Source organism: Porites lutea, chromosome 6, assembly GCF_958299795.1.
Source record: "Porites lutea chromosome 6, jaPorLute2.1, whole genome shotgun sequence".
NCBI lineage: Eukaryota > Metazoa > Cnidaria > Anthozoa > Scleractinia > Poritidae > Porites > Porites lutea.
The window spans coordinates 14053849-14184051 of record NC_133206.1 but is presented as its reverse complement, the minus strand read 5'-3'; the positions used below and the strand labels follow the sequence as shown (position 1 = coordinate 14184051).

The following is a 130203-nucleotide window of genomic DNA, read 5'->3' as shown; positions in this document are numbered from 1 at the left end:
TCCAAACAAGTTGAAGTTATAAATCAGTTAACCGTTACTCACTCAAAGTTACGTAAGGTCCGCGAAATATCTGCAGAATAAATATGATTATACATACCGTACAGCAAATAAAACGGGCACACAGTGAATGTTTTCTGTGAAATATCTGTTCGGAGAAGCAAAAATTGCCTAGAATTTTCTACAACTTGAGGAAGACTAAAAATCTCTAGATGACCGTTCCATTCATATACAATTTTCGAAGCTAATATCTAATAAACTCCCTACGATTTTCTGGAGTTTAATTTCTCCCATTTCACTCCCCATGTTAAGCTATTTTTCGTAGAGAAAGGAAAATTAAAATTTTCGGAACCGGAAATGCGATGCAGAGAGGAATCAGAAAAATTCTCACTTTCGTAAAACTTTAAATTGCAGCTAAAATTTTCGGGAAAGTCACTCTGAAGCCCTTGTAATTTCCCTAGGATGACCGAACAGACAAATTTTTTTTAGCACCACTTAGAATATATTTCTGGAGATCTAAAAGTACTCTGGATAATCTAAAAAGTGTTTCCAATGCATTTAGGAGAAAATAGTCGTTGGGTGCTCGTGATAAAACTGTAGAACCCACGCCGGGTTAAAGACCTCCGAGAACGTGCTAATATTCTGAGATGAAAGCAAGTAATGTTTTGTCTATTGAAAACCTATTTTTTTCTATTTTCTTAATCGCATGATCGTTGCGGTATAATCGCTAAATGCTAGTTCATGAGATAGCTGCCGGAGAGGAAGCGGATCATGTCGCCGACATCGGTAAACACATGGTAAGCAGGAAAAAAACAATTTCACCACTTTGGACCACTAGATCTTACAGGACGCTCTCTTGATTAATGAAGAAAAACATCATGTCCCCAGCAATACGCAATACTCCTGGGCAATACACTGGTATAACAAATCACAATGAGCAGCAGTGGCAATTTAATGGTATTAAGAAAATTTCGAAGAAATATCCACGAATTGAACTGCAGAGTACATCGAATGAGCAGAGGAAGTCAAGGCGCCTTGATGTCTGATATTTTCGAAAACACGAGCATGAAATGTGCTTTTGTTTGGCGATGTCTGACAACTAATACAAGATACAAATAACAAATCGGCCACACACAACTGTCCACTCTTCTACACCCATTTCAACTTTAGCGACAAAACAGAGAAATTTTCAGGTCAAATGTGAGGACTTCCCAAGTCAGAGGGGTGGGGGGGGGGGGGGGGGGGTTTGGTGGCAGGGTGCCTGTTCATAAAGACTCCGTAGCTTAATCTGAAATAAAACACAAGCAGCAGTGATATAAACATTATTACAATTGGGACCTGTTTACATGGAGGTGGGGGACTCCAGGTAGGTGAGGTAACCCGTTTAGGAGGGGTAACCCGCCTGTCCATATAATCTCTCATTTTAATTTGATCACGTTTACATGCATGTTAGGTGGGGTAACCCGCCACATGTTACCTCACCTACCTGGGGTTCCCCACCTTCATGTAAACAGGCTCTTAAGCATTTTTGTATCCACGCCTGGTAATCAAAATAAAACCCGTCTTGTTCATTTGCATGCATTATAGATATGGTATGTTAAAGTAGTTAAAAGATGTGAGATGTAGTATTTTCTATATCAATGACCCTCTGAGTGATCAAGTATAAGAGATTTTGGTCACTGAAATTACAAAAACCAACATGAATGTAATAGGAGGGAGCTCTATTGGCATTGACAATGACATAAGGGAATAGCTGCCAATCACAACGCACGATACCTATATCCAGAAATGGACACTAGTTCCGGATTGGCTGGGTACTCGATAACTATAAAACTCCAGCGCGTACCATTTAAGGCGCTTCTGTACACTCGAAAAATCGCCTTTTTTAACGGAGGTAAATTTTATTGCGGCCCTATTCCATAAAGTTTGATATATCGGGGGCCAAAAATCCCATTCGTTAATCCGGGGTGTTTTTTGGAGAGAGACGCCACACGAACACGTACTCAACAAGACTCTTTTTCTCTCCTTGACAGTTGCACCACTGAAAAATGTTGTCTCCTTTAACGTAAACGGCTTCAACATTGAAAAAAAAGAGCGTCTCTCATCAGCCAAACTCCGAGTAATGGTTGAAATTGCAAGTCACGTGGCATCTCTGCCATTGCGTGGGGACATTGTTCTTTATGATCAGCTTTCCCACGAGGCCATTCAGTCGGTTACATTCCGGAGGTCTGGAACTAGATGGGTTATGTTTTCTGTTCGTTCTATGGTACAGAGATGGCTTTTCTCACAGCGTCTCAACTGTGGAGTTTTCGTAAGGGCGAAGTCACACAACCCGGATGTGAATGTGTCGCTCAAGGTGAAAGGAGGGCAAACTGGAACCAGACGAAATACGCTACCTCTCTTGATTGTGAAAACACGTTTTGTCAAACACCATAGAGGAGAAAAACTGTCATCTTTGTTGAGGTAAATAACGCTCTCGCCTACTCTCCAATGGGACACTTTTGGCATACAATTTGAAATGCTAGCTGTCTGGCGATACGCCATTTTCAGCATTGCATGCATTTCTAGATATAAGTGCTCTTAGTTCAATGCCACACTAAAAGGATATAGTGATGTCCCCCTTATCCTCTGTCTGTTATACCTATCCTTCCGACGAGATAAAGCCCTTCGAACCTCCTGTATAAGTCGATCAGACTTAGGTAGAAAAATGGAGGGGCCTTTGCTCGCAGGGCGGGTGATACAGTCAACTCTCGCCTTGCGGACACCTCGCTATAACGGACACTCCAATAATACGGAGAACAGCTACATCCCAGGCAAAAATAAATTACACACGTTTGACTGAAATGAACTCCAGCTATTAAGGACTCTCGCTAATGAGGACACTAACTCGAGGTCGCTACAATATCCGCTATAACGAGAGTTGACTGTTTTAGTGTTCAGATCTTCATATTGCTTTCTTTTATATATTCTGTAGTCCCAACAGTCACAGGAATGGGCAAAGCAACGGTAGGAAAAAGTGTTCTCACACCCAGGGTCTTCTCGTTTGCAAATTTGACAGCGGCAGAAAATTTTTCAGCATTCGATTCCGTCGTCCAGAAAGACAATATTTCCGTCTCAATTACACGAGTTTGATTTTTATTTACATATATAAAGTGACAAAGGTAACAGGTAATGAAAGCTAACCACATCGACCACTTTTTCCAGTCACTATGGTCGGTGCGTTTTCCCCTATATAAGGAATTATTTTGTGTAAACATCATAAGGTGTCCAACGTGGTTCTGGACAATGGGATGATGGAATCTAATGAGAGGAGACCCTTTTCTTTTCTGCCGCCGCCATACTGGAAAAAACGAGTCGACCCTGGGGACGAGGTTTTAAATTTGATTTCAGCTTGGGAGTTCGTGGGACTTTATTCACACTAAAGTGGATACACAGCCGCAAACGACCAAACAAACAAATCATTTAATTATTAACGAAGGATAGGCCAATGTACGGTCAAGCTGGGTCAAGAATACCGCCATAGATTGTATTAGTCAATTGACTAAAGCGGCAGTTGAAATACGGATCCGATTGTTCGTTACTGCTACTAGTGTCGACTAATTCAAATACGTATCTGTTTTGTCTCAATTTTATCTCTGGTTTAATTTTTACTTTCCTCAAGAGCCATATGGCTCTTGCTTTTCTTTGTTCCAAACTCATTACCACACATTACCAAACCCCAAAAGAAGGAAAATAAATTTAAACCAGGGATAGAATTGACGGACCACCACATATCCGTGGATGCATAATGATCGAATAGTAGATTATAAGAATTTGGTCACACTATACGTTTTTTAAGCTTTTGAAGGAATAAAATTACTTCCAAGACGTTTAGTCGTATATGGACAACGGCTATTCTCACTACATGAATAATTAGCCCGTAAGGCGGGAAATAGCTGAGAAACTCCTCAAATTCGGTCACGTGAAGCCTATGATTGATGGCATGATGCACCGTGGTCCTCGCTTAAGATAGTACGATTTTTGTGTCCACCTTTTTTATAAGCAGTTCCGCGTTCACTGAAAGTGACTTCAAAGTTTCGCCCCTCTGTTGCTGGGTGACGGGGTGACGTTGTATACTTCATGCCTTTGCAGCTATGCTAGTCAGGTGGTACAAAAGTGCCATGCTGGAAAGTAAGGAACGGACTGAGACATGAAAAACAAAAGACTTACTTCATTTGAAATGGCCTATTGTCCTGGCAGTCACGATTCCACCCCCTAACTTAATTCCCCGTGACGGGATAACAGGTAGGTGATGCGAATATTGTACTTCAATATACTTTCAATTTTCAAATAATTTATTTAATAAAATCTATGTGGGTTCGCTTGACCTCGGTTTGACCGTAAGTCTTAAATTTTAGTTATAGAAAAGTTCTCTAACAGGTGTTTTTTTAATAGTCAATGACGAAACGGTTTTATAATAGTTTTTTCCAGATCAAAACATATGTTCGAGCTGCCTCGGAGGTCCAGACGTCATCTAGCAGCCATTCGTGACGAGGGTCCATGTTCCATTCGTCCCATGACAGTAGATGTCAGGCGACATCTTGGTTGGAACGATGTCATCATTCCCCGCGTTTTCGAGTCATTCCGGTGTGGAGGTGAATGCAAATTCCCGTTGGATACAAGTGTAAGTATTTTTTGCTTTCAGCAAAATATTACAAATTGTCCTTTCTTGAACACACTTGTTTAGCACGAAACAAAGCTACTGTCTCCTTGCAGTAGGTAGTGGTCTGAGTGAGTGAAACGATCGTGCGGGCTTACTTTTGTACCTTCGGCATGCAAGTCTTAGAAGTACCTCCTCCGTCTCCTTAGCTTGAGTTACAGCATCTCTTGTGGGTGAAGGAATTTTATATTTCTCAATGATAAAGGAGAATGTGGTTGTGTACTCGGTCCCCAGGATATGTATACATGATCAGTAGAAAGATTAACGGCAAACGTGAATTTGTACCACGTGACCTTGAGTTTTCAATTTACTTATCGTTTACTGTTCATTATAACTACACGAAAATCGGTAGATTCATGCCAATTCTATCCATACAATTGTTTTAAGCTGTTTTTATCTGCTCATTTCTCATTTTGAAAATCTCACGTTTGCCGTTTGCCGTAAACCCGATGCTTAATCTCTTCAGTAGTATCTAAGCATAGCATGTTTGTGGGTTCGTGCACTAGTTACAGATCCATGTGCTTGGACGGGGGAAACCTGACAAGTTTGTTAACGCTTTCCTGTTTTGAAACGATATTAAAGGATCTTAAAATAGAGCTATCACATTTTTGATGCTTAAGAGAGAGCATTTAACTATTTTCTAGGTAAATCCAAGCGGTCACGCCATTTTGCGATCAATCTTACACTCATCTGGACTGGATCAAGGTGCCGGAGAGCCGTGTTGCGTACCGATAAAACTGCGTGGTGTAAGCATGTTCGAAGAGGATTCGCAGGGTCACATTGGGCTGAAAACCTACCAAGGAGCGATTGTTAAGGAATGTGGATGTCGCTAAACATCTGTCCTTCGCGCCCAGAGTTTGGAAAAGCCTTGTACTCTTGTTCCTCATCGTCACTTTAAGTGAAACTATTCGTGATGAAACTATCTTGATTGACAAATTAATCAACCCTTTACAATTTAAACCCAAGTAATTTTTTTGCTTTTTCTTCAACACTAAAATTTCAGCACAAAAACGGTAACATAGAAAAGATAAAATAGAAGAGGAGGAAACAAAGGGCATGTAAAAGATACCAACCAGCACAGTCGGTGTAGCACTCGGATTTATTACAGTTTAGAATGTTTTTATTGTAGGAGACACTTACTAGATTGATGATGTTTTCATCGCAGAGATTTATTAGTCAAAATATATAGGAATAGTGCCTTATAACACATTTTCATAACGTTTCTGTAGATTGATTAAGTGCTTTCCAGGAAGATATCCCTACTGATAAAATAATGGGTGATTACGTAATAAAAAGCATTTGCACGCATGACCAAGATGATTATATAATATTAAGAGCCATAAGAGGTTCTTGATAATACACTGCCCAAGCTGCGCTGTTCTCAATGCAAACCTTTTTAAGACATTTTTTTCAGCAACCAAGACCTTTTTTTTTTATCTGGTGGTCCAGGCGATTATTTCCCTGAACTCTACGGGCTCTTCCAAGGCTTAGTGGAGAGCACGGAACAAGCGAGAAGCGCGAGAACTGGAGACAAGCGAGAAGAGGGGGATAATAGGAACGAATGTAGAGCGCGAGCAGGGGGTGATGGGAAGGAATAATAATAATAATAAAATATTTATAATGCACAAATTCCATAAAATGTTCAAATGCGCATGACAAGATTAAAAACGAAATAAAAAGACTAAAAAGCTAAAATTACAGTTAAGAGCAAACTTACAAAAATGATTTAAAAAGCTAAAATTACAATTAAAGGTAAACTCACAATAATAAAAACAACTATGATAACAATGCATGACGGAAAAGGTGAGTTTTTAGCTTGGCTTTAAAAATACTAACTGTGCTGGCGCTTCTTATATCAAATCGTAACTCATTCCACAGTTTCGATGCAGCACAGGTAAAAGAGTCTAAAAGACCCCTTTTACTCCTTTCGCTACCGCTTTCCTTAACTAGTAATAGTTGCCCCGCTCTCGATCGGTTCAGTATTGTCGGGCAATAGTATTCTTGAAACAATACCAATTAACTGCACTGAAGCACACGTACGAACTCCGCGGTATAGCCAGTGCCTTACCAGTACCTTACGCATGCGCACAACCATATCACCCATGTACGGGTGCTTCAGTGCAATTAATAGGTATTGTTAACAGTATTTTTGGTCGTTGTATAGCTCTTTGAAATATACCGATTCATACTGAAGATTTTCGCTAATATTCCATACAATGGGTGAGATAAAAACAGGAAACGCAAGCTTCCATGCTCTGATTCAGTTCGATTTACACAGCTTTCATCAAAACATTCTCAATTTCGAGAATATTTTATTCTAAACCATAAGAAAAGATTTCATTAGAAGCTGGAGTTTTTGGCTATTTCTCTTTCATTTTTTACATACAGTTCATTTTATTTTCCTGAAAGTAAGGTTTGATCAATTCACCCTTGCGCGTTCTAGTCTTTATAGAATAGAAGGACATCTGTGAGCATTGAATAAGTCGGAACAGTTTTCTGTAATCGTCCATCGTTCTGCTACTGATAAGCTAGCCGTTGATTCACTCGTCTTGCTTGTTTGTGGGTTGAGTATTATTCCCCCAGGGAAGAGATCGAGAGAGAGAAAGAGTGTCTTGCGGATTGTTTCTAATCAAAGATTTGTCAACTCGTGTCTGGCAAACTCTCCAAGTGTTTATATATGTCTGTTGGTCGATAACTTTCAAAAACGCTGCTCCACAGAATGTCACTGATAACACCTAACGCAAAAGAGTATCGAAGTATGTGGTACAATGAATGTCACAAAATCCAGTAGACCTGCACCGTTCTCAGCTTCTATTTTACTGGTCCCCTTTAATCTGCACTTCCATTGTTTTCAGGGATAGGGGCATTGTTATGTGACAATCCCTATTGTTTCGCCAGCTAATCAAAAAACAATCTTTCAAATAGGTGCAGGATCCACAAAATCTACCCAATCCCTACGGGATTTTCTGTGTGTGTGTGTGTGTGTGTGTTTTTTTTTTCTGTTATCCTAACCATCTCCTGCGGGCGCGAACAATAGAAACGTCATCATTACCAAACGATTCCTCAAGGCCCCTTCTCAAGCAAATCGAGATTTTTTCTGCCATACTGACTGTATATTTCAGCTATAAATACTTTCCTTTATATACGCGAGCTACTAGGGTGCCTCCTCTGGATTTCGCCTTCTTGGCGAAATCCCTGCAGGGGCAATCAATACCTCAAATATCCCCCCAAAAAGTGATGGCGAGCGACTGGGGACGAGGCAGGAATCTCTTGAGTCTTGACCACGTGGTTTATCACGCGCGCTGAGTAAAACGGGGCACCAGAGAAAATCTTCTAGCGAACGTGATGATACACGTGATCGTTGAGAAGAAGCTCAAAACGGTTCGGGGATCTGCATAGCTAATAAAATTGGCTCGTTCCCTTTTCTCGACATCCGTGGAAGACAAAGTTGAAGTATTATGTGGGTAGTAAGCTTCATCAGTATAATATATCTGAGTAAAAATTGGGGTCGATAAAATCATCGAGACTTAAACAATGCGCGAGCTATGATTCGTCAGAATCATCCTCGTTTCCTCTGGGTTCTCTTTCTTTTTTCCTTGAGAGGGACCCTGGGAAAAGTTTGGGTCAAATTCCATTATTGAGTAGAACCTCGATTACTCGAACTCGGATGACTCGAATTCCCTGCTAACTCGAATTAAATTTCCTTTCCCTTGATCAGGGACACCCAAAGTCAATTTTTGGAAAATATCTGTTCGGAATACGATTTGAAATCTAGAATTTTCGGAATATTTGATGTAAATTTCTTGCTTGCCTACCTCTCCTTCGAACATTTAAAAAATGGTACAATTGCCCATTATAAACGGATTTTTACCCTAAAAAGCTCACCTAAAATTCTCGGGAGCCTTTTTTCTGGCTGAAATTTTCGAAAAGGTAAGTTTTGATCCCTATAATTTTCGGATCACTAGACTTTCAGCTAGAAAATCCGAACAGATGAAAAATTTTTAGGGGATAAAAATATGCCTGTATCTACCAAATACTAAAATACGTGCGACAACGCTATGTTTAAGTGGTTTTGAACTATATTCTCGTTGGGTGCCTCTCAGGGCTTGATCAAAATTTCACTGAAATTTACCCCGATAACTCGAACTGTTTTACGTTTCCCTTCAGAGTTCGAGTTGCGGGGCGGCTACTGTATGTCCTTAAAGTTCTCGTCCACCTTCTTACATCCTCTGAAATTTTCAGAATTACCGATGCAACCTAAACTTGTAGCAAAAAATATAGGCAGAATTGGACTTGGGCTAAACTCCCAGTTTCCAGCCAGTATATAGAACCAATCACTTGTGAAATGTCTAACAGGCCGAAGGCGAGGATCTTTTCTCTCGAAATGTCCCTTTGAAGTCTGGTAACGTATTTTATTCAACGGTATCCATGTCAAGATTATCCTTGACCAATGTAATGTATGTTTAAATCTAGTTGAAAACGGGCGCTTCAGTCTAGAACGAAAAAATCATAGTATGGTTTTTGAAAGCTTTTAAACTTTTTAGGGACAAGTTCTGACAGGGAAGGGAAGTTTAGAATCTTTTCTCTTAAGCTAGTATTTGTCATGCAATGTTTTTGCAGAGTTTCCTGTCTGCCCGACTTAATAGAATTGAACGCTCTCAAAGTTTCGTAACAGGTTTATATCCAGCCACAAGTTCAAAAGTTGTTTCCGCGGGTAGTCCACCATACATAAATACAAAAACAATGTATTGTAAAATCAAAGTCATAACTTTCAACCTGACAATTATTGATTAATCTAGGCGTATAAGAAAACAACTCGCTGGGTTTGTCTCTACGATCGAAACAACTTTTTATTATGTCTGTAATCAAGAGCGTTGTTTTCCTCTCTTGATGTAATGGTACAAAGCCCCGGTGCGTATTTCCTGGAGTAATGTGCTGCTGGATTGGGTGGCACTTTCACGACTGGATTGACTATAATGGGGTAGCATTTTCAATAGAGTTACTAGAATGGGGTCGCACAGTTGGGCATTTTGGGGGTCAGAAAATTCAGGTAGGTAAATGGGAAGATTTTTACTACATTAAGTTTAACAAATGTATTAGTTCTTTTCAGGATGACTTACCTACCTTCTAATGGAGTAGTTTCGCAGTGATTTTCTCGTGTTTGCTTTATAAACGCTGATCAAACCGGGAGCCCATAACTTCCTGATAAAACTAACTGATAATACTTTGGCTTCGCATGGCGCCCTGCTTCCTCTCAATCATTTCTTGCAACAAACAGTGACTTATGTCATCGCAGTCTGTGGTTCGGAGACCTCCCAAAATATGGAAAATCAACCCAAAACGGTTGTTTTGCCTAAATCCTGTCTTTGTTCTTCAATTGTGTCATCTTTGCGGCATAATTTTTGTTCATAAGATAGCTGATAGGAAACGGTTCGGATTGCCGGCATCCGGTCGGTGCACAGCTAGGGAAAAAATTTCGCTTCTTGACACAAAGTTATAAAATGCAATAAAATGCTAGCTATCTTGGTTATCTTGGTGTAACAACTTGCTAAGTCCAGGTGCGGCGTTTACCCAGGCCTCCTCGGTCAATAGATTTCGGTGATTTATCCTAAACGAACCACGTGACCGGAAAAGCATAGCCAGGCCGCACGAAATAATCAGGCCTACCAGAGGGTCTGAATGGGGTTTAGTGTTTCGCGTTATTTGCCCATAATCTTTAGTGTTTGCTGTTAAATTGGCCAATATTTTAATGTTTACTGTTTCCTAGGAAAATAATGTTAAGTGTTTGGAGGGTTCTTCGGACATCGTAGGCAGTAATAAAGGGCTAAATTAATTGCAGTCTTAGGCAATGGTCGGACTTCTTCGGCAGTCTTTGGGGATCTTCGGTAGCCCTCAAGATTTTTGTGAAATAATCCGGAATTGTCGTAAAATGGCCAAAAACTCGTTGATATACTACACAAAATGATATTGGCCTTTTTGGAGCCGTTTTTTGCTTCTTTCTGGAAAAAAATTACTGTTTCAAAGAATTTTTTATTGTTAGTGTTAAAATGCCTAAAATTTAACTGTTGCATGTTACAAAGTGAAAAAATGAAGTGTTTAGTGTTATCGAGGTACCCCCATTCACAACCTCCTATCAATTTCCCATGGTTAGGTGCCTACTTTATTAAACCAATCTGATTTTCTTTTACATGAAATGCACAGTTAGTGACCAATAGTCCCACCCAGCTCTACTATTAAAACTCCAGGACTAAAATACACTGTATTGTGGACAATACACGATTGATGAAAAAGAGTATTTATTAATACATTAGTAATCTTAGTCGACTCTTTTACAACTTATACGACGCGAAAGGTTGTCGACTTCATTTAAAATTGTTTCGAGGAAAAGTATCACACAACAACAGCGACAAACGGATAATCCTATGTTCTTTCATATTGATTTCCACCGATCATTCTTGTTCCGTTTAGCACGGGTTTATCTTAAGTCTTCAGTCATTGTAATCGAGCCTGTCTAAAATCAGGGCTTCCACTTAAATGAAACGAAAAAAACCTCTGACTTTACAGGACCTCTGAACAATTTTCCCGACCTTAGTTCTAAAATGTTCTTTTTCATTATTCTATGTTTAGTTTTCGTTCTCCCTGTTTTTCACGGAACTATTCTTTGAAAATTTGAGTTTCCAAAGCCCTATACAGCCTGAAAACATAGAATTTTCTGACTTTTTACTGACTCGTAGCAAACATTTTCCGTGACATTTTCCAGAACAGGACAATTCTAAGATAATTAGACTTTAAACAAACAAAAATCACACCAAAAGTCAAAATTAAGAATGATAGTCATCCCAATAGGTGAAAGCCTAGTTTCCATATGTGCGTAGCACCAACGCAACGTTGGATTGTTCGCAAAACGTTTGAGAAAGTGACGACTCCAGGTTGGTCGCTCGTTTGCATGGTCTCTCTTCCTCCTTGATAAGAATAACTCCTATGATATCCATAAGGAAAAAAAGCATTTTTGTAAAAGAAAAGAAAAAAATAAAATAAAATTTTAACGTGACGTTTCGTATATTTCAATATACATCTTCAGGTTTAACTCCTTTCACACTCCAGTTCGTGCTAAACCTACAAAATGTTTCACTGCAAAGCGATATCTATAGTTAAATACTATCACATACTGTTAATGTTAGTCGTTCTCGCTTTCCTCCTTTAGAATCACTCTCTTATCGGGGAGGAACTAAGACCGTACGAGACAGAGCGACTGAAATTGCCGAGCCTATAACTAATCGGCGACTGCAGCGAGCACGCCAAGACGTACATATAGAAAAAAAGTTCGGAAGCTCAGAGACGATAGGATGTCAGCCTTATGGCTCTCATCATAAACTTTCTATTTCTCCTGTTTGCGACGTTGCCCTTCGACCCGGGGGAGACTCCAATACGAAACGGATGGAGATACTAGTTGGAAAATCAGAATTAGAAGACCAATCTGGGCGCTGTCCAAACTTTTTTTGAGACTGTACTAAAACAGAGAGACAAACATATAGAAACCACCATGATTTTAACTGCGCTTAAGATTTTGACATTGAATGCTGTCTTCAACATAGTAGTATGGGCTTAGTTTGTTCTATGGATATTTTTATGTGCAACCCTAAGCGATACCTGTATGGCTAAACATGTTGTGTTGTACATGTTGTTGTATGGCTAAACATGTTGTTGTTGTTGTTGTTGTTAAAAACACCCTGAAATAGACCAAACTCTACAATTTACACGCGTGAGTGAGACGACGAGCATCCCCGTCATTTTAAGGTGAGAATTGCCCCCCCCGCCCCCCAGAGGGTTTTGCAAATGCAGATATGAAAACCAAACTTTAATAGCATTTTTAAACCAGTCCTTTCTTAATTATTGTTTGAGCTACTTTGACGAATTACAGGGGTTTGTTTTCACTTATTCTAAACCAGTCCCTGGTCAATCATTGCTTGAGCAACCTTGACGAAACCACCGATATTGGCTCCTTTTACGTAATCAACAGACCCGTCTGGCAGCCTCCCGTACTTGACACACTGATGGTCAATCGCCTTCATAATCTGCTGCAATTTTTCATCCACTTCCTCTCTTGTCCAAGCCGTTCGCAAGCTGTTTTGGCTCATCTCCAAACCGGATACTGCCACGCCCCCAGCGTTGGATGCTTTTCCAGGAGCGAACAAAACCTTGCTCTCCTGAAACACTCGCACTGCTTCCGGCTTGGTCGGCATGTTAGCACCCTCTGCTACCAAGATGCACCCATTTTTCACCAGCTCTTCAGCGTCCTCCTTGCCAACTTCGTTCTGTGTGGCACAAGGAAGAGCCACGTCGCACTTTATGGACCACGGGTTCTTTCCTTCGAAGTAAGTCACGCCGTATTTCTCAGCGTACTCACGGATGCGCCCTCGTTTGACATTCTTCAGCTCAAGCACGTATGCCAGTTTCTCCGCCGTGATGCCATCAGGATCGTGAATGGTTCCATTTGAATCTGACAGTGTGATTACCTTGGCGCCGAGTTGAGTGGCTTTCTCGCACGCGAACTGGGCAACATTTCCAGAGCCGGAAATGGCGACAAGTTTACCCTTGATGCTGTCACCACTGGAGTTGAGCATCTCCTGAACTAGATACAGGAGGCCATACCCAGTAGCTTCTGGACGAAGCAAGCTTCCGCCCCAGCCTATTCCTTTTCCTGTCAGCACACCAGTAAACTCGTTTCGGATCCGCTTGTACTGTCCGAAAAGGTATCCAATCTCCCGGCCCCCTACTCCAATGTCCCCAGCAGGAACATCTGTGTTCGGACCAACGTGCCTCTGTAGTTCCGTCATAAATGATTGACAGAAACTCATCACCTCGCTGTCAGTTTTTCCCTTGGGATCAAAATCAGAGCCACCTTTGCCGCCACCCATGGGGAGAGTTGTGAGGCTGTTCTTGAGGATCTGCTCGAAACCTAAGAATTTCAAAATTCCTAGATTCACTGTGGGATGGAAACGAAGACCACCCTTGTAAGGGCCGAGGGCAGAGTTGAACTGCACTCGGAATCCACGGTTGACTTGTATGTTGCCTTTATCATCTTTCCAAGGAACTCTGAAGATTATTACCCTCTCTGGCTCTACCAATCTTTTCAGGATGCTTTGTTGCTTATATACAGGATTCTCTTCAATAAATCCCCACACTGACCTGACAACTTCCTCTACTGCTTGGTGAAATTCGTCTTCTCCAGGATTCTTTTTCGTCACGTATTGCATGAACTCTTCAGGTGACCTGAACTCTTCCATTTTGCTAGAGAACAAAATGACACAATTAGTAATATGTTCATAATTGCCGAAAACCGTAAAGCGACAAATGAAGTATTTATCCCAATATTCGGCTAGCTTATTGACTGCAAAACAGTCCGTATTTTTGCGTAGGTCAAGATCGCACGAACAGTGAAAGGATAGTCCAGAGGTCAATTTAATAAAAGATAATAGCCGCACTTACAGTTGTAAAAGTATTATTAAATTGACCCCCCGGCTAGCCTGAAATTCATCTGATTGCTTCGAGCCGTTTTCTCCTCTCAAAAACGACTCGAAGTAATCGGATGAAATTCAGGCTAAACCCCCCCCCCCCCACCCCCCTCCGGCCAGAGCGGGGCTAAAAACGGAGAGTGAGACTGGAGAGAGACGCGCGCGTTTGACGTGTTTGTTTGTTTTTTCAAATCGGTTTTTCGACTGCTTGGAGCCGGTGTGAGGTTTCCGCGCTAAGAGCTGAAAAACCGATTTTGAAAGGAAGAAAAACCAAACAAACAAACTATCAACAAACAAGACGACTGTTTGCGGTCTACAGTCTAGGACAGATTAAAGTGGAACAGCAACCTCCAATGCCCCCAAAATTAAGGATGAGGGCACGCGAAGGCCGATCAGCGCCATTTGTAACCCACTATATATATTTTTAGCAGAGTTCAAGAATGTAGCTATTCTAATTGTAGCTCAGAGAAATAAGAATCTCAACGGAGAAACTTGTGTTCGTTGTGCTCTCTTGGGTTTCATTACGGAGGGAAGTGAGAAAGGTGTTCCTGGAAATTTAAGGTGGGGCTACTCGTAGTTAAATCCTTGACAGCTGTATCAATAGGAACTGACACCAAATTGAGTGAAACAAAAAGCATTAAAAGCATTAACTCAAGGTAAAATACTACAGAAAAGGCCAACGAAAATTAAAACGGATTGCAATCGTAATTTTTGAAAATTGTAAGCCTTACAGTTTTTCAAAGTTCGCTTTTGCTGTTTGTCACGTTTGAACTTTGGAAACATATTTGTTTGACACGAAGTCGTGACTTTGTTAAGTTTATGAGTAAGTGCGTTTTGCGACCCTATTTTCAGAACTAAGCCAAAACATAAATAACGTTGTTTACATGTATTGTGGCACATGCGACAACCAATAATAGTAGTACATGACTTAGTCTTTAAGAGACCGACGCGACCCTAGGTTTCCTTAGGTCACGTAGGAATAAATAGTGTTTACTTTAATAACCTACAAGCAAGTTCTCCACTTGGGGGATATCGCGAAAGGTCACGCGACATCTTTCCCACCCCTCGCGGTTTCGCCACTCGCTAGTACGCTTTTCGCTGTTCGCTTGCGGGCTGGCCAGTGTCTACAACAATATCAACACTATACTGCTATTAAAAATGTAAAATGAGTAAAAACACTTGCTCTTGTAAATGCCGTAAATACAGGATACACGGTTAACATGAAATGCAAGTTGCTGCGCACAACCCCGGCAAGTGCGGGGCATTTGGGCGCCTTGGTCTGGTACTCGCAAATTTTGTGCGACCCGAGGTTCGTGCATTTGCCAACCCCGCCCGGGCTACCCCCGGGCTTTTCACAAGCACAGGGTTACCGACTCGAAATCCAAACATCACACCACATATGGAGAAATTTATAGGAAAAGGCAAGCAGATCAGCTCGTTTGTCAAGGACTAAAAAAACGTGTAGAGGTTTTAATTTTATGTTTTCTCGATTTTATGGCCATTTTTCTTTCATTGCTCATCAAGCCAGAAGTGTTATAGCGACATGAATCAATCTTCTGATGAATGATTAAGGATTTGAAGAAAATTTAGTAAGGACAATATTCAAAACAGCTGACATTACAACACACTATTCAATGAGAATTTTTTTTACCAACGAGACAGTTAAAACGAGAGAAACAACAACAATAAAATGAGAATCACAAGCTGGTGTTTGCGTTGACGTCCTTGTTAATGGCTAGTGCTGTAACAAACATTTAATTAATAGACCCAGGGGATGACTTACCTAACAGCGAAAAATCGCTCACTGAAATGCTGAAAATGGCACTACTTCACCGTGCAATAAAAAAAAATGCTGCAGTGACGTGTTGATTGGACGCGACGTGAGGTGGGGCACCTCCTCTTTTCGTCCCCGCCCAGCACTGCCGCAGGGAAGAAAACGATGCTTATGCCCGGGGGATTACGTCTACTCTTTAATAAGAAAGTTCCTCTAATGAACTGCGGGCAGCCTTGTTTTTCTTCAACGGGGCACTTTTTCGCCCAGTTTAGCCGCCAGGTTTCTGCCGTGCTTGCCTCGAACTTAATTCTTACATTGAAATCAAAGCGGCATCAGCAACACTTCTGAGGTATGCTTTTCCGCGATTACCTGCGTTTCGATCGACGGACTAACTGGACTATAAAGCGCGGCTGCATGTGTTTTATTCGTTTAACGGATGTAATAATTCAGTTTATGGACGGTGTTTAACAATATTTACATGTTACTGATAAGAAAGTAAACAAAGCGTCGTTTCGCTCAACGGACTAACTGGACTAAAGAGGGGCTGCATGTGGTTTATTCGATTGACAGATGTAACAATTCAGTTTATGGAGGGTGGTCAACAATATTTACATGTTGCTGATGAGAATGTAAATGAATAATAAGGAGAAAAAGGACAATTGAACATGCAGCTTGACATGTATCTTGTCCATGCACAGTTTGCCAGAAAATATTAAAATGGTAAGAAAATATAAACTCCTTTACTGTAAAATACAGACGATATTTCAAAATTGAAATTCATAAATCTTCTGCGGTTGGATTTGTTCTCAGCGACACCACGATTAAAGCCATTTAATGAGGATCGGTGACTTGGTCGCTAGATCTTAACGCAATTTGCATCGAAAGAGCTAAATTTCAAAAGTTACAACAACACATGTTACTAACCTTTTGCAAGGTTCTCTCAAGGTTCTGTCTGGAATAGCAATCAAAGAATCACTGACCCGAAAATGGCTCAGCTCTTATTGATTCTTGTTTATATTCAGGGAAACACACACGTAAAAGACACGTGGAAAGTAAGAACTTTGGCCTCTCGTAGCGTAGCTTAAAATCTGGACTGGACGCTGGACTCTGGACTTCAGTCCCTGTTTCTTAGGTAAACAAAAAGGTGAAACAAAACAAAATTACGATCACTCGATTATAGATAGGTTTTTTGTTCTTTTTTCATACGCAGGGTAAGATGAATTCTCTTTATCTGTCATTGAAGGAACCCATGGGGTCCTAGTAATTGTAATTTGAAGTTATCAGGTTCTTTTTACGTCTAACATATCACTAGCCAAAAACCACAATAATCAATGTTACAACAAAATACTTACATCCTTCGGGAGTCAAAATCTTCATTTGTTATCAACTAAGCCTTAACTCAAACAGACTAGAGTCTAAATTTGAGAGTCGGGAGACCAGGCAGGGGCACCCAACGAGGATATAGTTCAAAACCACTTAACATAGCATTGTTGAACGTATTTTAGTATTCAAACGGTAAATATAGGCATATTTTTATCCCCTAAAACTTTTTCATCTGTTCGGATTTCCTAGCTGAAAGTCTAGTGATCCGAAAATTATAGGGATAAAAACTTACTTTCTCGAAAATTTCAGCCAGGAAAAGGCTCCCGAAAATTCTAGGTGGCCTTTTTTAGGGTCAAAATACGTTAAAAATGGGTAATTATACCATTTTGTATATGTTCGAAAATCCTAGGAGAGGCAGGCAAGCAAGAAATTTACAACAAATGCTCCGAAAATTCTAGATCTCAAATCGTCTTCCGAACAGATATTTTCCCGAAAATTGCCCTTGGGTGCCCCTGACCAGGCTCCAGTCTGTTTTTACACTATGCAAATTTCAGAGCTGTACACAAAACGTGATGCTCGTTGGTGTGTCATGTCAGAACTGCTTTCAGTTAGGATTAAACTGTTGTTTTCCAATCTTTGACAATGGCAAGTTGCATATACCTTTCCATTTATGGTTGGATTTTAGATTACCGAGCCACTTAACTATGGGGTGTCATTTCTGCCAAAATTCCCACATCCCTATGACACAGCTTTTGTTGATAATAAGACAAAAAGAGCACTATCCTTTATTGTTCTTTTTTTTTAAATACAAAACTCAATGCCACACACACCCCTGACATCGAACCAATCAATGTTGCTTACTTAGGAGCAGCAAGAAGATTATATAACGTCTCTAAAAAAACGGGTGTTTTTTTCACGCTTTTATACAGCAAATTTACTACTTCTCTCTGACAACTGTGATGGCTCAGATCGTGATGTTACAGAGGATTAAAGTTGACTGAATCACTGAATGACTATTCACTGTTTTCGTCCGATGTCAGGTTGTTCAACTTAAATCAAGTCGCATTGCGGTTCACCACTCCTGTTTTTACCTGTTTTCAAATTTCTTTTACCAAGACTTTAATATAAGAAAGGTTTTATACTTTTAAAACTACTGGTCAAGGCATTTAGTAAGCAGGGGCTGAAGTAGGGGCGTGAACAGAGGAAGGATCCGGGGGTTCCGTAAGTCACGCAACACCACAGCACGTGGTGAGACTTTGCTTCATAAGTTACAACGATTGATTGTTGCAGATTAAAGGGAAGTGATTTTATTCTTGAATGACGTTCTTAGATTCGTTACGGTGGCAAATTCCACATAGCAGAGGGCAACTTAACGCCGCGACGAATTTTGTGGTTTGCGGTCTCGACAAAATACACTAATAGCCATAAAATTGGATTGGAAACATAAAACGATCTGTTGCATAACAAAAATGGGAACTCGTGGAACAAATGGTATCTCTCCTGCAGTTTGCTGGGGAATATTTTGAACGTGATATAATATATTGTAAAATACACCACCAGTTTTGATAGGGAGTATATTCGTAAATTTTCGGGCGCGGTCCGTAACAGACAGCATTGTTCGAAACGGCAAGTAGACAACCGTTGTGCGATGTTGTTTGTCGCGCTTCAACCTTTGTTTGAGCATTTTTGCATCAAGTCCGTAAAAAGAGAAATACCATCGATAATGATCAGTGGATGAGAAATTAAATCGGTTAAAGTATAGAATGTTTCACGAAGCCGGCAAATTTCTCTCGTCCAAAACGGTGTGCTGTGGTGTTCTGCTTGTTGTAACTGTTTTGAAATATCCTAAACGCAGTTTGCATCGACAGTAAATGTTAAATGTACTTGTAACGAAAGTACTTACTGTTTCCAGGACTCCGTTTATAACAATAATCACGTACTCCTCGAGTTTTCTTTGTCAAGTGTTCTCGTCAGGAAAATGCACGCGAAACGAATGAAATTCAAGAACCCAGTATCATTTCGTGCGTTCGTGACGTAACATTTTGTCTCTATTATGTCGTCACGCGATAAACAGAGCGTGACGCCCTACGACAGGAGAAGACGGCTTTACCCATAGCAGGCTGGGCTCTCACTCCTTGCAGCTAGGGATGTTTCCAGGAAGAGACTAGCCTGGGTATCAGGCCTTTCTGGGGGTAGACCTGTCCCGATTGTGCTCGGCAACTTTTGAGCAATTTTCGGCGTTGGGCGCAACTTTTTGCGGTTCAAGCAAACTTGAGCCACTTTTGCCTTTCTGAGCAATTTTTGAGCAAAATATAGGTTTAGAACACATATCAATACGAAAAAGTCAACGATTTCATAGTAAACTTGACGTTTTGCGAATTTCTTGAGTACTTATCAGCCTAAAAGTAAGCTTAAAAGGGAAAAAATTAATTCACATTTCGATCAATTATAGAAAAAAAGAATAAGCGCTCCCATGTTGAGATTGGGCAACCTGTGGTTTCGCCCATATTAAATTTGCGAACAACTCTTCAAAAACTTTCAAAGACAAGTTTCAAGCTATTCTTAATGAGCGATATTAACAATTATTGTGAAGAACGGAAAATAAAGCTTTTAATTAGAATTAACATTGAAAAATATCAATGATTTAGGTAGCAACTTTTGAAATTTAATTAGGTGGCAACTTTTTGGATGTTTGGCAATTCTTTAGCAACATTTTGGCATTCCAGAGAGCAACGTTCCAGCATTATACGACCACAATCGGGACAGGTCTAACTAGGGGAAAATGAGAAGAGCGAAGCAATAAAGGAAGACGGCTTTCCTCTCTCTCTCTCTCTCTTTTCCCCTTCCCCTCAAAAATCTCCCCTCCCCTTTATGACAACATGCCTAATTGGAAAAGGCTTAATTAAATATGATAGTTACAATCTGGTTTTGCCCTATGACAACTCTTGCACCCTCCAGGTTAGTAAGATATTTATGGTGTCTGTGGATGGTGGCGAGAGAAACAGAAGTGGACATAATATATCAAGCATGAGACGCAGTGCTTCATCACCAGATGAAACACTCAGAAGAGAGTTGAAAATAGGATGGCCAGCGGAGTATTTTTGACAATCCTCAAGGTCTTTCATCTGCTGATGAGACACTGCGTTGAATGCTTGATATTACTTCTCAAACAAAATGAGTCATCTGATTTCCAAATTATTATTAATTTATTATTATTATTAAATTATTATTAATGAGTTTGAGAATATTATTTTGATATCAACCACTAAACAGTGCCAGATCCAGATTTTGAGAAAAGGGGGGGGGGAGGGGGGTCATCCAAACCCTTAGATAAGTGGGAGGGGGGCAGGCCCCCCAGGTCCCTCCCCTGGATCCACCAATGCTAAATTACCAAGTTCCCCAACCACAGAGCATGTTCTAACAGAGGGTTAAGGTAATAAAAGCTGTTGGGTGGTTTTTATGTGCTGTGGCGTTTGATTTTAGAGCTTTGCTCATTACTTTTTTAAACTGAATTAGCTTTGAGTGTTTTTACCACTAATGATATTCATTATGCATTCACACTCTCATCCATTTCTAACAGTTTGTTTGTGATTTCACTTAGTGCAGTGAGGGTTGGTGAGTTGGGAAAAAGGTCCATAAAAGATTTTCCTTCCTCTAATGACTGTGCTAGACTTGGATCCAGCGGAATGGAGCCTAAAATATAAAGATAAAGATAAAACAGAAAAACAGTGATCAGTGGGTCACTAAGACAGCGTAAAGGAAGGCCAGTTTGCCATGTAAAACCAGGTGCGGATCTAGAATAAATAGTGACTGATTTCCTACTTCTAGGGAAGTCTGCCTGGGGCATGCTCTCCCTGGAAATTTTTTGCATTTTAACTCCCCAAATTCCCCTTTCCTAGGTTTCTGACTCATTTGGACAGGATGTTTTCTGACTGTTCAAACCATTTTCCAGATTACCACTTGGAAAGTTTAAAGTTTTTTAGTAAAAATACATTTATTATGAAAAATCTGTCTGATTTTCGTAAAACGGTAAAACCGGTATGGATCTGCACTGGAAAACATAAGTAAGTGTATTTTTTTTTAACTCACAAAATACTAAGGATACCTCAAACACTCATTTCAAAAGGTTAGCGTGTTCCAGACTGAATTAAAAATTTGGAAATGTTGGGTTTTTTAAGACAAGGGAAAGCAAGATTACCTGGAGAAAAATCTCAGAGCAAGGATAAGAACCAACAACAAACTCAACCCACACACAGTGCTGACTTTGGGACCTGAGCTTAGGCCATATTCGTAGCCACTTCTTTGAGTCCTAAGAGTGTCCCCTGAATGGAGGTTCCGCTTTGCATCGTTGCACTTTGCAGTTGCCTCTGTTGAGGGGGAATCTCCATTCAGGGGATACTTCTCCTGGTCCTGAGGGTGGCCCCTGAATGAAGGCTCCACTACATATAATCTTTGCATTAGTTAACTTTATTAAAGGGACATCTCCATTCAGGGGACACTTGTCCTAATCCCAAAGGTGTCCCCAGAATAGAGGCTCCACTCTTATAATATTTTGAAGGTGCCGTTTATACCTAAGAATGGAACATCACAAGTTTTTGCTAAAGCCTCTCCTCCTCCTTTAGAAAACACATTTGTACATTCCTGCAATAATAAAAAAAGTCAGCTATATTTATCCGTATCTCTGGAAATTAAAAGGTTCCATAATATTCCATTGTTTTTAAATGCATATAAGCAACTGCTTGATGCATATGGAATGCCAAATGGTACAAAATTTAAGAAGCAGAATTGGGTTCGCTCTCAAAAAGTCCTTATTAAGGTAATTGATAAGAAATTTTTGAACATAAGGCCAATATTGTATCTTAAATTTTGCACCATTTGGTCATCCATAGACGTATATTCTGATCTCTATGCTTGCTCATCTTTAACTGCAATACGCAGAACATTATATGAAGTTGGGAACAGCTCTCAGTAAACATGAAACTATAAGAAGGTGCAGGCAATTAATTTTCGTGCAAAAAGAAGTTGTGTTGGGACCTACTCAGAAAAGATCCCAGGCATGTTGTTTGATTATTGTGTTAAGCAACAACCTCCCATAAGCAACCACTAAATCTTTAAATGTTGAGTGGTTGCTTACAGGAGGTGGGACTATATTATCTATGTACAGTACTGCACTTCATCTCTTGCCATGCTCTACACTGAATTCAATTATGATTTTGTCGACTAATTGTCTGCCTGGGCAACTTACACTACAATGAGGACAGACAAATCCACTCATGTTTTCAACCACGCCCAAGACTGGAATTTTTGTTTTCTTACAGAAGGAAAGTTCTCTTCTGACGTCAGACACGGCAACACCCTGGAGATCAAGAATGACAATATTTTTAATGATAAGGATCTTTAAGGTATCTCTATCTAGACTCAAACAAATAAGAAAAAAAGGAATTTTATAACTTGGAAACAACTGTGCACAAAAAAATTGACCTTAATATTAACTGCCATACATGTTGCTTTTAAAGTTAAAAGCTGAAAGTTTAACTGAACAATATGAGGACCACAGAGATAGCCTAAATGTCAGAAAAGTCAGCAACTTTGCTTGTTATTATTGTTTTTGCCATTTTACATGCTATTTTACAAAAGACATCGTCAGTGTCAAATTTGAAAAGTCAATAAACCAAGCAAGATTTTTTTAAAAATGACTATACAACGAGGCAACATAGCTAAGCAGTTGGAGTAATGGATTTTTTTTGTAATTTAATAGCTTTTATTAATTTTTCACTCTTAAATAGTGAATGTGTGGTTCCAGAAAATATCCATACCCCCCCCACGGATGGTTAATGGAAATTCCTAGGGGGTGGGGGGGCTAAAGGGTAGAATTTTCCGAGGGGTACAGGGGGTGCCCACGAGAATAATTTTCCACAGGGTTGTAAAAGACGCGATCGATCATACGAGACATACTTAAGTATATGTGGATTATTTTGATTTGTCGCACGACAAAAATTAGAAGTAGATACCCTTTCGAGAAAAAAAAAACTTCAAGATGTTTGTCTCAAATGTCGATCGTCTTCTTTGCTGGGAGTTCGCTATCATCTCCGCTCTAACGATTTGTCCACACGCTCTAACGATTTGTTCTAACGCTCTAACGGATTGCTCTTCAATCTAACGGTTGATTCTAAACAGCTAACGGTCGGTCCGTCCAACGTTTGACATTGACGAAGTCTTTAAATAAATATCGTCCTTCGGGCAAATCGATCGCAATTCTCAACAGGTTACTTCTCCGGGAATAAATTCTAGCGCATCGATTAATAATAATTTCTTTATGTCGAACATGTATCTAGATTGTGGCCTCGACTGCAGATAGTCTGACAAAAACTTACGCTAATCGAGAACAAACGTCATCTAACTCGGCGATATATTTTCTCGCGCTTTGTGTAAACAACTTTATGCAAATTTCTGTTGACATTCAGTGAGCTCGTCGCGACAAAGCGTTGCGTGACGACCCAAATGAGACCTTTGCTGTATTTTATTATTGACTTCTAATAGAGTACCGTTAAAGGCAAGCTTTTTGTCCAACAGACCTTTCGCCAAATCAACTTTTGCCCGAAAATAATAACGATCTGTTCCTTCTTTGTGGAGAAGACTTTCGAGCACGTGCTAGGAAACGAAATAGATCATGTTTCACTGATGTTCATTTCTGAACATGAATCGATGCAAATATGGGACGCAAAATGAATGTCTGCATATTTTGTTCTTTTATAACCCAAACAGGTTTTTTTGTAATTCCTGAGATTTGTTTAACTGCAAGTGTAATTCATTCAAAGTTAAACTTAATTACAAACATCGAGAGATCGACTTTGTGGTGACTTTAGGACCCGAGGCCGAACAAACGATACACTTTGTTGTAAGTTAGTTTTCTAGTAGATCCGTTTTAAAATTTGAATTTCTTCACATAGTTTAATGTTAAATCAATAGTTAACTTTGAAGTTATGCTGTAAATGTTGCATTTGAGACGAAACTGTCTTAGACAAGGCGTGTACATAGTGAAACTTAATTACAGTACCAGACATCAACTTTGTCTAACTTTGTCTGTAGGTAGATTCGTTTTGAAATTTGAAAATGTTCACATAGTTTTATTTCAATGAATAATTCAAATTTAAAGTTATGTTTTAAATGTTTTCTTGAGATGACAAAAATTTATTAATCTCTGTTCTGCCTCGCGCGTTTCGCTGGAAGGACTAATTGAAAAAGAGAGACCGCTCATAGTCTATCAAGCGTGCTCTACCTACGTAAGAAATACATATTGTCTAGTAAAAGATTACAAATAGGTCAAAGATTATAAAAAAAAATGTGTCTTAAGATGAGAGCAGTTAATTTTAAGCGGTACACGGTCGATTATCTCTAAATATGGCAAATTAAGACCATGAAAAGGAAAATAGGAAATTCCTGGGGGGTGGGGGGGTTATACATGACCCATCTGGAACGGAAATTCCGAGAGGGTGGGGGGGTCTAATCGGAAGAACCATCCGTCGGGGGGGTATGGATATTTTCTGGAACCACACAATACAAAACAAAAACATGGCAAAAAGTTAACAAATTACTTTATAAAAAACACCACAAATTACAGCCACAAAAAAATACAAATTAATATAAAAATTCACAATGCCATCAACAAGAGAAAAGGAAAAATTAAATATACAACAATGGTCAAGACATCAGTGTTACATGCAAACTTTCATAAATTATAAACTTACGTAAAGTGAGAGTACTCGACTTGTAATCTGAAGGCCCTCAGTTCAAGCCCTATCCTAGCCCTAGCTGGACTTGTACTTTAGAGTCCTGGGTTCAACTGTGTGATCAGAGCTGGTAAATAGCCAACTGGCTTGCCTCCATCCAGTTGAGATTCTTACTTGTTTATATATATTAATATTTAATTTGTTTCTATCTTTATTTGTGGGCCATGACTGACACTACTGTATTACCAGTACTTGTGTTACCATGTCAAGTCAAAATATCTTTTTAGCATTGTGTTTATTTGTTATGTACTACTGTGTTGCTACACAGATGTGCAGTTTAATCAATGCTTGCTGCAAATGATTGTAAACTATCAATCTGTTCATGGTTACAGGTTGGTTAATTTAACTAGACTGAAATAAAAACTACAGAAAGAGCTGGCTTATACCTGAGGAGTAGTGACAAGAATGGCTCCATCTGGGCTGTAATTCCTAAGATTTTCCACGACTGTTATGTGTTCATCAGATGTGCCTGGAGTTAAAAACATTAAAAAAGGTCCAGCAACAAACATGGCTCTATGCAGTGGCAGATCCAGGGGAGGGGCCCCGAGGCCCCCCCCCTTATTTTCAGACCAAAGTGAGGCTGGAAGGGCCGAAAAAATGTTTGGGGGGGATAGCTCCCCCCCCCTTTATCTAAGGGTTGGGATGACCACCCCTCCCCCCTTATCTCAAGGTCTGTATCTAGCACTGCTATATGTATAGGTAATAGCATGATTTGTAATGATATTTGGCACAAATACCACGAGTGATATTTCAAAATTGTTATACGTAATTTCATGAGCCGTTAGGCGAGTGAAATTTGAGACAATTTTGAAATATCACGAGTGGTATTTATGCCAAATATCACGTACAAATCATGCTATTATTTGTTTATACTACTACCCGCAAAAGGTCTGTAATTTTCACATGTGGGTATTTCAAATTAAGCTGAAATACCACTGCTCTAAACCAATCAAATTGCAGAAATTTCTCATCTAGTAGTATAAACAATTAAATTGGCATAGTAACAATTACATGTAACAAGAAAAAATAAAATACATGTACGCTGCAAGAAGTTTGGTCTCAGTTCTTTCATTCATGTGACTAAAGCTACATTAATTTTGGCAGTTGTCACATGTAGGTAGTTATTATTTGATTTGCAACACATATTTTCCTTTACACTGTAAGTTAATTATTGTTAAAAAAATCTTACCTGGAGGTGTATCAATAATTAAGTAATCCAGCTCACCCCAACACACATCTGATAAAAACTGCTTGATCATTGCTAAACAGTAAAAGGATAATAAAAATAATTAACTAATTGGACCCTCATGATCATTATTATCGCTGGTTTATTTTTAACATTTATTACACTTCTACATGGACAGTCTGTATGATTCATGAAGGATAAAAAGATCTTTTGAACCATGCCCAAATGGGAGTGATTCCTGTAAGCAGGCCAGGGTCGACAGTGCATGAAGAAAATCATGTTGCTTTAACTGGTAAAAGAGAAAATTGATCTAACTTGCTACCCTCTGGTGCTTCCTACATGAATTAAGCCAAGTAAAAGCCCAGAAAAATTAATAAGAAATGCAAAAAAGATGAGAACCGAAAGCCCAAAATAGAAGTTATAATAACGATGCTATAAAAAAACATTTGCGGAGTTTTAAAAACAAAGAGAATTTTCCATTTTAAGCTTGCACATAGAGTAAAAACAGGTTGAAATATGGGTCAAAGAAAGTTAATAAGAACACAAATTTATACCATTTTTCTTTGGCCCCCTCCACACTACACAATCATCTCTGCTATTTAATAAAAATCCTATTGACATGACAGCCAGTCGTTGATCCTTGTCTGTATAAACTGGAACCCATCTGAAATGAATTTAGAAGAAATTAAGGGCAAATGACATTTATGATGCAACCGAATTAAAGAAAATATGGTCAATTACATCTTCAGCATTTTCTACTTACAATTTTATCAGCTCACATTTGCAAGGAGACAATTTTTCACTGCCTTGCTATTTCGCTGCTTGCCTGCTTTTTTGGTTCTCTGCACTGACCAAGAGCCTGGTACAGGCTAGGTGATGAATATTAAGCTCAGGCTGGTGATTAGCACATTATTATTAATTTTACAGGTAGCAAATGGTTTAATTAAAAAAACTGGCCAAATAATTGTTTGAAAATCTTACAACTTAGAACAGTTAACACAAACATGAAACAAACTTGCCTAACTCATCACAATTTAATGCTCCTTAGAGATTGCAAGACTGGATGAAATGATTCCAAGATCCACCATCAATTTTTCTAGTTTTCGTTCACCAAGGCTAGGTTTGTATTTCATTTTTTTCACTACAAAATTGCTGGTAAGTTATTTATCGCTCACCCAGCAGAACACTGGTGTACATCTTTCTCCTCTACATTCATCATTCTTGGAATGCTTGGTCCACATAAATCAACATCCAAAATACCAACCTGAAAGATAATTAAAGCAAAAAAGGCTTTATGAATTGAACCAGGAATTTAACAAAATTGGTATATTTTGACCATGTTCTTTGGGCAAGCAGCTATCACATCTTGCTCGCCTGGGATCACTGCTTGCTTGTCCTAGTAAATGATTTACATGTATTTACAAGACGACTTGCATAAGCCCTTGCCCATTAGGTAAGCAAGCTAACAAAGTTACTTGCCAGCAAGAATATCTCTACCTATCCAAGATGACTGAATGGGAGAATTTTTTGAACTCTTTGTGTCGACTGGGTAATTTGTACTGCCGATGGGTGGGCCATCAAAATGGTCAGATTAAGTATCAGACAGATAGGGATCAACCGGAGAAAGGGAACTCTGGTAACTATTTACAGAGTGGATATATACCACTAAGCCCTACAAAAAATGGATCCCTTATGTGAGAGGTTTTAGGTTCAAAATAACTTCTTATTTGAAGAAACATGCTAACTTATTTTAAGTAACCTGTTCTAGAACTTTATCATACCCTGTTATAGGAAACATCTCAGATATGAAAACTCCATTCTAGACCTGAAGCCATCAAAAACCGGACCCAACCAGTCAGACAAACTTGTGAGTGGGTGTTCTAAGGAGTATCCCACCTGGGTACTAGGGAATAAGAGGTCACAGATAGCCAGGTCAAAGGACCCAGCACAGCAACCCTCCAAGCTCCAACCACTTTAGGCACCATGGCGACTAAAATTTTGCTACTGGTGACTTGATTCAGTAAATACTTGCCAAGTTGGCGACCAGAGAAAACTGATACTTGAGGAAACAACATGGATGTTACTCGACATGGATTATAAGTTACCGTATACACTTGTGAATACGGTAAATGGCATTTACAAAGATTGTTTTGGCTGAACAACACCATTCTTAAATCCAAATTAATTATTAACCAATTATTAAAACTTAATTCATTGATGTATATTTTGGCGGCTAGAAAAATCCTTTGGCGACTAAACCTAAAGAATTGGTCGCCAAATGGCCACCAAAGGAAAAATTTAACTTGGAGGGTTCCACAGTATTTTCTTGTTCTCTTTTCCACCTGAACTGCTCTTCTTGCAAGTTTTTACTCATCTTATCAGTAATATCAGGCAAATTATTTGAGACATGGCTTGCAGACAAGCTTGGTTATCCTTGTTCATGTTACTACTTTTCCAACAACAATAACAAAAACAAAAACCTTTCTCCCATGATGGTAAAGAGTCCATGCAATCTGGGTAGTCACAGTGCTTTTACCAACTCCCCCTTTGCCAGATAGAACCAGTATCACGTGTTTGATAGATCTTAACACTTCCTCTAAAGATTGTTCCGGCTGACCTGAAATTAGCAAGAAAAATCAAAGAAACCTTAATGCAGCACTTCAAATAGGAACTATTCGTGAAGCCAACGAAACTGGACGCAATTTCGTAATTCTGTGAGGCTAGGAAACATAATAGCAAGTTTTAGAGGCCATATGAGTTTCTATTGGAAGAGAAAGCGATCATATGCTAACTCACCGTCCGCCATCTTTCTTTTGTGGTAAGTACCTCATATATGATGATTTGAATCTTTGAAACTGCTGGACATACCCTCTTTGTACGGTCGGCTCAATACTGTAAATAGTTCGCGCCATAATTCGGTCTTTTTAGTTTCTTCAGCTGATTTGCTAACATGCTTAGACTGCTTCGTGAGTCTAATCAATTTTTATGTCGCCAAATCTCCCACTTTGTGGAGTTAAATAATTATGCAGGTTTTTTCCTTGGGGGCCCACTCCTACCAAACCTACCCCGACTCCAGAGCTCTGGAGAGGTCAGTTCCCAAAATTTCTTGATATCTAGCATGAGATAAACCGTGCCCTCAGTTTTTTCCACGGCGCGTCGCCCCTCATTGTCTTATTTCCATCAGGAAGTAGGAAAAAAAAGACCTTTGGCACCCGGGGTATTGCACATTTGTCGAACGAGAGGGGAAACGTTTTAATTAAACGAATGTTGCACCTTGTGTTATCGCGGGCTCATAGACCTTAAAGGGCCTGGGGGCGGGGGAGGGGGGGTACTCCTTAATTTATACAAGCTATATTTTCTACCTACTTTTGACAGGCAAAACGTAAGAAATTGGTTATAGATTTTTCCCTTTTGTGAAACAAGGTAGGGCTTTGTGCTGTCTGAGAGAGTAGGATTTGCTCTTGTTTTTTTCATCATTTGTCTCCTCTCCTGAGAATAGCTGTTCAAGACTGAAATAGGGTGGCTTAGAGACAGATGCATAGGGGTATTTTGATCTGAAATAAGGTAGGGTTTCAGGAAAAATGGAGAAAAGGCCCACCCTTTCCCCGGGCTCTTCTTCCGACTTTTTGTATCTCATTCGTTTCTTTGATCGTTTTCGAGAACACTCATTTACAAAGTCACAAAAATTACTTTTATTTAAAATACAATTTATACTCTCTAATATTTCGGAAGTATCAAAATGTTATCTAACGTATGAATGAATACACTTACAAGTATGATTGGCGCACAGCACGCCTTGATAATAATTCCTATAATTGTATTAACTTCCTTCATTGTATATTGTCCGACAAGATTTGTCCGAGAAAGACCAATTAAAGAATACAGCTATTTCGAGAAAGCTTGTCGGAAAAATTTGCACGCGACAATCCCGAAAGATAATATGGGATATGATCAATATACTGTTCCTCACATTGCAGCCGTCGAACCTACTTTTGTTGCTCTCCTTTAGCACTCGCAAACACATTTCCATGGCCCCTCGTGCCATTCATTCAAATTTCTTTGAAGAACAGTGAACCACAAACCACCCACAATACCATTCGGGATTGTCGCGTGCACTTTTTCCAACAACCTGTCTCAAAAAAGCTGTAAACTAAACAAAAATTATCACTCTTCAGTGTAGTTAACATAAACAGTAACGTTGCATGTCAATTTCGGATAAAACAGAATATAACAGAGTTATGGAAAGGAAACGTAATGACAAATGGCAACCCAAAGGAAACCTACTGGTCTTCGTCATGGTACCCTTTTTTCCTTTGAACGTCGGGATTCTTCTATGTTTATTTGTATATTTATTCCTATTTGATTCTTATTTTGTTATCTTGACCGCCAATTGTCTTCATTCACAGTTCTTCTGAAAATTGAACAAGCTTTTCGGCGTAACCTGCAGAGCGGCCATCTTGGAATCACTTTCGGGGCTCCCCTGTCAGTTTATTCATGCAAGGTGATGGTAGAGCAATCGAGGAATTATTCTTACGAATGACGGGCATTATAATTTTTAAACGGGCGCCATAAAGAGTTTTCTTGCTGCTTTTATGGCTCTTTATGCTCACGGAGGGGAAGGAACTATGCCATCAAGAAGAAAGAACGTAGTTTTTAGAGTGAACTTCTGCTAAAACAAAACAGGACATGTTTTTTCTTTTCAATTTACTCGTCCATCGTTCGGTTTGTAGTATCTACTCTACTGAAGCCCCTTACGTCTTCAAACATAAAGGACCTTGCTTTTACAGTACCTCTCTATGATCCCACAATGTTTCCAAAGGAGGCGAAGATGTTCACTGGTCAAGTGTCGTTCTATTAAATCCGTCAGTTCAGTTTGTGAAGCAAATCATTTGGTGTGACCACTTAATAAAAAAGAATCCCTTAAGCAGTACGGTCACATGGTAATACTTGTTTCACACTCATATTTTATGATGTGCGTGTTGGGATTTTTCCTGCATTTAGATTTGCCATAGAGGGAAATGAATTTGAATAATCACACTGCGCCTCTTAGGCTTTAGGTATGATCACTCCCTCTTCTATCCACAAAGTCCTCTGTGTCTAAAATATCCGTCCTGAAGACACTACACTCCACTGTCCATTTTAGTCATATTTCACACGAAATTTATTGCGTGCGTGTCATCGGGCTCGAAGTTTCAGTTGAGCTATGTAACTGCACATCTTAAGAGTCGGTCCCAGCTTCATGCGCGTAAACTGCATAAGAGAGTCACGTGACAAAAGCATAAGTGCTTTTCCGTCAATTTCCTGTGAAAGAACAAGTGCCATATCAGTGAGCTAAAGGAGTGTCAAAGAGCTAAAAGGGGTCTCGGAAAGGGACAAACGAAAATCGCCGGCTTATTATAGAAAACTTTAAAGAGAGTAATAAATTTTTCGTATTTTTTCTCACCACATCGTTCGATGAAAACAAAGCAAACATGACTAAATAAAGTTGCCAATTTCATGGCTAAAACTCTTGTCCTTGGTCGATCAAAATGCACTTTGCAGGAAGGACGCCAGAATAAAAATTAAATTTTTCTTGGGGAGGCCCCCAGACTCCTCCAATAAAAGATGGATCCCCGCTTCACACCTACTCCACATGCGCACTCCTTTCAACCTAATATATCTCTGAAGAAGTAGTTCTTCGGTGTCCCAAGTTAAACTCTTCGAATTATTCACGCAAGTCAGTAGCAAGCTGGTCTGCTTCAATTTGAATTATTTGTATGGACAAATCTCTTCAAAAAAGTAGCTGAGGAGCCTCCTGGGTAACTTCATTTAGTTTTTATTTCAGCGTACTGCATACAGTACTGCAGTGAATGCTTAAGTGATTTACGGTCCTTTAGGGTATAAATCAACATAAAAACATGAATCTTCATAAATAATTACCTGATCTAAAAATATATTCGCATAATTTATACAGTCTGTTGAGCGCACGTATCTCACCACCTGTTCCACTGACCACGTAACGGGGTTGGCGGGAAGGTCAGGTGACCTGCCGTTCACGCAGCCCGGAAGTGACGTGTTGGTGCCGACATCAACGCAGAGTGGCTTTGGGTGCATGGACCGATGACCCGAGGGAGAGTAGGGTGCGCGTGGCGAAGGGGAGGAGGAGTAAGGCGAGTATCGTGATGCAGAGAGAGAGTGATGACCTACAAAGAAACAGATTGTTTGAATTTAGTTAAGTTTACTCCCATGTAGGTGACCATGCTTTTGATCAGCAAAATTAAAATGTTTTGGTCATAAGCGCTTTGCCACCCAGGGGGCAATTCTGTGGTTAATCTTACCTACTCCCTATGCCTCATTATTGCGCGCCGCCGATGAGTTTCGGGTCACGCGGTCCGAGCAAGTTTTTGACCACTGACCGAGAAGGCCTGGGAAGAAGCCGTACAGGGACTAGGCAACAGTTAATCGACCAATTCGACGATGGCCGATACTTCCGAAAACAATGCAGGTAAGGAACTCAAACTTGCTTCTGCTACCAAACCGAACCAGCTTTTTTAAACTTTGTACAGTCAATTCGGTTCTTTTGCAATGCTTTCTCTCTCGATATGTACAAAAATTCTCCAGTTTAGAAACGAGAAAGAGACTGGAACACCCGAATTGTTTCTGGGATGGTTACTGGGGAAGGCGCCGGTCAGCTATTGGCCAATTTGTTTTTTTCCCTGTCCCCCGTGACAGTCCCAGAAGTCTTTGCGAACGTTAACCCGGTCCAGTTTCCCTCTCGTTTCTTAAGGGAAGACCTTAGATAACAATGACCTCAAGCAGGTTGTGGCGTCCAGCGGTTTTAGTGAAAACAAAGGTTTTGGCGGTGGTGGTCTCGCGGGCTCATAAAACCTGGTCTCGGACATTCTCATTTAAGGATTCTTTCTTAAGTGGCGAATAGCAGCAATAAAGATCAGTTCGACTGTTAATAATATTTATTACTTGATATTGCGCAAATTAACGTAATACTAAAACATGATAAAATGGGTTGGTATTCGACGGGCATTTAATAACAGCGTATAATTCAAAAAGCTAAATGCTAAAAGAGAACTATACCTCTGGGATCTGATCCAGAACTCATGCGCACCATTTTAGACACAGAGCCCTTAGGAGAAATAACACGTTTATCGCCAGGGATGCCTGTTCCGTGATAAGTATGTGCACGTTGAAAACTCCGAGGTGAAAATGGGGGTGAACGAGCCAAATGTGATGGGGGACTGGTTCCAGCCTCCTTCACCACGGCACCAGAGAGGCCTGGGATTTGTGATGGTCCAGCCAAGCCTGGAGACTTCAGTTTCGGTGACGTCACTTCAGTAGAATCTAGGGAAGAAGGAATCGAGCATTAACAAGCAATCAATGCCGACTTAACAATTCGACAACCATTTTCCGTACATAGATGCATGCATACATACATGCTAAGCTAATCTAGGGGGGTTATGTTCACAGGAAATAAATACAACTAAATAAAACTAAAAGTAACAAGAGAACTGAAGAAACTAAAATTGACATCAATGACTATAGACTACTGATAAACTAACGGAATACTAATAATAAATGACAACACAGTTATGACAAGAGACTAATGATGCATTTCTTCAGATTATTCAGTTGTCTCTTTACATCATCGTTTTCTTTTCATATCGCCTTAACTTTGTCTCCAATTAGTCAATGAAAAAAAAGAAAAGATCTAAACTAACCTACCCACAAACACACATACGCGAGAACGCGGAGCGCTAACTGAAGCGTCCGGTCAGTCACGCGTCCACCACTCTTGTCGACCATAGAAATGACGTCAAAATGTCAGAATGCTCAAAACTCAAGCGGAACCACGATCTGCAGGACAGTGATTTCACTGCAAAGTTTTGAACATATGAGTACATACCATGGAGAATTGTTTTCGAATTTGCAACGGATTGCAACTTGAAAATTCGGGCCAACTTTTTCAGGTTAAACTCCTGCGTTATCGAAAAATGTCCAAAACCGACAATACTTTGTTTCCCTTCGTTAGAATCATTTGATATCTTTCTTTTAGGGTTCCAAGTGAGAATTACTAGTTATTAAATCAGTTCAGCAGTTTAACCAGAAAAGTGGAGCTCACCATGACATAGAAAAAGCAAGTGTTCACATGCTCCCGATATGGCAGTCTATTGGAAAATACTTATGAAGGCTGCTTAGCCCACTTTCCACTGCTCGCAAATCATCCAGGTTGTTATCAAGCAATTAAATTTCAATCATATACCTTTCTTGACTCTTCCTTTTCTTTTCTTGACCACAGGTTTAACTCGCCTTCTTTCTTCTGACTCGTCCCAGTCGGGATCACTATTCGAGAAGTTTTCAGTCTTGAATCGGAACGCAACGCCCTTAGGAGGTCGTCCTCTTTTAGGCCTGTCTCCTAAGGACGACTGAGAGGGACCATCATCCACTTCAAGTTCAGGATCATCCTCCATATCCATGTCCATCGGAGTTACTTCGGAAGTACTCGGAGCGCCTTCGTCATCTTTGCGACGATACTTCGTTTTAATATAGGTCAGTCGTGGCCGCTTTCTCCGCTTCTTTTTCAACCACCACAGATTCCTTTTCGGAGGTGATGCAGACTTCTCTTCGTTTTCTCCCTTTTCTTCCTCTTCTTCGTCCACTTTCGTTTCCTCTTCCTTTATCTTTGGTTCGTCGTTTATCTTCACTTCTTGGTTGGTGGCATTCGTCAGAGCTTCCAGATGCTCTATAGAAGACTTGGGCTGTATCGGTGTTGGACCGATACGAGATTTCGTCACCAATTTCGCGTCCACGAAACTTACAGGTGGATTAGACCCCATATTCCGCTGGTGTACTGTTCCCGACACCGTAGGCACGTTAAAGCGCAATTTGAAGCTCTGAAAATAATATCAATAATCACAACTTCAACCAGGACCGAGTTGTTCAAAGCTGGGTCAAGATAACCCAGGGTAAGTGCGAAATTTAAATTCAGCTATGAAAGCTTAAAAGTAAGTTTAGATTTTAATTTGTTTTAATTCTTTTTGCGGATCTACAACTTCATGATTTGATGCTCTAAACAGAAAAGAGAAAATCAACTGAGAAAATGCTTTTGAATATAAAGGAAAACCAAATTAAAACTTTAATAGTCCCGGGTTCGCACTAATCGGCATTCCAGCAACTTAGCCCTCAGGTCTCTAAAGAAGCAGAAGGTTCCAAAATCCTTCGGACGCTAAATCCCTACCGACTACAGTCAAACCCCGCTTTACGTACACCCGCTTAATACGGATACCTTATTATTACGGGCAGTTGGCTTTTTACGTGGGGAAAGAAAGCCCTTACATTATTCTTAAATTCAATCCGCTTAATACGGACACCCTGTTAATACGGAAGCTTTCTATGGCCCCCTTAGTGTCGGTATTAACGGGGTTTGACTGAAATTCGTTTATTTCCGTCATCTTCATGGAATTAACATACCTAGTGTTTTTTTTGTCTCTACGAAAATGACAATCTCACCTGCTGTTGTGGTCCTACAGCATTCCCCTGAGGACGCATGGGTAGAGGGTGCCTCGCAAATCCACCCCCTAGGGGGGCCCTGACACTTGAGAACCTCATGTTCGGAGGGGCGTTTTGAGGAGGGTTCCTCGAACGGGGAACGCCATGATAATTCGGCATGATGGGCCTTTGTGAAACGGGAGGGGCTCCAGGCTGCGCTACTCCCCTTGCGACCATGCCAGCTTGAGGGGTTGCACTAGTGACCCCAGAGGAGTTACTTAGAAGGGGAGGGGCAGTCCCTTGAGGGTGATGATTAACTGCTCCACTCCTGGCAGCTATGGGACTGTAAGGAGATTGATGGGAATGTAATACTGGACGCGGCTGTGAAATGGAGCTACTGCTGCTGCTTTGAGCAGGTACGTACATTCCCTGCGGCCGAACTCCCTGAGGGGTTACGCGAGCATTGGGAACTAGCGGGGGAGGAGGAGGAGTGGTTCCACTGCTTGGCTTTACTTGTATTGGAGAGGCATTCCCTGGGGGATTCGGATGGACTCCAGGATGGCGGATCACACCGCCAGGGTTCGTACTCAACACCTGTCGGGGAAAAACCGGGGGGCTCGTCGCAGGCTTGTATCCAGTCCCAACTGGCAACTGCCCTGCGGTGGCGGTACTAAACGAAGGCCTTGAAACTGGAGGAACGTGTAAAGAAGCGGAGGAGAAAGGCGCCGGCACTGAAACACTGCTGGCCGTTTGCACTGCGGACACAGCATGAATCGCAAGCTGACTATGCGGTTCCACCGTCACGTTAGTGGTGGTGGTCACATGACTGCTGCTGCCCTCGGTGGCTATCTTGGTCAACGGAGGTGGGACACAATTTGATATGGTGACGTTAGGAGGAGCCCGGCCGAATGTGATTGTGGTACCTAAGCTGGTAGCGTTTGTAGCAAACCTTTGGCTAGACACATTGGTCACAATGCGACTAGAGCCGTCCGTCAAAGGAACGTTTGGCGCGCTTCCTGGGTTATGTGACTGCACTCCCTAAAAATAAAAAAAATTGACATCGTGAAATTAAGTCTCTCACCCTAACGTGCCGATTGTATTGTTGATAGATCTTGCAACATTTTAGCTGCGAGTATTTGCTGTTTTGCTCCTCTGATCCTAGAGTGCACTAACAGCTCTAAAAGTATGCTCACGAACTTTTTTTTACGAAGTTTTTATTGGCATAAAACCTGGATTCCTCTTCTTACTTGAGCCAATAATAAAAAAATAACAGTGAGAGAACCGCAACAGAATACAAGTAGAGTTCTACTAATTTAATTGTGATAGATACTCGGATTAATTAGGTTTCAAAATTTTTCTGTCAGTCAAATGTCTCCTATTATTTGTAGGTAGAAATTGGTGAAACATCTATTGTTTACAAAAGATATCAGAGACATTTTCTGGGAAACGGCCCACCTACCCCTCCTGTAACCCAACATTTTGCCCTAAGTGAGCAGTAAGTGTTAACGTTGACTTAGGGGAGGGGTAGGTGGGCAGTTTCCCAGAAACCTAAATTGACCCAGATACTCTACCTCCTTGGTGACTGGTTTTCCTCCTGGTAAAGCGTTAATCGGCACCGGGGAACGCTGGGGATGGGCCATGGGAACTTTTCCCTGAGGAGCAATCACCGGGATGCCTTTTACTGCGGTAGCTGAACGAGGCACTGTCACATTGCCAGACGTCTGGAATGCCGGAGCTCCTGCACTAACACTCGTAATTGAAACCCCAGGGGTGGCTCCCTGCGGAGTCACTTGGGGAATCCCTGGGGTTTGAGTGACAATGGAACCATTCTGAACAGGAGCAATGGCGGTTGCCGTAGAAAAGGTGGTCTGTCCCTGAACCACACTAAAAGGCGCCCCAATGGGTAATCCGCTGTCTCCGAGAGCCCTCGTAACAACACTGTTTGGATCGACCGGAAGTAAGTAGTCTGACTTTCGCTTCCGGCCACGTTTCTTTTTCTCAACTCCGAGATGCTTGACTTCAAAGTATTCGCGAGATCTCTTAGCTTTTAACCCTTTGGGACCTTGTAAGTTTCCTTGATCTGAAACACAAAATAAATCAATCCTTTCGGTCACCAACGAAGTTGAAACTACAGTTACGATATTGTTAAAGATAAGGCGCAGACAAAACGATTCTCAGTTCTTCGTACTCAAAGCACATTGTTGCATGGCCGTCAAGACACGGGGGATAATTAGGCGCTCTCCATCTCAATTTACATCAACATTCCGATAGTAATCTAATCTAACTCTCAAATGAAACGCCAAAGATCTAGCTAAATTCAAAGTTGACGATCTGATTACCACAAGGGCGTTATAAATTATTAACCACAACTTTCCTTCATGAGTTTAACGGGTACCCGGAAACAGCAGTTTTCCTTTTTGTTATTCTAATTCGTTTATACTTTTTAATTAAACTTAAGCCTAATCTTCACAATTGGTTTCCAACGTAAATAAAAAAAATTAGTAATACGAAAGCGCTCTTATTCTCTGACACTCTTTAGTCTTATACAGTAAAATGTGAAAAAAGGACTTCTTACTGGTCAAATTTATGGGCTTCAGTCATAGACTTAAAACTTAGATTTACATTCTCCTTCAAGATAACTTACTCAAATAGTGGGAGATTTTTTTCAAGTGCATCAGAAAACTTACACAGCCCGATAAAGGCGACGTCAAGGAAAACATAAAAGTCGAGAATTAATTCGTTTGTCCTTTCTCTGCCATTTTTTTTATCAGACTAAATTGCCAGTAAAAAGAATTTGTTGGAATGCTTGCAAGTTAAAATAGAGAGAGGAAAATTAACCAGAGCATATTTAAGCTGTCCTTTAAACGTTTCATTCTATCACTTAACGTAGGTTTTTGGTAGCGAAAGACAAAGAATGTAATGTACCAACATGTAAAACGCCCATAAAAAGGAATCGTTTTCACTGTCGTCAGCTGTTATCATAGTTTAACTACAAAATACGAATTTGAATGCTCTTTTTTGTGAAAGGAATATGACAATTTTTTTTACAAAAAGAATGCTGAAAACGGCAAAATCGAAACAAAAATCAATTTGATTTTTAAAATCATAAAGTTTTTAAAACAGTTCACTTCACATCGGATCGAAGGCGAAGGGTCTGCCAATAAGAGCTACATACATAAAAAATTTGAAGCAAGGGAACGGAAAATCTACCCACAAAAGAAATGTGTAACACACTGTTTACAAGGCAGACGTGAACAGTATAGAGCGGTATGTGTCTTGTAGTCTTTTTTGAGTAGATTTACAGTCGTCAAATTATGGGTATCCGGCAAAGTGCCTTAACGATATACTATTGAAATATTGCGATTGGAATAGCGTTTGCGGACTAACTGTAATCAGGTTCAGATTTGGACACATATTCCGTGAACGATTAGCTTTAAAGGTTTCTTTCTTTCTTTTCTTTTACTTCTCACTACTGGAATACGACTTCGTTCTTAAATCACAGCTGAAAGTGCTATAGAGTGTCAAAATACTGAAACAATTCCTTTTTATTTTGATTCCGCGTTTGGCCCGGAATTTTTTTGGCTTTATCGTTGTTGTACGGTAACCCGTTAACTCAATGTACTCACATTCAGATGTCGACAGATATTCCGTGAAAACAGAGTTTGAATGGCTTCTTTTTGTTTTATTTATTTTATCTTCACTGCGGGCCTAAAACTTCCTTCTTGAATCCAACGTCAACAAAACCCCACCACAACGTGTTAGGCGAGTTGCACCATTGGTTAAAAAATGTCTCGCAAAGTAGAACTTCCCGATGGAAAAAAAACGCTCTTACCATTAAAATAAAGACCAAATATGCCGGATTACAACCACACACTCTACAGGCAGACATAGCAGCACTTTCATGAATGGTACAAGGGTCGACTGAGGTAATGAAATGATGAACCCATTCCCTTACTTACCATCTGCCTGGCACTGATCAGGGCATGGCGTCGGAACAGGCTTCAGACTCAAGAAATACTCACAACAGATGAGACGACGGCAAAACCTCTTTAAGTAACGCTCTAGCTTTGGCCGCGAGTCCACCCGCGAGATCGCCTGTTGATAAAAGCATTCAAATGAGAGGATTTCTAATGGCCGATCTCGGGTAGGGTAGGCCCGCGCCCGCGCCTCCACCTCTTTTTTAGAGCAAACCGAGGCCCGCAGGGCCAAGAAAAATGGTGTCGAGGCCGGCCTCTCTCCTCGTATTTTAGGGACCACATGAGCGAGGACCCAACTTACTTAAAGATCTAGATTAGCCACCGATGTCTTCTTAATTAAGTTCAGATATAACGAGCACTCTGATTGGTTGAAAAAGCGTTCTTTGTGAGAGTATAAAAAACGGAGCTAAAGTTTGTTTTGAAAATTAGAAAGGAATGCGTCGGGAATTTAACGGATTCTTTATCTTAAAACAAATAAAGAAGCCTTGACTCTTCTCTGTCTTGTTGTAAAGCACAAAAGAAGTGGCCAGAGCACGAAAGAAGTGTAGGGGGAAAAACAAGAAGCAGTCGAGTGCTTCTCCTTACTTCTTAACAGAGTGAATTACTCTGCCTGATGGCCTTGTTGTCTGTCTATCTGTTCAACCCACCATCTCTGTCTTTTTTACCATCTTGGCTATCCTGCGGTGCTTATCATTTACACAAACCATACGGTTAAACTATCGTGTATGACCAGCCAACGATTACCTTTGATCTTGCTCCCGGAGCAGGAGAAAGACCCACTACAGAGTGCAGCCAAATTAGCTGAAGAATCCAAAAAGGTTATTCTGAAGCTTTCTAGTGGAAATGGCCCGAACCATTCGTCGTGTAAATGCTAGCGCCCCCCCCCCACTGGAGTATCTGTATACTTAATTCAGGATCATTTTGTCTGTCTACCCAAACATTTGTGTGCCCATCAATCTGTCCCTCTGTCTTCTTATCTGATAACTCATTCTACCTACCCATGTGCTTGAGCGTAAATTAATCCAAATTTCACATGTTAGCCGTATCTGTCTTTATGTCAGCCTGTCCATCCCGGTCGGCAACACCCCTCGTTTTAGGTTAAATACAGTCAAACTCCCCTGTTACGGACACTAAGAGGCCAAAGAAAGTGTCCCTAAAACGGGCTGTCCACATTAAGCGGGCTGAATGTAGAGAAAATGTAAGGGCTTTCTTTCACCAGGAAAAAAGCAAACTGTCCGTAATAATGAAGTGTCCGTATTAACGGCTTTTGACTGCATCGAAACTTTGAAACTGACTGAAAGTAACAACTTCTTAAAGAACTAGGCATAACTTTTGCAAATTTCTCACGTTTGCCCGTGATGAATCTCTTCGTGTTCTCTCTCACACGATTTTCCGTCTTCCCCGTTCCCTATCCAACGACTACCACGAAAGCTGTGGGTTCTCTTACCTTCTTTAGAATCTTGCCCTTGTGTTTAACCACGACTCGTACTCCGCATCCTTCCTGCATTAGGTCTATCACCTTTTCAGGATCGAAAGCCGCCTTTGCGACCATCTCCAGTCCTGTGCGTATAACACTACTGACCTTCCCAGGAGGGGTAGCCTCAGGCAACTGTGACACCTTGTCCGGGTCCAAAAGGGGACCATAGCAACAGCTTTTGTTGAAGAAGATCTGGTTCTTGTTGTGATAAAAGCGTTCTGAACCTGGCAAAAGAGTCAACGTTTAAATGTTTTGTGTAGCATGCCATTTCATCGCAGAGCAGATTCATCCTTAATCCTTGTTCATCGCGAATCAAACAAACTACCAGCTAAACGAGTTTATAATTGACAGCCTGGCTTTCGTAAAAGGTTACATCAATGTGGTATGTTGCAAGGATCCTGATTCCTAATTGGCTGAATCCACAACATGCTAGTAGAACCTGATTGGTCAGACCGTTTCAATACTTTCCGGCTGAGCCAATCGGAAATCTCCGCTTACCTGTGTCATCGTCACTGATGTCACTCTCCTCTCCGGCCGACTTGTCATCCTTTTCGATTTTACTGCAAGAATTAACCATTGAAAAGCAAAAAAATTACATTTGGTAAGTCCTTGAAATGTCAGCACGTAAACACAATCAAAGACACAGTAAAGTTTGATTAATTTAGCGAATGGAAGCACACTACACTGGTTTTTGTTGGTGTTAAACTCAATAAAGCTACAAAAAATCTGCTCCTCTCTCAAGCGGTATTTTTCCTCGACGTTTCGTTTGCTATCCTTTTAGCTCGCCTTATTTTATTTATTTTTCATTTCCATCTCAGGTTTCTTTCAATTTCCCGTTCTTATAAGGGTGACACTGAGCGAAGGAATAGCACTAATTTTCTTTTATAAACGCGAGTTTCAAGGAGCCTTTAGTCAAACTCTAAGGACCTATGCCAATCAGTGGGTAAGAAAGCTGAACAACATACCGGAAAACGATTGTTTGCTGTCAGTCAGACAATCAGATAAATGGAGGGGGGGGGGGGGGGGGGGGGCTAAAACTGACTCAATCAATTGATTATTCAATCAATCAATCAATCAGTCATCCAGTCAGTCTTTCTGTCAGATTCTAAATTATTAATTATAACCTGATTTTACTATTCTTTGCTGACCTACTTCGCACACACAGCACTAAACACATTCCTGACTGACTTTGCTAAATACGATAAGATTACACTAGAATACACTGCAGGCTTGTTTCACTTCACAACCGAAACTATTAACACGATGTAATTAGATCTCCCTACCTGATCGACGGTATTCGTTTTGGAAGCAACCCTGAAAAGATAAAAAGGTTCACATCGTCAATGGTGAATGGAAAAAGGGTATTGGTATCTGCAACTCAGAGCAATTTTAAAGTATACATGCCGAAAAATAGATTGCTTCTTCAATGGAATCTGCGGTCTTGTCTTTTTTATCAGCTATACAGATACTTTTTTATTTTTTCTGAGAATTCTGTAAAAATGATACAAAATTTCAAAGAAAAAGGGGTGGCCGCGGCCCCCTCGGCTCACCCTTAAATCCGCCCCTGTTTATATAACAGTTCTAACCAATTTCCACTATTTTGGAACGTTTAAAAAAGTTGAAATTCTCCTGTGCTGCCAAAGGCCTAAAGGTTCTTAAAAACCAGGTTCTTAGTCACAGGTTTTTACTGTATATCAAGCGTGATTGGTAACTGCATCGAATCTCCTTCCAAGTATTACTAGCAGGCAAATCATATAAAGCCCAGAAAAATGAAATCTGATGCAAAAACTGTTCTTAAAGAATTTTCTTAAACAACGCAATGAGAAGTTGATAGAGCTAACTTACCAACAGCTTGCTGCCCTGTTTGGGATTGGTTCTGTCTTCCCATGACCTCTAGGAATGACGGCAAGTCTAAAGTCTCTTCTTCATCAAATGAGCTACAGATTGCAACAAAACATTACATGTACACTGTACTTTATTATCCATCACTCAGATCTTTATCATTACTGTCCTTTAAAATGTACATATATTATCAAAGGTCAACTAAAGGATTTTGATTTTGTTTCTCAGTTCACTGTTTTGCTCATATTGTACCGTCCTACTGTAAGCATTGTCAGAATTTTACTATTGTGACTGAAATTATCATTTATGTATAATTAGCTCAAAGTCTTGACAAGTCTGTTGTGATTCAAAATTCCATGAATGCTTATTCTTGACCTTAGAATTGAAATTTGAAAAATAAATTCTAGTGGCTCAAAAGGTCTCAGAAACAACAAATTAAACAATCCACAATCAGGGAACACCAGTCTAACGCTAACCACGAGATCGACTGGAAGGGGATCAAGATCCTTGACCAGGAGACGGTGGACATTAAAAGAAAACTCAAATTAAGGCCATCCCTATCAGATGCCAGCATTCAACCCTCAATAGAGATGGGGGTTAAGAACTTCCCGCGGTTCTCTATCATTAGCCGTCACGTGACTAATTCATATGACTGTGCGATACAGTTGAAAGCTACAATACTAAAAAATCCGGAGACCTTTAAACACTACAACTTATTTTTCAAATAATTGTAATTCACTTTTCCACAAGGGATGGCTACCGAAGATCGGTTTGTTCACTGGACCAAGAACAAAATTTACTGCACCTGTAAATAACATTAAAGCTCTCTAAAAAACTGACCAATTACACAGCAAATATTTTAAAAAAAGGACAGAGAAATGCTCTTCAAGCAAATTGCAAAAATTTAAGCTGAAAAACAGTCACGTAGGGAATACCAACCTTACTGCATCTGATGGAACTGTAATGAAATAAAAAAAAAAAACAGTAAATGATCAAATAGTCTCCTCAATGATATGAAAAGATTAACTTCAAAACTCAAAAGTTCACTAAAAAAAACAGACTTCTGTCATACTGGGCAACAATTAAACTTAATGTGTTTACTGTCAATCTGGCACCTTGTTTTAGCAGCCCAGTTTCTTTGAAAAGCTTAACTGAGTGGGAAGATGAGATCAACACTAACCCGTGTGAGCAAGCTCTCCTTTTCTCTTATGGGCAAGCCACACACAAGAGAAGATGCGAGAGTGAGGAAAGAGGATTTAAAGCAATCTTTAATAAATTTTCTTTCAACCCCAGAAACCATAAAGCCTAAAAACATTGTACCAGAGACAAGAAATGCGACAGCTGTCAGTCAAAACCTTGACCTCATATGAAAGTTAAGCTACCACTCCAAGCTTTCCACTGTTTCAAAACAATGTTTTTATCACCACAATGATTTACATATTCACTTTGAGATGAAATCCACTCTTCTTCTCGAAATTCATAAATGCCACTACATACAAAAAAGGTGGTCCTATTTAGTAGAAGCTAGATTTCCTGGCAAACTTTTTCACTGCAATCTCTTCTGTTTTGCTAGTTTCTATAAAGTGTGGACTCGAGACCAAATTGAACCTTAAGAATCACCCAGATGCACAGACAGCCACGCCTGTCATCAATGAAAATTTATTTCCAACTGTAAGGAGCTATTCATTTTTAAAAAAGCAGAAATAAAAATCCTTCAGAGATCATTTCTAGCTCTCCTTTTCTTCTACCTCTGGTGGCTAAAGCTTTCGTTTTCTTTTGCACCTTGCTTTGCTCACCACTTCAATTGGAGATATCTTGTAGGCTAGATCAACACTGGACTGTTATGAATTGATATTTTAGCATAAAATAAAGGTTAATGTTGGCAAGCAACAACTATTGAGCCTGCATCGCTACTGCGGTTTATCCCAAACACGCGATCTCCTTATTTGGCAGCCTGCCTCTTTGTCTTATTCTGCGCCAGTCCGTTCAATCGCCACTTTCTTTGAAGGCTGCAAGTTGAGCAGCACCAAAGTTTTTTCAGCACCAAAGTTTTTCATGGATCTTTCAGGCGTTACGAACGAGGTCCTTCGCCTTTTACTGGCCCAAAACCAGCTTGCTATCTCGGGAACACGCGAACAGATGATCGAACGCCTGGGCACGATCAATGTTGATGCGCCAACATCACGTACACGAAGCTCCGATTCCGCCGACCCAGCAGCCAAAAGGCCTCGCACGAACACCGATTCTTCTCCTGTCGCCCCTAACCTACCCGGTGACGTTGAGCAGCCCAACGAGGAAGGCGATTTACCGAGCGCTCGGAATGATGAACAAGATCCGCCACAGGCTGAGAGACTTCAAAGACGCGATACCGAACTAACCACGTGCGAAGCACAAGATGGCGTCCGCGACAGGGGCGTTCCGCCTAACCCCGTCTCAAATCCAGCGGCTCTAGCCACCCTCATCGCCACCATAGTCGATGAAAAGCTAAAAAATTTCGCATCAACGAACCCATCACCCGTACCACAACAGCCAGCACATTCAGTTCCCCAACCTCCAGCGCGACAACAACTATCTGACCCTGCTTTCGTCGCGAGCCTTCTTTCACAATCGGGTTCCTCGAACTACGGCCCATCTCAGTCCCGAATGCAGCCAGCTTCCTCATCCATCGCAGCCCACGTCCCCCAGAAGACTCGGCAACTAATCCTACGCGGTGAGTTTGTTGAATTCGATTCTTTGCTGCCAGAAAACTCCTGCCTAAACGAAAGCGAACTCCCCGGGGTGTCCATTTCGTTCGAGGGGAAACAAGTGAATATTCCCACCCCTGCCCGCAAGAAGAAAACCCACATTGACTCAATCGATAGGTGGCTTTCGGCCTTTGCTGTTTTTTGTACAATCTTTCTGACTTCCTTCCCCCACAGGGCTGTCGAGATGTTTGCTTACCAAGAGATCATCCGCTCGGCCTACCGTAAGTTCGCGGGATTTGCATGGCTCTCCTACGATATAGACTTTCGTAGGAAAGCAGCCGCCCACCATTCCCTTAATTGGGGGGAAAGGGATATACAATTGTACCTCCTGAAATTTACAGGGCAGGCAAAATCCTCTTGCACCATATGTGGTAGTGGGGATCATTTTTCTCATGGGTGTTCCCTCTCTGCCCTTAGGCCCAATCCTACCCAACGAGGAACGTGTAACAATTACAACAGAGGTGCCAAATGCAGCCAGGACCCCTGCTCCTTCAGCCACCGCTGCAGGGTCTGCAATGGAGAACACCCTGCCTACCGACACGATGACACCCCTTCAAAAACTAGAGGCCAGGGTGATAAGAAACTCTCAAACCGCTAAAGCCGCCATATCATACAAACCCCAAACCCCGGTGAATGTTCCCCTGCTACACAAACTTCTTAAGACTCACCCTAATCAAGCTTTTGTAACTAGACTTTGCGATGGGTTAAGCCATGGTTTCCACTTGGGTTACAAAGGTAACCGCTTCCCCAGAGCTGCCAAGAATCTCCCATCTGCCATCCAACAACCCCAAGTTATTGAGAAAAACCTGCTAGAGGAAGTCCAGCTTGGTCGCCTGGCTGGCCCCTTTGAATCCCCCCCTTTTCAAAATTTTCAAATTCATCCCCTCGGCCTAGTCCCCAAAAAGGGAAGCCAAAAGTGGCGCACTATTTTCCACCTATCCTACCCCAAGGGGTCCCCGGATAGCTTAAATGCTAACATACCCATTGAGGATTACACCCTTCAGTATATTCGGATTGACGATGCCATTGCCCTGGTCCTCAACCACGGCCCCGGGTGCTTTATGACAAAAACTGACATACAGTCCGCTTTTCGAATTATCCCCGTTCACCCCGGGGATTGGGAACTCTTGGGGATGTCCTGGAAGGGTCGTTATTACTTCGACAAAGCCCTCCCCTTCGGGCTAAGGAGTGCCCCTTTTCTCTTTAATCAACTCGCTGATGCCCTGGAATGGTTGGTCAGACAACACCTGAACATCCCCTCCATCATACACATTCTCGACGATTTTTTCATTGTTCAACCTGCCCCCTCGTCCCTTTGTGCCACAGCCCTCTGCCGGGTTCTTACCCTCTTTGAGGAATTAAACATTCCCCTTGCCCCACAGAAAACCTTTCGCCCCACCCAAGTTCTTGAATTCATGGGAATAACACTCGATTCCGTAAACATGCAGGCTCGTCTCCCCGAGGATAAGTTAAGTAATGCCCGGTCCCTGCTAGCGGACTGGTCTTCCAAACGGGTCTGTCGTCTACAGGACCTGCAGTCCCTCATTGGGACTCTGCAGTTCGCCTGCCGGGTTATTTCCCCTGGTCGCCCTTTCATGCAGCGCATCATTAACCTTACCCGGGGTTGTGCCCGCCCCAAGCGGATTATTTTTCTCACCCAGGAGTTCAGAAAGGACATCCTCATGTGGCAATTTTTCCTCGACCACTGGAATGGTGTTAGCCTTTTTCTCCCCCCTTACACAGAATCATCCCCACAAATCCATTTATATACAGACGCAGCGGGTGCAGTCGGATACGGGGCCTTCTTTGACAATCAGTGGTTCCAGGGAAAATGGCTCCCCTCCCACCAGCTCAACCCCTCCACAGGGATAAGTATTACCTGGCAAGAGCTTTACCCAATTTACCTTGCCTGCATGATTTGGGGGCCCCATTGGGCTAACAGGAGAATTTGTTTTCATTGTGACAACCAGGCAGTCGTCGCAGTTTTGTCTGCTAAAAGCTCAAAAATTCCCCGCATCATGAACCTTGTCCGTTTGATCACCTTTCAAACTTTGAAGTTTAATTTTACCTTTACCGCAAAGCACGTCCCAGGGGTCGACAACGGCATAGCTGAAAGTTTATCTCGCTTTCAGATGCCCCGGTTCCACCAACTCGCACCAGATGCATCGCCCGTTCCCTGTCCAATCCCTCCTTTCCTGACGAAAGTCTAACTATGCAGGCTGCTCACTACATTTTCCAGTCCATCGCCAGCTCTACTCGTCGAACCTATTCCTCTGGGGAGCGACACTTTATTAGATTTTGCCTTTTTCATAAACTCATTTCACCCCAAACCCCTTTTCTCCCTACCAGTGAATCAACCTTAATTCATTTCGTCACCCACTTATCCAATACCGTTTCGTATGGCACTATTAAAGTTTATCTGGCAGCAGTTAAGAATCTCCATGTTGAGTTTGGCTGTCCCCTGGACTTCTCCTCCATGCCCTTCCTATACAAGACCCTTCGAGGGATCAAATCCTCCCTCGGGATTGCCAAACGGGCCCGGTTCCCTATTACTATTTCGATCCTCCGCCAAATTTATGCCAAACTAAAACCCTTCCAATCGTTGGACACAGATTCTTCAATGTTGTGGGCTGCTTTTACCCTTGCGTTCTTTGGCTTTCTACGTAGTAGCGAATTCACTTACAACGGCAAGTTCAATATTCAATCCCACCTGACAAGATCGGACGTCCACTTTTACCCCAACATTGTCCAACCTGTGTCTTTCGAGGTTGTCATCAAGAAGTCCAAAACAGACCCTTTCCGTGAGACAGCCCAGCTCACTATCGCCAAATCAAACTCTACTGTATGTGCAGTCACCGCGTTAAGAGACTATCTGCTTCAAACTAATCCCAGTGGAGCTACCCAGCCCCTCTTCCAATTCTCGGATGGACGACATCTTACTCGGTCCTCCCTCACCAACAACCTACGGGCTCTTCTCAAGGTTTGTGGATTGGATAGTACCTGCTATGCATCACACAGTTTCCGCATTGGAGCAGCCACTACTGCGGGGGCTGCTGGCCTTCCAGACTGGCTCATTAAAGTTCTTGGCCGTTGGAAATCTGATGCATATCAGTCGTACATCAGGACACCCAAAGAAACCATTCTCCAAGTCCCTCAAAATTTGGCCTCCTGTCTATCCAGTTAATGACTCGAAAACAATTAGATGTCACATCGCAATGACTATTGTCCACGCTTCCTTGGCTTTGGGAACACTGTTATGCTGCTCTATACTGTTTAGCACGAACATTCTTATGTTGCGTAAAAAAAACAACAACAACAACAACAACAAAAAAAAAAAAACAAACAACATGGGAACACTACGGTGTCTCTTTGTATTGTTTATTGAGAACACTATGATGTCTCATTGTAACACAATTGAGAACACTGTGTCCTACTAGAACATTCATTAAGTCATGCTACCCAAGTTTAGTTTCGGTTGGGTTCTTAAGTTAGAACGTGATCATACCCGCTTGTCCACTCCTCAATCCCCTTTCTCCACCGATGGTCTCTGGTTCATTTCATTCCCCCGTGGAGCGGATAAGAGCTGTATCCAGCTCTCGCGACCAGGTGGAGAAAGGGTCTTAGAGACTGGGGCTTTACACAGGGCACTTCTCGTATTACTCGGCGTTTTGGGCGGGGAATTGCTGCCTGCGGCACCCCTTCAGCCCTGTGCTGAAGCCCCGTCAGGGAGGGGGGGCTATAGGATTTGCTGGACTTGGTTAACTTGGCCCAAGGACATTATGCCGGCCATGCGTTTTCACGCGTGAACTATGCCCTCCCTTGCAGTACAGGCATGAGGCACCCCCTCGGTATGGCGCCATGTACCGAGGCCCCTCATTCGGTCATCATCCGGTCGGTGGGTTTTATCCGAGCCTTGCGGGTATATTCCCTGCCCAACTTTGCCCACCAAAGAATATTGTGTTTTCTCTGCGTCTGCGCGCTGTAACATTAACTGATCGGTATGAGGCAACACTATATAAAGCGTGGCCCAGTGGTCACCATGTCAGATTCACAATCTGGCAGTCCTGGGTTTGATTCCTGCTATGGCCACTAGCTGGGTTTGTTTCTCGGTCGTTCCAAGTTCAAAACCTTGGTCAGGCTTTTGCATAGAGACTGGTTGCCTCCTGCAGTTGGACATTATAATCCTCTTACAGTAATTAATTTGTATTCGTGTGGAGTGCCTGTAAACTCAAAATAGATCAACAAACTGCACTTACACTTATCAACATTTTTTAAACCTGATTACACAATCAAAACTTACTTGGACCAAACGGCGAATGAAGGGGGTGTCCAGTTCTTTTGCACCAGCCAATGGGGTAAATGTCAGGTGACTCAAAATCCACAAACTGAAACTTTTGCTGGCCATCAAAGAATAGCTGTAACATCCGCCCCATACCATTTGTTATAGTGGCAACACGAATGATTTGCGGCTGCTCCAAATCAACTACTTCCAGCTTCATGCCAGGTTTGAATTTATGGGTCTTGGGTTTCTGCATTAAAAATAATAGAAATAGTTTAAGCACTGGAGCATCACAATTACAGTGACTATTATTATACAGTCGAACCTGCTTAAAGAAGCCACCCAAACTGTAAAGATTATTTTAGTGGAGTTGTTAATGGCAGGTGGTCACTTACCAGAATTGAACTACAACGGGTCTCTAATCTGTGAAGAGGTCCCGACACATCTATGTTTTGGTAGAGAATTTGTTGCAGCTGAAATTTCTTTACTCAGGGTGGGTAATACAATTACAGCAAACAAAGAGACTACACTGTGCACCAAGTGGTTGCTTACAAGAGGGTAAAAACAATTCAAGAACTCATAAATAATATTCATAAAAAAACCAAAAGAAATTAATGCTTAATGAGTGTCTTTATATCAGATAAAGACAGGCTTAACTTTATGTCCAAATTTTAAAACAAATAATCCCAAATCTAAATATTAATACAAGAATGAGTTGATCTATAACAGAGATTTTGAAGCCGTTCAAAAAACTCGCAGTCACGTATTTTATCAGGTTTAAAAACTCTCGGCATAATACACTCCTGCTCGTTCACTGTTTGCACAGTACTGGAAAACTATAAATGGTCAGGCCAAAAAGTGCTTCCAGCCACTTGTGAGAGGTGGTTGTTTACAAGCAGATCTACTTATAGGGCTATGACTGGGAACATGGTGTTTTGGATGGGCGCTGGACACTATACGAGAGGTGGTTGAACATGGAGGTTCAATGGCAATATTGTAATGTCTGGGTAACTTGTCAGGCAGTTCTAATTCAATTTGGCTGATCTGAACCAAATTTCTAATCCGGCTAACAGAAATACTGAGGGGTGAAATGGATTAACACTAAAAAACAATTTTAAAATGTTATACTGCAGTTTCCATGTTTTAACTATTCTTGATCTGCCTCTTAACCCTTTAAGCCTAAGTATCTACATACAAATCCTCCAAACTGATCTCTATACATTTCCTATGAGTTAAGAGAATTTGTTTAAAGATCAAGGCATTTTTACTTAGGTGATCATTTTATTAATTCTTATAACTTATCTGTTGACAGTGTATGGATATTGTTAGGAGAAAATTGATCTTGGTCACTATTGGGACTTAAAGGGTTAATCACACTTACCCTAAACAAGTGACCAGGTGCAAATGGTGCACGACAAAGGGCTAAATACTTGTCCCACGTGAATGTCTTTTTGGTGTAATCTGAATTAAGATTCAAAGATCCAACATGTTACTACAAAACAAATCTCGCAATAACCCTCACAAAATTCAGTTTTTCAGTAGCACCACTCAAGTTAAGACTGTGTCTGGCGGGGTTAATAACCGGATAGGTGATCAGCTGCAAATATAGTCATGAAGGTCACTCTTTCTTTTTTTCTTCTTCTTCTTATTCTTTCGGCATTGTCTGGTTTTATGTTTAAAAGTGTATTGAAAAGCATATTTAGTATTATTTTGTCTGCAAGATTGAGAAAAAAAAAATACAAAAAAGGCAGTGCAGTTCGCATGCAAATTACTATACTTTGGGCCGAAGTATGGCCCTGAAACTTTGATCCATCAGTGCGAAAAATGGCAAACTAAATTTGAGTTTTTCATCATGTAAAATGAATTCCAAATGAGATAACAATTTATTTAATAATTAATTTTGCCCTTTTATATTTTGCTTTTTTTTTTTTTATTTCTTTAAGTCCTTATGGTCTTGTCTTGGTAGTTCTTGCCACTTTTGATATAATACCTTTTTTCTTTTTTTTCTTCTCCTACTTTTTATTGCTTTTTAAAAAAGTTTCTACGTAACTATGTATAAGATAATGAAACCCAATAAAGCTATTTAAGAAAAAGAATGACAGGGAAAAAGACTTTTTGCAGGGTTTTGACGGTAAAGAGCCAAATTGAAACATACTTTGGAGAAACATATCGTCAGCCTAAACAGACTCTTTTGCTAAGTGAGTCACACTGACAATAATTGCATGTCTGACAATAATTGAGATAAAGGAACAATTAATTATTCTTCCTTTATCTCAATTTTCGCTTGGTTTTGAAGCTGTTGGCCCAGTTGCCTCTGCCAATGTTTTCTGTAAAATACTTCTGCAGTCAAAATATCCAGCCAGAATCATTTCTTGATCATTAAAAACAGTGAAAATACAAACAACAGACCAAGCAACTCAACATCACATATCAATAACAACACTGCAACTACCAACCCAATATATAAAAAGCCAACTTCTGTTTCTGCCTTACTTGCCAATCCACACAGTCATTACATGCAATGACACAAATTTCGACAAAACTATCGACTCGCTCTTTAAGTGGCCTTACAGTCATTCTCTTCACAAGAAAGTACCATAAAAAATCAAATGAATAATAATATTACTAATTAGCCTGGAGAAATAGCAATTATTAATTATTATTGACGGGCCCAGTTGTCCCACTAGCCTGGGTTGTCACACAGCACTTTTGAATTTGTTACCAATGAAAATGACTATATCCACCCAAAGGATCACTACCAAATTCCCATGCCCAAAAATACTCTTTTTTAACTGCAGCAGGATGTGTAGCTCATTCGGTAGAGCACTTCACTACAGAGCGGGAGGTCGTGGGTTTGTTTCCCAGGGCCAGACCAATACTTTAGGGTCTTAAAACAACTGAGAAATGAAGGTACTCCCTTTGCACTGCAAGTGGGTCAGACCTTTGCATGGCTCTTATGATCACACGGCAGTCCTGTCTCCAGTTGGAAATGTAAAATAAGTGTCGCCAATTAGTACTTTCACGCTAATTACATTTGACACTCAAATAAGTACATATTTCAACCAAAACAAGTCTGTGCATTTCTGACACTTTTGTACTTAATGAGCATATTTCTCCAGCAAAGTTGGTGATATTCTTTCCACTTACTTGCAGGGACGGCAAGTTCAACCTGATGCCTAGAACACCACCCCGCTGGAAATATCCCTGGAGAGTCACTATGACAACAGAATGTGACAGAAGGGACATCTTCTTGGTAATCAGTGGTGATGGCAAAGTAGTACGGCCCAAGACTCTTAGTCACTGTAGCAGGACAGATGATTGATGGTTTTATGGGGTGAACTACCTCCAACTTCATGCCAACTTCAAACCCATGAACTCGTGGCTGGAAGTGCTCTTGAGTCTGCTTGAAAAGAACCAAGTTTATTAGAAAAAAACAACAACAACAACATGGTTGGGAATTGGCTGAGATTTTCAGAATAATAATTGATTATATCAGCAATAATCAGATTGACCTAATGGAACGATCATATATTGTCTTTAACTATTTAGAAAAATCTCTTCAAAAGTATGGAATTTATTTTTCACATGACTTTTGTGTGTAAGTCAAAGTAACATCTAACTTTTGAGCTTTGGACCATTTTTGCTAAGGGGATTCATTTTGCGCCATGTTTATAAAGAGCACAAAAAAAACAGACAATAGATTTATATAGCTGCATTAATATTTGTCTATTAAAAAACCCGCTATTTTTAACATATTTTTTAATTGCAAAGATTTCATTTTTCCACATGTTGATTTAACTTTTTCTATAATTGATTATTATATGGGTCAACTTACATGTAAGCTTTTGATCAATGACTGATTACCGGTAGTATAGGTAACAGGATGATTTGCAGTGATATTTCGGATAAATACCACGAGTGATAACTCGAAATTGTTACACGTAATTTCAGGAGCCGTTAGGCGAGTGAAATTTGAGACAATTTTGAAATATCACGAGTGGTATTCATACCAAATATCATGTCCAAATCACGCTATTATTTGTTTATACTACTATCCACACAAGGTTTGTAATTTTCACATGTAGGTATTTCAAATTAAGCTGAAGTACCACTGCTCTAAGCCAATCAAATTGCAGAAATTTCTCATACAGTAGTATTATACATGTAATTTATCGATGACTGGCACACCAATCACCACATACCTTTCTAAAAAGGTCATGGGGTGCAGCAAGTGCACCAGTTAGCGTCTGAGTTAAGAAAGTTCTCCAGTCCTCTAGAGTGCTATTAATGCCTAAAATGATAAAACAGAATAAGAAATTATTTACAGTTAAAATGAGTTTCAAAAGGGATCAGTCAAATAATACTATCAAATTTGGGACAGAATTGTGTTTTACAAATCAACAAAATCAAAACGATTGAGTCAAGACAGGACACAGAAATTAAAAAAATGTGACAGTAAATGTGGCAGGACAAATCCGTTCCAACTTAAGTATGTTAACATCGGAGGTTTCAGTAATAACTGCCTTGGGGTTCAACCACCCCTAAGATCCAAACCAACACTTAAAGTCTTGTACTAAATCTACTAATTAACTCTTTAGTTCCCAAGACTGGCCAAAATCAATTTTCTCCTAACAGTTCCAATACATTATCAAGAGAAAAAGTTAAGAGAATTGACAAAATGATCAGCAAAGAGAAAAAAGTTTGATCTTGTACCAAATTCTCATAAACAATTCCTTAAGAAATGCATACAGGTCATGCAGTCTAGAGAATTTGTATGTTGATACTGGGATTTAAAGGGTTAAGGAGACACCTATACAAATACATGACTTGTTATTTACCTTTTGGTGGTTGTAGAGGGTATCCATTCTGTGCACACCATCCTATTGGGTGAAGTTCCTCTGCTTGGAAGTTACACCAGTGGTCGTTGCTACTATCCTTTCCAAACCCATCATAACGAATGCGCACTCTTTGTCCAACCTTCTGTATAACCGTGGCAACACAGAATGAAGGTGGGTTGTTCCTATCAACTGCTTCCAGTTTCATGCCAGGTTTTAAGCCAGGAACTTCAACTGTTGTCTGTTGGGTGAATAAATAAATATTACTTACAAAATTACAATAATTCTTCAACTTCCAACAACAATATACATAAAAAATTAAATAATAATAGTAGCAATAAATAATAATAATAATAATAATAATAATAATAATAGTGATAACAGATGGCAAAAACAGTGCTAGCGATGTCAATGGCAGCTCTCAGTGAAGGTGTGTCCTGTGGAACAGCAGCACAGGCCAGCTAGCTCATTTTAATCCTGCTACACTGCAGTCAACAACAATGGCAGAGTATAGCTCAAGCGAAAGCTGAGACAATTTAGACTACCCAGAAGTTCATCCAGAACTGGCAAAATATCACAATATAGATTATATAAGACACTCACATGCTTGAAGCAACAATCAGGAGCAGCCTTGCTGAGAGCAGCTTCCATGTAATCAGTCCAAGTGACTTTATGAGGGGCCTCACCCTCGCTGCCTTAAAATACACACAAAATTAACAACTCTCAAGGAAATGACAAAGCCAACAGGAGCATGATTCAGGGGTGTCAGAAAGTTTTAAAGTAGACAGCTGAGATGTCAAAGTAAGTGGCCAGTCCAGGGATATTTCAATTAAAAAACCCCATCTGTAAAGAAAAGCTAAGCAGAGTAGCCAGCTGATGCTAACCAAGTAGGCGGCAATTTTTGCCGGCAGCCGGCTACTTTTGACAACCCTGATGATTACAGTTTTTTGTTTAGTGCTCCCACCCACTACCTGCATTGATCAATTTTTCTCTATATGGAGCACCTGCTTTAATGCTTGAAATGACAAACTGCCTCCTGTGTATATAGAAGTTATGATATTCACATTTTATTGCTTGAAAGCACCCATTGCTTTTTTTCAACCCCCCCCCTCCCCCACAGTTAAACAAAAACATGCCTGCTTAAATCAACAAGAAGTACAGTATAATGGCAGACAATGGTATCTGCATGTAAACAGCATAATAATTGTCTATACTGATTGAATGTACTTAAAATGACGTATGTTCCACTACATCATTACTAATCATTCAACATGTGCAAAAATGGTTTTTTTATATTATCACCATGAATGTGACTAGAGATACCATTAGTTATACTACTACATGAGAAATTTCTGCAATGTGATTGGCTTAGAGCAGTGGTATTTCAGGTTAATTTGAAATACCTACATGTGAAAATTACAAACCTTTTGCGTGTAGTAGTATAAACAAATAATAGCATGATTTGTACGTGATACTTGGCAGAAATACCACTTGTGATATTTCAAAATTGTCTCGAATTTTACTTTTGAAATATCACTCACAGTATTTATGCCAAACATCACTACAAATTAATCATGCTATTACCTATACTTATAATAACGTAGAGTGGAGAAGTTGTTACGTCATGTTAGCATGGTGGCAAAATTTCTGGATCCCAACAAACCACGGTCCTGCAAACATTGCAGAAAAAAAAAGAAACAACACTTTCCTGTGCATGATTGCACTGTACTCGGGAACAGGTACTTCCATCCTTCGAAAATGTCTTCCATTTTTGTATTTGCCTTCCTATGCATTCCTTAGATTAGCATTCTTATGTTATCATCACAGAATCTCAGAGTTAAAGCACAACATTATTTTGAAAGCCTGCGGTAACATGTTCTTAGACAAGAAAACGTTGCTTGAAATTTGCCTTAATCCTGGATTAAACTTAACCATCCTTTGAGGAACCGCGTCCAGAAGTAACATGACATCACACTTTTCCTCTCTATTAATGTATGACTTTGAGTCACTTACCTGTTACTGTGCAGGTATAAGAGTTCCCTTCATCCACTTCCTGTCCATTGATAATATCCTCAATCTCCTTTTTCTGACATATTACATATATAAATAATTATTATTATAGGCCCAGCCTATCCATGACAAATGCATAAGCTGTCTACATCAGTAAACTTGTGAAGTCAGCAAAGAATAAAAGGTATCTTTGGTTCAAGCAAAGTCATGATTTAACACATTCTATTTTAAGGACAAGGTTAGTAGGGTGGGGAGGGCTTCATAACTTTCCTCTACTGAAAAGGGGGGGGGGAGGCTTATCAAAGAGGGGGGCTTAATAAAGGATTTTTATTTTATAGTTTTCAAGAAAAGAAGGTTAAAGTAATGTTGCTATTACTGGTTTAAATTAATTTGCTTTAACACATTAACTATCCAGCGATGAGAGCAGATGTCTTTTCTCAGCAGATGAAACAAGAGCCGATAAAGGCGTGACTGCTCGCACAGACTACACATTAACATGCGCAAGCTTTCAATACTTCTCAATAAATAAGTTCAACAATGTTGGACAATCTGTTAAAAACGTTTTGCCATTAAATGGTTAAGCCAAACATAAGTGAACAAATGTTGAGAAAATGCATGTAAACAGGCTTTTTTACATGCCGACATCCTAAGCCAAAGCCTTTTGAAGTATAAATGTACAAGCTTATGTACACTTAGTTTCTATTTATAAGGGAAACATTACTTTAGCTTTCCTTGAACTTCTAGAACAACCCTTGGAACAGAATCTTTTGAGAGGAGAACAAAACCTCCGCCGCTTAACAGGACCACCACAGAATTCACAGCACCCCAAGACATGAGGATCAACAATTTTTCCAAACTTCACAGGCTTTTCCTCTTCTTCCTCTTCTTCTTCCTGTGAATTTTGTTCAGCTTTGTCATCAAAGGAAACTGATGGAGTAGAGACACCCGTTTCTGTAGCCTTGGATTCTTTAGTATCTGAATTTGCTGGTTCTGTTCCTGTCATGGCTTCTGGTGCTAGTGTATCTTCCTTTGTGGGATCTGGTTCCTCACAGCTAGCATCATCTGTTTCTGGATGCAAGCCCTAGGGTATGTTTATGAAAAATAAATTCTTTGTGGAAAGCATGGCTATTTTCACAAATACCTTTAACTTGTAAATCAATTTAAAAAAATTGAAAAACACCACAACTAAACAGTAAATGCAGATTGTATGAGGCACATTGCGCAAATACACTTGGTAAATAGAAAACTACATATATGCTAATGAATAAATTAATATTTAAATGCCTGACTGAATCGTTCATTTAATATTACATTAAATAAATACAATAAATTTCATTATTAAATTTATTGTATTCATTCATTTATTCTGCATGCTTAAATAACATGAAAAATATATACCACATCTAATGCTGTTTTCAGGTGGACCTCTAATCATAATATTATAATATTATAACTATATAGTTATAGCTATTTGCTAAGTGCCAACAAGCAAAGATTTTACCTACACTTTTTTTTTCATTATTAAGAATGTTGTTTCTCTGGCCTTATTAAGGCTAGAACATTCTTATTTTTCTGCCAATTTTAGGCTGAAAATATTCTTGTATTATTCTTCAATTATAGCTTATGGCATTTCCATATTTTTAAAATATATTGGGGTGATCAATTATAGTTAGTGCAGGTTTTTTCGTTTTGTTGGCAAGTTTTGCCATTTGGAGAATGGAATAATTAAGTTGAAAACATATAATTGTAAGGTACTATTAAGTTTTTGAACACACAAAATTATACCCTTTTCAAAATCTCAGCCTGGGGTTTATTCTTAAAATATTCATAAAATTTCACAAATTTCTGCATTGATATTCTTATAAAATATATTCTTATAGAAAAAAAGAGTGCATACGCATGCTGTTCAATTTGTTTAGACCTGTAATGAATTACAGTAATTTATGAAAAACAGATTGAACTTAATTTGATTGCATAAGTGAAAATTAGTGTGAAAATAGTTATAGCAAGGGGCACACATACACCAACCCACCACCTGGCCACTATCTCATGAAGGCACACAGCCATATCACCCAGGCAGTGGCAGCCATGGACAACTGTTTTGCCCTTATTGAGGCTCATCATCATGGCATAACCGTTGGGTCAATGAATGGGGAAAACTCATGTCTCAAAGACCCTTCATTGTTGGGGCAACTCCTTTAAGTGCAACTCTTTAAAGCAAGAAGCACACATTACACCAACCCACGTCCTGGCCTGTTTTTCATGCATGCATACAACCATATCACGCGGCAGTGGTAGCCATAGACAGTTGTTCCACTCTTATAGGAGTTCACCATTATGGCATTACCATCGGGTCAAAGAACAGAGAAAACCTGTGTCTCAAAGACCCTTTATTGTGGTGGGCCAGTAGTGTAAAGCATTCCTTTAAGCACCAGCTCCACACAACACATGTGGGAACTATTGGTTGGAAATCCAGCACGGCAGTTTTCCCACCACATATACAGGGAAGTCGGATCATGGGTTGGTGTATGTGTGCCCTAAATTGCTTTAAGTTTGTCTTATGAAAATAGTCAAGTAAACTGTTCCTTTGCATAAAGAATTTGAAATTCCCACCTTTACTAAGTACTATTTTGCTTCCAAGACACAATAAATTTTGATGCAAATGAATATCCACCCGACGATTGGTTGAAGACGGGATGAGCACGGGACTCACAAACATGCACACGGCTCATGGATTTTGTATCAAGAGTTTGCTAAAAAACAATGCATTCTCTGTTCTGCATTACATCATAAATGTTGCCTTACATTACTATATGTTTCATCAATTCGAGATTTTTTCTGCCCCTGGAACTATTGCGCACGGCTCTATTAGGTTGCTGCCTCGCAGCCTCGCGAGGCTGCTCTTTCGCAATTAATAATTAAAAATTACTATTAAAGCCACCAGTTAGTAACTTTTGTCCTGTCCATGCAGGTAGTCACTACTAGACAGAGGCTTATTAATTAGTTAACCCTTTAAGCCCCAATATCCATGTACAAATTCTCCAAACTAATCTCCACACTTTTCCTTAAAGACTGTGTTGAGAGAATTTGAAAAATGATCAAGGCATTTCTCTTTGGTGATTATTTTATTACCTCTCATAACCTAATCTCCTGACAATGTACGGATATCATTAAGAGAAAATTGATTTTGGTAACTCTCAGGACTGGGTTAAAAAAATACATGCAATATTTTATTTTGTGAAACTTACATCTGATTCCACGGGCATTAATTCCATCTTCATATCTGCATTGGTGGGATTCCCTGTGTCCTGATCGTCTTCAATACTGAGAGACAACTCAGCATCCTCCTCAACAGCTGCATTATCAAACTGCAATGTGTTTTTGCCTACAGCAGGTAGTTCAGAAGTGAGCTGCTCAAAATTATCCATGTCTATTGCAGACAGATCTGAAGCAGGTGCAGGAGGTTGATGATCATCAATCTGATTATTGCCATTGTCCATCACCCTAGAAACCATATAGAGCGGTTTTCATTTGAGTGTCGAAAAGTAATTGGTTTTGCACTTTCTACACGATGCGATTGGCTTAAAAGATTCGCGCCACCTTTTCATCCAATCAGAAGTAAAACCAAAGCCAATTGTGACACGCTCGCATGCATTTTCCCGCGCTTTGCGTCAGCCGCATGTAATTACTTCGAGTTTTGATTGGTTCAATGTATTGTCTTTGTCCTATGTGATTGGCCAGAGTAATTACTTTGGTTTTGGTTTTACGACACTCAAACGAAAACCACTCTAATGTCAGGTAAAATACCTACAGTCAATGTTCTCTCAATTCTAACCCGCTTAATGTGGACGCCCTGTACAGACACTTACAATACAGACACTTTTTATGGCCCCTTAGTGTACGTATGAAGGTAGTTTGACTGTACATATTTACAAGTACGTCTAATTACTTGACAATGAACTGCCAACTTCATTGACCGTTTGATTCAAAGAATTTAAGGAAATATGTCGGAGACCTTGCCGACACATTGGAGAAAATGTGTGAGTAGTAACATTTAAGATGCTCTCTTGTGGTAAATTCCAAGAAGCATCATCACCTTAACACACTCAGATAAAGTGGCAACAAACGACACACAGATGGATTTAAATTCCATCAGCAACAAAGACAAGTGCAAATACAATGATAGTAATTAAAATAGTAAATGGGGACTTGGCGTCCTGCTCACACACGAATCAAGGGCTTTTAAAATTCAGACTAGGAACATTTTTAATATACAACCTGCAAGCAGGTCTCATTTAAGACAATCACAAAGCATACACACGTGTTAAGCAATGGGTCAACTCTATGAAGTCTATCAACATCAATGGGTCTATTCCAGTGACCAAAATTAAACATTTCTACTTTAGTTAAAGTAATTTGGTTAATCCATGGGTGGATTCATTTACAACACATTCACATATTATGACTTAATATTTACCTGATCAAAATTTTCATTGTGTTCGAGCTTTAAAAAATAAAAATTCCAATTGCAAAAAGCAATGGTTATATGGAAATGGCGCTATTGAATCCACCCTACTATTGAAGGAAATGAAAAAAGGTCTTATTGCTAGGGAAAGTCTCCTCATCAGCAAGCTAAGCTTGCAGGCCACTTACCACTGCTGTCTAAGGAAACGTATCATGACTATAACTTTAACTAAAGCACCACAACAGAGAACCAAGTGACTGTCATGGCTGTCTAGTTCATTTTGCTTAATTGCCATTTACACTTCCTTATTTGTAAAGGAAGTTAATGTTAGTGACAAAATTACTTGTATTAAATTACAAAATCACAGCCTCATGTCAAAGAAATGTGTCTCCCAAGCATTAATAATATTATTATCAAACACTGACATCAAAAATAAACTTTGAAAAACTGTTAGTAATTTAGGCTGCTAACACCTTTTCAAAAACCACAGTTGCGATCCATTTTAATCTTCTTCAAATTAGTCCAATTCCGTGCCTTCTTTTAGATTTGATGTGTTATTTAAACCTTCTTTTAATGTTTTGAGGGGTTCTTTTAGAGTGTCACTCAATTTGGTGGCAACTGTGTGTTCCCACTTTTTGATGAATTTCGTGACACAGCCTTAAGAAAGAGCCTAGATGGGACTTTCACTACTGTTAAGTTTTTAAGAAGTGTTATTTGTGCAAGTTATCTTTAAAGCCAAAAATAACCATGTTATTACTTCATCATAAGGAATCACATACTTTCAGAGTTACCAAAACATCATACAGATCAGACTAAGAATAAAAAGGAAAGTATAAAATAGAACTACAGAAACCAGGCTTGACAAAACATTTCAGTGTCTCCAGAGCATGTAGAGTAATGATAATGACTGTTCAAATTCTGTTGCTGAGATACTTTGGAGGGTTGCATTTTTTTTAGCTGTCATGGTTGTCTTTTTACCTTATCTGTTTTAATTATGGTCTAAAAGTTTAATGTTTGCTTTTTACAGATCCTCTTTTTAGGCTGCCATAAGAATATACCAAAGACGAAGAGGCAAGGATAAATCTTGCAAAAAGTTCAGAGGGAAAGAATAAATCTCCTGTAGTAATGAGTGCTCCTAGGCAGTTTGATTCACCATACAATAAAAACTCTAGTGTACAAAAATAAGTTAATTCTTGATATAAAATTACAACAGTGTAAAAAGAAAAAACAATCTTCTATCATTCTAAAATTTGACAGACAAAACAGAAGTTTTGGAAAATCACAGACCTTTCAGACTCATTGGCTTAGAAACAATGAAACTATTTTAATCTGCATAATTTAAATGAAAGAAATAAAAATTTTGACATCTGTTCTCAAAATAAATTTAAACATTTTAATAAAACTTAACATTAATTGATATCTAAATCAGTATATAACTTATAAACTGCACAAATGTATCTCACAAAACATAAGGAAGGCTTTCAATTTCTGTGCATCCACTTTCAGCTTATGCCCAATCAAAGTGTGAAAGTGCTCTGACGGTCATCTTTTTCTTCAGCACAGTATTTGTATTTTTTAATTTTCGGTCACTGTAAAGACGTTTCGAAGAATAATAACCATAATAAAGCACAATATATTGAAAATTCTCTCCTCTGCGGACACCGACGTTAAATTACTTAAGATCCACCGCACGAAACACTAACCATAAACGATGAATATTAGGCAAACAATTTCCCATGAATATTAATTAACACAAACAGTCTACTTCAAAAGAAGCCCATATCTCCATTAACAACACTGAAGCATAAGCCGAAGATACCTACACTGCCTTTAAAGACAGAAACCATTTAAAAACGAAATTTAAAAGTGACTGTTACTTTATGGCGAGAGAAAGCGCTTCAGCTAACCCGAAATCGCATCGGCGATTTGCAAATTTATGCGTTCTTACGTGCTCATTCGAGCGTAGACTTCGAAAACACGCGTTGAAAATGTGCCACTTACGCCGCCAACTAAAACCTCGAGCGCAATTTGTCGGGGCGAAACATTCAATCTTTTGCCGTCAAACACGCAAAAACAGTTCAACAAGCAAAAGGTTCATTCACAAGACTTTACTTTTTGAACGCGTTTTATTCCTTTGAGGCTAATACAAGCAATTTTTGTTCTCGCTGTAGCCAGCCAGGAAATACAATACAATGTGCAAATAGGCTTGAACGCACATGAATTTGGAAGCCGATTACATGTTACGGGCCGTGCTAAACGAAGTTTACATTTTGCAGAATTTCGATAATAGAGGAATGCCTTTTAGTTTTTAAGTTACAACGCTAAGTCTTCTGGCTCTGGTCTCCTCATTTTTCACGTTTCCCTTCATATTTAATGTAATCGTTCATTTTCGATTTTAGCAATACATGCGCCGGAACCGTGTCAGTGCCGATACATTAAACTGGTAGATTGCTGCCGATATTTTTCAACGCCTTTCCAAACAACTCTCTACCCTTCTTTATAAGAACGGCCAGCTACTTCGAACTTAAGACAAAACAGATGAGAGACAAGTTATTGCTTACATGGTCTGGGGCCATTTAATATGATGGAATTTGCGAGGTTCATTTCGTCACGTTTCCAATTCAGTTAAACTCAAAAATAGGCGATTAAATCTGGATATAAAAGATGGCCTTAAAAGCCCAGCTAAAAGCGTCATTTACGCAAGAATTTCAACCAAAATATTCGAGTAACAACCGAGTTTCTGTTTCCGGATATTTTGGCCGGCTGAAACCGCCAAGTTTCGCAAGCGAATTCAGTGTCGTCACGTTGTCTTAAACTGTTGCCTTCTCGGGTGACACGCCATAGCCAACCAGCCATCTTTGCAAACTGCACAGAACACTTTCAATAATTTTCAACCGAACTTCGTTCCTGACGCAAAAAATATATGAACATGACACGAAGCAAGAGGTATAGAAGAGAACTATAGAGCAATATTTACCTTCTGAGGCCTTGTTCCGCGAAAGCGGACCAACTTTTGCGGACAAAAAAACACTCCGTCCTATTTTGCTTTCGCAGTGGGACTTCGGTCGTGTACGCGTGCGCAGACAATAATCGACGATATTGAAGAAAGATTCATGCGATGGCGTCTCGTCTGGGCCAAGATTTACATTACAAAACACACTACAATAGTGACAGATCTCGGTTGATTGCTTCCCAGTCAACAAGATGAAAAACTTCTAAGTTAATCTGTTCCCGAGACCGTTTTATATTTATAGTAAAGAAAATAAATTGCTATTTGCCACAGTTGATGTTCGGTCGAGCGAGTCGAAAATAATCATTAACCCACTACACGGAAATTCGATACAACAATACCAACCAGTTTTTCATTTGGGAATTTTAATCGGAAATGCCTCGTCAAATCCGTCGTTAGTTGCTAGAGGGTGTATCTCTTAAGACGAACCGTGAAGTCTATAATATATTTTTTACAAAAATCGGTTCGTTCCTAACATTGTTTTTCATTTTGCATTTTGAATTAACGCTTAATTTTGTTTAGGAACTCAGTCATTGGGTGATCTGGTTTAACTCTCCGCGATGTTTTGAAGGAACTGTCACAATTAAACACGGATCAATTTAATTGCTGTGTTAACCTCTTTTCGAACCACAACTCCGACACCGATAATCGGGAATAGGAAACCAGAAGAACTACCGTTTGAATTAAAATAAATTTAAAAGCAGCGTTTGGTTATAAATTTTCCTTTTTCGCATGTCATCGCCAATGCTAGGCAACCTTCGGTTATCGCTGGAATCACTTCGCGACCGGAAACGCCAAGTGAAGTCTGTGAATGCGTGCGGTATTTGCGAACTTCTACGTTCTCAAATATGCTTGGCCAGCCAATATTATTCCCCCGTGTAGTACTGTATTAGTGGTCAACTTTGAAACCCCCTTTTAGTTTGGTAGCACCTTGTTTCAGTGATAATATTTCATATATTTCATGTCTGTTATAAAGATCGGCCTCGCTGGCGGTAAGTTTCTTCTTCTTCTTTTTTTTTTTTGCAACTTGCCTTTTGTAAAAGAACATTGGAAGCAATTTATACATTGGACATCTTTACTCCACAGAAAAACCGTTGTAAGGTAACCAGTCTAATTTCGCACTCGTACTCCACTTAAAAAACTGTAATCGTAAATTATTAAGCATAAAAGACCATGCGTGTTAAGTTAAAAGTACCTGAAACATGGAACAATAATCCACTTGAGTCAATGAACACGAGCCAAAAATGGCGGGGTTCAGACACACTTTGAGGGATTGATTTTCGATCTCTCATTAAACGAACAAGACACCTTTGAAACGAACGTCCCCCCCCCCCGATATGTCTGAGAAAACAGTCTCTTGTAAATACGTCGCTGTTGCTCGTTCAATGACGCAAACCAAATTCTTTCTGAGACGCCATTTTATGGCAACATATCATTTCAACCTCCTTCTTGAGAAGGTCAGTCTCTTAACCAATCAGATAGCAAGAAAACACACGTGAGAAACATCTGTCATATGTCACTAGTCTTGGCTCTGTTCTTTGAAGTCGCACGCAAATTGCTTAAAAAATACAGAATTACTTAAAAATACTCGTTTTATCAAAATAAAGTTTCTACAGCAACTCGGCCTCGGTCTAACGAAAAAAATGATAAAAAATGAAACAAAGCTAGGAAAAATTTTAAAAGAAGGAACACACATATCTAAGAGGAAATTAGGAAAGTGATTCGTTTATGCTCCTGAATGATGTGAAAGTACAATAGATATTTTTTGCTGTTGTTTACATTTCCCTTAGACCCAACAGCACCATAGCTTTTTCAACAGCTTTCAAAACGCCACAGAAACTTGCATCTTTGGGAAAGCTTTACTGCGGATGAAATCGTTGAACCATCATGTAATTTTCCGCTAGGGAAAGATAAGGATTACCACTACAAAGGAAATTAAAACTGCTAAACCGAGTAGTCTGTTTTTGCTGTTCTTGTATTACCTCCCTCCCACTCCCGCTGAAAACGGACGATCGCGCTTTTTGGAACCAGTAGAACCGGACCTTGTTGTGTGATAAGGTTTACGTAAAAACCTGAAAAACGCGTTTCGCAGCCTTAAAACCGAGATAAGCGACCATTTTAGACTTCTCAAAGTCTGGTATATGCCGTCGGCCTTTTTATCGCGCTTCGCTAGCCTGAATTTCGCACCCGGCCGTCGGTTTAATTCCGCGCGTTTTCGCTCCCCTCTGCCTAACCTAGCAGCGTGCACACTATACCGTTTAAAAAAACAGATAATCCCTACGCTGTGATCTGTATATCGAAATACTAAAACATACCTAAAGGCCAAACAAAACCATTGAAAATAAACAATTACCCAACAATTTATGGTTCGTTTTAGTTTACTTACACTGTTCGGTTGCCGTAAGGTTTAGAAAACTATATAGGTCTATATATTCTATATATGTGAGCCGGCACAATAAGCAAAACTGAACATGTGCGAAGTCAACTGATTTCAGACTATGTCAGAGTTGTTCCCTCTGAACTGACAATACCAGGAAAAAAACTCACAAGGGGAATATTAAACAAACCGAAAAATAATAAAACATATTTATTTTCGTCCACAGATTCATGATTGTTCACCTCTGTTCAATTATTTCCATCACGCTAAAGGTCTTCTCTTTTCGACCTTTTCCCATTCGTCGACATCCGTATGACCTCCCCGTGATCGTAAGCTTGTTAATTCAATGATGTGTTTCCGTGTTTTCTTATGCTTTCTAAAATGCAGCATACAAAATCATGACTTTCAGAAGGCGACAACGAAAAAAAAACAGATCTTTGGTTGCTAAGCAGATAATTTTCAAAGACGTAAAATATACCATACAATAATTGCAGATCAGCTTTTATTTACGACTATTTACCACTGATAACTTTGTGTCATTAAAAGAGTATCCTAGACGTCCTAGAAGCCTGTAGGAGCTAGGGACATGTGAACGTCAGCGAAAGATTGAGTGACGTGCAGTATATACACCTGTGAGTGTAGCTTTTAGTTGTGGCAAGAAATTTTTCCGTTTTAGTTTAATGATTATTTATCAGCTACTTTGTTCTCCTACTTACGTACACTTGTGTAAATGCCTTATATAGTGTGAAAAAAAGAAAGATTGAAATATTGAAAGATTATGCAAATACAAAAATATCACGTTCATCAGCATATAACGGCTCGCCTACAACCACAATCTCAATCGTTCCGAGGCCACTTTTTAACCCTTTAAGCCCCAATATCTACATACAAATTCTCCAGACTGATCTCCATACATTTCCTTAAGAAATTAGTTGAGAGAATTTGATAAAAGATCAAAGATTTTTCTCCTTGTGATCATTTTATTAATTCTCTTAGACTTTGCACTTGACAATCTATGGATATCGTTAGGAGAAAATTGATGTTGGTCACTATTGGCACTTAAAGGTTTAAGGGTTGAAAATAGCAAGACTTGCTTTCATCAACGGGAGCCTTTTTTAAAAAACTAAAGACAGGGGCACCCAACGACGTTTTCCTCCTAAACCATTGAAGACCCTTGTTAGGCTATCCAGAGTACTCTTAGATCTCAATAAATAGCGGTGCTTTTAAAATTTGTATCGGTTAGGTCAACCTAGGGCACCGAGTCTTTTCGAAATTTTAGATGCAATTTTAAGTTTTACCAAAGTGAGAATTTTTCTGATTCTTCTCTCCATAGCATTTTTGAATCCGGAAATTTTTGGTTTCCTGGGTTTTCTCTTTCTTCGAAAAATAGGGTAACCTGGGGTATGAAATACGAGTAAAACAGGCGCTGGTTCACACCGATTTCCACCGTTTTACGGAAATTGGTCACATTTTTCATATTAAATGTATATTTTCAATAACAACAACACTTTCCAAGTTCTGGCCAATATCCCGTCTGAATGACTCGGAAACCCAGAAAAGGGGACTTCAAGGAGTAAAAATTCAAAAAATTTCTTGGGGGAGCCCACCGCGGACCCCGCTAAAAGCTTGCGCCTTCGACACTCGTTTAGGACTAATCGGTCAGTATTTTATTCCAGATTCGCGCCTGTATAACTTCAGAAAATCTTGGGGAATTTATTAGACAAGCCTCGATTGATAATTGTACATGAATGCAACGGTCATCTAGAAAAATTTTAGCCTTCCTCAAGCTATAGAAAATTCTAGGCAATTTGTGATTCTCCGAAAGGATATTTTCAGAGAAAACATATCTGGAAACAAGAGAGAAAATTTCTCTCTTGCTGGGAATGATTATCGGGACCGTCAACTACGCAATGCAAGGCCACGCGATAATCCTTGCTCAATAAATATTACGGGATTGCAGTTCCACTGAGTTCACTGTCGAATACACGATTATCAGTGCTTTCATCCTTGTTCGGATCAAGTTCATTGCATAAAATCCTAAGATATTCAGCTCTCATTTTCGGATTTTTGGGCGTAAGACAGTTCTTCATATTTACGGTTAGAAAACGTACCAGAATGTTTGTACTGTAGATGAAAAGTTTGAAAAGTAAAGTGTTCTTCATTCAATCTAAAAAAATAGGTCAATTCATAAAAATAGAAAGTGACTAAGTTGGGATCGCGAAAAATACATATTTGGGTCTCTAATTGGCCGTTTTTCAGTGTCTTTAATTTCGGACCAGCTACAATAGATACGTGACATTTTCTTCATTTTCTATTTCTTGTAAACACGGTAAAATTTCCTGGAGCGACTGATATCGAATTAAAATATATTTATCCATTTAGTGCCGTTGAACCTGATATTTTCGTTTTCAGTAGATGAGAGTTTTTCACAAACGGCCCCTGAAATTGAGACACATCGGATTTCTAAGGTAACAATCAAGAATCAGCATGACTTTTACGCCATCCGCTCCTATTAAAGAGCAGCATACAAGCCTGTAATGCTCAGCTGCGATGTTTACGGACGCATTAACAACAAAATTATAAAAATTTCCTGCTCAGACACGCAGGAACAATGCTCTGTACACATTTTCCTTATGGGAAGTTATTTGATCTTTGCTTTGGAGAATACGATCAATATAACGGATTCACCGGAAATCGGAGAAAATCGATAAAGTAACTTGCTCTGTCAAATCGATATTATCGATTTTTCATGATTTTAACGATTGAAAACGGAAGTCCGCCATTGTTGTTTATTTTTAGCATGAGTTTATTGTACAGCTGAGAAAACACATCCACGAGTGATCAGCAGACAAAATGAGAAATGGGGTAACTATAACACACGCAACGTTTCCTCTAAAACCCTTTATTTTGTACATAACAACAGAAACGGTTCAGTTACATTCAATTCTCACAGGCAAGTATAACGAGAAATACAACCCAGGGGCACCCAACGTCAATTTTCAGAAAATATCTGTTCGGAAGACGATTTGAGATCTAGAATTTTCGGAACATTTGTTGTAAAATTTCTTGCCTGCCTGCTCCTCCTAGGATTTTCGAACATCTAAAAAATGGTATAATTGCCCATTTTTAATGGGTTTTTACCCTAAAAAGGTCACCTAGAATTTTCGGGAGCCTTTTTTCTAGCTGAAATTTTCGAAAAGGTAAGTTTCGATGCCTATAATTTTTGGATCACTAGACTTTCAGCTAGGAAATCCGAACAGATGAAAAATTTTTAGGGGATAAAAATATGCCTATATCTAACGTTTAGATACTAAAATATGTTCAACAATGCCATGTTTAAGTGGTTTTGAACTATATCCTCGTTGGGTGCCCCTGACAACCGTAGATAAAGATTCCCTAGCCTAGATTTAAGACATTTCTTCAAATCGGGATTCAGGCTAATCCCTCGTTAAATTTCAACGTTTTCCGTTATCAATCGATAAAAATCACTTGATTGCTAATGATTTTTACCGATTTCGTTTCTTATCTATTGACTACTCCGGGATGCAACTACACTCCGAACTACACGAACGTCATTTTGAAAGGGTGGGAGATCTAAATCCTGAAAAGCTGAGCGCCTACCTGGCCAATATCAGCCATCACTGAGAAGAAGATTTTAAAAATATTTTTTAAAGATTTATTTAAAAGTGATAAATGTTTGATCCTTTGAATCTCAATTGCAACTCAATTGTCAGTAAATTTGCTGTTTTATGAATTCAGTTTTCATTTTCTGATCAACAGATGTATCAGTTCCGATATAAATTGATGAAATCGGTAAAAATAAAAAAAATCGATAAACGAAACGAATGTGTCATCGATTTTTACAAATTGTTCGATCAGATTTACCGATTTTTACCGATTGACCACTCCGGGATTTAAGACCCTAAAGAAGGAAGGCCATGCCTTCCGAAATATTGGTAAAAGAAATAAATATTTTCGACTCTAAAATCAGCCTTGCTTCTTATACTTTACATGTTAGGATCCAGTCCTTCTCTTTTGTAAGTTGGTCTTTTCTTTCAAAATTGAATTTCCTAAATTTATTGACGTTTCGTTTCCATTCTAAAATCTTTATTAAACTAGAAATACGTGTATCGCAGAACCTCTCGAGGTAGTCGGGTGGGAGGCCTGTAAAATGTCAGGGATGGGAGGATGAGAGAAACAGAGTCAAGCAGGTTTCAATAAGCCATTTCCGAGCTCCCCATTAGCTCTGTTTCAAAACGAGGCTAAGTGCTCAGCCTTTGATATGGAAATGATTTTTCATTCTCATGCAAATAAAACTCATTTTCTCAAGAAAGGCTGTGCACTTAGCCTCAATTTGAAAGTGAGGGCTTTTGGAACTCGGAACTATGGCCCATTGGGAGCTGAGACTGTACTCAGGGTGCGTCAACCTCGTTCCCAGGTTCTCTCTCCTGTCCGATAGGATATTTGTTTCTCGATTTCCTTTCTACCGTTCGATTGAGAAATCCGAAAAAGGATTTGAAAAACTGTCAGCTTACGAGAAACGGTCTTGAACACACACGCATAATTAGCAAAAAGAAGACCGCTATACACGAGAATAGTTTAGTAAATCCTTTTTCGGATTTTCCCAATCGAACAGTAAAAAGCAAGAGCCAGGAAATTCATGAAATCCGGATTTGAATTTCTTGATTGAAATCCACCCTATGGACGGATTTCAACCTCGTCCCCAGGGAGCTTTTCCCTTGGGATTCCGGATTTCAAAATCTAAATTCGGATTGCCTAATCGAACGCAACCTGAGATGCACTCAATCTCCAAAAACGAGAAGTCCAAAGACTACTGCAAAGCTGATTCCAGTAACAACGTGTATTGTTTTTTTTTATAACAAGATTTCGGCCGGCCATACCAGCCTTCTCCAGATTTACAGATGTTACTGAACTTATGTAGCAATCACAATATTATAGAGACGGAGAATGTCGCAATAAAAATTGTTTTTAAACAAATTGTTTTAAAAAAGGGAGAGCCGAAAATGACGTCGAAAAAACATCAATGCGTAGTCTCCATGAAATAACATCGATGCCCATGATGATTTGGCGGAAGAAGGAAAATCGGATTTGTTGAAGACCTACGGCTTAAAATGTCTCAATAATCAAGGATTAAATTAACTGCAAAAACCGTGGACGAAGATCCTGCTAGTTGTAAACGTTGGATCTCGGCACTGGTGTTTTTTCGGCGTCATTTTCGCCTCTCCCTTTTAAACAAGTTTTATTGCGACATTCTCCATCTCTATAATATTCAGCTGAATATTGTGATTGCTACACGTTTTTTTTTTTTGCCGTTAACTCAATCTCAATTGGAACCCAGTGCCCATCTGAACGTTTCCGCAAGAAAGCTGGGACGATTTTGACCCAGGTTCTCACGACTAATACGCATGCGGTGAACTGGTCAATCTCCGTTTTGATTGGTTAATAGAATAACAAACCAAAAAAACCGTACTCTTTACCAAAATTGACTCCAAACGAACTTTTCCTTTCCGTTTAGTGAACAGTTTTTCAGTCCTTTTTCGTACCTTTTGATCCTAGAAAATATTGTATCCGATGGCCTCGGTAAGTGTATTGCACTCAGGTTTTCGCCAAGCTGCAATTACATCCTTTGATCGTTGTCATTTTTGTGGTTTTCAGACAAGTTCGAACGTCGAAAATCTTCATCCCCAAATCATCAAGCAAGTTTCCAAAGAACTAACCAGTTTAACAAACGATCCTCCAGAAGGGATTAAGGTTTTTGTCAACGAACAGGATATAACAGACATTCAAGCAACGATAGAAGGACCTGGTATGGTTTTTTCGTGACGTTTTTGCTTTTGAAATCTACGTATTTTCTCTCTTAACAGAGGTGCAATGGTCATGGTGTATAAACTTACCCTGCGAAGGCGGCTATGCATTTACACCAGTAAAGATTTGTATTCTCTTGATTGATCGCCACCCACATGTAAAATGTAAAAAGTCAGCTTGTTTGTTTTCCTTGTCTCTTTTTTAGCCGGTACACCGTATGAAGGAGGACTTTTTCGTGTGAAACTCGTTTTGGGAAAAGATTATCCAACTGCTCCTCCAAAAGGTGAACTTAAGTTTATACTTATAAAGATCAATAAATGCTTTTGAGCTTAGTAAATTTACGTTTTGAAGTAGATCTGTTTTGCAACTCAGTTTAACATAGCGTGCACTGCGTGTAACAGTTACATGTACATTCAGTCACATTTTGTATTGGTTGTATTTTGTTGGTTGTCAGATCATGAATCAGCATTCAAGTCTTTCATTTAAGAATATCCCGTACATTTCATTTTATTAACCACAGTTTCTACTATTAAGCATTAAGTATATGAGCTTACATGCACAATAATAATATTTTACTGCGTTGTTGGAAGAAAAATTCACTTAGCATGTGTAGTAAATAATTCTTTAGTTAATCATAGTTTGTTTTGTAGAACCAGTTTTTGGCCTTAACAATCTCTAAAAATTTAAGACTTCTGTTGGCTCTGCTACATTATTGTGTGAAAACTCTCCTTTTTCAGGTTTTTTCTTGACTAAAATATTCCACCCAAATGTGGCCAGTAATGGAGAAATCTGTGTTAATACACTCAAAAAAGACTGGAAACAAGATCTTGGAGTGAAACATATTTTACTGGTAAGTCTATTATAATACTATGTTGTTGTTATATTGGCGTTCTGAGAACTGCAGGACCTTTTTTGTTTGCGTATCATGCAGGCTTATTTATGAGGGCTCAAACAGTCAGCTAGTTTGACTGCCAGTGCCTAAAAAATTTTCTTTGGCAAGCAAAAAATGGTCTTTCTTGCCAGCTTGACCAGCTAGTCACTATGTTATGTCTATTAGTAATAACACTTAGTGAGGCAACCAAAAACTAGTAACAGTCTTATTATGTCCCATACCTGCAAAAAAAGTATCATTAAAGAAACCAGACACACTATTTATCAAAGATAGCAGTGGGAAGAACAATGAGACTAGCCAGGTATCCCTGTGGATGGGCAGGGCAGAATGACATTGGCAGACGAAAGGTTCACAGAGGCCTGTCGACCTACTAAGTCCCATCTATGCCTGGAGATATTGAACTTTGGAAACTGGAATGTGTATACAATGTTTGCAAAAAAAAAAATAGGCAAGGCAGTGCAAGTTACCAAGGAGATGTGCGAATACAGCATCGACATACTAGGAATACATGAGTGTAGATGGACTGGTTCTTGGGTTTGAAAAAAGTCCCATCTGTTAGTCCGGGACAAGTAGATTTTCTTGCTGCGTAAGTAATGTTTAACCCTTTAAACCCTAAGACTTAAGAGTGATCAGTACCAAAGTTCTCCTTGTAATATCAATGCTTTATAATTATAATACAATGCTTTAGGAGGGTGAACCAAGTAGGGGACTACGTGTCCTATTGTTCTCTCCCCTGTACATTGTATGAATCTATAAATAAATAAATAAATAAATAAAACAGAGTGGTCAAGAGAATTATGGACATGATCACACATGATGAATATGCTTGATATTTTATCAACTTCTCCCCACTACTTCTTAGGGTTTATATAAGGGTTAAAGCTTACTTGGCTGATGGGCAAGGGTCCAGGTAAGTTATCCTCTAACAAAATCATTTATTAAGACATGCCAGAAGTGGCTCCGAACACACAAAATGTGAGACCACCTTGAATTCAATATTTTTCAAGCCCTGGAGAAATGGTTATGTTGTCAGGCAGAGATCCATGGTAGTGGAGATAAACAATGATGTCCAAACTAGCAAAGTCATGCTGGAATAGTTGCCATTTGATGAGCACATTAAAAAAGCATGTTTCTATTCCAAATACATGAAGCCAACCTTTATTGAAGTCTTGAGTGCCAACAATGGAAGCTGAGGAAAACGAGATCGATCATTTCTATGAGCAGCTCCAAATGTCTTGGAAGCTGTTAGAAAGCATGATATGCTCATCTTATGTGGTAATATGAATCCTGCAGTTGGGGCTTCAAACCTTAACAGAGTAGGGATAATGGGAGCTCATGAAACAGGCAATATCAGCGATAATGACGGGAAGCTCGTTGAGTTTTGCGAGATGAACAGCTTTGTCATCACTGTTACCATATTCCCTCACAAGGAGATGCTCAAGACCAAAAAAAAAAATGATGGACATCCCCCTATGACAGATATCACTATCAGATTGATCATTTTCTCATTGACAAGTTCTCCAGGAAGTCTGTCTCATTCTGTGATACCAGGGTTGTTTGGGGTGTATATGGATGCCTATGATCAGCATCCTGTGTGAAACACTATAAATCTCAAGTTAAAGAGGACAAACCCGCCACCCAACTCCAGAACCAGAAGCGAGGAAAGTAAGCTGCAAATCCAAGCAGTCAGGAATGTTTGTTCTGTCATGCTAGGAAATGAATTTGCTGTCCCTAAGGTGACAGATGAAAATGCAAGCTATTAATGCACAAGGGAATCATTTCAGCTAGGCATTCAGCAGCACCGCTGAAAAAGTCCTTGGTAGGAAGAAGGGGAACTCCAAACCGTGGATAATTCCCGGTCGATCTTGGTCAACTGTCAAGGAAAGGAAAAAAAAAAATGAAGAGTAAGATAGCTATATAATGCAAGATCAATGAGAATGCATCAACAACTGAGCCAGAGGGTGTAGTACAAAGCAAAGATAAGGATGTGAAATCTAGGTTAAGGACTAATTAGAGGGTTTAGTTGGAAAATCAGGGACAAATTGCAGCTGAGAACAGAAACATGAACGGGGTTGCCACGGTCAGGGAAAAGTCAGAGAAAACTGAAAATTTTTTAAGGTCAGGTAAAATCTTTGGTATTGTCAAAGTCAGGGAATTCTGTTTTCCGGTTTACAGTTCATAAGTTTTCTTTCACTTTGAAATACTTTTTCTTTCGGAAAAAACAAAAAGTATGCTGCAAAGCAAGCAAAGTGATAAAATTTATAGACACTCTATGTCTTACACAAGTAGTAGTTGTGGTAAGTGGTTTTTGTTGTGAATGCTTTCTTCCAAAGAGAAAACTATCGATGGCCTGCAAAAAAAGCTAAGGAGAATGTAAACATAGAGAAGGTCAGTGAAAACTGTTTAAAGGTCAGTGAAAATTCAGGGAATTTTTAACTTTCTGATGAGTGGCCAACCCTGATGAAGACCTTAATGACATATAACATCACTAAGCCACTGCAGTAGCACAATCAAGGACAAAAACAGAAATACTATATAGTGGAGGAAGGCAAGCCACTAGAACAGTGGAAGTGTTGAACAGTGTTCCACCAAAGAACCCCACCTTGATCGACTTCTACCAAATGCAGGAAATCAATCTAGTATCAGCGTAGAACCCATCAGTCTGAAGGAATTCCAGGGAGCAATGCTGCAAATCGGATAATGACGTTAATACAGTGGCCCAGCTTTGAAAGGTGGATCTGGATATGTCATTACACAAGTTACAGTGTAGACAGCATCATCAAGTAAAAAGATAAAGGAAAAGCAACCACATTTTACGTCGACAATTTGTGACAGTGTAATAACTGATAAACTTCTCCATCAATGCTCTGTTTTAAGGGTATTTAAAGCTAGTCAAAGCTACAGAGAAAGAAGAGAAGTTGAAACAAGGATGTAATGTCACCAGGGATCAAACTTGGGACCTTGTGTACCGAAGGCCGCACTAACCAACTGTGCTACCCTTGCTCAATATGTTTGGGAGGAGGAGGTGATCCTGGGTCAAGCAACTATAACGACTGAGAATGCCAATACCTGAATAAGGTGGAAGTTAATGGAGCCTCTAGAAGATCTTCTAAAGCTGCACAGCAAATGCAGACTGAGAAAACCACCAACTTTAAGACACAGCGTTAAGGATCAGCTTAAAAAATCGGCAGAAAGAAGAAGGGAGTCCTTAATAAGGTCAATTGGAGAGGAAAAGCTGGTTGACCGATGACAAGGCGAGGTTGTAGACTTTATTTACTTGGGTGCAGTATTCAGTAATAAGGGAGGAGCAAACAAGGATATGCAGAACTGACTGGTGAAAGCAAAGTCCTCATTTGGCAGGCATCTGAAGTTCCAAATGGTACAGTATGATCAAGATGTACAACACACTAGTAAAATCAGTCTTACTCTACAGTAGCGAGACATGGAAGATCAACATCACTGACAATGAAAAGTTGGACTTGTTCTAACACAAGCGCCTCGAGAGGATTTTGGGGCGTATGTGTTGTCTATTAATGGGCTAAACAAATTATACAGATGTGAAAGGATAAGTATAGCATTGAAGAGGAGATGCTTCAAATGGTTTGGACATGTCCTGTGTATGTGGACAGGACATCACCGTGTCACTGCACTGTCTTGGACTCCTGATAAAAGGCAAAAAGTTTTTTCAGATGCCCTACGATAATGTAGGGCAAAAATGGAGAGAGTGGTTGCAGGATAGGGGTTAAGGGACCAAGCAAGAACTTGTGCCAGGGATAGGGTAGTTTGGGAGGGGGGTGGGGGAAGTGTGGAGGCCTTATGTGCAGCAGAGCGCAAAGAGGCAAGGTCAGGTGATTGTTCGAAATCGCACCATTGTGTAAAATCTGAAATCCTGTATTGCTGACGTCAATCAGCATAGCCTCTAAAATGTGTAAAGGTAAACTAATTATGTGAACTAAGTATGTGTAAGTGGACTGGGAGAATGCGTTTTAACCAGCATAGGATGACTTGGGCCTGCATTAGGTGTACATGAATACACATAAAGTCATATGCATTATTTCTTTCTTCCTTTTTTTTGTGCTATGAGCCTCACATTAAATTTTACAAACAGGACAATGGTGATCTGAAGATCAGCCATAAAATTGTTTCTGGGCCAGTGAATAATTAAGTAGATCACCTACTAATCTGCCAGTGGCCATAAAGACAAAAGGAGATTGTGAGCATTTTTCATAGACTGTATTATACTTTCATAAGCTGGTATTGATCACCAACTCATTCTCTGTTGTCCTTGCCCCTTGTGCCCTGCACATAATTCATAAGTTATCTTCCGTTACTGAAGGACATTTCTTATAATTGGCCAATCAATTATTTCCCACTTGAGTTATCTTCACTGTTCCCTAATCATTATCTTTGTTTCTAGTCAAAAGCCTGGGGATGCCTGATGGCAAGTGAGAATCATTTAAATGAACTTTTGTGCGTTTCTTTGTGATGATTTGGATCAAGGATCACTTGGATCAAGGTTCATGAAAGGAACCGACAAATCCACTCTGGGCAAAGATTCTTCAGTTCCTTTGATGAACCATGATCAGAGTGCTGGTCATCATCACTGATCTTGATCCTGGTTATCCTAAAGGAATACACCCAGAGAGTGTGAATGGTGCAAGTATCTTAAAAATCATCACTCAGAACTAAATTTTACTTGTTATTTCATATTCTAAAAGGCTTAGGATGTCTCCCTTGTTGTTTACATTACCCTGATACCACCTCCCCATTATTGTGACCAGGTTTTTATAGCCCAATGTTGATTGTATTGATTGGGTTCCACTATAATAGACTATAGCAAATTCTTAGATGTAGTGAATGCCCTAATTCTATGCCAGTTTTTGTAACATGGTGTGAAAACCCCGCTTTAAAGCTCTGCCTTTTATTTTTTCCTACAGACTGTCAAATGCCTTTTAATAGTCCCAAATCCTGAGTCAGCTTTAAACGAGGAAGCTGGCAAGCTCTTACTAGAGAAGTATGACGACTACTCAAAACGAGCACAGTTGTTTACTGATATTCACGCAAAGATCAAGTTAAAAGCGGAAAGCTCAGAGAAGGGAGATGGAGTAGAAGTGATGATGCAAGGGATCAAAAGAGCCAGTGACAAAGCCCTGGATAAGAAGAAAAAAGAGAAAAAGAGGGCACTGAAAAGACTTTAACAGATGCTAAAAGCTACTATGAAAATTGCAAACTGAATTTATCTAGATTGTCTACTGTACAGTGTAAATAAATGTCAAAGCTGAGTCCTTATAATCAATATGCAAGGAAATTATGCCATATTGGTGTTAAAGTGACTTCGACCGTTGGACATAGCCTGTGCAGTCATTTCCTTTCCAATGCACCTTAAGTGCAAGAAAGTAGAAAAAGTGGGAATTTTACATGGGAGGAAGAGAAGGAAACCTGTGGCAAGCCCAGACATTTTGAAAAACGTCAAGCAATGCGATTGATCACTTACTATATGCATTGTAAATTTATTGTGGTCTATAAAAAGTATAATATCCTACATAACATCTGGTTTGTCTGGACAATTTTTAGCAGAAACAACAGGGCAGTTGCAAGTCTTTTTCTCCTTCCTACTGTTTTGTTTTGTTTTGTTTTGTTTTGTTTTATTATTATTATTATTATTATTATTATTATTATTATTATTATTATTATTATTAATATGGCTGTCACTAAAGAGTAGGGGACGGGTATTTCCCCAGTCACTACAAGCATTAACCCTGGCTACTTTCATAGGAAACAATAAAGGGAAATATATAAATAAAAAGATCTTCCTAGCTCTTCAATTCTCTTTCTACGCAACTTGATATCTTAGTGACAGCCTTTGGAAGGGAAATGACTCTACCAACATGGGCTATGACTCTACAGGAATCACATTGTTTATTGATGCCGCCTAAAGTGTAACAAGGTTACAAAACATTTTTATCTGTATGCAGTGTTTATTTTCCTTCTTTGCCAATTAGTATTTGCTACCTAAGCTAATTGCCTTTAGATACCCGCGATTCATAGATTGTTGACAGTCCTCTATTTTTCAGTATTTGTATTTACAGCCTGCATAGCTGGTGTTTTTTTTTTGGGGGGGGGATGGGGGGTGTCTGTTTTTTTAATTTTGTGTTTCGTAAAGTAGGAGATTCATCCGAGCGAAAGCTGAACCAAGGTCGAAAAAGACCATCTTAATGATCAGGTGCGGATCCACACCGGTTTCCACCGTTTTTCGGTCAGATTTTTCTTAAATAGATATATTTTTAATAAATAAAAAACTTTCCAAGTTGCAAGGCTTTATCCAAGGTGAATGGAACTGGCCAATATCCTATCTGAGTGACTCGGAACCCCGAGAAAGGAGACTTTAGGGAGTTAAAATCTAAAACATTTAACGGGGGAGCATACCCCTGGACCCCCAAGAAGCTTGCGATTTCGGCGTTCGTTGAGGAAATCGGTAAGCATTTATCCTAGATCAGCGCCTGATGATCGTTTTCGCATTTGACCTCAATCGCGCGCGGCCGTGTAAATACGAACCAAAAACGAAAATCACACAGAAAAAATCGCCAGCTAGGCAGGCTATTCTCTGCTAGCGGGGAACGCAGGCTATTGTATAATTATTATTTGATGAAAGTGCGTACTGATGCAAGTGTCACAGCAGAGGGCAAGGGGTTGGTTTGCTTAAAGAATACAAGGGCTATAGACTGCCTAGTATTTCAGAGCATAGCACTCCGGGTATCATCTGTTTCTGTTTCTACATGTTATAAGTAGAACTATGTGATACAACTGAATTCTCTGCATCAGTATCGGGTTAAAATACCGACAATATTAAGTTGAAATTGTGGCTACCTTTTGTTTTCTTATATAACCAGACAGCAACTTTTTCTCAGTGAATTTCGATGCAATATTTGAGCAAATCCTCGTGAAGAGGACCTTGAATGGCACACTTGTATTAGAGTAGCCTGTTCCAGGCTCTCAGATAGTGGGGAAGACGCGAAAGTAAAAGGCACGCGAAAGGGGCACTGGGAAGGGGAAGGGGGAATTTGGGCGCGCACGAGAGCGTGTGGGTCTCGCGCCCTAATTCCCCTTCCCTTTCAAACGCCTGCGACGCAGGCTAGGCATGGGGCGGAAAAGAGGAAGGGATTGAGTTTCGTCCCGTTCATTATTTTCGTGTTGGCGCTTTCTCAATTCAGCGGTCCTGACTATCTTGGAGCCTGGAACAGGCTAGTATTAGACGAGCTGTGTGACGGTAATCGAGAAATACCACGAGTGATATATCAAAAAAATTTGAGACAATTTTGAAATATCACGAGTGGCATTTATGCCAAATATCACGTACAAAGTATGCTATTATTTGTTTATACTACTACCCGCAAAAGGTTTGTAATTTTCACATGTAGGTATTTCAAATTAAGCTGAAACACCACTACTCTAAGCCAATCAAATTGCAGAAATTTCTCGTGTAGTGGTATAAACGAAGAAATTACTTGTAAACGACAAAATCGTAGCCTAAGAACAGGCTCTTTGTTTGGTGAAAGGGTGAAAAAATCGCGAGGAGAGAGAAGGGTAACGGTGAGAGCCTGTAGACAAACATTTGGGACCGTCGTTCCACGGCACCCGCTGTGTATCAGATCCTGATAAAAGCTCCCATCAGCGAGAGCATTGACTGTTGATAGGTTTGATTTACATCGCTTTTTTGGTCGGCACGTAGCACGCGATTTGATTTAAATAATCGCTTGTAAACAGGTCTTCTGATCTTTCACATGGCGTCTTTTGGCGCTTGACAGATGAGCTTTTTTAGCTGCAATGAATGTCCTTGCATCAGAGGGCAAATCATGCCGACCAGAAACAATTACCGCAGAAAATCAATATGCATGTCACGACCTCTCAGTAGTCTTCAGTATGAAATAAGCGGCAAAAATCACATTTTCTCATTTAAAACTAAACCCTCCAGAGCAGAAAAAACTCATTGGAAAAAGCAGCATTTTGGCGCGAGGTAAAAGTTTGTGTGTTGCCTACCGACTCCTTTTTTACACGCGAAATTGATTACATTCCAATGTATCCAAGTGACAGATAACGATCTTGCTGACAGATGATCGGCAATTACAAGACAAGAAGGCGGTATAGCGCCCTCAAATGTTTCAGGGGCACCCAACGAGAATATAGTTCAAAACCACTTAAACATAGCATTGTTAAACGTATTTTAGTATCTTAGTATTTAAACGGTAGATATAGGCATATTTTTATTCCCTAGAAATTTTTCATCTGTTGGGATTTCCTAGCTGAAAGTCTAGTGATCCGAAAATTAGAGGAATCAAAACTTACCTTTTCGAAAATTTCAGCCAGAAAAAAGGCTCCCGACAATTCTAGGTGACCTTTTAAGGGTTAAAATTCGTTAAAAAATAGGCAATTATAACAGTTTTTAGATGTTCGAAAATCCTAGGAGAGGCAGGCAAGCGATGCAAGAAGTTTTACAAAAAATGTTTCGAAAATTCTAGATCTCAAATCGTTTTCCGAACAGATATTTTCTGAAAATTGATGTTTGGTGCCCCTGATGAAACTGCACGTATCCGAAACGTAACTTGGAAAGTATATGCCATGAATTATCTTCCATGAAGTATAATTATCTTCCATGAAGTACACCATTTTTTAGAAGTTCGAAAATCCTAAGGAGAGGCAGGCAAGCAAGAAATTTTACAGCAAATATTACGAAAATTCTAGATCTCAAATCGTCTTCCGAACAGATATTTTCCGAAATTTGTCGTTGGGTGCCCCTGATGTTTGTCTACAGGCTCTCACCCTTTTCCTTCCCTCTGCTCACGAGTTTTTCATCCCATCCTAAAATAGAGGGCCTGTTCACAGGCTACAAAATCGCGGCTTCTTGCCCAACAAATATACTTTCTGAACATTGTATCAAACGTTACAAAGAACAAAAACGAACTTTGAAAAACAGTTATGCTAACTGCAGTTTGCAAAAACACACAATTTCAGTTTTCGTTTTAATCTTCAAGAAAACAGTTAACTCCCGCAAAGTAAGAACCTTTGATTTCGATGTTCAGCTTGATCAAGATCTTACTTTAACTTACAGGGAGCTTAGTGAGAAATCAGCCTCAAAATGTTCGTAAAATTTATTCCAGAAATATTATACATTATTATTCATTCAAAATATATCTCCGTTCCTGATTGGCTCAAATCTAGCCTGAATATCAGGCCTTCCTAAGGGGCTAGGGGAGAGGAGATTTTTTCGCTTACATCTTTCCCCTTTTCCCCAGAAACGCCTGATACTCAGGCTACTCAAATCACGCGACTAATTCTTCACACCCAACCAGCGTTGACCAAGCTTAAGTGGGTAGCCTGTGAATATACAACCGTCTAGGCTGTCAGCCAGGATGTTTCGCTGGAAAAAAGAAACCGTCCCTATTCTAGCAGCTAGGGCGAGAAGAGACTCGGCCAGCTGTATTCGCAGACTACAAATTTGGAAGAGGTTTGCGATATGCGAATGTGTTGTACGGTCGCCCGATCGATTTTTCATAATATTCGTCCACCGGTTGTGATAATAATATAGCTGCTTTTAAAACACATCTTTTTTTTTCCGTTTCCATATTTTTGGACATTTCCTTTGTTGATCTGAATAGCTATATGTTTAGAAGAATTGTGAATTTTTCACAGTGCTAGGAAGACATACATTTTTGAGCCCACAAATGTGGCAATGTGGGTAAAAAAAATTCTAAACTAGCATTTCTTCAATAGGAGTGACTTTTGCGGAAGGACTCAAAATTGTGTGCTTCACATGTGTTAAAGACCAGAGTAATTCTGAGAAGTACTTTGAAATGATATCAACTCGGAAATAAAGTCGAACTTCCAGGCGACAACCACCTCCCATAAGCACCAATGCAAAACACCAAAATTTTTAAGGTCAAAGCCGGCCTCACAGTTGGATCCCAGAGGTCCCCGTGGCCCGTTCCGCTGGACAAAGCTACGCGGACTCTGGGAACGAGATTGCTCTCGTAAACGACCAGTTTTGGCGGCTGACGGTTTTTAGACCGTTATTAATTAAAATGATTCTACATTGCTTTTAACCCCTTGTAAGCGTTCACTTGACGTATTGTCTGATTTTTTATATGTTCGCTGAGTAGAATATGCGATGAACTTATAAAGTGGCAACATGAAACTGGGGTACCCATCCAGCCCATCGAGAATATGGGGGTTCAAAACCGGTACTTAAACATAGCATTGTTGAACATATTTTAGTATTTAAACGGTAGATACAGGCACATTTTTATCCCCTCAAAATTTTTCATATGTTCGGATTTCCTGGCCGAAAGTCTAGTGATCCGAAAATTATAGCGATCAAAACTTACCTTTTCGAAAATTTCAGCCAGAAAAAAGGCTCCCGAAAATTTTAGGTGACCTTTTTAGGGTAAAAATCCGTTAAAAAATGGGCAATTATAACAGTTTTCAGATGTTCGAAAATCCTAGGAGAGGCAGGCAAGCGATGCAAGAAGTTTTACAAAAAATGTTTCGAAAATTCTAGATCTCAAATCGTTTTCCGAACAGATATTTTCTGAAAATTGATGTTTGGTGCCCCTGATGAAACTGCACGTATCCGAAACGTAACTTGGAAAGTATATACCATGAATTATCTTCCATGAAGTACATGTGTCCGGAAATCTTCTCGGAAGGCTTGGAAGAGACCCCATAGAGTCCGCCGGCTCGTTTGTCTGCGTAGCAGGCTTTCGAAAGGGAAGGGGGAAAGAATCTGGGCACCGGCACACACGGCCTATTTTATCGTAAGTGACTATCTCCCGAAAGCGACTTCTAATTCTTCGCATTTTATTTTGGGTGGAGGTCGCTCACGGGAGGTTCGAATTTTTGTATGCACCATTTTTCTCACTCCTTGTCAATGCAAGAAATTGGCCACCGGGCGCTGAAGTGATTATTCTCTCGTAAAATATTACTTTGAAATATTTGCAAAAACAAACCAAGATAAGTGATATATTCACGCGAAACGTTTAGACCCGACGCGGAGCTAGTGGAACCGGTTTTAGGGAGACTCTCTCTCTCATTGTGACCGGTCGTTTCGTCGCTAACGTCCCGTTGGCCAACGTCTTATGTCGTTCCGCTAAGAAGCGAAACGATCGCTACGCCTGTATATACCTCGTGCTCTCAGCCATGAAACAAAAAAGTGCGATGATACCTCGTTCTTTCAGCCACTAATCAGGCAAAATCAGTTAGGGAACTGATTTTACACGTAAGCGAAACGACCTGAGACGTTGGCGAACAGGACGTTGGCGAAACGACTCGTAGGCAAGGAGACTGATCAGGCCTCGCTGGCTCCTGGAAAGCCGATTCTGACTGATATCGCTTATCGCGTAGATAATGTAATCCCATTGTTAAATTATTTCCCTAAGCAGCACGGCAAGCAGCACGATGAAACCCTAATCTAGGAATAAACTGCATTTTCAATTAATGCCACTTATAACGTACTTATGTGAGGTCGATTAACTCACTAATCGGCCAAAAATTAAAGTTTGCCAAAACAAACAAAATGGTCCACAAATTATCCTGCGTTGCAGTATATAGGAGCTCCTCGTAACGGGTGTCCTCATGGATACAAATCATTGTTTTTATTATTTCCCATTTCTCACGGTTAGGGTATCGAACCAATTGGCTTTAGGGTTAGGAGAGCTGCTACATGACACCCAGTTGCAGGCGGACTTGTCATTTGAGACGTTTTAGAGAACTCGATATACGTATATCTTGTCTATATCGGGGTTTTAGACTGTCTGTGGCCCAGGCTATCCACAAACACGCGGAAGAAAGTTCCAACAGCGAGAAATTCACAAATGAAGATCGAACTCGTGGTCATTGCTGCTGCGATTGCCCGGGTCCGATTAATTCCCGGTCTGATTGTTATGCGCGGGGTACGTTTTTTGCGCGCCAGCAGAGGCTCAAACACTCGCCCAAGCTACAATGGAGGACAAAAATCCTTGGAACGGTTATGGAAAACCTTCCTTCCACATCCTTAACTTATCAAATGTTCAGATACCGCGACTGGCCCACCCCTTCCCCCTCCAAACAATGTTGGGTGAAGAAACACTTTTAGGACAGGGTAAAGTGTACAGGGGTGCACAAACTACAACATTGCTTGGGGGAGAGGGGGAAAGGGGGAAAAATTAAGGCAGATCGTGTTAATTGTCCTAAGAATTTTGTCCTCCATTGTAGGCAGTTTGAATAGGTAGGTAGGCCTCAAAGGCTGTAGCTCACTATCCTGACTTTGGGATTAACAGAAAAAGGGAGAGAAACTTCTCTCTATCCCCTCCCCACTTTGTGCTTTAATCTCCTCTCCCATAGCCCCTAAGTTAGGCCAGCTTTCGCCGTGTATACTCGGGCGGAAACGCGCAACAGCACGAAACTGAGGCTATCAGGATGTTTTGTCCAAGATTTCCATATTAGGCAAGTATCCGTCCCATTCCTGCTCGGAAGTTTGCTCGAAACAGTCGGACATATTTGTTTTTACTTCCCACTGTCTTCATGAAGATCTAGGAGTTGACGTTGGGGCAAACCGGATTGGAAGTAGGTTGAAAATGGAGGCAACTGCTAAACATGAATTCAATGCTACTGCAGATGACGAGCTTTCTTTTAAGAAGGGAAGCGTTGTGAAGGTAAAACGGAAGCCAGAAATACCGTGTAATTTGGTTGTCGACGTCCTATCATTCGCCCAATACAAAAGAATTGCGTATGTTCCTTGTACGTTTCATTGACTATTTTTGCCACTTTTTAATTTAAGGTCATTCGGAAAGGCGAGGATAAAAATTGGTACACTGCTGAACAAGACGGACGCGAAGGGCTTGTTCCAGCGAACTACATCGAGCTAAAGCCGCACGAGTACGTGAGCAAGAATTTAAACTTAATTACTTAACTTAAGCTTATTAGTCTCTATAAGTTTGGTACCTTAAATTTTCCACAAGTTAACTGATTTTTTTTTTGATAGTCACATATTCCCAGAATAGAATCGTAGAAAAACAGAAGGTCAACCCCTTCTTCTTAATCAATAAAGGTGTACCCTTCTTACACCAGATTTATCCTGACGAGTGCAATCGGTAAAATCCAATCGTAGACTCGATAACTAACGATAATTCCTGATTGATTGATATCTTTTATGTTTGTCAATTTTACCTCGTGAAAAAAAATTGAAAAAAGGGGTACCCTTCATCTGGTGATGGCCTCTTTCACAAAATTTATCCTGACGAGTGCAATTGGTAAAATCCGATCTTAAAATCGATAACTATCAATAATTCCTTATTGATTGATAGGCCATCCCCCCCTTTTTTTTTCGTTTAGCGTCGAATGCGTTTCTTGATATTGGGTCAGTCGGTCGGATTGAGAAAAAACCAAAACTAAAAAAAATCACCAGAAGTCTCAGAATAGGAGGCCCTGGTACCCCAGGACAACATTAAAAGTTAACATTCACAGATTTGGATGAGCAAAATACACAATACACTGTAAAAAATGTTCCTGTTTTTGTTCCTGTTTTTCTCTATGCTGTTGCTATGCTCATTTTTCAGATTAAAAGAAATGTTTCGAGTGAAAAACGGTTTAACGACATCATTACCTTTTTTTGGAAAGTGACAAAAATTTGGGTCAGTCAGAGGACACTAAAGGGAGGAAAAAAAATCAATATTTAAAAAAAAACTTTGACAAAGATATTGGAGTAATCGATAATAATCTTCCTCTATCGATTTTTATAGATTCTCATTTAATCAATCGATTTTATTGATTGCTATCGATTGTTATTGATTGTTGACTTTGTTGATTGCACTTGTCAGGTTATATGCATGTTGTGTGGATCGATGATTTGTTAAAAGTTTTGTTGGCAGTGTTTGAAAACAACATAAGTTTACCAGGAATGAGATGTTCTTTAGCTTGGGCACTGAGTGATTTGATGTTTTCCCAAATGCAATTCTGGTGTCACCCTTTACAGTGGTGTTTGTAGTATTGGCAATTGGTTGAGATTTCATAAATCATCATCAGAAGTAATCAGAGTGATCATCGGTTATAATTTTTAAGAATTCCTTTTGTTTTCACCTGTGTGCTTGTCAAAGTATTATAAACTTTTTAGTTTTATGATTGTGGACCACTTTTATCAATGCACAATCAAATTTGAACCAAATCAATAGAGAGAATTAAACATTGCTCATGTACCACGTTTTACAATCCAACAATAATTTGCAAAATGTATCAGAAAAGGCTCGTCAATGGATTTTGGTTGCATTACCAGTTTTGTCATTTTATTTATCAACAAGAAATATTTCTATTAAGTTTTTGCAGTAGTCAGTGAGACCCTCTTATGGGGGTTACTTATGTCCCTAGTCTGCGGAATTTTAAAACCTGTTATTTGGCGTATTGAGGAGGAAGTCATGTCGCTGTGGGTGTGTTATTATTGTATTTGGTCTTTTCTCTGTTGCTGTCACAGTTTCAACTTGACTTTGTGTTGTTTGTCGCCATTTCTGCTGTCCTATGTCACTGCTCCAAGACTATGTATGTCACTTGTCAGAATTTTACCCTAACAGGGCCTTGTCAACTGATCATTTTCCATAATCAATTATTACTTTGCTTTGGCCTTTCATTCAATCAATGATATCATCATTGATGATTAGCACACTACTACAGTGGGAGATTCCTGCTCATCCCGAGCCCAAGATAATAGGCAAGTCAGGCCTCATAAATAATTTTTCTCTTAGCCTTGTAGGCTCTTTTTGGCACTGGTCTCAAGTGTTTTCTCTTCATCTACCATGGTACTAGGTGGTTGGATATGGTAAACCATTCCACTTTGTTTAAACTGAATCACTCTGAGTTAGGAAACTTTTAATGTAATACATCTTTGCCAGAGCAAGGGGTCAACATACCACTAGTGTAACAATATTAATAAGTGAAGTCTTGATTAATCGCTATTGTGACCATTCCACTCGATTAACCATTCTTCACTTCAGCATTTTGATTTTGGCTCGATCATGGTAAAAAGGTTCCTTCAGGAAAAGAGTGTCAAAATTTCTTGTGGTCTTTTTCTCAAATCACCTATTATTTTATGAAATAGTCAGACGTTAATTGGTGTTTTAGACCGAGGAACTAAGACGTTTCTCGTTCACATGCCATTTTGTGCATCGTTGGAGACCCAGGCAGTCAGGCGGAGAGAACAGTAGGCACGATAAAAGTTTTCAAGCACGGGCAGAAGAGCCCCTGGTTACCCACTCTCACTCGACCATTTCCAAATGGTCAAGCGAATGCTGCCTCCTGATTGGGCGCAAAAAATGCTTTGTATGATTGTGCCCAATCAGCAAACAGCATCTTGTGAGTTCTTTTCGTGAGTTCGTACGTGACAGCTTTTGTCTCGCCATACTTGTCTGGCTCGTGCACCAAAGAAATGCGGGCAGTCAGGAAACTTTCAGTTTGATAAACTCCTCATTTCAAAATTCAGGGTAGCTGAAAACAGAAACATGGGAACATATGTAAGGGTATTGGGAACATATCTAACGGTATTTGTAAAGCCGCTTTACCGAAAATACAAGCTTGAGCTTACAACAGGTATTCAAGCCTGCATCGATCACGCTTTGATAAATACTTGTAAGGTTCAGATAGCACAACGGCAACAACCACAAAAACGTCACTTGAAAAGTGAATTCACGTTTTTTCACTCGCTATCGTGATTTAATACTCTAACTTGTTTACTTTGTAAAGGCAAGCGAACTCTTCTGGAGCTGAATTCCTATCAACCATATCCACGGTTAGAAAGAGAAAGAAAATTTTGTCATTGCTTGTTTACTTACTCCACAAAACGTGAAATTAGACTTTTTCACGTTGTAACATGCAGTGACAGCAAAAAAATGTGCAAAAAAAGCATGATGCTCATACCAAGTTGTTGGTTGTCAAGCTTATTGCTTTTTTGATACCTTGTAATTGGTAAGAAACAGAATTTTCTAGGTGCAAATTTGTGAGGAATGCTCCTGCTGATAGCATCCTAAACGTTTTTCTGACTCATTGGTAGTTCCTTCGTTTCTGGTTAGGAGAGTAGAAAGTTTGCCTTGCACACACAATCTTGATGAACAAACCGGACAAGTATGGCGAGAAAATAGCCGTGGTGTACGAACAGACAAAAAGAACTCAAGAGATGCTGTTTGCCGATTGGGCAAGATAATACAAAGAATGTTTGGTGCCCAATCAGATGCTAGCATTTGCTAGACTGTTGGAAATGGTCTGGTGAGAGTTGGTACCCAGGGGCTCTTCCACCTGTGCTTGTAAGCTTTTGTCGTGCCTACTTTTCTCCTGGCCCGACTGACTGCCCCAGGTTCTCCGAGGATGCATTTTGTGTTGCATGGTTAAAATGTTGCCCTTCTACCACCCCTTGGGAGTTTCTCAAACATGGCTAACCAAGCTATTGTTAATTATGCGACCAGTTTTAGGTCACCGATGTGGTGTGTATGTGTGTGTGTGTTTGTAGTCTGAATGTAACATTCTCCAACCCTCCAAGTTGCGACCATTTTAGTCGCCATGGCGCCTAAAATTTTGGAACTGGCGACTTGATTTGGAGAATAGTCGCCAAGCTGGCAACCGTGAAGAATAGGTTTGTGTTGTGGCGTATAGAAACAGAAATGGTAATCACTTCTACTGAAATATGAAGAACATTTATTCTAGTTGATTTGAATTCCATTAATTTTTTTACTTTTCCGTTGAAAAACATGCTAAATTGAAAACTTAAAAAAGTCTCAGAGCTAAGCGTTTTGAAAATGAACATCAATGAAACTTGACTTGCATTCGTTCGCCTAATAGCCTTCAGTCTGTTGCCTTGCACGTGACATTTTAACTTTTGACACGTGACAGATGGCACGCAATCGAAGCACCTTGCTTGTGGACAGTGACGATTTCTTCGATATCTTAGGAATGCTTGTTTAGCCAAGTTTGGTGGTTTTTTAACTGGACTACATATTATAAATATTTTTGAATCAATACTGAAACAATCTAATAACATGAAGAGGGAAAGCTAAATTGGTGCAAATTCAACACAGAACATTATGTGATAACCGTAACATGTGAACCGTGCTGCGAGTTGAATCGTGGTTTTGTAAACAAAAGCGATAATTGTAAGCGAAACTAAACATCACAAAACTGACAGCTTATGGTTGTTGCAAAAAATGTTTTTTTAGCGATGATAAAGGAAAGAGAAAATTTATTATTTCGTAGGCGGCATTTTTGCTTGGGTTCCTTTCAATTGATTGGGAAAAAAAATTTTTCCCAGTAGAACTCGTTGCGAAATTTTCACGTGTGCGATGTTATCTCTGTAAAGCAATGATTTCATTTAGAAAACTTGTCAATCTTCCTATACTCTCCTGCCTTTGTCAGGCTTTCGCAATGTCTAGCGATATTAAAAACGACCTTTTAAATCTCCAAAAATATTTGTTAGTTGGGGAAACAAGTTCATCATCAACAAAAGTCGCAAAAGAAATGCGAAACAAATATCAGAAAAAAAATAGGTCGCCTATCAAGTTGCGACTGGGAAATTTTGAAAACATTAACAGAGGATGAGTTAAGTTCTGCTCTCATATACCAACTGGGGATTATATAGAAGGATTGAAGGCCCTAAAGACAAATGGAAATGGTAATTGTCTTTACAATTCCGTTTCAGTATTGATTCAAGGAGATGAATCTGCAACCCTTATTCTCAGACTATCAGTAACTAATGCCTTGCACAATAAACGAGTAATTTATATGACAGTGCTGCATTTTAAGTTAAACTGCTAACTGCTTTTGTTAATGACAATTTTGATATATTAAGTCATTAATATAATTTGGCGCCTAAAAATTTCCCCTGGCGACTAAACCCAAAGAGCTGATCGCCAAATGGCCACTGAACAAAAATTTTAACTTTGAGGGTTGTTCTCCTTAGTCTGCATACATGTGTAGTTATTCATGTCATACCCAGCCTTACCCAACAATATTATTTTGCTTTTCGTTATTATTAAATTTCAGGTGGTTTCAAGGCAGTGTGACCAGGCAACAGGCAGAAGAAAAGCTTATGAAGCAGTCACACGATGGGGCATTCCTTGTTAGGGAGAGTGAGAGTACACCAGGTACAGCTTAACATTTGAGCGAGACTGGGTCAGTTTTGTGTCAAGTTGTACTGTAGGATTGTTTTGGGCAATGCTTCAGGTAGCATAAGAAAACATCTGATATTGAAATGGCATCTACAGAACAAGTACAGGAATTCCAGGACAGAGTGCCAGAGTGCAAATCAACTCAAAATCAACCCCATCTCACATGTAACCTCAATATGACCAGCAAAAATATTATACCATGCAAAGAATACGATTGCCATTCTTGTTTCTTTGAATCATGAAATCGCACCTATTGAAACATGTCAACAGTAAATGCAAATTTTTCTGTCAATCAAATGTGTCCTATTATTTGTAGGTGGAAATTGGTGAATCGTCTTGATTGTTTTGGAGACAACAGAAGAACATCTTGTTCTTTCTAAATTTGTCAACTAATCCCATAATTGCACATATTTGAGTTTTTTGTGTGATGTCATGTTTCTTTACTGTACTGAGCCTTGATGAAACAGCTGCTGTACACTCTTAAGGAAATCTTTAGTCTAGAACGCTAGCAGGTTAGTAATTTAGTAGAAAACAGAGCTGCTCTTTATCTTCATAAAAACAATACCAGAATTTTTTTATTGTTTAATTAGTTTTACTGTAAACATTTGGTTGGTGACACTTTTTTGCGTAATGCACAGATTTGGAAAGTTAACACTAGTCAATGTTAAGTAGCATCATTAACTGTATACTAGTGTAAGTAGTGATTAGCTAATGCTTAAAATGCGTAGTAATTTAGTTTTTTTGTTTGTTTTGTAGGAGATTTTTCATTATCTGTAAGGTAAGATTTTGTCATTTTCGTTATTGGTTAAAGAGAGGGCAAGAGTGTTAGTTTTAGAATAAATTATTGAATAATTTGGTGGATTCAAGATAAGGACTGAATAATTTATTGGAATATCTCAAGTCTCAAAGATAGTTTTGTAACAATGTTTTGCATCACTGTTCTCATTTCCCTCTCCTTCCTACAAGGCAAGTGTTACAGAGTTAATTTGCTCAAGTCAATAAAGCCCCCATCTTTCTGCACCATGTTGGATTATTATTCCAAAGTTTGTGTTGCCAAGAGTTTCTTCTTCTGCACTTCTGCATGCTACCTTATGCTTGCTTTATTTTCTAACTTACCCATCCTTTTTCTCATGTTAATAGAACACTGTTGCTAGTGGGGATTGGGATCAATAGTGGACAGGCATTAAAATTTACAAACACTCATAGTTAGTCCCCTCTACTTACTCTGAAACACTTTATAGAAAAAGAAATCAGTGAAAACAAGGAACTGCATTGAAAGTCAACAAAAAGTGAAAAATCACAGAAGTCAGCATAAAAAAATGCAAATTGACAAATCCCACTCTATTTTTCAGAAGATCTTCTGGATGGTCAAAATATTAATTTGTACCTTTGTGCTTCGAAGCCAACACAGCAGCTATGGAAACCCTGAAACACTTTTCCTTGCTATAAAAAAACAAAGAATGTTCACAAAAGGAAAAACTGCTCTGCCCACTAAAATAGAAAAACGCAGATATCAAGCTCAAAAACTGAAAACCAAACCCAGATAGGGCTAATCAGGCCACAAGTGGCAGCCATTGCTTCCTCTTAGTAGAATGCAAAGCAGTCTCCCAGCTTTTGTCAGAGCTCTTTGCACCATTTCTAGAAGAAATGTGATTTTGTGGGTGATAGTTTTGCCACCTCTCTCATTTTTTGCTTGGGGATGGGTCATATTTTGTGTACAAAACAATTCACTGAAGGTGATCTAATTTCATTTCATTTTCATTTTTTGTCGGTCATTCCAATTTTTTATTTTTATTCTCTCACTTGCCACAAATAGCTAAAGCTAGTCTACTTGATGTAAGTGGACAGTGTCTATACAAAAAATATGCACTCCAAAAATTTTATATTAAATTTACAAGTTAGTAAATGAAAGTTATTTCTGTAAGTGTATGAACATAAAAGAATAAATTAAGTCAGGCTATCTGGAGTACAAAATATAAATCAGACTTTCTTCAGGCAGACCAATATCTCTGGTAACCAGATTAATAAAGCACTATTATGGTCAGGTTGACAGCTAATTTGTTGGTACTAAAGTTGTTGTTTTCTGAGTTGCAGGTTTGGTGGTAACGTACAACACTTTAAAGTTCTACGAGATGGAGCTGGAAAGTATTTCTTGTGGGTTGTAAAATTTAATTCATTGAATCAGCTGGTGGATTATCATCGCACCTCCTCTGTCAGTAGATCACAAACAATTTATTTAAAAGACATGGTAGAGGAAACAGAGGTGGGTACCTTAACTGTAACTTTTTAGGAATCTTTTTATCAGAGGGCCAATCACCTTTTGCACTGTGTGTAACATACCTTATGATAGGAAATTAACGGGAATTTCCAAAATTTGCATTAATTTAGGTTGAATTGATGTTAACTTTAATTTCAGTGCCTTTAATCAAGTGTAGCGTTAATTTCCATGACCATAATTTCCATTATTTGGACTCCAATTTCTCAATACCTTCTGACATTCTTGACACCTAAGAAAGAGGACTGTTTTTATCAGGTTGGAGTTCTGCCACTAACAGAGAAACTGTGGAGAACTTGAAGTGGCCTGATTTCTTCCCTTAAACCCTTTGGTTAGAAGAAAGTATCCATTTCGGATTTCAAGTTTAACTTTAATCCTATTGTCTCAAAAAGTTTTATTTCTTTGTAAATGTTGCATTTATTTTCTTTATTTTGAAAGTCACCAACACCAACTTTGGTGTCAAAGTCTCTTAATAACAGCAATAAATTACTGCCTGAGAAGACCACTGACATTATTAAGTGATGCCACGGTTGCGGGTTTCCTTGTGAAAAGACGTCTGAGGAGCAAGTGCTGAAATTTCATACCTTGATGACGTGTCACTACCCTGATCTGGGTAATTTCACTTCATCAGTATGGAATTTCTGTCGGGTCGTTCCTCAGACGTCGTTTTGCAGGGAAACCTGCAACAGAGGCATCGCTTAATGTTGGCAGTTTTCTCTGGCTACATTATTATTGCAGCTGCCACAATGATGCATCCTTTAAACTGCATCTGCTCCTACTATTGTGGTCTCAGGTTTACCACCAATCAGAGTCACAAATGCTTTGAAGTTACAGTGTATCTAGAAACAAATTGAGCCATTCAACAAATTTTCACAGTTTGTGTGTAAAAACTGCTCAGCTGCACCTGATATTTTACAAAGTAGATTTTTTTGTTTGTAAAATGATAGTTCCAGTTGGCTTTATTCATTAACTTACTAAAATGGTCTAAAGCAGTTTCTCCAATTAATGACACTGCAGGAAGTTTATGTCGCAGCTTATGAATTTACACCTGAAGAGGAAGGAGAGCTATACTTTAAACGTGGAGATAAAATACAAGTATTGGATAAAGAAGATGAAAACTGGTGGAAGGGCAGAAATCTTACATCTAACCAAGAAGGCTTGTTTCCTTCCACCTATGTGCAGAAGAAACCATTGTAGGGATCCAAAATCATTATGGAAAAAATACACTTTGCTCAGTATTTGTCATAAGAAAGCAAAGAAAAAGAATAAATAGTGCAAGAAGAAAGTATTAATCTTGTTTATCAATACCATAACCTGCCACTTATTATCCCTGGGCTGATACATTTTTGTAAGCAGGTTTAGGAGGGCCTTTAAATGGGGGAGACGGGGGAGGGGGGCTTATATCTAAGTGGGCTCATAGCAGGAAGAGAAAAAGCACTTGAAAACATGCTACAGCAGTACTGATCAAAATATATTTTGCACGTATTTGCTTTTAATAGACCTTTCCACAGTTAAATTTCTGACATGAGCAAGTTAGGGAAAATTTGTCTACTCCACTGGAATGAGCAACTTTAAATTAGCAAAATTGCAAACTATAAAGGTGATTCGTTGAAAACTAATGAAGGTACCGCTCCTCAATGCCGCAACATTTTAGAGACGTTTGTATGGTAGTGGCGGGGGGGGGAGGGGACTTGTCTTCTGCCATAAAACGCCTACAAATTTTCGCAATTTTGCTGAGCTATATCTTTGCTAGTTTAAGTGTAGTTGCCAAATGTACTTATTTAAAGGCGCTTTTACCAGTGAAGGAGACAGATTTTCCCTAACTTAAATAAACCATGGAAGGGTTTATTAACCTTAAAAACATCATTATAAATCAAATTCATTTCAATACATTTGGAGGGGGGCTTATATCCTAGGAGCTTGTAAGTGGCAGTTTATGGTAATTGTTTTGCTAAATATTATTAATCCTGGTCACATGAGACCATTAGGAACTCATACTGGAGGACTCAGATGTTCATGTGCATTGTCAGAGACCAAAGTTTATGGGATGGTGTACATGACAAATCATTGAAAGCATTGTTTGTTCGCTACCCGCTTTTAACCCTCTGAGATCAAAATTCTAAATGATCAAATCATTTTTTTGTTCAGGACGGTGATCACAGTCCAGTCAATTTTCCCATAACATGTTTGGTATTAGGGTTGGGTACTTAGATTCTCACGTGTTCTTGTTGTAAACATTGCAATGATTCACCTTTCAGTGTTCTGTACTGATCAGTTGCCCTTGCATTTCTGGGGATAGTTCATCTGAGACTATTATTTGAAAGGTCAGAACTGATTACTTGAGATAAGTATGAACTCATAAGATCTTCAAGTTCATTAGTCTCCAGGACAATAGTATTCTTTTAAATTTACTTCCTTTCACATTAAACTGTTGTGAAAAATGATCAATCTCAAACGTGTTTGGCACATTTCAGTAGCATTCATGCATGTGACTTGTATGAGTTGATTTTTCAGATGACTGTCTTTGTGTTAACAGAACATCAATCTGAAATTACTTTTCTGAGTTCGTACTGGCCTTATGTCTTTAGGGCCTTAGAATTACTGCAAAGTTCTTACTGTAAGTAAGCATGTTAGGCCTATTAATTGCCTCTAGTGAAAATTGTATTCTGTAATTAATGTTATGCTGTAAAGTTTTAAAAGTAGTAATCCTCCATACATATTACCTTTTGATTTTATGTATTTACTTATATATTTTTATATTTAGCGTAATTAGATAATTAGATTTTGATTTCTGCTTAGACTTGACTTTCCCCATGGTGTCTATTGGACTGTACACAGGACAATCCTTTTTTTAAAGCAAAAATTTGATTCAAGAGTATAACTGCATGTCAGTCCTATTACAGTATACCCACTAATAAGAAACTACATTTTTTGAGGTCTGGCAAAAAAGGTTCTTTTACTTTGGGGTAGTTATTGGCAATTTAGGTTAAGTAGGTATATTATATTATGTTCTTAAATATTGTCGTTGGCTGCCAGAAAAATAAAGAAACTTGAGTTTACTCCTTGAATATTCGGAATTTATTCTCAACAGTTCATTGCAAACCTCCTTTAAAAGACAATTGCCATCTGTACTCTTCGTAAATCTTTTTCCGTTGTAGGAATTACAATAACACTTGTATCTGTAATTCCAGTTTGGTTCCTATCAATTGGCAAACTTGAAGTCAAACTCCTTGGTTAAAATTTTTATCTTAGTTAATTTACCTGTAACCCACATATTATCACCTGCTTGATAAGAGGTTCTTGTTATTTTCGGATATTAACGTGCCAAATTTCTGCCAGATGTTATGTAATTTACAGGTTCTTATTAGCTGGTGTTTACTGTATCACTGTTAGCATGCATAATCTCCACTCTCTTCTCCACATATTTCTTATTGTACTGATGAGGAATATCTTTTGAACAAAAATTTTCTTGCGGAATTTTTAAATTGGTGTGATGCCTGATGCAATGCGGTAGAACAAGAAAATTTGTAAAAAAAAAACTGAAAGGACGGGTTAAAAAAACGTGTTTTTCATAAGGGCGAGAATGTCTTTTCCTTAATTCTTTCACTTGACAGAACCGATCCAATCAGCTTTAGACCGAAGTTATTACTTAGTCATGTCCCCTTTGTTCGAGAGAGATTTTTGGCTTACACCCTAGTAAGATTGATAGGTAATTAAAATGCTATAGCTTTTAGTGTAATTAATCATTTTTTTACCTTCCATAGACCTTATTAGCCATAAATACAAATATAAATAAAGAACGTGATATTTTACACTTGTAATTTTTTTATTGTTTATGGAAGATAACATTCCATAAATGCTTTCCCTACTTTTACGATCGGTCCGTTATATGACAGGTCTTTTTAGGTTTAGTTTAGCTCTATTTAAGGTAGACACCCCTGTATTTATAACGTGGACCCCACCCTTCAACCGATGTCGTCATACGCCTTCGGTCTATTGGACGCCCATTATGATTGTTTTCGTGTTTTGTTCTTTTCAAAAGCCATAGTCTCAGTCCAAATTGTTGGGACACTTTGCTCTCTTCTCGCCCTCCCAATGGTGGAGGTGAGTTTTAAAACTGCGATAACCAACTTTGGGAGGACGAGGAGACGGGCCAGAAGCGAAAAAAAACAGCGCTGGGTGCAAGTATCCCAACTATTTTTGTCTGAGACTGCACGTCTATCTAATGTATTAGGAAATGAAAGTTGTAAAATAGGTTTTGCCCTGCTGACAAAAGTGCACTTGCTTTTTTATTAAACAAACAAACAAAAAATGAGAACGAAAAAAAAAAAAAACACCTTTGGGGGTCACACGTCTCCACCCCCTAGCCCATGGTCGTCCGTATGCACTATTGTTAAGATATAATTGACCAATTATGACTCATACTTTCACCTAATGAGAACTCGACTTCCGTAAATGATCTCGTAGACACGCCCAGGGCCTTTAGTTATATTAGGGGATCTAAGAGGAGGTTCTTAATTGGGGGGCTACTCGTAGTCTATGCTTAATAGATGGGAGGTGTTTACCCTCAGCTGAAACAAGCTCAACAAAACCGATATACTTTCGGCGAAAATATGAATTTAGTTTAACAATAGCAGAATGTTCGCGGGGAAAAGCCTCTCGGATCAGAGGAGAGAATCATCAACAAACTCAATTCACATATGGCGTTGACACCGAGATTTGAACCAGGGCCACATTGTTGGGAGGCGAGTGCTCTCACCGCCTTGCCACCTTTGTTCCCCAATTGATTACTTGCTTTAGCTTTGCTCATGTATGCTTTTGATGGGTTGGAAACAATGGCGCCACTTACTCGTCTGGTTAGCAAAAATGATTTAAACCGATGATGACTTGCCCTCTCAACGTTACTATCAGGGGCGTAGCTAGGGGGGGGGGGGGGGTGTGCCCTTGACCCCCCCTTGGTAGGCCTTCTTTTGAGAAAACAACCTACAATATTCAGGTGGCGAAAACGCCATGACAATATCTTGGCCGTAAAAGCCATTGTTGAAAAGCCCACTTTTTTAAAATTTGTTTTTTTGTAAAGTATTTTCGTCAACGGCTCTTGTCTTTAGTTAATATGGGCCTTCATGCCGCGATAATACGACTGAGCCCGCTGATTCACGAGGGAGAGCAGCGGTATAAACCATATATATATATATAGTCGGCGATCCCCGGATGGTGTCCCTGTCTGTGACCCCCCCTTTGAAAAATCCTGGCTACGCCCCTGACTATGATTTTCTTTGAGGTAGGACTAGTCCTTTTCATTGTCTTTTCAGGAGCGTAGCTAGGGGGGGGGGGGGGGGGGGCGGTGCTGGGGTGCCCATGAACCCTTTGCTTTGTGCACTCTTTGTACATTACCTGTATTTTCGGCGGAGTGTGAAAGGTCATTTAGCACGATGAACCGCCTGAACACGTGCTTAAGAAGCACCATGACCACGGAAAGACAGTCGGGTCTGGCAATGATGAACATCCACTATGGTTGAGCGATCGACATTGATGAGATCGTTACTCATCTTTGCTACTTAGCATCCACGCTGCCTCTTACTAAAAGACATTTTGACTGATGAGCAGTGAGACTAAAAGAGAATAATTTATGTTACATGGAAATTAATTCATATATGAAGTTATTTTGTGGGCTTGTCCCTCATGTTCACCGCTCATCTGACATACCAATCTTGTAAGTACCCTGGGTGTAACAAAGTATGACACCTTCCCCCCTCCCCCTTTGAAAAATCCCCTTTTTTCTCTAGTTATTGGCCCCCTTTTTGCCTTTCGGCTTGGCTTACGACAGTCCCCCTCTTATCTTTGACTTTTAATTTGGTTTCACAGAATCCGCCTCCGTACTCAGTGTTGACACATTTGCACATCAACTGTTTACACTAAAATGGTTCGCCGAGAGTATACATGCAGATCACATCCTTTCATTGGTACATTCTTAGACTAAATTGATACAACGGCGGTATCTTTTTAAATTATTTTTTATTTATTAGAATTCTTCCAAGACCAGAAACGAGAGAAACTCCACACGTTATATAGAGAAGCAATCGCATGGAACAGTTTAACGAACAAGGAAACAGCGGCTAAAACCTTGAAAAATTTAAACGCGGTCTTGCAAAATTTGCACGGATAAAATGAATTTCGAACGTATTTTAGCTGCAACTAAAATCAGAGATATCGCGGTTACAAGTGTTTGTAATAGTTTTCAATTTTTAATTGTACATTTGTTTTCAGTGATTCAATTGTTTCTCGTAACTGTTGTATGCACGACCCCACCAGCAATGCTGATCTTCTTATCGTGTTAAAATCTGAGTACTTTTGAAGCACACTATTAGTTTATATCAGCACCTCAAGCGATTACGTTGACACCTGGTGGTGTCTCAGAAGGTTTATCCCCCGGGGGGGGGGGGGGGGTACTGCCATAGATGGGCTATATAGGTATGTGCCGCTGTGAAGGGTATTGTTTTCAAGCAGTTTACTCAGGGATGGGGAATATAAGTCAGAGCGTTTGGGTGAAGAAGAGGGTATCATTTTCCATTTAAACTGATCAATTGGCTGAAGATTTTAGTCTAGACCAGGGAAACCGGGAACTGCCACTCAAGAATATAAAAAAAATCAAATCGATTTTGTTTTGGCTGGACTGTGCCAGTGACCTCAGTTGTTTCTGGAAAACAGCCTCTATAGGGTGGGGGGGGGGGGGGATTTGGGAAGTTTAGTCTAGTATAGAGTAGCAAAATTCACTTGAACTAGCTCTGGTATGAGCTAAGGTTTCCATGGTCCCAGCGGTACATGTCCACCCAAAAGGCCTAAAGTCCCCCCCCCCGGATCTATCCTGCCCACCTTCTTCTCCTTCTTCATTGTGAGATTCACCACCTTTCTCTTATCCTTGAAATTTACCATCTTTTTCCTGCGCCCTTTCTAGCTTCCCCTTTACCATCAACTGTTTTATCTGAGCCGACTTCAATGAACATTAGCTGTGCGCCAGGGACGGTGTACAAGATTTTCGACGGCTCCTCGCCTTCCACGGGGTAATTGGCCTTTTTAGTTTGACAGTACTTATGAGTAGTGCAGGTTTGGCATGTTGGGGGAAGGATCATGTACCTGATGTCATGTCGGGCGACTGAAACGTACCGTAGACATGAGCTGTGGCCCCTGCTTTTTGAGCACGAGAAGGACCACGATGCCGATTACATTTTGGGTTGGTACAGTTGAAGACACAGCACAGCATTGTGAAGATAACACTCTCTGTACATTTCCTCCATAATTCTCCAGCTCTTAATTCGCTCGCTCACTGTTTTTAAGTCTGCTTAGGTAAGGCAATAGTTTTTGAAAGAGAAAGGATATTTCTGTTTGAGTGGAAACTCAGAGTTAAAGGAAATCGCTTATTAAATTCGCAATGCATGGGGAAAATAACCACACAGCTTGCAAAAACAAGTAAAAGTAATAAGGTGAGATGTATTTTATTGAAAATTCTAGCGAGTATTTATCTTCTTGAAACGTTTACTTGAATTCCCTTACAAATCCTTTATGTCTTATGTTCACGGCTATTTTAAGTATTACGCACTAGGAAACCACATGTATTAATGATGGAACTCTCATACTAAAATTGGGCGGCATGTGGTATACATGTATTTGGTACTTGATTAGCCAAATACCGTAAAATTCCAAAATAAGCCCCTCCATGTATAGGCCCCTCCAAATAGAAGCCCCCCAAAATCGTACCGCAAAAAACCCTCCGTTAAATCGCCCCTCCGATATAAGCCACCCGGGGGGCTTGTACTTGGAATTTGCACTTGAATACAAAGTAAAACAAAGTAAAAATGGTAAATTTTCTTTCCACTACAAGCTAGCCCAATCGATTTTGAAACGCAAATTTCCCTCCGTACATAAGCCCCTCCGAATATAGGCCCCTCCAAAAATAAGCCCCTCAAAAAGGGCCTTTGAAAAGTATAAGCCCGGGGCTTATTTTCGGAATTTTACGGTATCATCCTGGTGCCTTTGGTAAGCCATCTATCTTAATTATAGACGACAGACAGACAGACAGACAGACAGACAGACAGACAGACAGACAGACAGATAGATAGATAGATAGATAGATAGATAGATAGATTTATAAAACATTATAAACTATCTACAAAATAAAAATATTAAATGAAAAGCTGCTTAATGCCGTGTCCTAGAGTACTTGTTTACCTAGACGTTTGAATTTGTTAAGGGACTCTGCTTGCCTCACATTACATGGGAGCTTATTCCATAGAATGGCGCCACTATAGCTAAAGCTATTTTTGTAATAATTTGTCTGTGTGGTAATGGGTGCAAAGCTTATTCTCAGAGTCCCTGAGGTTATATGCCGTTTCTCGTATTGCAAATCGCGGCTTTTTCAATTTCATGCTGGCGCGATAGATTTTTCTACCCTGGGAGTTCAAGTAACCAGCGTCTTCATCATAGTCTGAAAACTCAAAACACGGACTGCTCTATTTTGTAGTGTTTGAAATTTGTTTCTTAGGGTTATCCCACAGTTTCTCCAAACTGTATTGCAATAATTGAAGAGAGGTTGTATAAGAGCTTGGTATATTAGATGTAAGGTCACTTGGGAGACAAGGTGCCTTACTCGCTCATGGCCCCGACGCCAGAACTGAAGACTTCCTTTATTATCTCTGTCTATTATTTCTATCACCAGCGTTCCGTATTTCTTATAAACTCAACCAGTAGACCTGTCATACTGAATCTCCAACTGGTTGATATGTACAAGAACCTTGAAAAGGGACAAGAATGGTCTTCCCACTGTCTTGGTAAGTCAAAACACATGTACCCGGTTATGAGTCACTGAGTAGTTTCAACTCTGGGCTACCGATGGCTATAAATATATATGATTCTCCCAAAATTTAGGATTATCCTAGATTTAATTATCTATTTCGGAGTTTCCTTTCTATTTCGATTTAACTAATTTCTTCCTTTTTTACCATTTGATTTAAGGTGTTTTCGATACAGGTTTTGGGACATACCGATCTTAGTTTTTCAATCGCCTTAAAAATGATTTTATCCTCGTCCGATTCCTAAAAGATTTTCACCAGTGATTAACTATGAATTGAAGTTTGTCAAAATGCAGTTCTCAGTAAAATTGGTATCACTATGACAACAATACGCAAAAAATTTGAAATCAATAAATCCGAATTTTGTGCGATCTAGACCTAGCCCGTATGCACCATTGTTAAGATATAATTGACCTATTGTGACTCATACTTTCATGTCATGAAACTCGACCTCCTTAAATGATGTAAAGACTCGCGGGAAGTTTATTTAATTTAAGGAATCCAAGAGGGGGCGTTTAATGAATAGGAGGCGTTTATCCTCAGCTGAAACAAGCTCAACAAAACCAATATGCTTACGACACGAATATGAATAGAGCATATTACATGATAACAGAATGTCCCCGGAAAAAAGCCTCATTCAAACTCCACTCACATATGACGTCGACACCATGATTTGAACCTGGGCCATATTGGTGGGAGGCGAGTGCTCTTATCACTGCGCATGCACCACCTTTGCTCTCCCGCCCCTCGCCCTTACTAAGTGGTTTCAACTTATTTTCTGTTTTAACTTTGCACTTTATTTGAGTTTCAATGTATTTAGCACGAAAGTACCAATTGGAGACACTATTTTTACATCTCCTGATAGAGACGGGACCGCCATTTGAAGTGGTCATTCGAGCGACGCGAAGAGGGCAAAGGCAGTACCTTCATTTCTCAGTCATTTTAAGAACTCGAGTGTTGGTCCAGTCCCGGGAATTGAACCCGCGAGCTTAAACGCTCTGCAGTCAAGCGATCTACGTACCGAGTGAGCTAATACTGCTGTGATATAGCTAATTTCCTGTTGGAAAAGATGGTACCGCTTTCTCGACTGGTGAGCATAAATGATCAAAACCGATAATGATTTGCTCTCTCAACTTTATCGTGGTTTGCTTTGAAGCGGAACTAGTTCTTTTATTGTCTTCTTTTCTAGTTTTTGGTCCCCTTTCTTCCTTTCCGTTTGACTTACGACAGTCCCCCTTTTATCTTTGAATTTCAATTAGATTTCACAGAATTCCGCTTCTGTACTCTGTTAACACACCATTTGCCCATCAACTGTTTAATACACTAGAATGGTTCGTTGAGAGTAGTAATACCACTTCATTTTATTGGCACATTTCTAGACTACATTGATCTAGCATTGGTACATCATTGGTACAGTGGATTGGTAGTTGATGCGAATACATTGCATGGCCGACACTATTAACTCATTTCGGCGCTCCGATTACCTGAGCACCTTCCGGCGGTCCTACGTCCGCACCTTCTTCTCCTTCTTCATCATCCTCTATTTCAGATCCTTCTTCTTCATCTGGTTCACCGACGACTACAAAATCACCACCATCTCCTGCACCCTTTCCAGCTGCCCCTTTACCAGAAGCTGTTGCAGGTGAGATTTCAATGAACATCAGTTGTGCGCCAAGCACTGTGTACAAGGTTTTCGCCGGCTCCTCGCCTTTCAGGGGGTGATTGGTGAGGGTTTTTGCACATTGCTTCCAATTATTGCATTTACTGCAAGTAGGCAGGAGGATCATGTACTCGATATTTTCGGACTGAAACCTGCCGTACACATGGGCTGTGGCGCCTGCTTTTTGAACTTTACCATCATTCGGATTACATTTTGGGTTAGTGCAGTTGTAAACGCAGCATTCCTCCTTCCTGATACTTTTTCCCGTGCATGCTTTCCATAGACCCCCAGCACTGTTCCCGAGCACACGTTTTCCCTTGTGTTGTCCAGCCTTAAGTACGGCAATGGTTTTTGGGCGGTCACCGGTTGTCTTCCTTGCATGAGTAAAGGCCAATGAATAGCCTTTTTTCAGTTTAACTGTTCCGTCACGCTCGACATCATCAAAGGCTCTGTGGATAAAACAATTGTTCATTGTCTTGTTTACAACCGATTTAAAAGCAAATGGATCAACGTACATGTGTCTACACTGTTTTCACTAAACTGTCAGACGATCACTCGGCGTTTCACAAATCAGTTTTCCTCAGCCGCACGAACTGATGTTGATAAAGCTTAGGATCTGAGGAGCTGACGACTAGTTCAGTAGAACCCTGATGGCGATATGCCAAGGGAGCAGTAAACTTATATCGTTGTATCGAGGAATTCGGTTGTATCCGCGACATTCCCGATATAGCGATATGGCCGTAAAATAACCGAAAATATCGTTTTTCTTATACCGAGGTAAACCTAACGTGTATTCTTTTACTGTATATTATTTATTCAAATTTGTAATGCCGAGTATATCAAATGACTCATAAATGTAACATTTAAAGCACTAAGCAATGTTCTAGACTGCAAAACAGTCGGGTTTTTTTTTCTTAAAATCGTCGGTTCGTGCCTCCTTGAATACGCAAAAATACGGACTGTTTTACAGTCTAGCAATGTCCTTATGCAAGACACTAGAAGCTTTCACTGTCAGTGATCGTCTTTACCTCTGGAGTTTCCGTGTTTATTGTTTAAAAAAAAAAACAGTCCAAAATCAGGCCTTGAAATCCTTCAGCAAACGTGTACGTTTTATCACAAGGAGTCAAAGATACTGAAACTAAAACAACTACTGAATGACAAGGAGGGTAAAGAGGATTAAAAGAGTAGGCAGTGCTCGTGACAGAGTCTAAAGAGGTTTAGAGCACAGTGTCACACAAGGCTGTTCACAACGAAAGAGATTACTCGATTACTGTAATGTTATTGAATTTCGCCCAAAAATCATGTGAAAACGTCATAAACGCCCAGCCTCGAATAAGCGCCCACTCGCACAGTTCAAAAATTAAAAAGTGCCCCAGTGCTCAGGGCGCTTAATCGAATGATCGTTCAAATGATCGTTTTTGAAGCTCAAGAACGATCTCGTAAACTCTGAAAAACAAGGCAAACTGATTTATGCTGACGACACGCAGATATTATTCGTTGGAGCCTTTATCGGAGACAATATAAACCTTTAGTTTTTCTCTCCTTTGTCGAGACCAGTACGTAGAACAGCAATCAGGCTATTTTCAAGAGGCTGAATATTTGGCAGTTTTGACAATTAATTATAGCCAGATAATACAAACGTCCGTATGTGCAAGTGGTGTGTGTGCACGTGTGCGTGAGTATGCAAGTACTATGTCATTTTACTAAGCTACTTTGGAAATAGTTTTTGTTCTAGTTTTGTAGCTTTGAACGTGAAGACATATATATAGTAGGTGATTTTAAAAAAAGCATTGTGAGCAACTACATCATGGAAATGTAGGTTATATGCATGCTGGATCTGTATTATGTAAGTTATGTGTTATAAATGTAAGTAATGTAAGCAAAGCTAGGTAAATAAACAAAGTATTAGTAATACTGTAACAATAATAATAATAATAATAATAATAATAATTAAAATTATGTTAAGGAAAAATTGGCCACGTCTTCGAAGTACAGTGTCATGAAAGTTAAGATTTTACTACTAATTGGGTTATTGAACTAAGTTCAGCTGAAGCTGCCACTCTCGAAGTCTAGAAAACTAGATTCACTTCATACTTTAGCACTGGTCATCGGAAACATTCATTCAGTTCTCTAGTTAAGTTCTATTTATAAAGAAGCTGTTTCACGAAATTTATCAAAACTCAATCAGTGGAAACCGCCACGAAATCGAGTGAAACATGGCATGACTGCTCAAGGCAAAACGTGAAAATAAGGCGGTATAAATAACACGGCCGAGCGAGGCAAACACAATGATAGACACGGATGGATAAAATTTAAGAAGATTGAAATGGATTGCAATTGTGGTGTTTGAAAACTTGGTTAACACCCTAACAGTTTTTCAAAGTTTGTTGTTTACAGCACTTTATGTAATGCTTAGTAAACATATTTGTTTGGCACGAAGCTGTGACGATTTTGTCATTAAAAAGTACAGTAAAACTTGGATTAATTCAATTCAGTTCAATTCAATTTTATTCACACTTTCATAAAATATTTACAATATATATAGCAAGTTAGGAATACACTAATGGAGAAGAAGAAGAAGAAGGAAAAAAGAAAATTAATGGTTTGGATAGAAGTGTACGGTGGTCAGAGGAGCTTAGCTTTCGAGCCAACCCCCGTTAAGCTTGCTAGCAGAGCGCGGCCTCTTTTCCAAAATATTGAGGTCCCGCCTGCCAAATACCGGGGAAACGAGGCTTCCGCTAGCAGGGTATATAGCCAGTCCACTTAATACTGGGTGTTAGCGTAATACAGCAGATACAGGTTACAATAGAGAATGTCATACGAGGAGCCAAATACCATCCAAATAAAGACAATGAACGGCGGAAATGTTTGGAATTATACTCCAAGATTGTACCTCAAATGTGTAGTTCATGAGAAAACAGTACCGTAACTGACTGAACACGTTGATAAAGGCTAAGTTTTCAGGGAGTACGTATTGCAAGGTGATTGACTTTTTTGTAACTGGTTAAAAGATAACTGACCAACGTAGGATTTAATTAGAAATATCAGGACCATTTCATCCACTGTTGAGGTGTCCGCGCGTCCGAGTCTAGTAAAGACAAGAGTCTAGCAAATCCTTCATCAAAGATTTTATTCACAAATTTAAGATAAAAATGCCCAAGTTAGCCTTCCGTACCACCTTTTATAAGGTTTTCAATGACAAAATCAAATGGACAGCCGACACACCCATCTGAATAGACAAGAACAGTACTTTATAGTTCAAAATGTTTTGCAGCAAAGTGATCTTACGAACTAAACTTCCGAATAATCCGCAGGTCGACTTTCAACCACATATAACAGTTATAAGATGTTCGTGAAAACATTGATCTAGGTATAAAACAACGGAAATCCAACATTTTACGCCACCTGAATGACTAAGCATTTTGCAGCATTTTGTTTCTCCTCTTAGGGGTGCTGCTCCCTTCTCACCGCGCTAGCAAGAAAGCCAACGCAGATCGGCCGGGTTCCGGATGCTGTGTGGGTGAGGAGCCTTGTTTACAACTTGACAAAGCTATTTATTATTTATACTGCAAACATCTTTGAAAGTTTGATGTTCAACCTTTCGCAATAAATGTCCGAAATTACCAAAACTTTGTTCGAAGTGATTGGTTTGATTTCAGCCAGTTGATCGTCCGAAAATCTTTAAACTTACACCAAATGGCTTCCGAGAGTTTGCTAAGACTGTCACAAACATTCTGACTTATGTGATAATATTTTTCGTTCCAATTCTGACAAATGTTCTGAGGAGGTATGAATTAAAGCATTTTATTTAAAATAAATGTAAAATAATTGGTTACTCTCTCAGTGAAGGTCAGTTTTTCACCAAGGAGGTCGGTACACACTATAGGCGACAAGTTCCATCAACACGTCGGGGCTAACCTGAGATTCGGCGTTTTTTTTTTTTGCGTCTTTGTTTCTTTGAGAGACTAAAAGGGATAATTCTCTATTTTCCAATTGCCCATAATACACTCTGTTTGCCCCCCAAATTCTGCATAAACCATTGTTTTTAAATGCTCCTGGGAGTATTGCATTTTCCCAAGAGCATTTTAAGACAATAAGTTATGCAAAATTTGGGGGGCAAACAGAGTGTATTATGGGCAATTGGAAAATAGTCAATAGGAAGAAGGCATGATCTCAGGCTACGTCGGGGCGACAGATTACTCCATGTGTAAAGGTCAGGCGACTAGTTGCAGCAGCAAGGTGAGGCGACACGTTGCAGCGACAAATCGCTTCGTGTGAAAATCTTTGTCTCCGAAACAGAATTTTGTCGCTGCAACAAGTCGCAAAAAATCATGTCAGACTGAATTTGTGCGACTTGTTGCGGCAACAAAATTCTGTTGCAGCTACAAAGATTTTCACAAAAGTTCTCCAGTACACACGGAGCGATTTGTCGCTGCAACTTGTCGCTGCGACATGTTGCTGCAACTTGTCGCCTAGTGTGTACCGACCTTAAAATTAAAAGAAACGATTCCTTACTTTTCAAAGTCTTTCCATTCGAGCTCAAAGCCTTTGAGAGATTCAGCGTTGATGGGATCAAATTGGCCTTTCAGTCCTGCCATGGATTCAGGTTGTGTCGTATACTGCCCGGTTAAAACTTCCTGTTTATGTGTTCTTGTGTTTTCGTGCTGATGGCCTATCATTTGCAGTGATTAGCTTCCAGATTTTCCGCATTGACTTTATTCGAATATTTGACACTTGGCCTATGCATGTGCGTAACCGCTTTCGTTAATTGTGAGTTACCGGTAATATGGTTAGTTATCACACGTCCTCATTCAAAATGGAAATAAATTACTAGCAAGTGACAGAATCAAATAAAGATGTCTCCCAAGCATTATATCAAACATTACAGACGACAAAAACGAACTTTGAACAACTGTTGAGCTAACAGGTCCTAACAAGTTTTCAAAATCAGTCAGGCACGGATCCACACCGGTTTCCACCGTTTTACGAAAATCGGTCAGATTTTTATTAACAGGCTCCTGTCATATATAAATATATTTTGAATGAAAAAAAAAACCTGTCTGAAAGACTTAGAAAACTATAGCAAAGGTGACTTTACGGATTTAAAATCCAAATCATTTCACGGGTTTGCATGACCCGGACCCCCGGGGGGTTACTCCCATACATTACCTATACGGGTATGTGCCGCCCAACGGGGTCGTGATTTTGAAGCTCCTGATTTAGAACGGGGTATCCATTTCGGAGGCATTTTCTAGAACGGGGTATAATATTTCGAACGCACGAAAGCTACAGTTTTGTTAGCAGCCATTTGAAATTATTCAAGGACAGATTGCTTTTAAAAATACGGTTCAATGCGTTAACAAGCAAATTGTTGTATTCTTCGCACCCTAGAACAGAGTATAAAAAATTGGCCCATTTCTAGAAGGAGGCATGAGTTTTAGGGCGAATTCTAGAACGGGGTATCAATTTTAGGGGAAATTATTTTTAGAACGGGGTGCCAATTTGGAGTCCCGGGCGGCACATACCCACCCAAAAAATACCCAAGTACCCCCCCGGGCCCGGACCCCAAGAACTGCAAGAAGCTAGTCTGTTATGCATGACGACACTAAAAAACGGCTGTGTCAGTGTAGCAGACTATATTTATCCTAGATCGGCGCATTCGTTTTAATCTTCTTCAAATCTGTCAATATTTTGAGCAGTTAGTTTTATATTTCATTCAATTTGTTGACATTTCCCACCGTTTGAATTTCGATGTATTTCGTGACACAGCTCCTTAGAAGTCTGAAATCCAAAATACTGCGTAGCTGCTAGAGCTGGAGGGATTGGAATGGGTCGACTGAGAGAGGCGCACGCGCGCCACTTAAAAAAAAACAAAATGTTCTGTTCTTAAAATCTGGGAACTTAGAGTTAAAATATCGGTTTTTAGTGATATTCAAAATTCGTTCTGCCCTAGTAGTGCCGAATATGTTCTGACTCGTCTCCACCGTCTCTCGATCTCCCTAGTCGCGCGTGGTGTGTACGTGCGAAGACGACTGGGAACGATTCACAATACGGGCGAACAGTTTCAACAGAACTAAATCTCGCTGGAATCGCGCTGAAACGGCCAAATATGTGAAGAACATACCATGAATATAATAAGTAGACAAGGTAGGATGTTACAATACAGCAACAGTTTCAACAGAACTAAGGCCTCGCTGGAATCGCGCTGAAACGGCCAAATATGTGAAGAACATACCATGAATATAATAAGTAGACAAGGTAGGATGTTAATAGGTATTTTTGTTGCTATTTTTGTGGCCTAAAAAACATCCCTTAAATCCCCTAACAACCCTTTTTAATATTTCTGTTATGCAACGATTTTCACTCGTGCGCTTGGGGTACCTGTGGTTTAAGTCTGGAAACGAAAGCGGTTGGCGGTCTAGCAAAAAACTGACAACGTAAGACGGTTTGCGGAATGTTCGACTCCCTATAATAGACCTTCTCATTATGCATAAGTGTGATAATGTATTGTTTTATTCTTGCCCAGCTGTGAAATGTTATTTTTCATGACTTTACTGGCTCCAGCACGATGTACCAGGGGCACCTAACGAGAATATAGTTCAAAACCACTTAAACATAGTATTGTTAAACGTGTTTTAGTATTTAAACGGTCGATATGGACATATTTTTATCCCCTATAAATTTTTCATCTGTTCGAATTTCCTAGCTGAAAGTCTAGTGATCCGAAAATTATAGGGATCAAAACTTACCCGTTCAAAAATTTCAGCCAGAAAAAAGGCTCCCGAAAATTCTAGGTGACCTTTTTAGCGTAAAAATCCGTTGAAAATGGGCAATTTTACCATTTTTTGGATGTTCGAAAATCCTAGGAGAGGCAGGCAAGCAAGAAATTTTACAACAAATGTTCCGAAAATTCTAGATCTCAAATCGTCTTCCGAACAGATATTTTCCCGAAAATTGTCCTTGGGTGCCCCTGATGTACGTTAGTTGGACTGATCCACGGCTTTCGAGTCAAAGTCAAGCTCAAATTCCACTGAGTTCCAAGCGTCAAAAGCACAACGTCTACCGATAAACTACGCCATACAGAGATGTCGAAAGGGAATATCCGTACGTTTCCACTGACCTCTCAGAACCCCTAACACATTACAGTCACATTATAGTCAATTCTGTGGCCAATTATTAGGCTCGAACGTAGCCAGTTCAGTATAGACACCATCTTTTGATCTCTTAGTCACTTAGTCACCCCACAGGCAGACCACCCTCTGTTAGTGGGGGCCGTTGTTGATTGAAATCTGAGCAACGATCTTTTGTTATTTATAGAAGAAATACATATGAACAATACGGTGGCTATAATTTGTTCCAAAATGCAGAATTCAAAGCAAATTTTTCAACAAACGTTTGAGGAAAATGCTAACTGAGCCATGTGTCATGTTTTTTTCGCCGTCCTGTGCTTTTTTAAGCGCTATTTTGCGAGATGAATATTTGACCTCGGCGGTTCGTCTCGGAAAATAGCGCTTAAAACAGCACGGGACGGCGAAAAAAACATGACACATGACTCAGTTAGCATTTTCCTCAAACGTTCATTGAAAAATTTGCTTTGAATTCTGCATTTTGGAACAAATTATAGCCACCGTATTGTTCATATGTATTTCTTCTATAAATAACAAAAGATCGTTGCTCAGATCTCAATCAACAACGGCCCCCACTAACAGAGGGTGGTCTGCCTGTGGTCACCCAATCTTGGTCACATTTTTCTTATCCCCAAAATTCAGAAAATGTGCGACCCCATTTTGTCAATCCAGTTGTGAAAATGCGACCCCATCCAGCGGCACCTATTACTTAGAAGAACCCTAGATGATCAGACTTAATAAATCTTCCCGGGAGACACGCATAAAAATGCCCTATAAATACTTGATTAAACATATTCGGCGCGCGGTATGTAGTATTACGGGGCGAGGGGGTGGGGGGGGGGGGGGGCATATTACGCAAACCCATGTTCTGCATAAAAGCCCTCATCGCTTACTTCACCTTGTTCAGTCTTTTCGAAAGCGACGACCACCTCGTTACTTCACCCCACCTTCCTCCTGGTAGCAATGAACTACTCCTCTCGCTCTTCGGGAGCTACCCGCTCTCAATCGCCTCAGGCTGATTCTCCCATATCTTGTTTTAACCTTAGCATTGTTATCTAGGACCCCAGTGAAAATATATCACTGTAACCCACTTTTAGTTAAGTTTTAAGTTTTGTGTTTGTGTCCAAATGTTTCCCATCCTAGACACGCGTTGTTTGAAAGATGATTAGCCCAAATCAAGGCTTAATTACTAGGACAACTTATACACTCCATTTTTGGTTTACCCAGCAGGATAACTAACGGGCTTCGAGCCGTGACCCATTCTCATCCACACAGCCGTCGACGTGGCTTTTAAATTAAGCCGAGTGGCTCTGGGGACGAGAATGTGAACAACCGGACGCAAAACTTCGGTTTTCTATGTGCGCGCGCTTGTCTTAACGTCTGTTAATTGTGATTATGACGTCAATCTACCTGCTATAAACCGGAGAAGATGAACCTCTGGAGAACAGGAATTATCGTAGTTATCCTAATAGGTACTGTTTGCTCCTCGCATGTCGCATCATCTTCGGACTTAAGCCTCAAACAAAAAATACGATCGGTTGGTGCACAACTAAGGAATATTTTCTCATATAAGCCGTTCTTTTTTGTTTACCTGCGTAGATTTTTAACATATTGTTTTGTTAACAGCGTCGCATGATTTCTGAGGACATAAAAACCTGCAAACATTGGAATTATGAGACTACAGATGACCCACACTTTGCAGATGTTCACGTAAACCTGCATAATGCGGTGAGTATAAGATTCTTCTGGTGCAGAATTCGGTGATAAAGGCGCTTGAAAAATCCAGACTTGGGAGGTTTTATTAATATGAACTTCCAATTGCATATTTCCTGTGACGTTTCCTCGCTCAAATTTACTTTAACAAATCAGCATTTAAGCGACCGATTCTGTTTTAGAGTTTCGAATTGTTGTTGTTGTTGTCAGTGTTGTTAACAGTTAATCTCGTACCCAGATCTCCCACGGCCAAGGGAAAGAACATTTTGATCACTCATCTGCCGGTTACCGAAAGGTAGACGTTTTTGTGTTGAAGTCACCATTGAGTACGGTGTTTTTCGTCCCTTTTCGGTGCTTTGGGGAGTATTTACAGTCCGAGACCGTTTCTTGACGTTTCCTTGTCTACTTGTTTTCAGTTTGCGTTCAAGTTTCTTCTGTGTACTCTGGCGAGTAGAGGCAAATATTTTTAAGTTCTTGTTTAGACTTAGAACTTTATCATGACAACTTCTGCAACAAAACTTGGAAGTTCGTCCCTCTCTGAGACTTCAACTTCACATAATCTAACAATAATCCTTTTTAACTGTAAGGCCTTTCCACTAACACTGAAAAAGTAATTTTTTCTCTTGGTGCTCTCCCCACAAAACCGGCATTGACTTTTTAAAATGTCGTCTGTCAACTTTTTATTTGGGATACTTCCATGTTTCACGACGGCATGGCCCGAGCGGCCACCCAAAGAACCGCGAAAATTGGAACCGTTAAAAGAGCCAATCATAGCTTATGTTTTATCACGGCACGACTTTAAGCAGGAGCCAAAGAAAAATGGCCTTGTATCCACCTTTACCAGATCTCACTTTTCAGCGTAAGACTGAGTGAGATCTGGGTACGAGATTAGTTAACAGTATACTGAAACATTGGGAATTAGTTTTGTTCTGTGGACGAACCGTATAGAATCGCGGTTTCTCTGCGATAAAAGACTGATTTAGCTCCCCCGATCAAATGCTCTAATTTATTTTACCCCCGTTTATTAGAGATTCATATTATAAAAACCTTGTAATTTCCTTCTCTTTTCAAAATATGGCATTTCATTGCTTAAATTTTTTGAGTGGTTTGCCGCGCGCATGCCGCTTGCTGAGTGAGGCCGGCAATGTGTACTAACAAAATTGTCAAAAACGCTGATCTTTTTTCCACGCACACTTCAGGCAAGTACAACAAAGAAAATGTCGGTGGCTTTACAATGTACAACGATGAATAAAATACTCGAGCCGAAATCAGCTTTCAGCATTCCATCGGTAAGTAGAACTCGAATAAGAACTGTAATAAGCAAAAAAAAGAAACAAAACATTAGATTTGATTAGACCTTTGAGTACTGATTTGATACCGTCAAGTTATTTCATTTCATATCTGTTAATCAAAGAACACGAAGCCTGTGCCCTGGCATTATTCCTGCGCGCCCGATTGTCCCCTAAGATTGAGGAGCGCTATTAAGCCATATTTGGGACACTACTGCAGTAAAAAGCAACCACTACAGCGACGGCAAAAGGAACGTGAAAATGCAATGGCTCCTGAATATTAGCAAAAAAAAAAAAACAATTCTGCACGTGCTTACCTTCTTATAATTACGGCCTCGTCACACATCACGGTGCGTAGGAGACTACTGGCTGCATTGAAGACATTACTTTTACGTCTCATAGTGAAGACCGGACCGCCATTTTACTTAGTCATCCGAACCAGCCGAAGGTCTAACCGTTTGCAGGGTATGCAATAAGACTACCTTCATTTTGAAGTTATTTTAAGCCCCTAAGTATTGGCCCGGCCCTTGGTATCGAACCCGCGACTTCGCGCTCAGCAGTCAAACGCCCTACAAACAGAGCTACTCATGCCGCGGTAAACGTGTAAGGATGAATTTTAACAAAGTGTGGGGCGCGTAGCCTGTTCTATGCGTTCTGCAGACATTGGAGGGTGGCGTGAATTTTGAGATCAGAGAAAAAAGTAGAACAAACGGAACAGGAAGAGAGGAGTGAAAGCTTTCCTTCGCCCTCTCTCTACCCCCACCCATTCGCTGTTTTCTTACTCACTTTTCCTTTGCACTGTACCCACTACCTAAAGGCCTGGAACACTATGAGATGCATTGAAAAAAGATCAAATTCTTGAAATGGTCAAACTAGCCCAACGTTTAATTTCTTTCTTAGGGCAAGAAACGTGACTTTGCATTCAGAATCGCCGTTGCATCAAAGTTCCACCACCGAGACTCTAGTGTGCGTCAACACAAATGTCAGTTGTCCACATGGAATGAAGATGAATTCAGCCTTGTAACCTGCAAGTTTAACATCAGCGTTTGGCCCAATGGCATGTTCTACTATAAGTGTTCTCAATGTACGTATATATCCCGACTTTTCTTTAAAGAGAACTGTGTGGCGAAATTTATCAAAATTCAAACAGTAGAATCTAACACCAAGTTAAATTGAGTGAAACATAAAAAATAACTGGGTGATTTCTCAAAACATTAAAAGAAGGTATAAATAAAAGCGAATACAAAAGAAGGTAGGAATGGATAAAGTTAAAAACCTGAAAAATGGTTCGCAATACTGGCTTCTTAGCCTAACAGCTTTTCAAAGTCCATTTAACTAATATAATAGTTGTTTGTCTAGAGGGCATATTTGTTAGACAAGAAGCTGTAAGCTGCTTTCGTTAAGTTCCATAGCGCAGAATTCAATTCAATTTTTATTCACACTCTTATAAAATATTTACATTATATAAAGTAAGGTAGGAATACACTAGTAAAGGAGAAGAAGAAGGAAGAAAGAAAATTAATGGCTTGGATAGAAGTGCACAGTGGTCAGAGGAGCTTAGCTTTCGAGCTAACCACCGCATAAGGACACGTACTGACAAAATGAACTAGACATACATGACACAGCCCCTCCAGCTTCTGACATATGTGCAATCGGACTAAAACCAGTTTTATGATTCTGTTTTTAGACTTTGTGGATTTTTCTTCTCGACATTAGTTTAAGAATGAACTCTCGCATATTTTATTTGTGTTTTAGATCAGAAAGATCAACTTTCAGTGTCACAGTCTATCACCACAAGTGCCAAGCAGATTAAGCTGTATAATAAGGAAGAAGTATATTACTCCTCCTTTTTAAATAGCATTAAAAGGCTTCAGCCCAACTCAGTACGAGAAAGTAGGCGGCATATTACAGAACTTTACAGGGCCGCCAAAATCTCGGCTTAGTTATATCCTTTGTAATTAACAGAGTAAATCGCAATAATTATTATTATTACCGAGGTAGTAGGCGGCATATATTTGAACTCTACAGGGCCCCCAAAACCTCGTGTCCCTCGATGTTATTTCTCACCCCTTTAATTCTATTGTAACTCCGGGGCCTGGGTCCTAGTGACCGCGTGCCACTACCCAGCCCCACCCTACCTTCGTATCCTCTTAATTTTTTGAACTACAACTTCTAGCGATCTGTAAATAAATTATTTAAGAAAAAAAAAAGTACGAGCATGGGTGTATAGATACATCAAACTCGTTCCCAGGCTACTTGTTATGTTATGTTCATTTGTTATTGGATCGTACAACAACTCCTTATGAGTTTCCGATAAAAATCAAATTTTGCTATACTTCTAAACATGTGTATGTTGGAAACGTCGTGGGAAAACAGCCTGGAGAGATTCTTGAAAAGTTCTCAAAATATTTATTGAAGTGTTGTTCTGTATACATCCACTGGAAATTTGCTTTAATCCGCGATACGGAAAAAGATGGCGCCACGCAAGGAACTCTGGGTAGGTCGACATGTCGGCCATGAAAAAATGTAAATAATAAAACAATTACCCTGATAGGTCTAACAGTCAATATTTATAATGGAAAATTATACATTGAGAAAATTTCCCTTGTTATGGGAGTCAAGTAAAAAGTCCAATGCCTCATTTGAGGGATATTTTCTAAAACTGCCCTTTGTGCTTATTTAATGGTCCATCACAAATTCTTGGATCTGCCCAATTCGTCTAATAACTTACTACTTTTGTCAGGCTGAGTTGGTTCGTAAATTTTTGGTACTTGATTGCCCAAATATCATCCTGATGTCTTAAATAAACCATCTATGATATCTATCATTTCTATCATCAGCGTTCCGTATTTCTCATAAACTCAACTTGTAAACCTGTCATACTGAGCCTCCAACTGGTTGATATGTACAAGAACCTAGAGAAGGGACAAGAATGGTCCCTGGAATTCCCGCTGTCCTGGTAAGTCAGAACACATGTACTTGATGTGAGAAAAGTGGGTTTAACTCTTGACTATCCAAGGTTATAAATATATATGGTTTTCCCGAGATTTAATTCTCTATTATGGAGTTTCCTTTCTATGAGGATTTAATTAATTTCTGCTTTTTTATAATTGATTCATAACAGTTCTGGAGCTACAAGTCTCAATTACTATGGAAAATGCTCTGTCAAAATATATCACACGTGTCGCGAAGTCACAACTCATGTGAAAACCGTGATGTTCGAGTTTATGGACGGTAAGATGTTAAGCTCTTTTTACGAATTCGATACGAATAAATTGAGGTAAGGAGATTGTAATATGCTTGAGATATGCGAAATTGAAGAAATGAAAACAGATTCAGTTTTTTTTTTTATTTGATAGTTGATTGGACACTTTTAATCCTCATTTTGAATTGGTGGATTGGGTAACAACCGGCCAGGTAGAGGCTAATAAACAGTATCGTAAATCATAAAAGGACATTAGGCTGCATTGTCTCTCTTCGCTGTGCATGGTCTCATGTGTTATCGATACAAAAGTAATTGATACTGCGGAGACTTTCTGGGAGGAGGGTGTGGCTGTACCCAGGCTGCGAAAACTGAGTTAATTCAGCCTCTGTTGCGTGGGTACCCTGTACTCACCATTTTTTTTAAACAAAGGAGCCCTGGTTTATTTGTTTCATAACCGTATTTTTTATTAGTGCAATGCTCCATACAAACGTCCCTTTTGTTTCTGTTGTAACTACTCCTGCATAACAGGCAAACAAAAGTAGCACCTTTCCTTTGATGAATGGACACATGATCCAATCCAAATTTACCCTTGTGACACCCTTTAGAAGAACAAGAAATGCTTCATTGGTAGAGACCTTACAGACAGTAGAGTGCGGGATATACTTTGCAGGAGAGAATAATTCTCTCTGGACTTTTGCCATTTATAGTAAGATAAATCACAGAAGAGAAAATGACCCTTCTTAGCGTGTATTATGTATTATATTATTTTTACAGGCGAAATTCCGGAATGTGAATATGTGAAGAGTCTTTTGGGCAAAATAGCCCGGAATAGTTTTGCCGCCTCTTTGGGAGTCAACGATGACTGGTCAGCAGCATTGTCCCTAGCTGCAATGGTAGAAGTACTTTTGATCATAGGGACGCTTTTTGTAAAGGTAGTCTCTAATTTCGAAAAAGATTATTCCTATTATTCCTAAGATTTTCTTAATAATCGCACGGGACCAAACACAAATAAAATATTTTGACCAATCAGCAACGACCGTGACCGACCCGATACTAGAAGTGGATACTGGCTTACTACAAGATATATATTTATTTATTCATTCATTCGTTCATTTATTTTCTGACTTTCTTGACCGAGAGAAAGGCGCAAGAAGCCTTACTCAATACTTCGAGTACCTGAAGGCTAGACCAGGCAATCTCCAAACTCACTTTCCAGCTCACAAGTTTAGGATCTGGAAAATCAAATTCACTGAACACACCCTGTTTGCTTGTTTGTTGATAAAGTTGTTTGTTGCTGTTTTTTTATTGCGCATCTTGTACCTTACCGACCGCAACATTGGTTCACTATGCTTGAGTGTGTCAATCGCCATTTCTTACTTATAACATAAAACATAATTTTTTACACTTTTTTTCAGTTTGTTTACGTCGGGCTTACCAAAGGTTGGAATTCTTCCAAGAAAGAATTTAGTGATCGAGTGTTTAACGCCTTGAGTTTGAAACGTACCTCATCACAAGCCAAAGATAAATCAGAGAAAGATGTGACCGAAGCTAACGATGGCGCTTATCTGTTGGAAGAGAATCGTAATTAATGATAATTAGGGTCAGTGAAGATAATTTCACTTTGCGCTAATTTCCGAATAACCACTGCAGTCACTGTAGAATTAAACTCAAGAAAAAAGTGTACCCTTAATAGTACTTTTAGCAATTTACTTTCGTGCTAACTACATTTACACTCAAGTAAAGTGGTTTTTTCCGACGAACTTGGAAAGCCATTGATTTGATCCGGCGTTACGTTTATTGGTTGCACTTCTTTTCTGGAATTTTTTTGTTCACCCGTAAAGATAGAAGAAATGGGATGAAATGAAACAGAAGAAATGGAAGAAATGGGATGAAATGAAACAGGAGTTCAGTAATAAAAGCGTCCTTCCTTAAACCGTTACAGCGTTTTGTCGTAATGATTTCATAAAAAGATTTCATCACTACCCTTTTTTTTGTCTCATTCAGATTGATGAACATTTCCTCCTGTGTGAAGTACCATGGACATTGGTTTGGAATGGTAATCAAACAGTCTGTAAATTAACAATGGCAAATAAAGTCACTGTGTTCAAAGTCTTTATTGAGGCCGTTTTTTTTAACTATGGGCTAAAGGCTTTTGCCATCAGAGTCGCGATCGCTGTGGATATCGCTGATAATAAAAAGAAACTGGAACCCATCAAATGATCTGCCTGTTCGCGGCCCTCGCGACACAGAGCACTTAACTTATCTTTACTAACATTTTCTGAATGATGGACGGTTAGCCTGCGCCACAGATAAACTACACTTCAGGGCCCAGTTTTTCCGAAAGGTGGATAACGCTATCCACTGGAAAAATCTCTATCCAGTGGATAGCGGACAAGTGGTTTCCCTAATACTTATCCGCTAGGTAGTGATTAAGCTGTTGGATAGCGCTATCCTACCGGGGACTGTCAAGTCCGTCTGCGAGCTAGCGCCGAAATCCTTGTTCTGGGTCCCCACCTGTGTACCAGGACGTGAGTACGTGCGATGATTGAGCTGTTAAAAGAGGCATTATTCATTTGCCAATCAGGTTAAAGGGAATTTCGACACGCACTACTGGTGGTCTCGGCGCTACTTGGAAGACCAGCTAGATAGATTACGTCTGCGGGGTAGCCGGGGCGGGGGGGGGGGAGGGGGGACTCGACCAATATTTGGGTAAAGTTGAGCCGCTGAGGGTTTGAAACCCCGACTCTGTTTAGGACAAAAAATTCCTAAAATACATACCCTGTTTAGGACAACTCGGAATAGACTCGCACAAATCATGCACACTGTTTAGGACAGACATGCGCGAAATGGTTTAGGACAGACTCGTGCGAAATTATATACCCTGTTTAGGACAGCAAAGACAAAAACCATACCCTGTCCAGCGGCACATCCCCGTATAGGCCATATAAGAGAGGACCCTCTCCCCCCCCCCCCCCCCCGCGCGGGGCGGGGTAGGCTATGTACGGCAGCATTGTTCACGTAATCCACAAAAGATATACCACACCCAAACAATGCCCCCTTTTAAGTAGTGTAAGACGAACACTGACACTGAGTTACAAAGTGACGCGATCATTTGAGGCAAGACAATGGAGTTCAGCTTTAACTTCGTAACCTGAGATATTCAAGCCGGCTGCCATTATCAGGTCGATTCCACAAGTTCTTCATCATCTCCAATACATCTCTCACTTTTCCTTTACTGCAGTCGTTCACGTAATCAATTGATTCAATGCTAGAAGCCTGTGGCGTGTTCACTCTAACATAATATATAAACGTCTGCAATGACCAATCAGGATTCACGTCAATCACTTGAGCCTTAGTTACTGCGCCAGAATACATGACCGGAATACTCGGTCCTGTGATTTCGAAAACTTCGACGAGGGTTCCCGGGTAAAAGCCTAAACAACGAAGAGATTTCTTGAAAACAGAACACTCTTTGTACATCCCATTTATTGACAAAGTTTCAATGCCTTTGTCTGGTTTGGGAAAATTCCTCTTCCCGTTTGATATGAGAAATTTGGCATATTCTTCCTCAAATGAAGTGTGAATTACTCTCCCAGCATAAAATATCCTCTGGTTGTCGCGTGGAAGGAACATCACCAAAAAGCTCCACGGTTTAAGTCGAAATGTTTGGCGAAGCTGTTTGTCCAAGAATTTGAGGGGAAGAGACAAGTTAATGCAGACTTCCTTAATTTGATTTCCAACTAATGATGCAACGATAATCTGGAAAAAGAAATCGTGTGAAATTTTCATTAACCCTATTCAGACTGGGGGGAGGCTTTTCGAGCCCCCCCTCCGGCAAAATCGTGATAACTCCTACACCGAAAGAACTATGACGTTCAAATTTTCTGACTTTTCCTAAAATTTATCTAGGAACATTTTAGTATAATTACCATGTCCATGTGATTAATCATGTTGCCATGGCAACCAGTTTCTGACACATAGGTTTTGTAAAATTTAAAAAATGGTGATTTTTTTTGTTTTAAGATCGCGTTTTTACTCTTATAGTGCTTTTTGTTGTTAAAATGGTCTTTGCTTGGGACTAGTTTTTGAATTACATCAAAATGTTTCAACATCGAATATTTGGGGGGGGAGGGGTGGGGTAAAATTTGTCACTTTTTTGCTTTGACAAATATGCTGCTCTATTTTCCAAATAACACTTCCAAAGTCATTTGTTTGGGTAATAAACATTAGTTTGATACTTCTTTTATACATTCTGAGCTTTTTCCCCTTTGAAAGTTGCTTTAAATTATAGTTTTAACAAAAAAACTGAAATCCAAGATGGCGGACAACCATTTCAAATTTTAAATTTTATTGCTTCCTATTGCTTTTTCTCGCTGTACAAGTGTTTCCTTGTTACTAGTTCATAAGAAAGGATAACAAAGAGATGACTTTACCAATATTATTGATAGTTTACGTATCTAAGTGGAAAAATAATAAGAAACATTGAAAAATCGGAATATGACGTCACTGTGACGTCATCATTGGGCGTGGCAAGTCAAAAGTGGGTGTGGGGCTTCTTTGTACGGAGATGATCATTGTGTGTAAATTTCATGACCCTAGCATTATTGGTTCCAGAGATACAGAGGGGGGGTCCGAGGAGCCCCCCCCCCAGTCACAGATTGACCAAAAAAGCCCAGTCTGAATAGGGTTAATGAAAGACATGAAAAGGAAAATCTCTCAGCCCTGCGTCGTAGATTTTTAACAAAGCCCACCTTTCGTCCTTTCTCTTGGTCTTGTATTTGATTTCATTCCATTTAATTTCACCGTATTTTACTTACTTTATGATCATTATTATTTTTTGCCTGAGGAAGTAACCCTGCCCGGGCGCAAGTCACCGGTCAGTCAGGGCCTCTAAAGAAATCTAATCAAAAAACCCAAGATACTTACATCTTTATGGGACGCCGTAGGGAAGACTTGCTTAGACTCTACTGTTTCACTGGTTGGCACCCGGCGCTATGTACTGAATACACAATCATAGACAATGTCTTTGGTTTCAAGAATGTCATCATCTTCCGCTGGGAGACAGTTTCTAAACAAGCAAACTCTTAGATGACTTGCAAGCTTCAGTTTCTGTCTCAGTAGCAGTAAGACCTCGCTGATTACCATGTCGCTTTTCACAGCAAGAATGATGCGTTCCCCTCGTACGTATCTTGGCCACAGGTTGAATGTCACTTCAATGAACGATGCTGGCGCCAATTGTTCCTGAAACTGTATTGGTAGAGACTGGATTTGATTCCCAGGAATGCTTGCTATGTTGAGAACCGCTGATCTTAGGCACTGCACGACCAAGGAGGCAGGGGTATCGTGAGTGGTTTCCTCAATTGTCTTAACCTGAACCTCATCGCTGTTTATTTGATGCTCACTGCTCAAAAAGAAAAAAAAACACTTGCAATGATGAGGCTTTTTAGAACACCAACATGTAAAACATATTGAGATTTGAAAAATGTCAAGAAGTTGGATACATGCATGCGAGACAGAAATCACTCTATGGCCCATATAAGTCTGTTACAAACAGTAATCTTTTGTGATTTTTTTTGCAGATCACGGGTTGAGTGTTGCTACAGTCAGCAAGGTGGTAAAGATCTTAATCTTAAAATTGCAATTTTCCCACGAAATATATTTATATCCATTATCTATTTACGCGCGGGAAATAATTGGTGACAATGCGTAAAACCATTATAAAGTATACTAAATACAGTCGAATCTCCACGAACGGCCACCTCGATCTCCACAACGGCCATTTTTTTTGACGGACAGTCCGTTTCATTCTTTCTTGTTTCAACCTCTCTACAATGGCCACTTACTTCTGTCCCCAAGATGGCCGTTGTAGAGAGGTTCAACTGTAAATATCAACTACAAAAATCAAACTGTGCGGGGACCTGAAAGAAAAAAGAGGGGCGGGGTAGGAAGGAAATACCCTTCAGAGGCTATTGACTACAGATAGCTAATCATGACCAGCCAAATATATTGTCTGAATGAAGCAGATATAATTTAAACAATGATTAATTATATGACAAGCCAAAAAAAAGACGTTTACGTTTTAAAAAACGTTTAATTCCGGGGACCATATTGACCAAATTGGCTGATTATCGTTAACAATGTTGCGGGTACCCGATGATCTATTTAACAGGCGTGACTATATACACTCCCAGTTGGCAACGCGCGACGCGTGACACTTGAAATACTGTGGCCGGGCGAGAACGATCATCGAATCGAGATCTAGGTGTCTCCTCTTTTTATTTTTACTGCACAATATTCTTCCTCTCTTTAACCTCTTGGCTACGGATCTGGTCATTATATATATGGAACGATGCAGATTATGAGTGATTAAGTGATTAAGTTTTCAGGTAATGAATTCAGGAAGGATAAATATTTGCAAACTGATACCACATTTTGGAAATTCTGACCAATCCTCATAGTTACACACAAAGAACCTGCTAACATTTTCGAGAAAAATCCACTTCGTTTTTCACTACTTTTCACGTACTTTTCTTTTCTCATAAAAATTCCTTCTTTCCTATCCCCAGTTGATGAAAACATGGATAACACTTTCCATCGGATAAATCACTATCCAGTAGATAAGTATCAGGGAAACCAATTGTATTATTCATAGCCTGCGTAGCATGGCGGTTTTGGTTGGGCGCGCTAAGTAATAAATGGATAGAGATTTATCCAGTGTATAGCATGGGGCCTGGAGAGTAAGCCAGCCAAAATTCCATGAGTAAGAAAAACGATAAAGTGGGAAAAATACTAGATGTAGAAAAAAGGAAAAGGATGGAAAAGATTCACCAAAAATAGACGTCCAATTTTTGATTATGCGCACGCGCAAAAACAAAAATGAAGTTCAATTACAGTGTACATCCAATTAACAGGGAAATTCGCAAAAATATTTAAAGCATCTGTTTTCCCCGTTTCTAAGCTAATTGGTGCAAAATAGGTACAAAAAGGAAAACTCGGTTAAAAAATGCGGTTTTTTCTCTCTAAAAATTTTGTATTCCAGGGGTTAAGACCAACAAAACAGGATATACGTCAGTCTGTCTGTCTCATCAGCACGTGTATACTGACCTTTAGGAAGACATTCTCTCTTGCATTTAGTAAAATCCAAGTAGTGGAAAATTATCAATGTTGCGTTCTGAATGGTTGAGCTAGGCTATATTTTATATGTTATAGCCCACTAGTAGCGAAAAGTTCCGGCTTTTTGGCGGCAAAAAAAGGATTGAAGTCGAGCTTTAACCGTCTAAAGTTGTTTAGTCTCCGTATTTTTGACCAACTAGTTGGATTTTACTATAAAAACAGTTATTCCTTTCTCTCTCATGGCCCCTGAATCAATAGCCCATTCGGCCCATTCGGGCTCGAGGAATAATTGTTAAATGTTTAACCTATATTGTAAAAAAAATATCTCACCATTTTAATTTCTTTAAAGAGGAAAATATTGTTACAGTTATAACATAAATATCGACATATCATGTTCGCTGAAACGATATGATATTTGCTTTAGAAATGAACTTCGAACCCTCAAAATTAAAAACAGTCTGATATTTTGATTTTAGACGGGTGCTAAGTCGAAACGCTGTTACCGATAAATGTGGATAGCATTTCCTTAAAATCTGTCCGGCCTCAACATTAAACTAAACCGCTACTCAAACGTAAATATTGCATTTTAATAATCACCAAAGTAGAGTGTCGGACAAAAATTATGCAAAGAGCACGAGCCAAAAGCATTAATTATCACCTTACCTCAAAATATTCTCCGCATCGCTTGAATAGAGAAAATTAAGGCAAAATCTGATGAATTTTTCCGGGGAAGTCCCTATACGCAAAACCATGACGTAAGCCAAGTTATTATCGACGGTAACTTTCAGTGTGTCCCAGTCGAAATGGAAAGACACTCTTTGATCTCTGAAACAACCGAAGATCGGCGAAACCGTGAGATTATATTCATGATATTTCATGTTGTATTGACTAAATTGATTCCTGTACGTCAAAGAAACAACTTCTGCAGGATCTTCAATGTACTTGAATTTAGGTTCGGGGTTTCTTGACAGAAATCCTCTCGCTGTAGTTCTTGTTAATCTACTTATTTCGCTCACAGGCATTATGTGGACTGATTTCTCGTCGCCGCCACGAGACAGATGTTAAGTTGCCGGTCGCTCTGATCTGATCGCTCGGACCTCGTTCTATTAATTATTCATTTCTCCATGGAAATCAAAATGTCTCCTAATAATTTGCCCTCTTTTAAAGGTAGTAGTACTATCAGTACTATGTTTCCTAGAAAACCTTCTTCAGCTATTGTACTTCAAATACATACCTAATTTTAAAAGCCATATCGAACAGATCTATTCCCGTGTCCTGATTGGTTCTTTGTCTTTAATAAAGACTTTTTATCAATTGAAGAACAAACCCCCTCGATGAACCTGCCAGGGCAGCGTTTCATAGATCGGGTCACCCCTCGGGAAAGGTACTTGGAAGAGGCTTTTTAAGGCTACCTTAGGTAGGATGCTGCTGTAGAGGCCCTTCATATGCTGACCCTATTTAAGACAAAATCTGTTCGTTTTACTTTCCTGTTTAACATTAGACAAGAAACTTTGTGGTATGACATTCTATCTTAATAAATAGCATCTTGGGAAAAGAAATAACACGACACTAATTCGTTAACAAACCCAAGGCAGACCGGTTGAAGTGCGCGAATAACTGACATAACAAAACAGAATATTCATACTAATTAAGTGAATAAGTCATTTCACAAAGGATCTACATCGAGATTTGTCAATCAAAAAAAGGGACAGTAAACGGTAATCTCGGCAAACAACAGTACTTGGCACATCCTCGGAGACCCAGGGGCAGTCAGTCGGCGAGTCGGGAGAAAGGCGCGAAGAAAGTTTTCAAGAATGCCCTGCTTAAAAAAACGCAAGACACAATCTCTAGAAAGATTTTATAGACTTCTTGGTAAGTCTATAAATTTCTCAGTCTTCAATTCCGCAGGTAAAATTTACAGACTTTTCATAACCATTCTCGGTATAAGTTTAAAAAAAAAAAAAACTCCATGAACTGTCTGCAAAACTGAATGATTTTACAGACATGTGTTTTCCCTGTAAGAAGTAGAGAAAGATTTGGACCTTTATAAAAAGTCCATAAAATTACGAATTATAGACATTTTATTATCTCTGTAAAGGTCCAGTTTCCATTGACAGGCGGAAGAGCTGAAAATGCTTAAATCGCGAATTTAAAGCCTTTTTTTCATATTGGCCTGTTGAAATCGCAAAAATAAAACCCCACGAAATAAAGTACCAATAGCAGAACAAAGCAGCACAAAGCGGCACTGCACTGACAGGGGCGTTCCTATGCATTTCTTGTTTGTAAGTCTTGGCGGAGCATATTGAGGGGGGGTGGAGGGGTTACAATATGGGCGCGTTAGCGCGCATATTAAAGGACAGCCCAAGGCGCGACATGCTAGGGGGCGGGGGGAGCAGGGGACATGCCATACTCGAAAATTCCGAAAATTCAAGTACTCTGAAATGTAATCTGGTGCAATCTTGGCGCTTAAATTAGTTGGCAAATGCCAGGATTTCATACTGAATAAGAAATAATGAAATATTTAACAAAATGCAGCCACACAGTAATTTTCAAGGAGTTATAATAACTCCTCTAGTGGGGCTAATTTAACTCCTTACAGTGGAGTTATTTTTTGGGGACTTATTTAAATCCAAAAAGGAGTTTAAAAAACTCTTTTTCAGGAGTAAAAGTGACCCCAGATATTGAGAAGTTAAAATAACCCCCCAAAAGGAGTTATCCTGTATCTAAAATTTTTACTCCACTTTCAGAGCTAAATTAACTCCAAAAAGAGTAAAAACAACCCATGTAAGGAGTAAAAGTCATCATCATCATCAATCTTTATTTATACACGAAATCGTATCATTTTACATGGTCTTCCTAGGAATCGTGTTAAAAACTAGACTAAAAGACTAAGACTAAAAGACTAAGGAACTATTGACTATAATGTTAAAAATACAAAAACTTACATTATGAATAATAAGAGTTACAATGGGTCATGGTGTATTAGAAAAATCTTTCCCATGAATTGAAGTTTTAAAAACATTTAAACTAGGCAGTTTTCTAATCTCTGAGGGAATCTTGTTCCACAGAACAGATCCTCTGTAGTGTAGGCTCCTTTTTGCAGACTCAGTTTTGGGTCTGGGGACATAACAATTTAACTCAGAATTTCTAAGATTGTGTGAATGTACATTTGAGGTGTTGGTAAAGATCCGTCTCAGATACGATGGGGAAAGATTATTATGGATTTTATACATTGTCACAGCCAACTGTTTAAGTCTTGCATATTCTAGCCTTTCCCAGCCAAGCTCATCCAACAAAACACTTGAGCGAACGTCATAGTTAGAAAAGGTGAGAATTCTAGCAGCCCTATTCTGCAGCTTTTGAAGTTTGTCTGCTAGTCCCTTATTGATATTACCCCAGACGGCACCACAGTAATTAAAATATGGCATTACCAGTGCATTGTACATGTTCACTCTAGTATCAAATGGTATAAAATGACTTACACGCCTTAACATAGCAATACCAGCGGATATTTTCTTTGAAATGGTATGAATGTGTGGGCGCCAGTTCAAAGATTCATCAATTTGAACTCCAAGGGATTTATGTTTAATTACTTTTTCTAAGGGTGTATTATTGACTTTATGACCTCATTTCGGAGTTATTCTAACTCCAGACTGGGAATAAAAAGATTTCTTTTTCGGGAGTAAAAATGACCCCAAATTCGGAGTTAAATTAGGAGTTAAAATAACCCCCAAAAAGGGGTTATCCTGTACCTAAAATTTTTACTCCATTTTTGGAGTTAGAATAACTCCCTAAAAATTACGGTGCAGTTGTGGTTGTGGTCAACAACAGCAACAACGTAATGACCTGACTAGCGACACATTAGTTGCAAACATATCCCAAATCTTGGTGGACGTCAAAGAAATTCGAAAGCTAGACGTCTGTTCTTTTTGGCGCAAAATTCGCGAATCACGGCTTCTAAATCAATGGGTATGTCTGTAAGCATGCATCAGGGCAAGTGATGCGATTCGCTCTGTTTTCATCGTGGAAGACCGTGGAACGTAAGTACGTCTTCACTCTGCACATCGTGCTGAAAGATCGTTCGGGGGTAGCAGTTTACACTGGCATTGTCAGGAGAATGGTAATAATTGTGTCCACGTCGGGATAAAGGTCCGGATTAGCGTGCTGGAGTGTCTCTGTGGGCGTCATTTGTTTTTCATCAGTTGAATGAGACCACTTTGTTTGCCGCCTTAAAATTTCATTGTCAAAGTCTCTCTTCTTTGAAAGATCGGTTTTGTAGGTTTCATAAAGCTTATCTTGTACTCCCTGTTGGAAGCATTCGGCTTTGCTGGAACAAGATACTGTCCTAAGAAACGATTCCCTTGTGACAGAAACCTGTCATTTAGTTCCTGTACGAGGTGATCGACCAAAGGAAAATACACGGTTCTTTGCCAGTACATCTCTTTTTAAAAATATATATCATAACGTCCGAATCACTTGTAAGCGTGTGCTTATTTGCTTACAGGCAGGTACGCCCTTGACTGAGGGTGGTAAAGGGTATTTTTGTTTTGAACAGTGAATTGCTTGCTTTATTCCCCGTGAATTGTAAAATCCTGTATTTTACTACAAGCGTAGGCTATTCGCGCTATTCAAGTGCGGAAAATCACGACATCGGTTTGCCGGTTTGATATGGTTAGTGCTGTTAGCCGTAAATAAATTACATTATAGGATGGGTCCTAACTTTTGAATTTGTGCAGGTCGTTAAATATTACAATGTGACCATAATGAAGGTTTCTTCCATGTGGCACTGTTTTTCATGTCGTCAGGGGCACCCAAAGACGGTTTCCCCCTAAATACATTGAAAACACTTTTCAGGCTATCCAGAGCACTTTTAGATCTCTAGAAATCCATTCTAAGTGAGCGGCGCCATAGAATTTGCATCTTTTCGGTCATCCTTGGGGAATTTGAGTCTTTTCGAAATTACGAGAAGGACTTCAGTACTATTTTGCCGAAAATTTTATATGCAATTTAACATATTACGAAAGTTAGAATTATTCCTCTCTCTATTACATTTTTGAGTCCGAAAATTTGGGGTTTCCTTTTTTTCTTCGAAGAATTGCCTAAATCTGGGTAGTGAAATTGTGAAAAATTAAACTCCAGAAAATCGTTGGGAATTTGTTTGACATTAAAGGTTCGAAAATTGTACATGAACGGAACGGTCATCTAGAAATTTTTAGCCGTCCTCAAGTAACAGAAAATTCTAGGCAATACCTGCTTCTCCGGACAGATATTTTACAGAAAACAATCGTTGGGTACCCCTGTGTCGTAGAA

General features: G+C 39.6%; 10 protein-coding genes across 10 annotated transcripts; 5 read left to right on the top strand and 5 right to left on the bottom strand.

Moving 5' to 3' along the window:
- The first annotated feature begins 2046 nt into the window (after positions 1–2046).
- Positions 2047–5529, top strand: LOC140940052 (protein decapentaplegic-like). The gene is made up of 4 exons (XM_073388929.1): positions 2047–2460; positions 2972–3003; positions 4458–4660; positions 5341–5529. Exons 1-4 carry the CDS (start codon positions 2120–2122, stop codon positions 5527–5529), a joined length of 765 nt encoding a protein of 254 aa, XP_073245030.1. The 5' UTR covers positions 2047–2119.
- A 5582-nt stretch (positions 5530–11111) lies between these two features.
- Positions 11112–17089, bottom strand: LOC140940303 (glutamate dehydrogenase-like). Its single transcript, XM_073389230.1, has 2 exons — positions 16910–17089; positions 11112–13987 (listed from the first exon to the last, which is right to left on the bottom strand). Exon 2 carries the CDS (start codon positions 13981–13983, stop codon positions 12637–12639), a length of 1347 nt encoding a protein of 448 aa, XP_073245331.1. The 5' UTR covers positions 13984–13987; positions 16910–17089; the 3' UTR covers positions 11112–12636.
- Positions 17090–20632: 3543 nt separating this feature from the next.
- LOC140940663 (cytosolic Fe-S cluster assembly factor NUBP2 homolog) lies at positions 20633–29183 on the bottom strand. Its single transcript, XM_073389652.1, has 9 exons — positions 29081–29183; positions 28765–28901; positions 27460–27548; positions 26839–26948; positions 26288–26359; positions 25485–25567; positions 22554–22664; positions 21880–21949; positions 20633–21001 (listed from the first exon to the last, which is right to left on the bottom strand). Exons 1-9 carry the CDS (start codon positions 29088–29090, stop codon positions 20856–20858), a joined length of 828 nt encoding a protein of 275 aa, XP_073245753.1. The 5' UTR covers positions 29091–29183; the 3' UTR covers positions 20633–20855.
- Positions 29184–29952: 769 nt separating this feature from the next.
- LOC140942288 (uncharacterized) lies at positions 29953–64657 on the bottom strand. Its single transcript, XM_073391248.1, has 22 exons — positions 64371–64657; positions 60177–60432; positions 57650–58009; positions 56932–57004; positions 55522–55613; positions 54922–55159; positions 54286–54374; positions 53231–53483; positions 51465–51544; positions 50105–50333; positions 44000–44018; positions 43064–43155; positions 42502–42532; positions 41717–41778; positions 41189–41442; positions 39724–39859; positions 37336–37844; positions 35786–36802; positions 34539–35169; positions 33356–33619; positions 32204–32466; positions 29953–31585 (listed from the first exon to the last, which is right to left on the bottom strand). The coding sequence occupies exons 2-22, from the start codon at positions 60426–60428 to the stop codon at positions 31460–31462; spliced, it is 5070 nt and encodes a 1689-aa protein (XP_073247349.1). The 5' UTR covers positions 60429–60432; positions 64371–64657; the 3' UTR covers positions 29953–31459.
- Positions 44914–49793, top strand: LOC140942287 (uncharacterized). Its single transcript, XM_073391247.1, has 2 exons — positions 44914–45770; positions 47937–49793. Exons 1-2 carry the CDS (start codon positions 45116–45118, stop codon positions 48986–48988), a joined length of 1707 nt encoding a protein of 568 aa, XP_073247348.1. The 5' UTR covers positions 44914–45115; the 3' UTR covers positions 48989–49793.
- Positions 64658–72238: 7581 nt separating the features above from the next.
- LOC140941569 (ubiquitin-conjugating enzyme E2 S-like) lies at positions 72239–79468 on the top strand. Its single transcript, XM_073390591.1, has 5 exons — positions 72239–72381; positions 72457–72607; positions 72812–72889; positions 73344–73456; positions 78436–79468. The coding sequence occupies exons 1-5, from the start codon at positions 72373–72375 to the stop codon at positions 78694–78696; spliced, it is 612 nt and encodes a 203-aa protein (XP_073246692.1). The 5' UTR covers positions 72239–72372; the 3' UTR covers positions 78697–79468.
- Positions 79469–86002: 6534 nt separating this feature from the next.
- On the top strand, positions 86003–97752 carry LOC140940162 (growth factor receptor-bound protein 2-like). The gene is made up of 6 exons (XM_073389064.1): positions 86003–86181; positions 86307–86404; positions 91541–91641; positions 92422–92443; positions 93760–93928; positions 94958–97752. Exons 1-6 carry the CDS (start codon positions 86104–86106, stop codon positions 95135–95137), a joined length of 648 nt encoding a protein of 215 aa, XP_073245165.1. The 5' UTR covers positions 86003–86103; the 3' UTR covers positions 95138–97752.
- Positions 97753–104122: 6370 nt separating this feature from the next.
- LOC140942348 (uncharacterized) lies at positions 104123–109148 on the bottom strand. The gene is made up of 2 exons (XM_073391302.1): positions 108962–109148; positions 104123–104895 (listed from the first exon to the last, which is right to left on the bottom strand). The coding sequence occupies exons 1-2, from the start codon at positions 109123–109125 to the stop codon at positions 104250–104252; spliced, it is 810 nt and encodes a 269-aa protein (XP_073247403.1). The 5' UTR covers positions 109126–109148; the 3' UTR covers positions 104123–104249.
- A 3191-nt stretch (positions 109149–112339) lies between these two features.
- On the top strand, positions 112340–119395 carry LOC140941908 (uncharacterized). The gene is made up of 9 exons (XM_073390913.1): positions 112340–112378; positions 113200–113301; positions 114486–114575; positions 115476–115659; positions 116331–116407; positions 117416–117534; positions 117700–117809; positions 118555–118712; positions 119196–119395. Exons 1-9 carry the CDS (start codon positions 112340–112342, stop codon positions 119367–119369), a joined length of 1053 nt encoding a protein of 350 aa, XP_073247014.1. The 3' UTR covers positions 119370–119395.
- A 1354-nt stretch (positions 119396–120749) lies between these two features.
- On the bottom strand, positions 120750–126096 carry LOC140941907 (uncharacterized). The gene is made up of 4 exons (XM_073390912.1): positions 125557–126096; positions 122781–123181; positions 122598–122635; positions 120750–121539 (listed from the first exon to the last, which is right to left on the bottom strand). Exons 1-4 carry the CDS (start codon positions 125913–125915, stop codon positions 120919–120921), a joined length of 1419 nt encoding a protein of 472 aa, XP_073247013.1. The 5' UTR covers positions 125916–126096; the 3' UTR covers positions 120750–120918.
- Positions 126097–130203: the final 4107 nt, after the last annotated feature.

What these genes read in the sequence shown, in the direction of transcription:
- LOC140940052 (XM_073388929.1), top strand. Translation starts at nt 2,120, where the DNA reads ATGGTTGAAATTGCAAGTCACGTGGCATCTCTGCCATTGCGTGGGGAC. An exon ending in AAACTGTCATCTTTGTTGAG is followed by an intron (nt 2,461 to 2,971) that starts GTAAATAACGCT and finishes TATATTCTGTAG; the next exon opens with TCCCAACAGTCACAGGAATG. An exon ending in AATTCCCGTTGGATACAAGT is followed by an intron (nt 4,661 to 5,340) that starts GTAAGTATTTTT and finishes ACTATTTTCTAG; the next exon opens with GTAAATCCAAGCGGTCACGC.
- LOC140940303 (XM_073389230.1), bottom strand. Translation starts at nt 13,983, where the DNA reads ATGGAAGAGTTCAGGTCACCTGAAGAGTTCATGCAATACGTGACGAAA.
- LOC140940663 (XM_073389652.1), bottom strand. An exon ending in TTCTTGTCACTACTCCTCAG is followed by an intron (nt 22,665 to 25,484) that starts GTATAAGCCAGC and finishes CTTGATCTCCAG; the next exon opens with GGTGTTGCCGTGTCTGACGT. An exon ending in TTGTCTGTCCTCATTGTAGT is followed by an intron (nt 21,950 to 22,553) that starts GTAAGTTGCCCA and finishes TTATTATTGCAG; the next exon opens with GAATGTACAAATGTGTTTTC.
- LOC140942287 (XM_073391247.1), top strand. Translation starts at nt 45,116, where the DNA reads ATGGATCTTTCAGGCGTTACGAACGAGGTCCTTCGCCTTTTACTGGCC. An exon ending in TCGGCAACTAATCCTACGCG is followed by an intron (nt 45,771 to 47,936) that starts GTGAGTTTGTTG and finishes TCTCGCTTTCAG; the next exon opens with ATGCCCCGGTTCCACCAACT.
- LOC140942288 (XM_073391248.1), bottom strand. Translation starts at nt 60,428, where the DNA reads ATGGACAATGGCAATAATCAGATTGATGATCATCAACCTCCTGCACCT. An exon ending in GAAGTTCAAGGAAAGCTAAA is followed by an intron (nt 57,005 to 57,649) that starts GTAATGTTTCCC and finishes GTAATATGTCAG; the next exon opens with AAAAAGGAGATTGAGGATAT. An exon ending in CGAATATATTTTTAGATCAG is followed by an intron (nt 31,586 to 32,203) that starts GTAATTATTTAT and finishes GTTCTTTCACAG; the next exon opens with GAAATTGACGGAAAAGCACT.
- LOC140941569 (XM_073390591.1), top strand. An exon ending in AGCAACGATAGAAGGACCTG is followed by an intron (nt 72,608 to 72,811) that starts GTATGGTTTTTT and finishes TCTCTTTTTTAG; the next exon opens with CCGGTACACCGTATGAAGGA. An exon ending in TCCAACTGCTCCTCCAAAAG is followed by an intron (nt 72,890 to 73,343) that starts GTGAACTTAAGT and finishes CTCCTTTTTCAG; the next exon opens with GTTTTTTCTTGACTAAAATA.
- LOC140940162 (XM_073389064.1), top strand. Translation starts at nt 86,104, where the DNA reads ATGGAGGCAACTGCTAAACATGAATTCAATGCTACTGCAGATGACGAG. An exon ending in GGAGAGTGAGAGTACACCAG is followed by an intron (nt 91,642 to 92,421) that starts GTACAGCTTAAC and finishes TTTGTTTTGTAG; the next exon opens with GAGATTTTTCATTATCTGTA. An exon ending in ACATGGTAGAGGAAACAGAG is followed by an intron (nt 93,929 to 94,957) that starts GTGGGTACCTTA and finishes ATGACACTGCAG; the next exon opens with GAAGTTTATGTCGCAGCTTA.
- LOC140942348 (XM_073391302.1), bottom strand. Translation starts at nt 109,125, where the DNA reads ATGATAGGCCATCAGCACGAAAACACAAGAACACATAAACAGGAAGTT. An exon ending in GAATGGAAAGACTTTGAAAA is followed by an intron (nt 104,896 to 108,961) that starts GTAAGGAATCGT and finishes TTTTATCCACAG; the next exon opens with AGCCTTTGATGATGTCGAGC.
- LOC140941908 (XM_073390913.1), top strand. Translation starts at nt 112,340, where the DNA reads ATGCCCTATAAATACTTGATTAAACATATTCGGCGCGCG. An exon ending in CTGGAATTCCCGCTGTCCTG is followed by an intron (nt 117,535 to 117,699) that starts GTAAGTCAGAAC and finishes GATTCATAACAG; the next exon opens with TTCTGGAGCTACAAGTCTCA. An exon ending in GATGTTCGAGTTTATGGACG is followed by an intron (nt 117,810 to 118,554) that starts GTAAGATGTTAA and finishes TTATTTTTACAG; the next exon opens with GCGAAATTCCGGAATGTGAA.
- LOC140941907 (XM_073390912.1), bottom strand. Translation starts at nt 125,915, where the DNA reads ATGCCTGTGAGCGAAATAAGTAGATTAACAAGAACTACAGCGAGAGGA. An exon ending in GATGCGGAGAATATTTTGAG is followed by an intron (nt 123,182 to 125,556) that starts GTAAGGTGATAA and finishes CTTTTTGAGCAG; the next exon opens with TGAGCATCAAATAAACAGCG. An exon ending in TGTCTATGATTGTGTATTCA is followed by an intron (nt 122,636 to 122,780) that starts GTACATAGCGCC and finishes GCGCCCGGGCAG; the next exon opens with GGTTACTTCCTCAGGCAAAA.